General features: G+C 48.1%; 4 protein-coding genes, 3 long non-coding RNA genes and 1 pseudogene across 14 annotated transcripts; 5 read left to right on the forward strand and 3 right to left on the reverse strand.

Annotated features, from left to right (window-relative positions):
• The first annotated feature begins 1,973 nt into the window (after positions 1-1,973).
• On the forward strand, positions 1,974-5,468 carry TMEM250 (transmembrane protein 250). 3 transcript variants are annotated; one of them, XM_085239141.1, is made up of 4 exons: positions 2,087-2,110; positions 2,997-3,110; positions 4,121-4,220; positions 4,772-5,468. In XM_085239141.1, the coding sequence occupies exon 4, from the start codon at positions 4,904-4,906 to the stop codon at positions 5,321-5,323; it is 420 nt and encodes a 139-aa protein (XP_085095267.1). In that variant the 5' UTR covers positions 2,087-2,110; positions 2,997-3,110; positions 4,121-4,220; positions 4,772-4,903; the 3' UTR covers positions 5,324-5,468. The 3 variants fall into 3 exon arrangements, with proteins under 3 accessions (XP_085095268.1, XP_085095267.1, XP_003207893.1); XM_085239142.1 differs by lacking the exons at positions 2,997-3,110; positions 4,121-4,220 and having other exon boundaries at positions 1,974-2,110; XM_003207845.5 differs by lacking the exons at positions 2,087-2,110; positions 4,121-4,220 and having other exon boundaries at positions 2,991-3,110.
• On the forward strand, positions 2,995-54,956 carry NACC2 (NACC family member 2). 4 transcript variants are annotated; one of them, XM_085239136.1, is made up of 6 exons: positions 2,995-3,110; positions 42,392-43,318; positions 47,737-47,904; positions 49,734-49,839; positions 50,060-50,157; positions 51,181-54,956. In XM_085239136.1, the coding sequence occupies exons 2-6, from the start codon at positions 42,454-42,456 to the stop codon at positions 51,678-51,680; spliced, it is 1,737 nt and encodes a 578-aa protein (XP_085095262.1). In that variant the 5' UTR covers positions 2,995-3,110; positions 42,392-42,453; the 3' UTR covers positions 51,681-54,956. The 4 variants fall into 4 exon arrangements, with proteins under 4 accessions (XP_085095262.1, XP_085095263.1, XP_085095265.1 ...); XM_085239137.1 differs by lacking the exon at positions 2,995-3,110 and adding an exon at positions 17,629-17,820; XM_085239139.1 differs by lacking the exon at positions 2,995-3,110 and adding an exon at positions 36,989-37,074.
• LOC104913692 (uncharacterized) lies at positions 31,445-38,001 on the reverse strand. Of its 2 annotated transcripts, none has more exons than XR_014887215.1 (3): positions 37,592-38,001; positions 37,110-37,408; positions 31,445-35,669 (listed from the first exon to the last, which is right to left on the reverse strand). It is a non-coding gene; the product is annotated as an uncharacterized LOC104913692 (long non-coding RNA). The 2 variants fall into 2 exon arrangements; XR_795558.4 differs by lacking the exon at positions 31,445-35,669 and adding an exon at positions 36,551-36,747 and having other exon boundaries at positions 37,592-38,000.
• On the forward strand, positions 54,193-55,637 carry LOC100550908 (uncharacterized; annotated as a pseudogene).
• A 7,336-nt stretch (positions 55,638-62,973) lies between these two features.
• On the reverse strand, positions 62,974-67,069 carry LOC146543130 (uncharacterized). The gene is made up of 3 exons (XR_014887357.1): positions 66,033-67,069; positions 65,746-65,929; positions 62,974-63,668 (listed from the first exon to the last, which is right to left on the reverse strand). It is a non-coding gene; the product is annotated as an uncharacterized LOC146543130 (long non-coding RNA).
• A 162-nt stretch (positions 67,070-67,231) lies between these two features.
• UBAC1 (UBA domain containing 1) lies at positions 67,232-87,625 on the forward strand. Of its 2 annotated transcripts, none has more exons than XM_085239735.1 (10): positions 67,232-67,572; positions 72,984-73,104; positions 74,523-74,596; positions 75,855-75,962; positions 76,452-76,569; positions 77,261-77,369; positions 78,658-78,889; positions 79,976-80,062; positions 80,203-80,341; positions 82,566-87,625. In XM_085239735.1, exons 1-10 carry the CDS (start codon positions 67,435-67,437, stop codon positions 82,679-82,681), a joined length of 1,242 nt encoding a protein of 413 aa, XP_085095861.1. In that variant the 5' UTR covers positions 67,232-67,434; the 3' UTR covers positions 82,682-87,625. The 2 variants fall into 2 exon arrangements, with proteins under 2 accessions (XP_085095861.1, XP_085095862.1); XM_085239736.1 differs by having other exon boundaries at positions 67,234-67,572; positions 76,467-76,569.
• Positions 87,626-93,120: 5,495 nt separating this feature from the next.
• Positions 93,121-96,871, reverse strand: LOC146543131 (uncharacterized). Its single transcript, XR_014887359.1, has 2 exons — positions 96,269-96,871; positions 93,121-95,933 (listed from the first exon to the last, which is right to left on the reverse strand). It is a non-coding gene; the product is annotated as an uncharacterized LOC146543131 (long non-coding RNA).
• Positions 96,872-96,957: 86 nt separating this feature from the next.
• On the forward strand, positions 96,958-120,572 carry CAMSAP1 (calmodulin regulated spectrin associated protein 1). Its single transcript, XM_085239737.1, has 18 exons — positions 96,958-97,129; positions 97,528-97,690; positions 105,148-105,410; positions 105,600-105,761; positions 105,998-106,078; positions 110,013-110,154; positions 110,739-110,878; positions 110,976-111,072; positions 111,510-111,687; positions 112,402-112,496; positions 113,109-113,193; positions 113,588-116,024; positions 116,731-116,867; positions 116,954-117,162; positions 117,248-117,350; positions 117,700-117,815; positions 118,051-118,169; positions 118,419-120,572. The coding sequence occupies exons 2-18, from the start codon at positions 97,528-97,530 to the stop codon at positions 118,719-118,721; spliced, it is 4,830 nt and encodes a 1,609-aa protein (XP_085095863.1). The 5' UTR covers positions 96,958-97,129; the 3' UTR covers positions 118,722-120,572.
• The last annotated feature ends 1,928 nt before the right edge of the window (positions 120,573-122,500 follow it).

Below are 122,500 nucleotides of genomic sequence, written 5' to 3' on the forward strand. Positions count from 1 at the left end.
GTTGTTCTGTTGCCAAAGTGACAAATATGTTTAAAGGAATGTTTTGAGCAGTTTGGTTCACGCTATAAATCTCATGAAATGTATACAATTCATTAAAAGTTTTGAAAGAAGTACAAGTTAGCATTTATATTGCAACAAGTGACATATAAATGTGTATGTTTGTCTTTGGAGCGTGCCATAAAATATATCAGCAGCAGCTAGCCACTGTGACTGGTACTAATGGCCCGCTCTCGGCGCTGATGATAAGTTTCATCACAAATCTTCAATGCTGTCAACACAAAACTGTTCAATCAACAGGAATATGAGTTGTGTCTTTAGTAAAATTAGCACGGGAAAGAAATACAACCCAGAGCCCTGCTGGAGTGCTGGAGGCAGGTCCTCTTTGGGCTGAAGCACAGACTTTTACCTCTTTGAATGTCAAAGCTTCAATTCATGCCTGCTCCAAGGACTGCGTATTTTTTATGAAGACATGTATTCATTTAAGCAGGTCAACATATTTCAAGCTGAAAACTGAGTACTGCTGCCTTGCTTTTTGTCATCCTGACCTAAGAAATGAAAAGGGGTGGTCTTGGCACTGACTCTGTGGTGTCACCCCCTGTGCACACATGCTGGGGTTGTGCTGTGCAGGTGTCTGAGTGCTGCTGGAGGCCATGGAAGGCTTTGTCTGCCTGGGGGGATTTCTGCAGGATGCCAGGGCCCCCTCTTTGCAGTTCAGCAGCATCCCCATCTTTCTCCAAGCCGGTAAGACCAAAGTACCTTCATAATGCTCTTGCTTGGGCTGTAATTCCCATCTCTGGCTCTCTGTTACAGGCAACAGTGGAGGAAAATAAATGAAACGTGGCTCTCACGCTAATCTCAGTCACCAAACAGATGTTCCCATTTCACGCTATTGGGAAAATGCATCGGCTTCGCACCTCCCCTTCTCCCTCCCACCAGAAGGTATGTGGGAGAGCAGAAAGGGCAATTTGTTAGGATGTAATTCTCCCTTGATGTTCATCCCGCGCCTCCGGGCCCCTCATTGTGTTTGCAGAACAAAAATGCTCCGGGGGAGCAGGGGGAGCACATTGCAGACAGTTGGTGTGCAAGGAGGGATTTGGCCGGGTGCCTTCAACCGCCTGAGCCATGCAGCATGTCTTGTTATTGGCAGATGGCTTGAGTTATTATTATTTAATGTTTTTCCACTGCGGTAATGCCTAGAGAGCAAGAGGGGCAGGGGGCCAATAAAAAAAAGTTTTCTATTCTTTCCATTACAGAAAGTAATCCCTAATTAAATCTAAGAGGAAACACCGAGGAGAACATCTCTGTCTCATTATATTGGTTCTGAAATGGGCTCCTCCTGTTTGTGTTCAAGGAACTTTTGGTACCTTTTCAGCAGTCCAGAAGCCCTCGTTGTGGTGCACATCGCACGCTGGGATCTCACACGTGAGCCAAGCCACAAAGCCTCGCTCTGGGCCCTGAAAGGTGACTGAGAAACCTCGTCCCCGTTCTTGTTGCAGGTTATTTATTATCACCGATTTACAATCCCGACATTTCCCTACCGCGGCTGCTCCTGCACCTCATGGACTCAGCTCGGCCCAGAGCCGGGTGAGCCGCGATATGCGAGCGGCTCCGGGGCGAGCCGCCCTGCGGAGCACCGCCCGCTGAGCGCTGAAGGCCGGATTCACCTTCAGGAGCGGCTTTTGTCACTTCGCCTCGCTCAGCAACGCGGGCCCGCCGCCTCCGAGCGGCTCCACGGACGGCAGAACAGGGCCTGCAGCTCCGTACCGACACGGGCAGCCAAACCCGCCGCGCTCTCCCCGCCCCGAGGCCGGCGGTGCCGCCCCGCGCCTTGAAGCCGCCCCCCCCTCCCCCCACACACGTTGCCCGGGCGACGCGGCGCCCTCCCGCTTCCGGCGGCCGTGGCGCGGTGTGATGACGCCATCGCCGCGCGCCGCCCCGGCCGCTCCCTTCCCGCCGCCGTCGCCACCGCCACCGGCCGGAACCGGAGCGCCGCCGCTCCCTGCACATGCGCGGTGCGGCGCCCGCCCGTAGGCCCGGGCCTTCCTTCAGCCCGGGCCCGGGAAGCCAGGCCTCGGCGGCCGCCGCCCGGCGAAAGACCATGGGCAGGACGGTGAGCGCGGGGCGGCGCCCCGGGGTGGGGGGAGGCGGCGGGCAGGGCCTCGCTCCGGGCCTCGCTCCGCCGCTGTGGCCGCTCCCGTCCGCCGGGGCCTCGCCGCGCTCTGAGGCCGGGCCCGGGGGCCGAGGGAGGCCCGGGCGGCGGCCCGCGGCCCGGAGCGCGGCCCCTTCCCGAGCGGTGCGGGCTGGGTGCGATGGAGGAGGAGTTTGGGTTTCTCCTCCTTCTGGCGCTCCTCGGTCGGCGCTCACCTTTATTTGTCATTGGCCCTCACCTTGCTGGGAGCCCTCGGAGGGAGGCGGGCTGAAGCTGAAGCCCACCGGGCGGCGGCGCTTCGGCATCCCGCGTTGTCGGGGTGACGGCGGAACGGCTGGGGCCGAGGTAGCCGCGCGCCCGGCCTCGCAGTGCTGTGCCTTCCAGCAGGCCCGGGAGATGGGTGCCGAGCTGCTTGGATGTGTCGCTTCCACGTAGATTGGGCCTGCTTCTATGTATTCTGCTTCTGTATGCTGACAGTGTGTGAGCACTGTGTTGTTTTATACCAGAGCAGCTTCTGTGACAAAGGAAGTGACAGACCAGAGCTCATTACCTGTAATTCTGCCCTAATTCTCCCATCCCTGTCTGTGCTTCTGGCTCTGCATACCATTAGGTGATTCTTTCAGCATGTATCAGTGAGCTGTGCTGCGTAAATTACTGAGCATGTGAGCCTTCTTAAAATCTTAATGGGTTTAAACATGTCTGGGGAGAAGCCTTGTAGTTCTGAACTTCCTAACAGTCAAAATGAGCACGCTGAAAACTAATCTCTCCTTTTATCTTTTAGATCAATTCATGTGTAGAATGTTGTGAGTCTCTGAAGCACCTTAGCAATTTCTTTTACTCTTCCTAGGAGGCCAGGTGTCACAGGAGAACTTCACTCTCTTGTTACAAGAATTAAGTGGCACCCAGAAACGGCAGCGAACTTCCGAGCTTCTGCTGAGTGGATGACAGCATCATTTACAATGTAATGTTTCTGAAAGTTTCTTGTTTGTGCAACATTCCTCTGCTTTTGGCTGCGATAGTGTTGGTATTTGGTGTTTATCTGAGGACACCAATCTGACAACCTGATTTGTTTGTTTATGCGGTGGGCACGGTAAATGAGAGTGAGCTGCTGCTGTTCAGAAGGCCTGAGTTGCTGCAGCTGAGCTGTTTGAGGTCTCCTAGATTCACCTGTTGAAGGTTTTATCAGAGATAACCAAAACTCCTCTTTTAAAACAGAAACCAGACATGGAGTCGGTGTGCTGTTAGCCCCAGAGCAAACTGTTGCTTATGCAAGTGAGGTTTGTTCTCTGTTACACAGGTGTGGTTTCACTGAAAGCTTTTCTTGTGTTTGTGCTGTTCGGTTCATGCTCCAGGCACAAAAAACCTGTTGTTTTCTGAAGCAGTGTCAGATTAGTATCTATCCACTTCATGTGCCTTGCAAAATACCTTCTTGTAACACACTTCTAACACACTTCTGAGCTATTTAGCGTTTCCTTTTTACAGGCAGGAAATTATGGCAGAGAGGCACTTAAAACTACAAGAATATCTTTGATGTTTGAGAACAGACCTCAATTTCCAAAATTCTTTATTCATACATTGACTCACTTTCCTCTTTATCAGTGCAATTCATATAGAGCCAACAGATTTCTGTAACAAAGAGAAAGGAATTGGAACCTGTGGCCAGTAAAAATTACTAAAGTAACTTCTAAGTTACTCTGATTTTAATTTTAACAATCGTAGGATCTCATGTTCAACAAGAATCTGAATGCCTGGGCATGTGAGGAGGCTGGGAAGTTCCTGTTGTTTTCTAGCATGATCTGATGCATGTATTGTTATTTCATAATTCCCGGAATTTGGCACACCGTGAGCCTGGGGTGAAGCAGAGAGCAGCTAATGGGCTGCTGCTCATCACTCTGATAACAGAAGTGTGTGAAGGATGTTGAGATTATAAATCCTAAACACTCCACAAGATTGAGATATTTATCTCTGCAGGTCACCAAAGGAGAAATAAACTGTTTGCTATCTTTGAAATGCTGCCTTGCCATTGGATGCAATGACAGGGAGACCACAGGGCTCATCTAAGCAGGGGGAGGTACATCCTGTGGAGTGTGAAAAACATGATTGCTTCATTGTTCTTGGGAGACCTTCCATTATTTTCAGTTTACTTGGTGAAGCTTTGCCAGGTTCTAACATGAGCAGAGATCTGTGATCAGCGCTGTGCCTGGGCTGTAAAATTCACTTGAAAAAGCATTTGGAGAGCTCTTTGTAAAGGCAAAACAACTGCAAAGATCCAAACACGTGCATTAATATGACCTTTTGCATGGATGGACTGTTGGGGGGCTGCTGTTTGATTAAGAAAGGCCTGTGAATTAGCCCTCAAAATCCCTGAATGAAGCTTTCCTCTTTCCTTTACTAGCACTGTAAAACAAGTTGTAACTTGTGCTGCTGCTTGGATGCTACTCATTGCGTTGCTTTTGGGGATCTGACTTGGTGATGGTGGAAACGATTGTATTTCTGCACGTTGGCCTGGGTAAAACTGTAGGCAGAGTTGTATCAGACTGCCAAGCTGGGGAGCGCCTGCCCTGCTGCGTGTCCTCCTGCTGGGGCTGCTTAAACGTGTCTTCCTTCTCTGCCTTCCTGCAGGTCTCTTCCATCCTGGCAACTCAGCAAACAATTAGCGTTCCCAGGCTGCTGGAGCTGTTCATGTTAATGGATGACATTTGATATGTGCCCTGTAAGTCCTGCACTGGGACTCGGTGACCGGTGGGGTGCCTGATGCCTGTAATCCCCATCCCCCGCCGGGTCCGTTCGTTCCACGGCCCCCACACGACCTGCCTGCACTCAGCCTGTGGCCCGGTGCGGACCACGCACTTGGTGCGTACCAAGTACAACAATTTTGACATCTATCTCAAATCCCGATGGATGTACGGATTCATTCGTTTCCTGCTGTACTTCAGCTGCAGCCTGTTTACCTCCATCCTCTGGGTGGCACTCTCTATCTTGTTTTGCCTTCAGTACCTTGGCATCCGGATCTTTCTGCGTTTCCAGTACAAACTCTCCATCATCCTCCTCTTACTGGGGCGAAGGCGAGTGGACTTCAGCCTCATGAATGAACTGCTCATCTATGGAATTCATGTGACCATGCTGCTAGTGGGGGGGCTGGGATGGTGCTTCATGGTATTTGTGGATATGTAAATAAAAACAAGCGCATGTGGGCTAAGAAGGTGACTTTTCTTCCACCCCTGAATTTGTCAATATCCCCTTTTCTTTTTTTTTATATAAATTAATTTATTTATCAGTGCTACTTCTTATTGATAAATTAATGTACTTGTCTCTGGAATTTGTATTATTTTTTTTGTAAGGGTTAAGGTGCCATCTTGATGATCAAAGTGCAACACTTGATTGGGTGTTCATTCTTTGCGTAGTGCAAGTTAATATCAATTTCTTTTAGTCCATAGGAGCCTGCCTTGCTGCTGTTCCTGTATTCCTGTGGGCATGGAAAAGGCAGTGCATTTTCTGGAGCACAGAATCTAGAAAATCTTGTGCCCTACACTCTGAGAAAAGTCTTTACCCTTTTTCTGAAAACGTTCCTTCATATCCCAGGCATGTAATATGTATTCTACCAGATCAGTGCTATCCTTTCTCTCTGTAGTTTGCATTTTGCGTATTCCCAACTAAGAATATGGGGCCAAATTCAACAGACTGTTGTGCTTTTGGTTTTGTTGTCTTTTTTTTCTTAATATTATTTTTTAGATTAATGCAGGGCTTGCGTTCAACCCACTTGCATCATGTTGTTCACTTTAATGTGATTATATAGCTTTGAATGGTTTTGTCCTTTTCAGGCAATTAATGCCAAGTAATTGAGCCCTACCCCAGTAGAACAAATCCATTGGAGTGATGGGAGCAGTGTTCAGTGTCATGTACTCTTGAAATTCCCAGTCATAGCAAAATTGTTATCATTTTGCAGTGATTATGGAAACCCATTGCAATGGTTTAGATGTTGGTGTTTGGTCCTGCTCTTCCCTGAATTGATTAGTTCCAGTTTTCTCATGGAAGCACTTCTGTCTTACAGACAGCAATGAGAGGAGGCTGTCTGACCTGGGAGAGTTTGAGGGCACAGTCTGAAGGGGCAGTGGTTGCTCCCCACAGTTACAGAGAGCTCTCACTCCTATCTTTGCTGCAGTGTGAGTGGTGTCACTGGACAACTTTCCTCACAGCTGAAGAAGAGAATTAAGCACTAAGCTTGGTTTTGCTGGTCCTGATCCGAGATCTTGGATTGTTCCTTTGCAGGCAGTTAAGCAGACCAGATTTTGGCCTAAGTTTTATTTTCATCTTTTTCCCTTTCTGCCCTGAAATCACTAGAGTCAATTGCAATGAAATAAGCAAGACTGGAAATATGTGGCCATTCCCTGATTGTCTTTAGTTTGAGATGCGAGTGGATTGAGAGGAAAATCAGTGAGCACAGAGGAAAGAACACTTAGTGCTTCAGCCTGTGAGTATTTGTGTGCATATTGAAGCCTTTTGCTCACGTACTCTGATTTGTAGCTTTACAGATGCAAAATAGGAAAGCTTCTGTCTGAAGCTAAAGCAAAACCAGAAATTATCTCATTATCAACCCTTACAATAATGATGTAATATAATGCAAACTGGACACATAGAGCTGAATAAATAATGGACAATGGTGGTTGTGGACTTTAGATTAGCCTTGTGGGAACCAAAGGCTGTTTCTGCAAGAAAGGCTTGGTATGATGTATGCCACAAACTGCAGGTTCTGGAAGTTTTTTCTCGTAACTGTGGAGCTCCCCAGAGCTCTGTTCTGGGAGTCCACAGGGCCTTGATATCCTGCAGGTCCCAGCTGCAGCCTGCCTGCAGGTAGGGGCAGTTCCCAGTAATTCCCAGCCCAGTACAGCTCTCTGCTGGGGTGCTACAGCTCAGGTTGTGTGGACTGTGCAACTTTATGCTGGAGAATTTCTGCAGGAAACGTGAGTTGGATCTGCCAGCAAACAGCCTGCTGTGTGCTAAGAGGCACCCAGCAGCCCCCTGGTGCCAGCCGTCCTGAGCACTTTGTAGATGGAGCAGCACAGACACAGGCTGAAGGTGTGGTGGTAGGACCTTGTTCTACTTTGAATGGGTGAAAGGGGGATTTGTGCTGCAGTGCTCCCCACCCAGCCCCTTCTGGCTGCTGGCTGCTCCTGCAGCAGTGTCCAACCAACAGGCTGTGTTGCACCTCAGTGCTTTGTTGTGCAGCCTGCCCATCTGCCCTCTGCGTTCGGTTTCTACAGTACACACCAAGGAAAAAGTAGGCATCCTCATCAACTCACCACAAAGCAGTGTTTGCCAACTCTCCGGATGTTCGCCAGGAGAGCCTGGGGATAGGCTGCTTAGAAGGCAGAGGATTCCCCATTCTTCCTCTACCAGCACAGCTTAATGTCTAGTCAGATTGCCCCAAATCGCGAGTGCAATTGCCCACAGAAATATACAACTTGAAGATTAAATAATTGAGGAGACCTCGGAGGCAATGTGAAGTTGGAAATACTCTCAGTCTTGGCTGTTAGCAGCGGTCAGACACCAAGCAGTGCTCGGGCAGTTGATGCTCCTGGCCTGGTGGGGGAAATGAGGTCCCTTTGAAGTCGTGCTGGCAAGGAAGAGGAATTAATTTTCAAATGATTTGTTTTACGATGCAATAATTTGAACATTTTAGATCTCTGTGAGTGGAGCAGCATTTGGCACCTTTACTGCACTTCTTCAGAGCATTTTCCAACTAGAGCTAATTAAACCTCACAGCATCCCCAGGAGATCGCAGAATAAGTAAGATCTTGGTAATGATTCAGAATTTAAATTTGGTGTTTTTGAAGGTTGTTTTTTTTTTTTTTTTTTTTAAAGCTTTTAGGACTATGTTGCCAAAATATATTTTCTGAAGCAGTTGCGATTCTGTGAGTTGCTTACCAGCACAAACTGCAGCAGGGCAGGAGTGCTAAGCACGTGCAAGTAACAGTAAGCAGCACTCAGAGATGTGGCTGCTGGCAACGCTGGGTGGTTGCTATGGAGTATCATTTTTTTTTTAATTTTTTTTTTATTTTCCCCGTTTCTTTTGACTGATAAACTTGGCATTTTTAATAAGGGGGGCAGAACAACTTGCTGGAATACAACAAATAAGAAAACAGGGGCAGGAGGTGGGCTTTTTGTTTTTCAAGAGCCCAACAAGTGGCCAATACTGTCACTTGCCAGAAACATCCTGTGAAGTGGGGACCTGCAAACTGTGCCCCATTGGGAACCTTTATGTTTGGGAATTTTTTTGCTCTTTCCAAAAGTCGATGCTGGAAGGGGTAGATCCAGCTCTGAAGTACGTCGTCTTCCTGTCTTGCTGTCTGGCTGTAACTTTAAAATCTTCTGAAATATTCCTTTTGGCATTCCTTCACACTGATTCCATCCTGGACAATGAGAGCAGCTAGTTTGTTCCCTTTCATGTGATTGGGTTTGTTTATTTTCTTGCCACGTTTGGACTTTAAGTGTTGCTAAAAATGGGGTTAAGAGTAATGAGGAAAAAGCTAGAAACACGGATTTGGGGGAGCGTGTCCCCAGACACGTGCCAGCTCTGCCCTGCCCCTTTGCAGCCCCCTGGGCACCCCTGCCCACCAGAGCCACCAGGTGCCAGCTGTCCATCTGCACTGTGTGGGCTGAGAGTGGTTTGCAGTGGCAAGGTGGCCTGACCTGTCAGCCCATTGAAGTGCTGCAGTTTCACCTTGTTAACTCTTCAGAACTTGCCAACAGCTGGTGTTTGGGGTGCTGCTAAATCCTCTATGAAACATGCCACCCACACTAAACGTATCTTTTTTATAACATCTTGATGCATCGATTTGTTTATGAAGAAAAAGCAGCAATTCAGTCCTGTGATGCTGCTATCATTCTGATGTGGGGGCAGCCTGGGTCCTCTCTCAAAAAGGCACTGAGCTTTTGCCTTAAGGCCTTGCCCAGCTAACAGCTCGCTGTGATTCCTCCCAGGGCTCTCATTAGTTGCTAGTGTTGTTTCTTTCCCTCTGGGGGTGTAGGAGACAGCATCTATTACCAGGCACAGAGAGCAGCGTGGCACGTTTACTTCCAGGAATGCTTTGTCTGTTCTGGAGGCTCTAGCACACGCAGATAGCACGCTGTTCTGGGGAAGAGTTGCTGGAAAATATGAAGCCTTGTTAACTTTCCGTGATTGTATTTAGCCAAACAAGGTTTCCATAGCTCCTGGACAGCTCTGCTGCCTGGGGAAAAAAAAAAGAAAGAAAAAAAAAAAACCCTCTCATTTCTTCACCTGCCAACTCTCTGCGCTAATTTTGTCTTCCTGCTTCAAAGCACTCATCGTGCCCAGAAAATGTCACTTCAAAGCAAAGTTCTGTCCACTAATGAGTCGGTGAAAAGCGTTTGGTTTAAGATGCTGGGCAGTTCTCATGCTGTGCTGAGGCGCTGCTCTGAGCTGAGGGTCCTCAGGGCCTCTTCCCCACATCCCCCATCGCGCTGCAGGAGACTGCAGTGCTGTGGGACGGAGCTGTGGGGGCTGCAGTCAATCAGCCCCCAACGCCTGCAAGGGCCGACGTTCCCTCACGTGGAAAACGCCGTGTGTAAGACCGAGAGACAAATACCCAAGTCCTTAGCTGGTTCCTCTGTGAAAACGAAATCAGCCTCCCCTTGGCCCTGCTGAGAGTTCTGCCTGAGTAAGGACGTCGGGATTATGCATGCTAATTAAATGAACCACCCATCCCTCTGCATCCTGCTCTCCGCTGGGAATTCCCCTCTGAGTAACTTGCTCCCCCTGAGGAACGGAGCTGCATGAAAAATCTCCCAGATGGTGAATCCGTTAGAGAAAATCACAATCTGTTTGGGGCTGTTTCAAACAAAAAAGAGCACCGGAGACGCGGAGGAATAAATTTGCTCTTGCAAACCATTTGCTCAGTAATGGGGAGAATTTAGATGGGCAAAGATATATATTTTTTTTTTCCAGAGGACTTTTGTCTCCTTTTGCCTCCAAAACTGAGCAACGGTTTACAGCATAAATTGCAGTGTTGCATATCAGGAAAGCTGCCATTGCTTTGCTGCAGCCCTGGACCCACTCGTGCGTGTTCTCTGCAGGAAGGAGCTCGGGGGAAGGAGCAGCACTCGGTCACATCCCGGGTGTTGGTAGGGCCCGGGGCACAGAGCTCAGTTCTGTCCCTGCCTGGAAGCATTTCACTTGAAATCCAAATTTCATACAATGCTCCACGCCAAGAAAAATTCTTCCAAGGTTTTCTTTTCTTCTCTTTTTTTTTTCTTCTTTTTTTTCGTGTAAACTTCAGATGAAAGCTGCCTAATAGTTTCTTGGAAATGTGTTTGCTTACAGTTGTGTGCAACACAGGCACTGTTACTTCCTTGTCCTCTGTGCGAAGCTGGCTGGAGGCGGGCACAGAGCGTGGCGTTGTGCAACGTGTCGGGGCGAGGGGAGCAGCCTGCATGGTCACACTGGCACCACTGTAGAGGTGAGACCTTAGCAAAACCCATGGAAATTCCTAACTTAAGCTAGGTGCAGCTTAGGGGAGACTCACGTGTCTTCAGGATTCGGGGAGCTCGCTGAGCTTCTAGGACTGAGGGTCCGGCTGTTCTCCTGTGCTGCAGCCCTTCCTAACAAACCAAGCTGGTAGCACCGATTTGCCAACACGTTTCCCATTTACTGTTCACCAGAGCATCAATTGTGACAAATAAACAGAAGAAGGCAGCATTTCGCTGAGAGCATTCAATGTACTGGTTAAGACACTGTACTAAGAGAGTGTGAAGTCTGTGAAGGCTGCAGAGCAGCCATGGCAGCGCTGGGGGGCTGCTGCCCAGGGCTGAGCACAGCCAGCCACACTCAGCACTGCACCCCTGATGTGGGGTTGTCCCAAAGCAGGGCTGTGCATCGCTCTGCAATAGCAGGGCTCTGTTTCCACAGAGATTGTTTAAATGATGCCTATATTCACACGTTGTGAATGCCTTCAGAAAGGGATGAATGCAGCGCTTGGTTTTGAGAAAGCAGGATAATTTTTATGATCGGTAACAACTTGTTAGCAATGTGCTACAATGAGGGCACAAATTTCACGCCTCAAGGCTCGTAACTGCTTCTCAGGGAGGGCAGGGAGGGACAGACGCTGCTTTTTTCCTTCTTTGGGAACGCTGGGCATGGACAAAAGAGCTATAGGGTTTGTGGTGCCTTCCTCTAAAGCGTGGAGCATCAGCTAGGAGCTGAACCTGTAACCTGATTACGGCTCTGGATAAACACTGGTTCTGCTGGAAGCAGTGCTTCCAGCAAGGTCAGAATTTCACTTTGTGTTCTTCTCCAACAAAACTCTTAGGGAAATAAATAAAACATTTGAAAGCGATGCCCTTAAGGTCAAATTGCAATGCGCGCTTGTACCGAGGATGTACACCGACTTGAGAAGATGTACACCGACTTGAGGCAGCGTGTGGCACAAGAAATATGAGGTCAAATCCTCGAGTCCCTCATTTCCAGCCGCTGCTGCAGGATTTTCCCAGCCTGGCTTTGAGCGGCAGGTTTGGGGTAGCAGCAGGAGGAGGGGGTTGCTTGTTGTGTGTGAAAGCTGAGCGCAAGGGCTCACATGCTGATCCACATCCCTGGGCCGAGCTCTTAGGATCCCGGTGTTGTGGGTCCGTGGGGCCCTCTGAGGGCTGGCAGCAGAGAGCTCAGCGCTGCCGCCCGCGACCTTGAGCATCTTCTGCATCCTCCCAGCACATGATTCGGGGGAGAAGGCAGGGGCGGGGGAGGTGGCACAGCACCGAAACGTTTGTTCAGCAGTTGCTGCAAAAAGAAAACTTGCTTCAATCTGCTGAGATGCCAACTGAATTTTGTTTTGTTTTGGTATTTTGGAGGCGAGCCAGCAGCAGGATGTTGTGAAGTCTTCAGCAGCTACTGCCTGCTTGTTCCATACCAAGCATAACTTTGTATATATTTTTATCGGCAAACTCAGTCCCACGCGTTGTGATGTGCAAACAAGGGCCCTGGCTGCAGGGCTGCAATCCAGAGAGCTGGGGAGAACTGAGCCATTTTCCTTGGCTGCTCTCTTAGTCACATTCTGCAGAGCTGGCCTGCAAAGGTACCTTTCCTCCCTGCCAGCTACTGAGAGGAATAGCAAGTGGTTGGTTTGATTGGAGAGGGGAGAAAAAACAAGTTCAGCACCACCACTGGGGTCCCGGCTCCTCCTCCTCAATCCGGGGGGGATTTCAGCACAGATGTAGCTGCAGTGCTGGAAAGGTTGCAGCGAATTTCGGGTATTGCTTTTTTCCATCTCACGTGGGGATGAGGCGTTTGTGCTGTGTCAGCAGAAGGGGCTGTTCTCCGCCTTGCACAACAGAGAGCCGCCGGGTATAAATAGCCTTCATGCCTGTCACCTCGGCGACTTTGATGGCGATGCCCTGATTTAAGCCTCTCTTCCAGGAGATGCTTTAGGTGTGTGCCATCCCCACGGGACCAGATGTGTATTTAAATTAAATGCATGGCCGTGGGCTCTGGGCAGCCATGTGCCAAGCCTGTGCCGTAGCGCTTTGCTGGGCTGGGACCAGTGTGAGCTGAGCTTGCTGCGTGTCTCTGAGCACTACAACTGTTGCCTTCACAAAGCATCAGCGCTCGGAGCAGGGACACAACCGAAGAGTGTCTGACAAATATATGTATGTGTGGGGACCGCTGTCTGCGGCTCATGACATGGTGAGGCGTCTCGAACACGACAGGGCTCTGCAGAGGAGCTGTGACATGGGGACACGGGGACACAGAGTTCCCTGCTTTCTTCATTCTTTGACTCTTGCTTTCTCACTGGAGAGCTTTGGAGGCAGCAGCTCGCTCCCATCAGTTGCAGCCCCAGCACCACCCTCGGTCAGGAAGTGTTGTCCATGTATATAACATAATAGCAATAAGTCCATGGCTCAGTCATTGAAGACACGGGTGCAGAACCCCAGGGCTGAAAGCGTCCCCATGGAGTTGCCCAGTCAGACCTTGGCTTCACCCTGCTTGCCCTGCCTGCATCCTTTGTTCCCAAGGAAGGCCCAGAGGTGACTATGGATGCCTTTTTAAATGTTTATCGTCACATTATCCATCAGATACATATTTACAATCATTCATTAAATTAGGATGTACGTTTCATTCTTCTTTCTTGGAATATTAATGCCTACTCCTGGCTGAAATGCCATATGAATATTCATTAAAAAATCAATCAATCCCTGTGCCAGGAGTGATGTCATTTGAGCAATAACTGAAGCTGTAATCGAGCATGCGATGAAAAAAAACAACAAATGCCACCAGATCTAATGTTTATTGAACTGGGTGTGGGTAAATCACGGTAGGGTTTTTCCATGCTTTCTGTGCTAAAGCTCTCTCTCTGATTCCTTTGGGGGGCTGTGGTGAGCCTGTCCTGCCAGCACCCCAAGGAGCTCTGGGCTGCGGCGATGGATGAGTGAGATGTCGCGTCGCTGCCGAGCTGCTAATGAGGACCTTGTCAGAAATTAGTCTTCTGACAATGGGAAACAAAAGCTCTCAAAGCTATTGTGGGAAATCTTCTTGAAAATGGATAGGCTGAAGTCTGCTTTCCCATAGATCTCAGGCTGGTTGAGCTTTCTCACTGCTTATAGCATTGCCCAGGCAGCCCTGTGGTGGCATCGCTTAGGTTGCCCTATGCATTGAGTGCTGACTGTGCTTGGGTTGGGCTCCGTGCTGAGAAAGCAACAACGCACTTTGGGAGTTATCATTATTACTCTGCAATTCCTCAGATTGAGATTTTCCCAACAACAGTGAAGGATCTGTGCCAATGTGTGGGCCCTGACGTGGCTCCCATGATAAGATCACACTGTTTGTGTGGAAAATAGCAAGAGCTTTGGCTTGGCTTCAGCAGCAGTCGTTTTGGAAATCTTTTGTGTGCAATGCACCTGGATGGTAGGAGAGGTCATCTCTGCGATCTGCTTTGTGCCTTAGCTGCCATTCTAAAGCCCTCTATCAGCTCTGCAGAACAAATGGCCCGGAACATTTATCCTGGAGAGAAGTTGGGTTGATTGTAGCTAAGTGTATTTTCTAAGGTAGCTCTAGCACTCCAGAGAAGGGATTGTAAAGACCTCTTATAGCAGTGGTGAGTGCTGGGACGGAGGAGAGCTGCTGCTGGGGCTCAGGGTGTTGGCGGGCTCAGCAGACTGGGGCTGGGCAGCAGGCTGAGGGCTGCATCCTTCCACTCAGCTCAGGGAAAGTCGAGCAGCTGGGTTTCTGTGTGCAGAAGGAGTATCTGAAAGCAAAGGTATTTTAATCCTGCGGATGGTGCCAAGTCAAATTAAACACAATTTCTGAGCAGTCAAAGCAATTAACCATCAGGATCATTTACAAGAAGAAGTGTCTATCCACCAACACTTTGCATCTTCAAGATGAAAGGAGATCTTTTTCTGAAAAATTTATTTTAATGCTGCTCCTGGGAGAGGTGCCTGCAGCCTGTATGCAGCAGCCGGAGCTGCGGGGCTTCCTTCCAGCACAGGGCCCAGGAAGGCAGCACAGCAGGCATCGGCTCCTGGGATGGGAGTTAACCAAAGGGAAAACGCCTCCTGGCTCCGCTCGGCAGTCACCGAACCATTACAGAAGGGGTGCCTATTTAAAAAGGCCAATGCTGCATTATTTTTGTTACTGTCGTCCCCTCCTCTCTCCAGAGGCCCAGAAAGGAGAGAAGCAGCACCGGGCGCTTCTGGAGCAATTCTCCTGATGGGAGCTCAAGGATTTCTGTATTTACAAATCAGCAAAGCCTTTTTACATGCGACCTTCTACCAGCTCAGCGAGGACAATGCAAACCCCTTGGAGACACTCCCATTTCTGTTTGTTTTAACTTATTCCCAATCATCTTCACGTAAGACAATGAGCTTGGCTGTAGTCATAAGAAGCGCCGCTCTCACGGTGCCAACCGTGTGTCACAGTGAGCTGCCTGTGCTGAGCCTGCCTGCCTGATGTAAGCAGCTGTGCTTAGAGAAGTCAGCAGCTATTGCAATCTGGTTGTGCCACCTCGGCTGGCTGTTGCACGAGGGCTGTCCCCATGCAGGGCAGTGTTGGAGGACACCCTGTGCTGGCTGTGCTGATGCCTTCGGAGCAAACCCCGGCTCTCCTGTCAGGCACATCACTCTGCCATGAATGAATAGAACGTGTCAATGAGGGTTTGAGATGCATTTTGCTTTGCAGCTTGTTGATGGTGTGTTAATGCCAATGGACTCTGTATGGCTGTAATACAGATGTTGTGCCCTCTCCTCTCATATGAGCACCAGTTATGCTGGAGTGTCAGCTAAGTGTGCCATGCAGGGAAGGTTCCTGGCACCAGGTGATTTTCTCTCCTTTCCAGCCTGCATCGCAGTTCACAGCACAACACAAGAACTGGTTCTGTGTATTGGCGCACGCTTCTGCCTCCAAACAAAATGTGTGTTCCAGCTGCAACAAGGTGTCTGAACAAGGCAGCATTTCTGCTCTCAGAACCTTCTGAAGGTCTAACAAAGCAGCTCTCCTGCAGAATTCCAAACTTGCGCATTACTTCCAGGGTCCCTTCCTGAGCTGGCACAGCTCCACTGCGCAGAGATGGCCCTGCAGCGAGGGATGAGGACCGGACACATCGGTGGATCATTTCCTTGTGGGGTTTGCCAGGAAGCCACGTGTCCATGAAGTGCATCCACCTTCCCTGGTTTGTTCAGAGAATGGGTGTGATGTTACCTCACCGTGCCTGAGGAGTGTGGTTCAGTGGCATGCAGTCTGTGGCTCCTGGTGTGGTCCTGCCATGCCCTGCAGTTCTGCCTCTGCTGCTTTGCTCTCACTTAGCACATCTCCTGCACGAATGGAAGTGCTGGGTGTTTTATCAAGTGATTTTTTCAGCCCTCAAGCCGTTCTTCAATTTGAAGTGCTTGATTAAAAAAAAAAAAAAAAAAAAAAGAAGCTCAGGGAAGAGAAAGAAAGAAAACATTTTTGTCAGCCTGAAATCACTTTGCAGACATTATGGAAAATGCTGCCTATTTTGTCTCCTCTGCTCTCCGAACCAATCTTTTGCATTAAATTCAGCACAGTAGTAAATAAACATGTTTTCTCAGGCCCTGCAGCTATAGCAAACCATCAAATGGTGCTTCAGAAATGTTCCTTTCTCCATCACAGATCATGATTTAAAAATCCGTGGCTGAGGGGAGCAGGGTGCTCTCCGGGCTGTGGGTGAGAACACCTTGCTTCCAATGGGATGCCCTGCACACATCCCATGGCTGACGGCTCCTGCAGCCCCACTGCACCCATGGAACATGTGGAACATGCTGGAACACGATGGAACATGCTGGAGCATGGAGGAGGCACAGGAGGGCTGACAGTCAGCGAGACGCAGGGAGAGGAGCAGGGGGTGTCAACATCTTCATAAGAGCAGAATTGCTTTATGTCCAAATGCAGTTTGGGACATATTTCTCATACATCACTTCAAAAAAGAAAAAAAAGGAGATTTTATCTTTTGCAGCAGAGGAAATGTGTTTGTCCTGACCTGACACTGTTTTTTAAAGTGTCGAGTGCTAATGAAATTCCTCAGCCTTGAGCAGCTCTGAGCATCCAATGCTGGTTTTTAAGATATGGGGACATTTTTCTGCAGTTTTTAAGGCAGCCTCAAAATGATGAATGCGTGAGAGGAGAGAAACTTCCAGATCCAAAGAAGTTCTGACACAATCCTGCATGCAAAGCAGACAGAAAGACGCTCATACTTTCAAGGGGCTTTTGTTATCCCTTTGAAATTTATTTATAAGACACGGGGCTAACGCTGCTCGCTTTGATCGTGCAAATAGGTTCACCGATCTTAATATTTGGGGCTTAGAGACACGAGAAAGCAAAACGAGGCTTTTTAGGCTGGGGAGTAACATTTGGAACGAAAATTCGCCCTCCTCCCCATGTGCCGCATCGGGTAATGCCGCTTTTGTGTGTGATGCTCCACAGGTTTCTGACGGCGGGGGAATGGTGCAGAGGACCGGGGGGGACGCGGCGCCCTTCCCGCAGCTCCGAACCCCGCGGGGTCTCCTCTGGGGGGCCGAGGCAGCACTGCGGGCTGGGGCTGGGCGAAGGTCGGGTTCGGGACGGGAGCTCCGTGAGCCGGAGCTGCTGCGCTGCGTTCTGTCCTTTCCTACACGCGGCGTTCCGCATGGCAGCGGCATTCCGCATAGCAGCTCCGCGCCGCCGACACAGCGTGCTTTGAGTCTGACCGTTTCCACCTCCCTCGGTGATTTTTATTTTTTTCTATCTATCTCCTTCCGTTTCTGCCTTTACATCAATGTTCCGAACGGACCCTTGGTAGCGGCGGGGCGGTAATGCCGCTCTCTCCCACCCAGAAGTGCCCCCCGGCCCCGCTCCGAGGTCGCAACCGCTCCCGCGCCCGCCGCCCGCTGCCCCCCAGCCGGGCCGCCCGTGGTCCCTCCTCCTCCCCCGCCCCTCTCCTCCTCTTCCTCCCCCTTCTCCTCCTCCTCCTCCTCCCCCCCCGCGGCGGGGCCGGCCCGGTGGGGCCGCCTGTCTGCGGCGCCCGGCGCTGCTGGGCGAGGTCAGGGAAAGTCCATGTGAGGAGCCGCTGGAATCACTTCCTGCTGCCGCCGCCGGGACCGCCGCCACAGCCGGCACCGCCGCTAGGCCGAGCAGCGCCGCGCCGCGCGTCCATGGGGCCGGAGCCCCGCAGGTGGGCGCCGCTGTGCCCGGGGGGCTGCGGGTGGGAACCGGGGCTGAGAGCCGGAACCGGGGCTGCGGGGGACTCTGCGGGACGCGGCGTGCGCTAAGCCGGCTGCTCCCCCGCCCCGCGCTGCCCCCTCGGCAATGCCTCCCCCTCCGCTGTCTCCTCCCCGGTGTCCTCTCCCCATCCTTGCGGCCGGGATACGGTACCGGAGGCCTGGGGAGGGAGGGGGCGAGGGGGAGGGGGTGGGGGCGGTCGGCGGGCACACGCGGCTCCCCCCGGCTGGGGGTCCGAGCCGGAGCCGTGCCCGGTGCTGGGCCGGGGGTGCGCGGCGATCTGCGGCGGGCGGTAGTTAAAGTGCGTTCGCTGTGTCAAGGACTTCTCTAAACATCTTCCCTGCTGTAGGGAAAGAAAATGACAGCGGTACATTGTGTGCTCCGCCGCGCCGGGCTCGCCCATACGTATTAGCGGCAAAGTACAGAATCACTTAATGCGAAGTCTCCATTACGTGCTGGGTCATTAATTTGAATATTCACTTGTGTGTTTCCTCCTTTCAGGAGGCATTTGTGAGATTGCGGGCGGCTTGATGTGCTCCGTGCCTGCCAAGTGTTTGCCTCGTGTCCTGCGTTATTGACGCGCTGGCACACTGCTGCACCTTCCCCGGCTGAAATATTAAACAGTAGTAGGAGCTGAAAGCAGTAAACAAAGCTGAATTCCTGCTACCTTCCTTAGGATTGCAGGGCTGTGTCATGGGGGCTCTCAGAGCTGTGTGCCCCCGGGGTTCCTGCAGGAACCCCCACCCCTCCGTCCCTGCAGATGGAAGGAAGACAGTAAGCTGAGCGCTGCTAATAGCTGGAAGTGTGTCACTTATGGGACAGTACATACATAACCTCAAGGTTGGGGCACTGCAGGTAATAGCAGTTTGATCTGCAGCAAGGAGCGCGTATGAAATAACGAGGGATCCTGACCTCCTCCTTCTGAGAGTGGATGTCCTTCCAACGTCCACTGAAGGCAGCTCTGGGCACCGTGCGTTCCTTTATTCTCCTGTAGAGGTCTTAGAATTAAGGCTCTGTGGGAGTAAAGTGGAGATATGTGGATGTTAAAGGGGTTTCTCAGGCTGAAATCTCTGGAAGGAAACTTCCAACGCTTGCTAAATATTTCAGCTAGGTGGAGAGAAAGCAGATTGCAGTAAATGCAGAACCAGGTGCTCTGCATGTGGCATTGAGGAGCTGGAACAGGCCGCCCAGAGAGGCTGTGGATGCCCCATCCCTGGAGGTCAAGGTTCAAGACCAGGTTGGATGGGGCCCTGGGCAGCCTGGTCTGGTATTAAATGTGGAGGTTGCTGGCCCTGCTGTGGCGGGGGGGGGGGTTGGAGATTCGTGATCCTTGAGGTCTCTCCAACCCGGGCCATTCTGTGATCCTGTTAAGGGCAGGCAGTGTGGCACAACGCACACTTCGCATTCAGGTGGGCTGCAGAATGGCCCAACACAGCTGCCCCAAAATCACCACTGGGTCCACAACCTGGAAAGGGTTTCCTTGAGCTTCGCATAGGCTGCTTAAAGTGATCCTGGCAGGAAAAATCCTCACATGTTGGAACCCTGCAGAGTTCCAGTGCACCCCAGCAGGGCCGGCTCTGCCCTGTGCTCCCCCATGGGCGCTCCGTTTGCAGCACTGCAGAGGAATTGCTGCAGAGAAACCTCCGGACCCGGCTGTGCTCATCCGAGTCAGGATACAAACCCTCTGGTTCTGGAATGGAAATATTTATTTTAGAGCGCCTTATTATAAAGTCAGATTTCCCTGCCAGGCCTTCGGGAGGGCCGGCGCGGGGCTGCGCGCGCTGCAGATACAGACTTTATTTGAAAGCTGCCTTTATTGACATAATAGCACTGAAATTGGTGCACGGCGCTCGGATGCGATAGGAGCACGCTTTGTAAAGGATTGTGTGGAACCATTGGGTTGTGGATAAACATAGCAAAACAGCCCTGCGAAGCGGCGATGTGACCGTGCTGCTGCTTTGCTTGCTACAATGCCTGTGTTTAAAAATACCCGGGCCTGACAAAATGGGGTTAGGATGAGGCTTCAGCCACACGTTTGGATTTAGCCCAGGTTTTGTGAGCCGGGCAGCTTTGTAGCAGTGGGCTGGGAGGAATGGGTCCGGTGATGCTGAAGGGCAGAGAACTGAAAAGAGAGCTGTGCTGTCATTGCTTTTTTTTTTTTTTTTTTTTTTTTTTCTCTCCTCCTTCCCACATTTCTTTGGTTCTAGTTGCATTTTCTTTCATTTCATTCAAGCATTCAGCATGGAGGAAATTAAACTGTACGGCGAGTTCCCTACAGCACCAAATGGGCACAGAGCGCTGCGTCCTGCTGCAGCCAGCACGGCTTTGCCAGCACCTGTACCCACAGCTTCACTGCCACCGGGGCTGAGCTGCTGCTCCTCGGGATGGAAACACCTATAGGGTGTGTGTCGTGCAGGGCTTTTTTTAATCAAGTCAGCGCAGAAACTGAGAAATAGGTTAAGCATGCTAAGGAGGGTGAGGCTGCTGGTTTTCTCTACCTGACTTTATTTGTGAAGTGACAGGAATTTTGACAGCCTTTGTGTCTTTTTTAGCAAATCAAGTGTCATGCCAGGTTTGCCTGTGGATGAGATCATTTGCAAAATATGCTTCCCAGCTTGCTTCAGGCATAATTCATTGTGTCAACTGCAATTGCTCATTTGCTAGGAACTGTGATTCATTAGCGATTTTTTTTTAAGTTCGACTTGTTTTTTAAGCAAATGTTTGGAGGCAGAACAGAACATTAAAAAAAAAAAAAAAAAAAAAACAAACCACACAAATAAAAAAAAAGAAAAATCTTTAAATCGTGCAGTGTTTCTACCCACAAATGCTGCTGTGAAGGGAAAACTTGTTAGAACGGCCCGGTCCTGGGCAGGGCCAAGCAGCCCCTGGGACCGCTCAGCTGCACGGTGTTGCACTCATTTTTGTCATGTGATTGCTCCTAAATGGGGACAGAGGTAATAATGCTCATCCTGCGGGACTGCCTGCGCCACGTGGAGGCTTCAGGGCAGCGGGACGGACGGGCAGACAGATGGACAGATGGAGGGACGCTGGGCTGGGCTGGGCAGAATGGCACCCGGGGCTCCCAGCACTCACTGTGCTCCTGCTCTGCGTGTTTTAGAGGTTCCCCAAATCAGACTTTAAAAACTAATTAAAAAAAAAAAAAAGCATCTCCGGGACGTTTTTGTGTTTCCTTTCCCGTGGATGGAGGCAAATATTTCAGCGCATTTTTTTTTCTGTAGGTGGGTGGATGGGGGAGAAATCACTGCTGCTGCTTCAGCAGCCACTAACTCCCCTCCAACACCAAACCAGCATGCGGGGGCTGCACGAATGGAAATACTTTCCAGAAGAAAAAATATATATATATGTGTGTATGTATATATATATTTCTAAACTTCTAAGTGACGGCGATCGGTGCTGGGCAGCATGGGGCAGGCTGTTCTTCCCCGTGCAATGGTTTGCTATGGGTGCTGCTCCTGTGCTGTCAGGGTGCTCCAGGTCAGTGGGGCGGGCAGCTCATGGCTGTGTGCTCAGTGCTGAGGGGCTGCCCACCTCGGGTCCATTCCTGGAGGTATTCAAGGCTAGATTGGATGGGGCCCTGGGCAGCCTGCTGTAGTATTAAATGGGGAGGTTGGTGGCCCTGCTTGTGACGAGGGGGTTGGAGATTTATGATCCTTGAGGTCCCTTCCAACCCGGGCCATTTTGTGATTCTGTGGGGCACCCCTATGTAGGCTCTGGATGAGATCTGGCTCTTCACCTCGCTGCCGACCCCATGGCAATCCAGCTGGTATCAGGACCTATTAATCATGTGCAAAAGCAGGAGGAGGAAAATCCTCTTTCTTTGCAGCATCCAATCTGTAGCAATCAAGGCTCTTTGGGATCTATCGATCCGGGGAGCAGAGCCAGATGTTTGCCATCCCCGGGTGCCTGCAGACAGAATTTCGGCGGCGGGTTGAGGGGAGGTGTGTGCAAAGAATTGTGAGTTAAGGACAGCAGTGCTGGTGCTTCGTCAGGCTCGTGGGCTCGGTGGCAGCACACTTGTGTGGAAAGGGTCCTGTGTGCCCGTGCCAGCGCTGGCGCGGCTCCACGAGCGCGTTTGTATCATGATATCCACCGGGGAAGCATATGGCAGCCTGGGTTATATATATTGTGTGGGGGCACATATTTTACATGCCAGTTCTCGCTGTCATAGGACAAACATTTACGCTCCGATTATATGAGGCATTAGAAAAACAAGAGCAGGGGTTGGAAATGCCATAATTCCTTGCAGGGATGTCGTAAAAGACGCTGTTTAGTGGTGATATGGCAACGGCAAAATTGAAGGGTGATAATGTTTCCATCCGTTGTGCTTTCAGGGTGCTAAGCTTTGGAGGGATTACGCTTTGAAGAGGTTTAGGATGCATAAATTCACCACTGGCATTTCAAGGCACCCCACGTGGAAGGCAATGGCCAGGTGCTGGGGGAAGGTGAGGAGGGAGCATGTACACCGTGGAGGCAGTCAAGGGCTTTGCTCCGAGGTTGCAGGCTGGTGGTATGAGCCGTGCAGAGCACCCACAGAGAGGGGCTCTTCCTGCCCTGCATCCCCCAGGGTGCTTCTCAAGTCTGCAGCAGCTGGAGCAGCCTGCATAGCAGCGAGCCTGAGCAACAAGGAGTGCTGTGGGGTTATCTTTTGTTGCTCTCGTTACAAACTCAGTCTTTTTGTGATTTGCTGTTGGTTAATCTCATTCCTTCTCACAGGCTTTGGGGAGCTCCCAAGGAACAGGCTGCAAAGTACAGCTGTAGGTTTTGCGTCGTGTCTGTAGCTGCAGCTTGTCATTTGGTCACTGCTGTGTGCAAAGAAAAGTTGTGGGAACTTCATCTTGCTGCTCCTCCTTTGTGCGTCCCCCTCCTGGCACACGGACACAAACACGTGCCTGTGCTTAATGAAACATCACCACCTGGGTTTAATTGTCTTCTGCTTAAGAACAAATGTTGCGTGGCATTATAACTACATTTTTCCCATGTGTGAAGGCTGCTGCGGCCGCAGCACCTGAGCGTGCAAAGCAGGGATAAAGCCAGCAAGGTGGGATGAGAGAAGAGATTCTGCTGCTGTTCTCTGAGCCCTTGGCTCCAGTACATCACCAGGAAGAAATGAGATGAATTGCCATGTGCAAAGCACGCCTTCCTAATAAATCTGTGCGTGCACTGGTAGTGCTGCCCTGGTCTCTGCTGGAGCTCAGCCCCATGGGAGCCGTGTGCTGCACCGTGCGATGGTAGGGCGGGATTTTTGACACTTGTCTAAGTACAATTTCTGCTCTTAATGCATCATTAGCACAGTTTTCTGCCTTTCATTCATCTCCCATTACAGCCCTAAGTCCCTTCTGTTAATTTTGGTGTGTTGGTATTTTTGTTGTCAGCAGTTTTGTTCTTTTTTGAAGCCTATAAAACCATTAGTGCGAAAGAAGATTAAAAAGATACATTACAATTAAAATGTTAATGAAATCTGCATCATACAACTTTTGAAACCATTTAGGCATTCATCTTTTTTTGGTCTTATGTCCATTAACTCTGGCGATTCTTATTCCACACTGACCCCTGCTGAGAGAGCTGTGCTATAATTGAATTTAGAAAGAGAGGGGGAAGGAAAGAAGGGAGGGGGAGAAGCAGTTTGGAAAGTAGAAGCTGGAAAGCTGGCTTTGCTCTGGGGGGTGTCCATGGAGATGAAGCTGCTGCATGTGCACAAAGGTACAGGAGAAGAGCAGATAACTATTTGCCATCACAGCCTCATCTTTCCTCCTTTCCTTCCTCCAAAATAGTGTTTCTGGAGATTAAGTGATTATTATTTTTTTTAAATAGATTTTCAGCAGCTTACACAACAATTTGGATGGGGCCCAGAGCACCCCCAGCTCTGGGGCAGGCTAAAGAGAAGGGTTGGCTAATTCACAGGCTGTGCAGCGAGTGGAACAACAGGACTTCTTGACTCATCAGACAGCTCCTAGGAACCGTGCCATGACTTCTGCAGGACTGTGGGCTGTGCGGGGCCGCTCGAGCCCTGCCAAGCCTTCAGACCATCTAGAACACTCTGTGCTGCTCAGCCCGAGCCGTGCTGGGTTTCTGGATGCCTCCTTCTGAAGGATTCTGTGTGTTTTCTCCCACATCTTCTGTGGGATGCTGCAGAAGTTTGGGAGCGCCGGTCCTTCAGTGAAAATTGTGGTTCTTGGTGTGGGACGGGGGGTATTGGCATGGTGATGGGATGGGTGTGCTGCTTAATGAGGCAGTAATGCAGCTCTGAAGTCAGAGGATGAGCACATCCTGATGCAGGAGCTGGCGGGTGGCCGAGGGGAGTGGAGCAGCAGCCCAGCTCGTGTTTGTGCTGCCAGTGGGAACTCAGGAAGGCTAAACTGGAGTTTTGAAGCCGAGACTTCTGCAGGGCTCAGAGGGATGGTGGCAGCTCTTTGGGGCTGGGTTGGCGCTGTCTTCAGATCTGAGCTCACCGCTCACGCGCAGCAAAGCCTAGAACTTCAGAGTCGTATATTTCCTTTTCAGGTGGGTAAATACCAAAATGTATAATGTTGCTGGATTGTGCCAAGTGTTTAGACATAGCCTGAATTTAGGGCTTAAGAACCTGGGATGTGTCTGATCCCTGTCCCTGCCTTCCCCTCACAGCGCCCATGGTGACATCCATGGGGATGCGTGGTGTCCATGGCTGACACGGTGTGGCCCCTTTCTCTGTGGGTTTCCTGTTCTCTCTCTCACCTCGGAGCAGTGCCGGTGTTTGCAGGCTGGGAACAAAGGCAGCACTGTTGGAAGCTCACTGTGATGATGTGTGGGCAGTCCTAGGCCCAGGAGAGGGAGCAGAACAGCGCTGCCCCCCGTGTCCCCCAGCGCGCAGTGCCGGCACTGGAAGGAAGGCCTCTCTGCTCTGTGTTGCGCTCCAGGCTCACGGCGGTGGTGGCTCTCATCCCCAGACCACCACGCTGATTTTGGCACGTGGGCTGCTTGTAGATCCGTGTAGCGCTGTGCTCCTGAGGTCTGCACAGGGGAGAGCTGTGAGGAGGAGCATGGGGTGCTCAGCTGCAGCCTCAGTGTGCCTTTCAGTGTCCCACAGCTGTGGGGTCCCTACAGGTCCCCACTGGGAGGTCTGTGCCGAGGCCAGGGCGCACAGCTGCTGTGGGAGCCCGCTCTGCTCACCCAAGGGAGATAATCTCTCTGCACCGTGCTGATACACGTCTGTGTTCACATGCTGGGCTCTTGTTTTGTGGGTAGCAAAATAAGAAAACCAGCAAACCCTCGGTGCCCACCACGGTGCTGGAGACACGGGCTGTGCTGGCACTGCCTGCTGCACTCCTAGGGTTGCTATGGGCAGCGCCTGGGGCTCCTTCAGGGACACGGCAGTGTTGGCATAGCGTGGCAGCTTTCAGTGCCTTACATCCCACCTCTGGTTTCATTACCTCGTGTAAGGCCTGTCCCAAGAACCAACTTGAACTCTGCCTCTTCCTTTTAGTTTGGGGAAGGTTAGCTGGGGTTCAAACCTCCGCGATGCGGTTGGTAAGGCTGAGCAGCATATTAAGCATTTCACAGAGGAGTGCATTAGCTCCCACCCACATCCCCCATCGGATGCCGGCGGAGGGAAGCGCTCCATGCCCACATCCAGGAGCTGCTGCTGGGCACACGGTGTGCGCAGCTCCCTCTCAGCCCCATCCTCCTTGCACCCATTGCCACCTCGCTGCTGGCTCTGCGTGCACAGCCCTACAGCCGGGTGGCTGCCCCAGCCTGGTGGCCGTCCCCAGCCCCACGTTGGCACGGCGCGAGGAGCAGCGAACTGATGTGCCGTGCCTAATTGTGTTACAGCTCAATTTGCGGAGCCTTGCTCTGCTCGCGCAGTACATCAGAAGCTCTTGTGAAATCTAATGTGCTGTAGCATCGGCGCAGGAAAAAGCTCTGCCTTCTGTGAAGCCAGACTGTTGCAGCGTAATTTGTTTTGTAAGATTTTGAAAGGCGGTGTTGCAATATGTAACAGTAGAATAGTGGGAAGATGGTCAGGTGGTTCTTAGGACTTCAACAGACAGATTTCATGTCTGTGTGTTTTTGCAACACCTTTCTATAAAGGGAAACATAATTTAAAATATGATTACTTAGTGTTGTAACAGTCTTCTCAAACGTTTTTGCATTATGCAGAGATCATTATCAGAGGCTGATATTAACTTGCAAAGAATATTATGCAAATCGCTCTCCTGTTCTTCTAAAAAGAAATTTCCTTCATAATGCAAAGCGTGACAAAAAAAAATCGTGCAGAAGCTTTTGGCAAAATTACATTCAGAAGATGTAACAGTTTTTCTGCTTACTAGCGCAATCCATTTGTGCCTTTCTGCTGGGTTTTCTCGACTCAAGCCGATAAAAGATGAATTTTAAAATCAGGGCCGGGCTGTTTGGGGGGGGGACCTCATACCTCCTGGGTGCAGGAATAGAGGAGGACAGCTTTTGTGCTCAGCGTGGTGGCGATCGGCAGCCCATTGCCCAGGGGTTGCAGGTGGGCATCGGTCCTGCACCCAGTGCTACGCAGCTCTGACCTCCCAAAATTCCAGCGTGCCACATTCGTGGCACCATAACCAACTGACGCTGCTGTGGCAGTGCGAGGCTCCTGGGTGCTGGCACCAGGGGATGCGTCCCGTCCTGCCCCGTGCTGCACCAGCCCTGCCCACTCTGTGTTCCTGAGCATCAGCACATTCCTGCAGGACATCCCAGCCCTGCTGAAGTCATGGGGAATTTACACCGACTCCATCCCTCCTCCTCCTCCTTTTTTTTTTTTTTTTTCTTTTTTGTTAGAAACTGATGGTATCAAAACTGCTCCTCCTGACACAGAACGCAGACCCCGCTGGTGTCAGACATTCTGCTCTTATCACAGATGGATTGACCAAAATAGACCCTAATAAATATTGTAACCAGCTGAAACGACAGAAATATTCACAGGCTGCGGATAGCAGTGAGTTTGGAAGAGGGTCATTCCCTGCAGAACCCCGCTTTTGGGGGACACTTCTCATTTTGAAAAACTGTATCCTTTGTCCTCAAATGTAGGTATTTCTCAATACAAGTGCGATTGAGAAAGGTCGGTCCCCTTCGGAGGTACAGATTGAATTATAGCCTTGTGAAATGGCAGAGCGAGCGTTCAGCGGCGTGCAGAACGTTCAGACTATTTTTTGCGTCTGGTTAGATAACTCAATATTTTAAAATCAAACCAAATGAGATAAATCAGCTGCAAGCTGTAGTTAGCATTCATCAAGCAACTTAGACTGGGCGCTGGGGCACCGGCTGACTCCACCTCTAGCTGCAGGCTTTTCCCGCTAGTAACGGATGCAAATCCTTGGTGATGCTGTGCTGCAGTGCATGGGATCCGAGCAGGGATGCTGCTGGCTGGGGCAGCCCCGTGCTGTGCCATGGCCCTGCTGGGCGCTGCTGCCCACGTGGTGGTTATGGAGGAAGGACCGCGTGCTTTGGGAGCTGTTGTTTGTGATGGCGAATCGGAGCGGCGAGGCGTTGCGCTGTAACCGCGGCGGCAGGAAGCAGTGTGTGATTTCTGGGTTTTTCTTTCCTGGAGGTTTCCCTTTGGTGGTGGAGCTCTGCTGAGCGCGTTCCTGCAAACCTCTTCCCGCTGTCCCCTTGCAAAAAATGGTATTGCTGCCAAATGCACGTCAAAGAGCATCCAGCCTTCCCCTTCCCTGCTCCCAGCTGGGATGGCTGCACGTGCTCACTCAGCTCGGGGTGCAGGCTGAGGAATGATGGGAGCTGCAGGAATTCCCTGCACACCCTCTGCCATCGTGCACGAGCTGGGTGTTTGTAGGGTCTGCAGGCCAACCTGGCACACCAGGCCATTTGTTTCTGCTTTCCAGCATTCCCCTGGTGCTTTTAGACTGGTGTAAGAGCTGTCCGTCTCCCCAAATCGCAGCTGCGCTGCTGTTGGCCACCAAGCAACTGCCAGGGCTGTGCCATGCCCATACCCACAGCCATACGTCCACACAGAGGCAGAAAGAAGTTTGCTCCCCCGACCTGCAACAGTTGAGAATGGAACAGCACTCCTGCATACAAATGGCTGCTTTTCCTTCTTTTTGGGCACAGGCTGTGAACGGAGGCTGGGCAGCACCCTGCCTTGTCCTGGCACTGCTGGCAGGAGAAGAGCTCCTTGGGTTGGGGTGGCACAGCTCAAAAAAGCAAGCAGGCATTGCAACCTTGAGGAGTCCTGTAGGTCTTAAAAGTTTTAATTTAAAAACCTGGCGTGGCAGAGGGTGCTTTGTTTTAGAGGGAACGTCTTCATTTCTTTTGCAAAAGAATTAAACGAAACCGTGGGTATTTTATTTTATTTTTTAATATTTCTGCGTATTTATTCTTCAACACGAAGCATTAGAAAATAATTGAGTAAAACAAAATCCACAAGGCTTCAAATTACCTCCAGCTTAATGTTTTATTTAAGAGGTTTGCTAACTGACATTCCTCATAATGAATTAGGTCACCCGGCTCTAAAGAGCGTTGCGGGTTTCCTCCTTTCCATTTCAATGTGAGCTCTTCCCGTGCACGGCCACGGCCGCTCCGTGGCTCCCCGTCCCCCCAGCGTGCAGAACCTCGCTCTAATTACTCTCAATCACACTGGTGCAAATGAATATATCCATGTTTGGAGGATTGAAACTGTGTTGTCATGGCAATCTCTGTAAGGTCATGAGAAACTCATTGATATTGTTCGTCTTCTCTCCCGGGAGACCTCGTCTACCTTGGCCCAGCGATGGGTTGGGGTGTTTTGTCTGATAACTTTAGAGCATAATTTGGGCACAGTTGGGCCCTGTGGTGAATAGCACACTTGTGTTCTGAGAGGGGAGGCTGTGGCCAGACCGGTTGGGCGCTGGGGAATACAGTTACAGCGTTTTGGCCGCGGGGCCCCATTCTGCGTGTTGCAGAATGCACAAATAATCCCATTCTGTGCCGGGCGGCTGCGAGCGCTCAGGTGGCACCGGGTGTGGGACAGCAGGGCTGCCCTCGCTTCGTTTTGGGAAGGTGAGAATTAGAGGAGCTGGTAACAAAGTGCTTTCAGGTGGGTACGTGTGTGGGTCTGTGCTGCTGGCAGCTTGCGCCCGGGGAAAGGCTCTTCATCTGAAATGTGAGTTAAGCTGAATTAAGAAGTTACCCAAAGCGTGGTTAGCGTGTGTATGAAAGCCTTTTGTGTGCGTGCATGGCAGCAGTGCTGGAGGGGCCCAGCACTGCAGGCAGCAGGGAGAGCTCGGTGCAGGTGCGCGGAGCTGGAGTCGGCTTCGGTGATGCACGGAGTTGTGGGTTTGTTTTTGCATCTCTTTGCTTTAGAAAACAAACAGAGAAGCAAAAAAAAAAAAAGAAAACATAAAACCAGAACTGTATCTTATGGGCAGAGAGCTTCTACAGCGTTTTGTTTTGCAATTAAGTGTTAAAATAAATTCATACACCTCTTCACTGGGGCCGTAATGCAGGCCTTGCACGTGCTTGTGCAGATGGCAGTGTGCAGGTAACCAGATTTGAGAGCTTAAGATCTGCATTAAAAGTCAAAGGAATAATTGCTGGCCATGGGACAAAAGCAAGCGCCTGGCTGAGGCTGTGTAGGTTGGGTGTTCATGGCACATCTGTGCTGCAGCCACTGGCAATGCAGGGCCAGGCTCACCCCTACAGCCGACCTGTATGATGGGCTTTGCTGTGGGTGCCTCAGCTGCTCCTGAGGCACAGAGATGCTGTCCCCAGCCGGGGGCTGTCACTCCAGTCTCCCTGCGTGGCACTGCGGGTGGCACAGCGTTCTGCAGGGCTGAAGGGTTTCACATTATAGCATCGGGTCATTGCTGTAGTTAAGGAAAGGTTCCAAGTGTAATTAGGAGCTGGGTTAAAAAAACGACCACGGAGCAAGTGGAATTTCAAACTGAAGACTTGTCTACATTAAAAAAAAGTCCACGATTTTTGAATGCTGTCCTGGACCCCACCGTGGCCCAGCAATACATCCACACCATGGGACTCCCCCAGGAGCTCCCTCCGACCCGCTGGGCTCAGGGTGCTGGTCGCTGCATGGGGCTGCAGGGGGTATGCAGCCTTTGATGTTAGGAAAGCAATTAATTGCAACTGCTGTAACATTTACGATGCTTCAAAACCCTTGCGTTACTCCCTGTGTTGTTTTTGTTGGTTGGTTGCTCAATACAGGCATGTGCCACACTGCTTTGGTGACAGCAGTGCAGGGTAGCCACATTTTTGGACAACGTTTTGTGACAATTTCTTAATTTCCTGAGTGAACACAGGGTTCTCGGGCTCTCCTTCCTCTGCCAGAGAGACTATTTGCTCACACAAAGTTCTTCATTGTAATAGGGGAAAAAATCAATTTGATTACTTTCATGTCAGCATGCATGTCTAATGGCTCAGAAGTTATTGCAGCCATAAAATATACAGTATCATTCCTCTCTCACTCTGAGATTTGACAGGATTAATATAGTCAGCATGAAATCTTAGTCATAAAGCCGACCATAAGCGATGGTAAAATTAGCCGTTGAGATCGTGTGCTTATGGAGAGCATCTTCTGCTTTTCCTTCTGGGAGCAAACACCGCAGGCTGGGTGCATGGATGGGCAGTGCAGGAGGGCTGTGCTGCTGGGGCTGAGCTCCGTGGGAGGGTTCCTGGGTACAGAGCAGTGGCATGCTCCTTTATCCTTGGGTTTGTGCAGAGCCTTGCCTTTCAGGGCTAAACTTACTTAAAAATTCCATTAAAAAATAACTTTGCTGCACACTAGTAATATTCTCTGAAACACAGCCAGAATGTAATCTTGCGTTGCATGAGAAGCAATGGGATGGGAAGCAGTGGGATTGTTTCCCTCCGAGGGTCTGTGTGCCCTGTGCCCACGTGGGGTTGGGTGCAATACATGAGGGCACAGTGGCTGCAGTGCCCCCAGCACGGGGGTCAGAGTGGCAGCCCCCAAAGGCACCTCCTGATAGGTGTCCGCAAAAAGAGGGAAAGAAAGGACCCTGCATCCCCGAGCACTGCGTGGGGGTCCCTAGAGCCCCCAAAGCCCAGCAGGACCCGAGGCAGAGCAGGTGCTGGTCCTGCCTGGCCGCCTGTCCCAGTGTCCCGGTGGCGGTTTGGGTCAGCAGTGCTGGAGCAGCAGCACACCGACACGGCGGGCAGAGGGATGAGGCCCGGGCACTGCTGGGCTGCAGGCTGGGTGGTGGCACTGGGAGGAAGGCACGTGGCACGCTGGGGCTCAGCAGGGTCACCAGCTGGGCACCTCGTTGTTGTTCTGTGCCTGCACGCCCCGGAGCAGTGAGGGCAGTGGGAGGGGGGACAGCGAGGTGCTCGAGATGGAGCTGCTGCAACTCTTCCATTTTAATAATAGATTACCATTAGTATCCACCCGATATAACGCGCGCCTCATTATTGCTTACTCAGAATAATTTCTCCTTATAGAACCTTGGAACTTTATTTGCTGAGCATCAAATATGCAGCAATGCATGAATAGTTTTAAGACTCGATCCCCTCAACTCATACGCTGTGCTTTTTTTTTTTGCTTTTTTTTTTTTTTTCAAATTAACATATTTACCTCCAGAGCTCGTTAAAAAATTCAGGAGGTGGTTCAGAATCTTCTCCCATTGCTGGGTCTGATGCTGGGCTCCCTTTCTCCATAGAGCCGTGCAGACCTTTGACTCTCAGCCCTGCGCTCCGCTTCCTCCCCAGCACTCAGCAACAGATGGGAGCGGTGTTACTGCCGCCACGCTCCCCAAAGGAAGCACTTTGTTTTATTTTATTGGCTTTTTAGGATGGGGGAAAGGGAGAGGCAGGGAGAGGGAATGAGTTATAATAAATAACACGGAGCCCTGGTTGCTGTTTCAGTCTGCAATAAGGAAAGGCGTTGCAGGGCATTGCTGCCGATGGGTGCTGTGCTGTGTAACCGTGCTTTGCCTTGGTGTATCTGCAGGTGATAGCTGTTTCCTATAGTGAATCACAAACCTTATTTATTCTTGTATTTTTCTTGTATTTTGACATCTTCCCGTGGAAAAAAAACAAAAAACAAAAAACAAAACCAACCAACAAAACAAAACTGTGTGTGAATGCAGATGTTTGAAGCCGAACCGAGCTTGCTGCTTTATTGCTCAGAGGCTTCTTTCTTCTTCCCAGCCCAGAAGCTATCCTGCCCGGTGCTGTGATTTATTTCTGAGGCAGCAGGGTCTCACAGAAGCTAAACTGCAGTAATCCCAGTTTCAATGCTCTGTGTCCATGGAGCCGTGCGCTCTGCCCATGGAGTGGCCTTGGCCGTGTTGTAGCCGTGGACAGGAGATGCTGCAGCAAATCTCCCTGCTCCTAAGTTAGGAAGTGATTGCTGCAGACGTTGTTCCCTGAGCAATGGGTTAATACTTGGTGGTTAGCATGGTGTAGCAAAAAAAAAAAAAAAAACAACTTATTTGTTTGAGGTTTCTGGCTAATTGCCTCGCAAGTATTGCAGAGCGTTGCGGCAAATTTCCTGGATTTTGCAATTGGGATGGTTCTGGTCTAACTGGTCAGAAAGATTTAAAAAATATAGAAAGAAATGGGGAAAAAAAAAAAAAATAGAGAGAAATCGCTCACCACGTTGCTGCAAAAAGCAGAAGGTGCCAAGTGCTCAGCTATCTGGTGAGGCAGGGAGCAAGGCCAGAGGGCTCTGCCCAGCCCTGGGGCTCCATCCGAGGTGCAGCACCAGGCACCAGTGAAGCGTTTGGCTTCTGAACGTAGCTCTTCAATATTTTCCCAAGCAGGAAAAAACCATTTGCTTTTCATGCAAAACATATAAATCTTGGAAAAGTTCCCAACGTTGGGTGTTTAACTGCTCAGTTCGGTGCGTCTGTGGAAGGAGAGCGTTTATTCCCATGCATTATTTTTATTTTTCTCTTTAAAAGGAGGCCAAAGTGTTTGCGAGGGGGACGTTTCCAGTGCTGGGGATGACCAAGAGCAAAGAGAGAGGCAGGTTTAGAAGGGACAGCTTCACCTCGCCATGACATAGGGTTGATATGGCTGGGGGTTTCTTCTGCTTAGATCCATAGAGTCACTTGAGTTGGAAGGGACCCTTAGAGGCCGTCTAGACCCACTCCCTGCAATGCACACAGGCACCCACAGCTCCACCAGGTGCTCAGAGCCCTGCACCTTGACCTCAGGTGTCTGCAGGGATGGGGAACCATCACCTCTCTGGGCACCCCGTGCCAGTGCTTGTGTTGGGAATTGTATTGACACCTGCCTGGCTGCTGCTTTCTCCTTTAATCTTCTGTGTTGTTTGTTTGTTTGTTACACCTGTGCTTTACTCCAGCTGAAGTCCCTCTCTGGGGCCAACACAAATCTGACTGCCTCTGTCCCAGCCCCAGTCTGGGAAACTTGCTCATTGCTTCTTGCCTCACTGCTGCCTGCTGAAGGCATGGGCAGTGCCTTTGCCATCGCAGTTCTGTTTGTGTGCATGGGAGGGGGATAAGGAGGGGCAAGGAGGGACCCCGAGCCCCAACAGCACCACCCTGCAGCACTGGGACTGCCTGCAGAAGGATCCCTTCCTTGTCTCTGCATTGCTCCTTCTGCTCACCTTATGGGAGACCCTAAGATAGCTGCAGAATTACACGTATACACGCATGCATGGCATAGGATTTTGTTGTTTTTTGCATAAGATGACTATTTTTGAAGTGCCCTTACATCCTGGAAACCACAAATCTGACCATCTCCCATTCTCCCGTGAGCACCCTTCCTGCTCAGCCCCTAGCTGCTCCTGCATCCCAGAGGCAGGATGGGATGGTTGGTGGCAGAGGGGACCTGGGGCATCCCGGTGGCACCATCCCTGAGCCCCATCCCCACACCTGTCCCCATGCCCTGACCCAATGCCATCTTTCCATGGTGCACTCCATGCAGGGACAGGACAGGGGGAGCAGCAGGGGGAAGTTTAGTGCTGCTGTCATGTAATCCCGCCGTGAATCAAAGCAACTTTTTACAAAACAAGATTCTCTCGCTGTTGCAAAAGAGCTTTGGGGAAATCTGGTTTTTGTGGTTAAGGATCTTAGTCTGATGCACAAGGAAAATTATGTGTAGCTTTTATTTGGCCCAAAGGATTCTTACAACATTATCCGTATTTCCTTTAATTTGTGGGATTTCTAGTAAATGGGCTTAAAAATAGGTCTGGGCAAAATGCCAGGGTACATATGAACAGCAAAAGGAAAGCACTGCACGCTGAGCAGCTCACTTTCACTTCTCCCTCAATGCCAGCTGCATTAACTGGGAAAAGGGAGTAAACACTCACCTTTTTGGGGTTAAACGTAATTACCTCTCTGGAATTCTTTGGAGGTAGATACTGCAGAAAAGATGCATTTGCTGGGTAATGGAACACACGCAGTGTTTGTGTTGAGCTGGCAGTACGGCAGAAGGAGGGAGCAGTGGTGGTTGCTGGGCTGGCAGAGGGCTGGGAGCCCTCCAGCAATGGGCTGGTGGTGCAGGGCAGGGTTGGGGCAGAGCCCAGCAGTGCTGTATACATGCAGTGTGTGGTGTGTGTGGTTCAGGGAGCCGGGAAGGTCTGAATGGGATGGTCCCACAGGCAGTGGTATGGGAATCACCTCCAGCATCTCCACTGTGCACGGAGCTGGGTGTGCTGGGGAGGTCCCAGCTGGGCACTGTGACAGCTGAGCCCATCCTTCAGGCTCACCCCTTCATGGTTAAGGTCTCCCAGAGAGCTGCTTTTGTTTTCCAAAGCCTGCAGTTGAGCTCACGGCTGCGGTGTTGCTGCAGGTTTGGGTGCAGGATGCTGGTGGGGATCCTGCTCCTAGAACAGGGTCACCCGGCTGCACCTGCTTAGAAAGCCTTTTGGATGTTCTTTTCCAAAAATAATTGCTTTGGGGATGATTTTTATTCTTTTTTTTTTTTTTTTTTTTTAATGTTTTAATGGAGAGGCAGCAAATTTAATATCTTCTGTCTTGGCTGTGTTGTGATTTACATTTGATTTTAGGCATAATTAGAAATGCAAGTAGAGCGCTTTGTGTTTTACCTCTGCTTCAACTATTTATGGCATGATATGCAAATGGAGCAAGCTATGAATATTAAAGATCAGAGCATGTTACCAAGTACCACTGCCTTGAAGGAGTTGGAGTACGGGCGCAGGCCGTGTTCCCTTCTCTGCAGGTCAGTCCACACCGCCTGCACGGCTGCAGTGCCATCATCGACCTTTCAAGGTGCTCTGCAGCACCAGGAGGGAATCTTCAATGTGTCTCACGTGCCAAAATGGAGCGGCTTCCTATGACTGCGAGCCCGAGGGAAGGGATCTTGCTGTTCTCACCACTTAGACCTATTTACATAGCATTATTTTGGGTTTGTTGACACATCTGAAGTCGCGTGGAGAGAGGTCTTGCATTCTGGGCGGTGTGGGGCTGGGCAATGGGGCTGCGTGGCTTCAAATGGGGCTGCGTGTGCAGCGGGATGCGTGGGGGTGCAGGGGATGGGCTGTGGGATGCAGTGTGTTGTATATGGGGAGCAGGGAATGCCCCGAGGAGCAGCGTGCTTCTCGCCTCCGAGGGATTTAAATTACAAATTTTGACAGAGAAGATTGTCAGCAGTATTCAAAACAGAGCAGGAATTCTTTTGAAATGCCGTCGAGCTGCGCTGCAGCAGTTGGGAAGTTTGGCACGTGAGAATTTGGCCCAGGAGCTGCTGCCAGGGCTTTTTGTCCTTTAAAACTCACTTCATCTGTATGCAGCGTCCCGCACTGCCCAGCGCAGCACTGGGCTCAGCATGTGAGGCTGCTGGCCTGTGGGGCCGGAGGTCCTCCTGTAACAGCCACAGCTAGCTTTGTGCCTGTGTGTTAAAGAAAAGAAGGGTTTGTTGGTGCTTGTGGCCACGCATAGAAAAACCAACCAACAGACCAAATAGGGATTTGGAATCGACTTGTGATCGGCTGGATCATTTATCCGTAATCATTAATTGTACGTCCTGTTGATGGGCTGACGTGTGCTCGTTGGCATTAGGCTCAGTTCCATCTGCAGCGTCACATGAACATGAGCCAGCAGTGTGCCAGGGTGGCCGAGGAGCCAGCAGCGTCCTGGCTTGTGTCAGAAGAAGTGCAGACAGCAGGAGGTGATCATTGCTGTGCACCTGCAGTGCTGTGTTCGGTGCCGGGCCCCTCGCTGCCAGAAACACGCTGGGGCCCCAGATGTGTCCAGAGGTGGGCAGGGGCTGCGATGGGTCGGAGCACAGCGCTGTGGGATCTGGGCTGGGTCAGTGTGGAGGAGAGGGGCTCAGGGGAGACCTCATCTATCCTACAGCTCCTGGAAGGAGGTCGTGGTGAGTTGGGACCCCTCTGCTCCCAGGTGACAGCGATGGGATGAGAGGTGATGGCCCACGGTGTGCCAGGGGAGGGTCGGGTTGGGTGTCAGGGAGCAGTGCTCCTCAGAGGGAATGGTCGGCACTGGCATAGGCTGACCGGGGGTGGTGTGGGGGTTGGGAGTGGGCTTGGGGATCCACAGGGGATTTTCTGACCTCTGATTTTATGGAAGGCTGGCGTTGGCCCTGCTGTGCAAACTTCATGTGTCTGCTCAGGGGCTGTGGGTGCACACAGTGCTGTGGGGCTGCAGTGGGGCGAGGGGCTGGGACCGACCTTCAGGCACCTCCAGCCCCGCAGAGTGCACCTTCCTTATCTGCAAGCTTATCTTTCCATTAAGGATCAAGCTCAGATGCAATTGTAGCTTCACTTTAGAGAGCACTAAAAGTTTAATGTAGAAACATTTTCCTTCGCCAGAACTTTTTGGCAGCGTCGTTCCCTGGTGCTAAAATTCCTCCAGAAGCGCAGCGCTCCGGAGCTGCAGGGACGCACTGCCCTCAAAGGGTTAATGCCATCATCCCGACTGCTTTTCCTTTTTAAAGCAAGGAGAAAAATCTGCAGGCAAAAGTCATTAATCAGAGGCAGAAATGGAAGCAAAGTTTCCCTCCCCTCTGCAGTTTGGTGGCGGTAGGCTGTGCAGTAATTGAAAAGTAAAGCAATGGAATTATCGGCTCCTGTCCAAACGGAGCACGACTTTTCCCTTTTTTTTTTTTTTTTTTTACAACCTCCATTGCATCAGAACTCGGCAGTATTCCTGATGTCCTCATGTGTGTTAATGCTGACTCACAGACTAACTTGCACAAGAAAAAAAAAAAAAACCAGCAGGCAGCAGCTCCACCATACTAGGTAATGAGCTCTCGCAAGGAGCGGCGCTGCTGTGCTGTAAGCTCTTCTAATTGACCTTTTAAGATATTTACCTTATTTTAAGGCTCTCCATTCCGGCGTGGCGTGGCGGCAGGGCTGAGCCATGCATGTTGGGTGCTGCCGCTCGGCTGTTGTGTGCGAGGAGAATGCAATTCAGCATGACACTTGTCTTTCTGCTGCGTTACTGCGGGCTGCCTTGGGATGGATGCAGGAGGCGCGTGCTGCAGCGGTGGCGGAGGGGCTCTGGGTGCTTTCTGCTGCTCCTCGGGGTCACCCGGCTGTTTTGTTAGGTTGGAACAGCCCCAAATTCCGCAGGATAGTTTGATTTCCCATCCCTGCCTCTCCTTTACCCCTTTTTTTAAGAAAAAAAATAATAATTCCTTGTTGCTTTTTCTATTCTTGCATGTCCTTGCTTGAGAGCACTTTAAAGCAGCGATGAGAAAAAAGAAAAAAAAAACCAAGGGAATGGACGATGCCGGCGGTGGCACGGCGAGGTGGGAGCTGCCCGGAGGGGTGACCCGGCGCTGCCACTCACCTTGCAGCAGCACGGAGCCGCGGGCATTGGGAGCTGCGTGCCACCACCGGCACTGCTCTGCCCCTCACTGCTCTGCTTCCCGTGCTGCCTTCCAGCCTGCTCTGTGCACGGTGCTCCTCGCCAAGCTGTGCGTTTTGCCTCGCTAAGCCAGGAGCCGCTCGCTGCTGCAGGGGTCGGGGCTGGGCGCTGCTCCCCGCTCGCTGCTCTCACTGCAGGGCTGTGATTGCGGTGCTGCAGCACAGCTGCTCCCCGCCCGGCCCTTGGCTGGCAGCTCCTGCCCAGTGCAGGCACTTTGTCTGACCCGGTCCCTTCCCATCCTGTCGTTACAAGGGGGGACGCAGCCCCAGCCCTGCAGCTGCAGCCAGGCTGGCGCTGAGCATCCCCATGGGGAATCCTGGTGCTACAGCACCTCCCAGCTCCAGCCCCACAGACTGAAGCCCAAGGATGGGATGTTTTTTAAATTACTTTTTTTTTTTAATTATTATTATTTTTTTTATTTTATTTTCCCTCCCTCTTCACCTCTGCAGAAGAAAGGAGGGGTTCCTGTTACTTCTGTTACTGCCGGGCCCCCAGGGACACAGCTTCACCACTCTTGTGCCACGAGTGCTCTGTGGCCTATGGGGACATAGGGCAGGGACCCTTTGTAGGGCTCTTCTGCCTTTTTTGGGCTCTTTGAGCTTTTTCTGTTGGTGGTGGTGGTGAAATCTCCAGGTCTCGTTGTAGGCTGGCTAAGGAAAAGACGATTTAAATGAATTATCTAATTATTTCTGATTACTCCTATGGGAGCTCTGATGCTGGCATCATATTCCGGATCGATGCCTTTCTCTTTGCCATTGGTTCACCCCGACCTCTTGGGCCTTAGAGAAGAGAAATTCTTCAGGACCAAGCGATCCTGCACAGAACCTGAGAGCTCACAGCGCTGCACCGTACAGCAGCTGAAATGTTGATGAGCTCCTTGTGACAAAGGCTGTGACTTCACGGGACCATGCAGAGATGTACCGTTTCTCGTGGCCTGTATCAGAGCTCAGATAAGAGGCTTCCATTGGAAAACAAAGCGATGTCTTGCTTTGATTGTTGTATACCTTGCATATAAACACCTAGGGGGTGTTTGGATTGAATTGGGTTTTGCCCAAGGTTTCGTGTTGGCTTGTTGTTTGGTGGGAGTGATGTTCCCAGTCGGTTTGGTGCTGTTTTGCCCCCAAAAAAGGAGGAAAAAAAAAAGGAGTTTTTGAAGTTAGACGTTATCACTTGTGTTGCATCCGCCGCCTGGTCTCGGTGCTGACTTGTGGCTGTTGGCTGTAGGGATGGGAGGTCTGGTGGGGAACAGGTTCTGCTTGGCTTTAGGACTGCCTTGGCCCTATTTTATTTGGCTACCAATAGCCCTGCCAAAGGGAGGTGATGGAAAAGAGGAGGAAACAAAACTACAGCCCTGGGCTCCTCTCGGAGTCATTTGGGCTTTCAGAAGCTCACTGGGATTCGCCTGCATTCCTGGGTAGCATATCCAGAAACCGGCTCGGTTTTGGTGACTTTTTGAGACGTGGTTGTTTGTAGAGCAAATTCTAAGCAATATGAACAATTCCTGTCTATTCTACCAGTTCTGGCCCCGCTTTGTGGCACATGGGAACCCCATCGGTGGCTCCTGGTGCTGAGGGCACACTGGTACCCACAGCTCTGTGTGCAGTGAGCAGTGAGGACAGCTGGGTGCACAGCAGCAGCTCCCTGCCATTCTACAGAGTAGAACTTAACGCCCCATGCAGTCGCTGGGGCAGAACTTAATGCACCAAACAGGCACCAGGGCAGGAGATGTGGAGTCATGTGTGCAAAAATGGGGAGGGGTTGAGCGGGAGCTCTGCAGCTCGTGTCCATTCTCCCCATCCCATCCTTCTCTAAGAGTGCCATGGCCTTTAATCTCCTAATTTTTCCCTGCCTGCGACCATCTGAGCAGGGCCATGGAAACAAATCCTAGAGCAGTAATCGAAATAAAAACGCTCTGGGTAGAGAGATAAGTAAGCAAAGTAAGGCCCCACCCTCTTTCCCAGAAAATAGCACCAAACATGCTCAATAAACGCGAAGGTAATTTAAAATCTGAATCCAGGAGACAATGTGACTAGGATTTCATTACTTAAGCAAATGGATTTGCTTTTAGTGGATTCAGCCACAGACTGAAAGAAGCTTTCCCCAAGGGGTAAACATTTTTCCTGCATTTGAAAGGCTTTCTTGTATGTTATGGGAGGGGGGTGGGAGGGAGGTGGATCATGCCTGTGGCTGCCCACAGAGCACCTTTATTTCACACTGACCTGGGCACTCCTGCGTGTCCCTTTGGGATGGTGGCACTGGGGTGGTGTGGGGTGCAGAGCTGCTGGGACTCGGTGTGGGATAATGGGCTCGGGGTGCTGCTTTGTGGGGTATTGGGCTGCAGGATGCTGGGACTCGGTGTAGGGATGCTGGGGTATGGGGTGCTGGGGCTCAGAGTGGAGATAGTGGGGTGTGGGATGCTGGGGGCTCAGTGTGGGGATGATGGGGTGCTGGGGATCGGTGTGGGGTTGCTGGGGTGCAGGTTGCTGTGGCTCAGTGTGAGGCTGGGTGTGGGGATGCTGGCTGCGAGATGCTGGGCTCAGCGTGGAGATGCTGGGGTACAGGATATAGGGATGCAGGATGCTGGGGATCAGTGTGGGTCTCAGTGTGGGGATGCTGGGCTCAGTGTGGGGATGCTGGGGTACAGGATATAGGGATGCAGGATGCTGGGGATCAGTGTGGGTCTCAGTGTGGGGATGCTGGGCTCAGTGTGGAGATGCTGGGGTACAGGATATAGGGATGTAGGATGCTGGGGATCAGTGTGGGTCTCAGTGTGGGGATGCTGGGCTCAGTGTGGGGATGCTGGGGCACAGGATATAGGGATGCAGGATGCTGGGGATCAGTGTGGATCTCAGTGTGGGGATGCTGGGCTCAGTGTGGGGCTCAATGTGGGAATGCTGGCTGTGGGATGCTGGGCTCACCGCCCCTTCCTCAGCTCGAGGAGTCACCAGCAGCAGTGCCAGCGCTGCAGACTGTTTGGAATAGTTTAAATGCTTTGACACTCTGGATGTACTAGATGGCAGGGGAGGCAGTTTACAGCGTAATTCATATGCAAAACTGCACTATAAATTTAAAACCTGTCTCAGTTGCCGTGGCACCACTAAGCATTTCATCAGCATACAGTACAGTATTTCTGCCATCTTTGTTTGCATTGCAGTGACTCATCAAAAGTCTGTCTTGTACCAACACTGAGAGCATTCCTCTGGCACTGATATTTCTCTGTTTTTAAAGCTTCGGTTTGAAACTGGCATTTACTTCAGGTCCCTAATCAAAGGGCTCTATTCATCGCAGAGAGCAGCCTGAATGTTAATCTGCATCCGGCCTATTCATTTAGATGCTATGCACTGCCGTGGAGATTTGACTTGGTAAGAGCTTGAGCTCCAGCAGATAGAAGCGAAGGGCTCCGCGCTGCTTTCCTCCCCCGAGCGCTCGGCGTCCCCGCAGTGTGGGGTGAGAGGAGGGCAGGGGACCCCCGGACACGGCTGGAAGGTACGTGCCCTGCTGGCGGGGGGGCCGCCAACTTCCTCGCTCGGAAGGGTTTTATTGAACCGTGCAGATAGAATGAAATTGGCTCCGAGCGTTCCCTTTTCTTCCTGTTACCCCGTGGCCTTGCGGGTAGGACTTTTGTTGGTTTTTTTTCTTTTTTTTTTTCCCCAGCACTGGGAACAGAGCAGCTCTTTGTGGGTTATTTTCTTTTCGGAGCAGATTTTTTTTTTTTTTTTTTTCAGTCTTTCTCAGATTAACTTCAGTTTGTTGGTTTTTTTTGTTGATTTTTTGTTGTTTTTTAAAGTGATGTTCTCCGGAGCTTTCAGTCCTCCTTAACCACAGTCTGTACTCAACAGCACTGATGGCAATTGGGATTTTCAGTGGTTTTTTATCTGCCGGACTGCTGCATGGAACCCTGGGGGGGCGGGGGGGTCCTGGGCTCTGGCTGTGAGCTGCTGAATGCGCAGTGCTTTGCTTTGCCGGAGTTGTGGTGCACAGGAGGCACTGATGCTGAGCACCTCAGCTTTGCGCGCCGGCTCCACGCTCCCATCACGTTTATTGAGGATGTGAGCAGCCCCGAGGTACTGCAGGGGGGGGCTGCCCTGGTCTGGCCGGGCCGGGACCCCCACCCTGGGCTGTGCTGTGGGGTCTGCGCCCCGGCAGCACCCAGCGTGCCGCAGTGTGTGAGATAAGCGGTGTTTTGTTCGGGGCTCATTCTGTTGAGAAAGGGTTTAACTGTTGAAATGCTTCCTCTTTCTGGTGCAGAAGTGAAGGTTGCTTTAGAAAGTGCTTTGAGATGGGAGCACTGACGGAATCCTGCCTTTATCTCGGGCAAAATGGCACTTTGCTTTCTAAATGTCTTTTCTATAGTTTCAGTGTAGCCGCCGGTGGTGGTGGTGCTCCTTATATAACGCTGCCCAAGGTCTGTCTGCTCTCTGTGCGCTTTGCTGTGCTCTCTTCTCCCATTATGGGTCACATTTTGCTGTATAAAGTAAACCCCCGGGGGAATAAATCAGTGGGGTTTATTTAAACAGACCGCAACTTTAAGGAAATGTTTGAGTTTTGGAACATCCCTCGCTATCCTCCATGAGCGTTGTTTAAGAGCGTTGATAAGCGATTTTATAAGGAACTGTTTTGCTGCCTTGGCTCCAACCACGGCTTGGAGCCTTCGGTGTTATCGTGTGCCTCCGAGCTGTCTGAAAACACTGTTCCTCTCTCCCTGCCTTCTCCCTTTTTCAGATGTGCCCTACTTTGGATACCCCTGCATTGAATGCCTGAGGAGCTCCGGCGGATCCTGAGCCATGTCGCAGATGTTGCACATAGAGATTCCCAACTTTGGGAACACCGTGCTGGGCTGCCTGAACGAGCAGCGCCTGCTGGGGCTGTACTGCGATGTCTCCATCGTGGTGAAGGGCCAGGCCTTCAAGGCACACCGTGCCGTGCTGGCTGCCAGCAGCCTCTACTTCCGAGACTTGTTCAGCGGGAACAGCAAAAATGCCTTTGAGCTGCCGGGGACGGTGCCCCCTGCTTGCTTCCAGCAGATCCTCTCCTTTTGCTACACTGGCAAGCTCACCATGGCGGCCAGCGAGCAGCTGGTGGTGATGTACACGGCGGGCTTCCTGCAGATCCAGCACATCGTGGAGAAGGGGACAGACTTGATGTTCAAGGTGAGCTCGCCCCACTGTGACTCTCAGACCGCCATGATCGAAGACCCCTCCTCAGAGCCGCAGAGCCCCTGCAACCAGCTGCAGTCAGCCTCTGCGCCCTACGTCATGTCCCCCTCCATGCCCATCCCGCTCCTCACCCGGGTCAAGCACGAGAGCCTGGAGCTGCCGCCGGCCGCCGTGCCGGGCCTGCCCGCCAAGCGGCCCCTGGAGCCGGGCGCACGTGATGGCCCTGCAGGAGCGGGCCCTGCTGCCGGCCCGCTGAAGCTGTCGCGTGTCTCCTACTATGGGGTGCCCAACCTGGCCTCCCTCCTGCCCACCGTGCAGCAGGTGCAGTACTCGCAGGGGGAACGCACCAGCCCCGGCGCCAGCAGCATCCCCACCACCGACAGCCCCACGTCCTACCACAACGAGGAGGATGAGGAGGACGACGAGGCGTACGACACCATGGTGGAGGAGCAGTACGGGCAGATGTACATCAAGTCCTCGGGAGGCTATTCTGGTAAGGAGCGCGCTCTGTCCTTTGGTTTTCCGCTCTCCGCGAGGTTTTGCTCGGTCCTTCTGCACTGGGTTGGGGCTGGTTGGGGAGCTGGTGGCTCTGTGGCTTTGCTGGTTTGCAGACAGCCTGGCGCTGGGACATCCCGAAGGCAGTGGCCACCTCCAAGTGTGTCACGTGTCCTCCGGTGCCGTGGGTCACCTTCTGGGCTGTGTGAGGCGCCTTCCCCTCATCCCAGCCTTTTGAAACACGCGGTGCAACATGCTTGTGTCCCTTCCTCCAAACGTCATCACGTAAATCATGCCCAGAGATGTTGGATGGGAACAGCTGTGGGAAGGAGCGCAGGAGGACTGCTATCCAACTACCTGCACTAACAGCCACTCCTCTGCCAGGCCTGCCTGGTGCACTGGAGTCAAGCAGGGAAAAGCACTTTGAGTCCCACTGACACCATTTTATTGCTGTATGGAAGCAACCACATCCATGACTCCTCACAGTAGTGATGCTGTTCCACTGTCAGAAATATTTGCCTAGTGAAGGACCCTCTAAACCTCTCTGCTGTGTCCCCACCGCAGCGCCAGGGGTCGGGGACAGGCTCTGTGCATGCACAGGGCTGTGCCAGCAGCCTGCCCTCAAGCTGAGCCGAATTCAGGCTGCTTTCCTCCACGCCGGGTTTGTTTTTATTTTGTTTTGTGTTTTCTCACTGTGGAGCATGCAGCGAGTAATATGGGCTTGTCCTCAGCGCTGAGCGCTCGGAGCATTATTCTTCAGAGAAATGGGATTATAGCCTTGTGTGCCGTGTTTGCCTTTCGCCGTCATGGGGCCAGTGCATAGAGAGCAGCAGAACAAAACCCATCCTGCAGGCTGCCGGGAGCCTGGGGCAGGGTGAATCCTGTGCCAAGCAGCTCTGAGCGATGCTCCGAGGCCTGGGAGCATCCCTGGGCATCCCTGAGCCTTTTGGTGTGTGTGCAGCGGGACGTCACGGTGGAGGGAGGCTGTGCTGCTTTCTGGGGTGGCTCTTAGGATGGAGCTGTGCCCCATGCAGGGCTGCGCTGCCCTCAATTTCTGCTAAAATCTCTCTTCCGCAGCCGCACGTTTCGAGGGAGTTTCCTGTCTTAATGAAGCCAGCTCTGGTATCGGGCTTCCTGGAAAACGGGGCACACAAAAAAAGAGATTAAAAAAAAAATAAAACCTAAGCTATTCCATTATAGTCGGAACTTGTAGAGCTAACTGTGTTTTAATTACTCAGGATAAACCGTACCCTCAAAAGGTGCAGAATAATAAAACTGTAAGATGGAAGAGAGCGAGCCGGCTAATCCCACTGCTGGCATGGAGCTCCTGCAGCCTCACAAAGGTTGGGGGGAGGGGGCAGCCGCTTCAGACAGATTGCCAGGGTTTCCAGGAGCCCCGTTTGGAAAAACAAAAACAAAGCGAAGGAGAGCGCGGCACATCGAGCCCCGGATTTCAGGCATTTCTTTTTTTTCCTCCCCCTATTTCTACGCTTTGCCCCCACCCTGCAGTGCTGGGTTGGCCCTGACGGCAGCGTTGCCCAGAGCTTAGCACTGAGCCCCGAATTCGTGCTTGTTTGCTCACATCCAGCCCTATTCGGGGTTCGGAAGCGATCCCCGCAGCTGGGCTGTGAGATGTGCACTGTGACCTTGGCAAAGGGCTTTGCTGGGAGGAGAGGAGCGGGACGCAGCCTTGTTTAGTGCTGGGAATCTGCAGCGTGAACCTGAGGAAAATCCCTGGGATGCGGGGAAGGAGCTGCAGAGGAGCAGGAGGACGGGTGCACACCTGGAGCTCCGCGGTGGCAGCGCCGCAGCAAAGTGCCCGATTCCACCCATTGCTCCGGATGCGGAGCTGCTGAGGCTCAATGAGGTTCCTAACATCTGATCGGAGAAACGCTCAACTCGAGGAGATGTTAAACAAAAGCCAAAGTATTTTTATCCCTAATTACAGCGCCGTGGGCCCGCTCTGAAGTGGGCTGCAGCAGGACGTGCAGATGCGCTGCTCTGCGCGCTGCTCCCAGCTCACTGCTTGCACCTGCAGCACGCTGATGCTGATGGGAAGCAGTGGGGTTGTGCGAGGTGAGGCTCCGACCCCTCTGCCTGTCACTGCTTTTTTTTTGGGGGGGGGGGTGGGGGGGAAATCTGGATGCAGCAGAGCTCTAGGATGGCAAAAGGCTGGGCTTGGAAGTTATGAAATCCCACACTGACAGGAGCGCCTGTCATTAAAAATTCATCTAAAATAGCCATTATGGAAGAGTTGTGGTAATTAGCTGAGAGAATAGTTTTCTCTCCTGGCCTCTGATTCCTGACAGTGAGGAAGGAGGGCACAGAGCAGCCCAGGATCTGCAGTGAGCAGCCCTGACCTGCTGCCATCCGCAGCCAGCAGGAGCAGTGCGAGCAGTGGGGCTGGGCAGGAGGATGTCACCTGCGAGGGGTCGGGACGCCTGTAAGGACTGCAGGGCAGCATTAGTTCCTCCTGGTTTTCCACGGGAGCTGTGTGCACTCACCCCGTGCCCTGGGTCAGGCACCGCTGCCCTTTTTAGGCATTAAACTCATGGCGGTTTCCCTCCCGTAAAGCACAGATGTTTAATTTTAGGCTGGCAGATGTTTCACTCCTGGCTGAGGTCTGCAGCGAGGCAAGATAGGGGTATTTATAAAGCGGTAATATTTTTCCTATACTAATTCCAGATTACCTCTCTGTATAAATAGGTCACAAATCAAATCTCTGCATTCCAGCACGTTGTTATACATGTCCCGTTTGTGCAATGTAAACCAGCACAGGCAGGGCTGTGCTGTGCCAGGGGATGCTGCGGTGGGGTGAGCCCATGGCCTGCAGGATGGAAGCTAATGGGCTAAAGCTGTTTGGAGAGAAACTTCTCAGGAGAGAAGGTGAAAATGATCCGTGCGTTGGCACAGAGCAGATGGAGGTGATTTTGTAGCCGTGGGCTCGTGACTTGTGGCTTCCCATTGCAGCTCTGCACCCGGGCGCTTCCCACTGCAGTGCTGTCTGCTGCATCCTCACAAGTTGCAGATGCAAAATGAAATCCGTGCCTGGCGTGCAGCTCTCTCTGCTTCCTCTGCAGTGCTTCCTGCTCCCCTGGTCGGGGTGGGCTCGGTCCAGGCAGAGCTGCTCCAAACAATGCACAGCATTGTTCGTGTTGGAAGGAGCTGCTGCCCTCTGAAGATCCACATTAATTAGCAGCGAATACTGTCCTGTTCTTCCGAGCACAGTGGCCAAACAGAGTTGCTTTCTTTGAGAACATGGGAGCAAAGTGTCCCTTGTGCTCTGCATCTTTACATAACTGTTCTGTGCCGTGCCGGCCGTCTGCTGGGAGCAGTCCTGAACCTCCCAGGGCTTGTTGGTGGCACCGAGTTTGTGCTCGTGTTGGATCGAGGCTGATCCCAAAAATGAGTTGTGCCCATGTGTAAGGAGGAGCTGGTAGACAGCAAGACAGATGTGACCGAAGCATATTAGTGGATGATCCCAGATTTGTATTTCAATGGGAAATTAGTGTGTGAGCGGTGATAGAAGGGTGTCTGTCCCACCTGCTGCAGGAGCTGGCTGCTGCACTGCTTGCACAAAGACGTGGCCAGGCACTGCTGCAGGGGGACACGGCATGTGCAGAGCATTGCTAAGGGGTGGCTGGGGTCTACAAAGCCCATCACACACAGGTAGCACAGTGAGCTCTGTGCCACACCCCTGCTGCCAGCTGCTGCTTCAGGGCTGTGTGGGAGCACAGAAAGCTGTGGGTGAATGTTGGCTTAGGGTGTGTTTGTGCTGTGTTCGGCCAGCTGTGTGCTGCCCATTATTTTTGGGGTGCGGCAGAATTGTGGCAGCCCCTTCCGTTCCTGTCTGCACGCTGAGCACAGCTCTGCCATGATGGAGAAAGGTGCAAGCCTGGAAGCAGAAATGCGGTCCCAAATCATGCAGCAAAGTGCTGTTGCTGGGATGGTGCAACGGGTCGGCCCCGTGCACTTCAGGGCTGCTTGGTGTGCCATTGCCCTCCAAATGGGTCTGCAGATGGGGCTGTTGTATGTGGAGAGGGGAAATGTGGCTTCAGCAGGAGAAGCAGTTAAGGTACCAAAGGAGGTATTATGGAATTTGGGTGATCTGTTGCCCGTTTTGGAGCCCACCGTTGGGTTGCAGCTCACCCCATGATGCCTGGGGTAGCCATCTCCGCATGCACACCCCATTTGCAGGTGTGGGGCAGGGGTGGAGAGCTGCCTGCCCGCACCAGGGACTCAGCTGGAGGCAGGCAGGGCATCGCTGGCTGCAGGAGCCCTCTGTGGCACCAAGCCCCTCTGCAGGCTGCACCGCTTTCCTCCAGGCCCTTCCTGGAGAAGCTGCAATGCACCCTCCTGGTGACACCGCGCCTCCCCCGTGCACCGCGTTAATCTTCTTCCCTTTTAATTTTTAAGTCGCACAAGAAAAGCCGGAGCAGATCCCGCTGGAGAACCGCTCCTGCGTCCTCATCCGCCGGGATCTGGTTGCCCTCCCAGCCAGTCTCATCAGCCAGATCGGGTACCGCTGCCACCCGAAGCTCTACTCCGAGGGGGACCCTGGGGAGAAGCTGGAGCTCGTCGCAGGTAATGAGGGGCAGCACCTCCAGGTTTGGGAACTGCTGGAAACCTCTGCTACTGTCCTGCCTGAAACGTCTTCTTCCCCTTGTGCCGCTGCAGGAGCCGCGCGTGCCCTTGCTTTGTCTTTCTGGATTATTCATCACCAATCATCTTTTAAAAAAAAAAAGAAGGAAAAAAAAGTTCTGAGTTTCCTTTAATTTGCTGATAGAAAAATGTGTCATTAACAGGATTTATTCAATTGAATTAATTTAGCATTTTAATTGAATTCTGCAGCTTGTGTTCTTCCTGATTGGTGTGGGCTGCATGGCAATTGTATTTTGATTTAGATGCACTGATCTTTTTTTTTTTTTTTTCAATAAAAAAATAATAATAATTCATCAGACTAAAAGATTTACAAAGCAACGGAAGTGAAATTGGTGCCGGTGAGCAAGCTTTGAAAAACCCATCTAAAAATTGGGGGTGTTTCAAGCTGCCTGGTTGGGAGGAAGAGAAGGGATGGGATTTGCTTGGACCTTTCCCCCATCCTTACTTTCAGAGTGGTGGGAAACGTGCAGTCAGTGGGGACCTGGCTGCCCCCCCGTGCTGGGTTATGGCTCTGCTGGGTGCAGGACGGAGCCCTTGAGCTGCTGCCGTGGGTCTGTATTGCAGAGACCTCTGTATGGCTGCAGTGCCCAGACCTGATTCCAGCCCCACGAGCCGTGGGCTGCTGCTCTTTCCTCCATGCTGCAGTGCCCCATGACACAGCACGAGCTGCTTCCCCCCACCAGGTCACTGCATTTGGGTGAAGTGGCACCCATGCAGTGCCCTGCCGAAGGACGTGGCAGTGCCACTCTGCTCCCCTTCATCTGTGCCCGATTGTCTCCGGTCGGAGCAGGATTGTGGCTGTGCTTTGCAGAGGGGCTGGTAGCACTGGGCAGGTCTGTGCTGGCAGACAGGAGCCGTGGTTACGTGGGATCAGGAATATTCATTTTGTGTCCATTTACATTTTGAGTGAGACTTCTTACAAGCACAAAGCGGTGCGGGTCATTTCCACGGTGCACGCTGCAAGCTGGGGGCACCTCAGCTTCATTTACGTTTTTCCAGCTGGAAAAAGAGATGAACGTCTGTACCCAGCAGCAGCTGCCTGGGCTGTTTTCCCTCTGCCGAAGTGGAGCTGCCCATGGCAGCACTCAGCATTCCCTCTGCTGCTTCATCCCGTGCCATCGCTCTGCAGCCCATTGATTGCTGCCCCTCGTGCATCCTTCAGCAGGAGCCTCTGGGAACCCCCCCGAGCTTTTCCCTTTGTCTCAGGCTTTCCTGCCACTGTGGATTCTGCAAACTTCAGCAGCTCTGTCTGCACAGCCTTAAGCTGGCCTTGCGATGGTGGCAGTAAATCCGATGGGCGGACGCAGTGTGCGGAGCTGCTGTGACATCCAGAGCAGCACTCACACATTTCCAGCTGCTTTTGTCCGTGAAATCTGGGCTCTGGGCACTGTTCTGCAAATCTAGGAGAGATTCTGTTTCTCCAGTAGGTGTTTGTATATGTTGAGAGCAAAGGGTGTCTTTATTTCTGTGCTAGATGGGGATTTTGCTCTCATTTTAGTTATGTTCTCCTCTCTTTCACTCGAGAAAAGACAAAGCCAATCACTTTGGGCTTTTCTTCCTTCAGAGAGAACAAACAGTCCGCTTGTATATACAGTACCACGTGTTCTGTGTGTCTTTGCAGGGTGGAAAAATCAAATGCTCTTGTTTGGCTCCTGCAGACCATCCTGCACAGACCGCCCATTGCCGGGCTCTCGCCCTGCCCTGCAGCACAGCACAGCCCATCCTCACCCCCAGTTCTCCCTCTCTTCCAGGCTCAGGTGTTTACATCACGCGGGGGCAGCTGATGAATTGCCACTTATGTGCTGGTGTCAAACACAAAGTCCTCCTGAGGCGTCTCCTGGCCACGTTCTTCGATCGGTACGTCCTGCTCCCCAAGGGACCCAAAGTATTTGCTGGTGTTCTGAGCGTGCCAGCAGATGATGTGTGAATGTGTCACCCTCTGGATCTGCCACGCTTCTGTGCCATTTCCCAGCAATGCCTGAACAATTTCCAGTTCCTTGCCTTAAAACCTCCGATCTCGGTGCCCCAATGGGCCGTGGGTGCCCGGTGTGAGGGTGTTGCTTTGCCTCTCCTGCAGGAACACCCTTGCCAACAGCTGCGGAACCGGAATCCGCTCCTCCACGAGCGACCCCAGCAGGAAACCTCTGGACAGCAGAGTCCTGAACGCCGTGAAACGTAAGGAGAGGGGTTTGCTGCTGCTGGGGTGGAACTGCATGCCGAGAGCAAAGCCAGAACCTGAGCAGGGAAGGCCGTCTCTGTTGCGCTATAGGGGGAAACGTTATGGCGAAATTAGGTGGCAGGGAAATTGATTTTATAATGTCAGTTTTTTGGTCTGAATTTAATTTTTTGTTTGGCAGCATCTTAATAGGAAGCGTCATCGCTACTTGACTGTTTCGCTGTGTTTTAAAACGTCAATTTCGCAGTTAATTATGGGGTGCTCTAAGAAGGAAATCAAAATGATGGCTTTTGGCAGCACTCAGTGCTGGATACTGCTGGACTGGGTCTGGCTGCCCTGGCTTTCATGCCCTGGGCTGTCTGAGGCCAGGGCCCGGGGGGTTCGGCTGCTGACCCTCAGTAGGGAGCTGCCTTTGGCACCGTGCAGCCCATCCCACCTGCTCTTGGTGTATGGTGGAGAGGAAGGGTTCTGTCACCCCGCTGGAGTCCGCGTGGCGTATTTACTGACTGTAAATATCACACTGAGCTCTGCAGAGAGGAATGGAGCGGCGAATGTTCAGAAGCACTGCAGGGGCTGCTGCCTGGGTGCAGTGCTCCCACAGCTCTGGCCAGGCTGGCAGCGCCCCAGCTGAGATTTGCTGTTGTGTATCAGGGCACCGGATGATTTTTCAGGCGTTTCACGGGGAAATATCCAGTACACGAGCTATAGTTGGTCATTACTCATTGCAGGTTTTGCTCTGTAACATCAGAGCTGTTGGTGGATCCATTGGTGGGTGCCTCCCCAGCTGGCGGCTGGGCCTGCTGGTTGGGAGCCCACTATCCCAGGGCTCGGTCCCTCTCCAGCCGCCTCCTCCAGGCCCCTCCATGCCCCCCATCTGCCCGTCCCTCAGGCTGAGGAGTGCTGTTCTCAGCGTGGCAGGGAGCTCTGACGCCCATCCAAGCGCTGGGCTGCAGTGAGCCCTGCACTGGGGCCTGGCGCTGCTGCTCGCCCTCCCTCAGCGCTGTGTATCCCTGTCTTTGCAGTGTATTGTCAGAATTTTGCCCCAAGCTTTAAGGAAAGCGAGATGAATGTCATAGCAGCTGATATGTGCACCAACGCCCGCCGGGTCCGCAAGCGTTGGCTCCCGAAGATCAAATCCATGCTGCCCGAGGGGATGGAGATGTACCGCACCGTGATGGGCTCCACCACAAACAGCGTCCCTCTGGATCCTGAATTCCAGCCCAGCTCTGCTCAGGTCTTTGAGCAGCAAATCTATGCAGAAAGGAGGAGCGATTCAGGAACTATAGTAGCATTGAGAACTAACACAGTGAGCGTCGATCTGAGCAATGGATCCAGCCAGTCCTTCGAACAGAGCGAGGATGCCGAGGGCGCCGGCTCTGTCATACAGGAGGCGGCTGCCACGGATGCCATGGCATCGGATACCCAAAGCACTCCCCAACCTTTTGAGCAGGGCTCGGGCCCCTCCAGCCGGCCCGAAACTCCGGTGAGAAGACAGGATGGCACTTATGGAGGGACTTTATAGAGAGAGCAAACGTTTTGTGACCTATAAGGGATCTGTAATACTAAAGCTGCTTGCATGCATTACTAATACAAAACAAAAATGTGATCAAGCCACTTACCTACTGAACTGCTACTGTTGCCTGAAAAAAATGTGATTTTTATTCTGCTTGTATTTAAAATTTATGAAGGAAATAATCGCATTCGTTATACTGTAAACGATAGGTCTGTGGCGACCTACTTAAAAAAAGAGAAAACTATCGGGCTCCTTTTTTTGATATTCCTGAGGTTAGTCTTTGCGATTGTAGCTTTTTTTTTCTTTTTTTTTCCTTTTTTTTTTTCTTTTTATTTTTTCCTTTTTTTTCCTTTTTTTTTTTTTTTTTTTTTAAAGAAGGGGAGGAGAAATGCTCGATGCCCCCCTACCCCCCATCACCACCCATCCATTCCTCAGCTCAGAAGTCCAGCCATCGCTCACCTTGTCCTCGGCAGCGAGTTGTGCGTCATGGAGCGCTGGGGCGCGGGCTGCTGGGCTGCACGGGGTGTGGGAAACCGCTCCGTGCTTCTGTTGGTGGAAGGTCAGGAGGATGCAGGACGTGTGATGCGGGATGCAGGACGTGGTTGTTCCTTTCGGTGCCCCTCTCGGTGCTGCCGGCTTGGTTCCTCTCCCCCTCCTGCTCTGAGCTGCTCCGCTGCGCTGGGTTCTCCTCGCCCCTGCGCCCGCTCCTATGTCTGAAATGGATTGGGTGCGCAAAGGCTGTTTTCTTTTTTGTTCTTTTTTTATTAAAGAGCTTTGTACCCCTTTTTTGGCCTTTGGCTCATCCTGCTGGGAAGAAGCCCTCGCACCCGACCGCCCGCTGCCCATCCCCAGGCTGCTGTCCCCGGGGCACGGGATGGAGCTGCGGTGGGCTGGGCTCGGCAGGACGCGCTCGGCTCAGTGCTGGGGATGGATGGAGGTGCGCGGTGCTGCGTGCGGTGCTGGGCGTGGGGCAGCCCTGGCATTGCTGAGGATGGCTGCTTTTGCTTTTATTTTTAATTTTTACTGTGACGGGAGGGCCTGCGTTAAGGTACTTAGGGTGTGTTCTGCGACAGGTCCGGGTCTCTGGACGAGTGCACCACAGGCGGTCGCTTTGGGCTCCTGGGGCTCTTTCTTTCTTTCCCACTTTGGTTCCTGGATCCAGGCAGCGCTTTGCTCAGGGTTTCCTTCTGTCTCTGTGTTGAAATTCGGGAAGCGGAGGGGTGAGAGGCTGACCCAGCCTTTGGCCACGTCTTTTGTTTTCTTCGATACTTGAAGCTGTTTTTTGGCACCGTGATACGAAGCTGTCCGGCGCTTGGCGCGTTCTGCTGTTCTTTGCCCTGAGACCAAGAAATGCTGGGCTCCTCCCTGCCCCCCAGCCTGGACAGCACATGGGGCAGCCCCTGCCCCAGCCCCAGTGGCAGTGGGTGTGACACGGGGGGTCCAGGACTGCCACTGCCCCGGCCCCATTTGCACTTTACCCACATCCACCAACACCCGCTCCTCCCGACGCGTGGTGCTGCCCCAGCCCAGCACAGCTGTGATTTGGGCTTCCCCTCCCACCCTCCCCATGGAGCTGAGGGTCCCACAGCCCAGGGTTCCCCCGCTGCCCTTCGAGGTGCCCCCAGCGATGCTGGCCGCCCAGTGAGGGGCTGAGCATCCCGGCTCTGCACCTGTGGGGAGCACTGTGGGGTCTCCTCCTCCTCACCCCTTTGGATGGGGCTGTGTGGGCTCCCTGCTGGCTCGAGGGGCCCCGAGCAAAGCGCTCCCAGACAGCGCCCAGGGACAGCAGCAGCAGTACTTGAATGGCTTAGGGCAGAGAATCTGAAGAGAGTCGAGTTGCACAGTGAAAATATATATTTTTATACCTAGCACAACTTCCTGTATATTTTTGGGGTTCTTTCTTTCCTTTTATTGTTCTTTTCTTTTTTTTTCTTTTTTTCTTCTTCTTTTTTTTTTTTTTGTTGTTGTTCTTCTTCTTCTTCTTTAATTTGGGTTCGTTTTATTACTTCTTATTACTAGGAAGGCAAACTTCTAAAATGTGAAGGGCGTTGGGTTTCTCCTTATCTGGTAGATGAGGGCAAGCATTTTGCACTAATGTTTCCTGTGTGTGGAGGATTAATGATATGTTTGAAAATGTTATATGGATAATGATTGTATTCTTCCGACAAACACAACCAAGTTACCCCTTTGAAACACTGAATGTAACGCGAGAACAGAGCAGTCCATCGATTGTATGCGGCTTTCCTGAGTGCCTTAGAATTTTTTGATCTTTTTTGTTTCTTCTTTTCTTTTTTTTTTTTCTTCTTTTTTTTCCAAGGAAAACAGATGGAGAGAATCAGATCATAACCAACTCCTTCCTCCTCTTTGTTTACGACACTATTTTAAATTATAGAATTTGGGGCTGCTTTATAATGTGAATAGGAAACTGCATTCATCTAGGTCTGATAGTGTAAAATCAGAGCATCAGTATTTATGGTATGTCTGCACCTTTATTCCTATGCTTGACTATTAGCAATATTACATGTATATTGTATATCTAAAGTTATACCAAGCACCTTTAAAGAAATCAGAGCGCGTGCTCCGTGCAGCCCCCACATCCCCATGTCCATGCATCCCTATATCCTGTCATCCCTACGTCCTCTATCACCACATCCCCGTATCACCACATCCCCATATCTCCTTACCCCCACACCCCCATTTCTCAGCTCCCAGCAGCAGAGGGCTGTAGGACCCTCCTCCTCCCCGCCGTGTCCCGGCAGCAGTGGGTGCCATTCCCATCCTGCTGCGTGGTTCACATGGGCTGGTGGCCACACGGAGCCACCGGAGCAGGGATCGATGCCTTTCCCGGTCGTTTTCCTGCTAAGCTTTTGTTGGGATTGCTTATATTTACAGAAATAACTCGCTGTGAGCGGAGAAGGGTGTATGGCCCATTAACCAACCGAAAACCAAGAGCCTCTGCCGGCTGTAAATCCTGAATGCAGCACGGGGAGCTCACGGCCGTCTGGGGCTCCAACTGCTGTTTCAAAGTGTTCCTGCTGTACAGATGTGTCACGTTGTCAGCCCGGGGCTCGGGGCTGCCCCAAAATCCAGGGCTGTCGGAGCTCTGTGCAGCGAGCGGGCGCTGCCATGAGTTTCTTCCACTGTTATAGAAGCGTTTTGCACACGACGGTTGGTTTTTATGTCGAAGTTAAAAAAAAAAAAAAAAAAAAAGTAATAATAATAAAAAAATAATAAATAATAAAAATATATATATATATTAAAAGAAGAAAAGAAAAAAAAAAAAAAGCCAAAACTCGCAATACTATTTTTAGCAGACGGAATAAACAAACAAACAAACAAACAAACAAACACGAAATGAAAGAAACGAACGGACCGGGTGGAAAAACGACGCCGTAGGGCAAAAGTTCTGAGCCGTCCTTTGGGGCGGAGGGCGTCGGGTCGGGACGTTGCAGCGTTGACCCTTCGGGTGCTTTGGGGGAAGGCGAAGCGAAGGGCTGAGCGGTGCCGTCGTTTGGCAGCGGCCCCGGCGCTGTGCGCAGTACTGTGACTCCACGACTGTTATCCCCGTGGTGCTGCAGGAGAGCCCCGCAGCACCGCTGCGCTCCGACTCTCAGCCACGGACGATGCTCGCTTCGTTTTGTTTGGGTTCTTTAATTTTTCCTTTGATCGCGCATTATTCACTGGTATTTATGTGCTCTTTACTCTGTGTAGTTATGACTGTTATTTTGTAGCCACGGCTGATGCCATATAGAGGTAACTAAAATGAGAAATAAAAGGTTAAGGACACCCCCACCCCACCTTTTCCCCTTCCCCCCCCTCCCCCTCCCGTTGGAACTGTGCTCACAGCTGTTTTCAGATGACGGAAAATCCATTTCTGAGAAAGGAAGACGCGGACGGTGCGACATTCATTGTACAAGGCTTTGTAAAGTTCACATTTACAGAATAATAAAGGAGATGATGATTGCAGCCCTGCGTGCGTCTGTGCCACGGCCAGGGCTGAGTGCTGCTGCTGGGAGGGAACAGAACCGACCACGAGGCCACAGCTGGGCGTCCCGCCTCGTCCTGGCCTCTTCTTTCCTTTTCTTTCCTCTTCTTTCCTCTTCTTTCCTCTTCTTTCCTCTATTTTCCCCCCTTTTTTCCCCTTCTTTTGCTTCTTCCTCCTTTTTTCTTTTTTTCCCCATATTTTCCTTTTTTCCCCTTTTTCTCCTTTCCCCCCTTTTTCCCCTTTTCCCCTTTTCCCTTTTTTTTCTTCTTTTCCCATTATTCCCCTTTTTTCTTCCTTTTTTCTTCCCCTTTATCCCCCCCTTTCCCCTATTCTTCTCTCTTTCCCCCCTTTTTCCCTTTCCCCCCTTTGTTCCACCTTTTTCTCCTTTTTCCTCTTTATTTCCCTTTTTCCCCCCTTTTCAACCTGTTCCCCATTATTCTCCATATTTCCATTCTCCCCCTCTTTTTCTCCCCTTTTTTTTCTGTTCCCCCTTTTTTCTATTTTCCCCTCCTTTTTCTTTTATTTCCTTCTTTTCCTCTTTTATCCCTTCTCTCCTGCCTTTATCCTCTTTTCCCATTTTTCCTCTTTATTTCCCTTTTTTTCATTTTTCACCCTTTTTCAACCTTTCCCCCCCTTTTGCCCCCTTTCTCCCCCTTTCCTCCCCTTTCCTCCCCTTTCCCCCTTTTCCTCTTTTTTCCCTTTTTTCCCCTTTTATCCTCTTTTATCCCCTTTTATCCCCTTTCCCCTTTTTTTCCTCCTTTTTGCCCTTTTTTCCCCAGTTTTTTTTCCCTTTTCTTCTCCCCATTTCCCCCTTATTTTCCCCAACCCCACTGACCACACATCTGCACAGAACCCACTGGGAGGGCAGCACAGCACACAGCACAGCATTACATAAACCATTCCCAACTGATTTATTCTAAATGAGTTGTTATCATCAGAATTTTCCTTACGAGCGGCTTTTCTTGCAAACGTCAGTATTTCAGAAAAATGCCCCAACAGCCAACCATCATCCGACCGCTCCAATACTTCAAACTGATTACTTATAAACACCATTTCTAAAATTAGGCCTTTGGTGTGCAGCATTGTCAGAGTGGGTGTATTATGATCTGCAGAGAGTACGAAAAGATAGATGAGTTATTTAACCAAGCAAACGGCGTTGCTGCAAGAATGTGCAGAGAGAAACGTGCGGGGAAGGGGAGCAGCTTGCTGTGCCCGGTGCTGCCGTGCTCCTTTTGGCACACGGAGTGCCCACATCCTGCAGGTGGGACTGCAGCCGTTCCCTGCCGCTGCCCTGACTTCTGCCTGCACAGAGCAAACCCAGAGGGAGCTGCTCCGTGGCTGAGGTCCCCGCTGGATTGCAGGCTTTGGCTGCCCTTTGTAGATAAGTGCTGGTCTTTTTCAGCGCTGCGCTGCATTGGCTGCATTGGTCACTGCAAGCAGCACTGACCGTCACCAACAGCATTGGTCGTTGCATAGATTATTGGATGGTGCAAGTGGCACTGATCATTGCAAGTGGCGTTGGCCATTGCAAGCAGTGTCGGTCATCACAAATGTTATTGGTCACTGCAAGCAACACTGGTCATTGTTGGGTCGTTGCAAATGGCATTGACTATTGCAAATGGCACTGGTCATTGCAAATGGCACTGGTCATTGCAAACAGTGTTGGGTCGTTGCAAATGGCACTGGTCATTGCAAATGGCATTGACTATTGCAAAAGCATTGGTCATTGCAAATGGCACTGGTCATTGCAAATGGCACTGGTCATTGCAAACAGTGTTGGGTCGTTGCAAATGGCACTGTGGTCATTGCAAATGGCACTGGTCATTGCAAACAGTGTTGGGTCGTTGCAAATGGCACTGGTCATTGCAAATGGCATTGACTATTGCAAAAGCATTGGTCATTGCAAATGGCACTGGTCATTGCAAATGGCACTGGTCATTGCAAACAGTGTTGGGTCGTTGCAAATGGCACTGGTCATTGCAAATGGCATTGGCTATTGCAAATGCACTGGTCATTGCACACACAGTTGGCTGTTACCATTGCTGCCCTTGGCACCGCAGAAGGAGCGAGGCAGAGCTGCACCCAGCAGAGCACAGCCCCGCAGCAATAAACCTGGCAGAGGAGAAGTCCTGATTTATCAGCATTGCAGCACAACGTAAGTACCACACAAACCTGACAGCTGCACCCACCCCGAGCAGGAGCACGGCAGGGTGAGCCGGCCCTGGGAACACCCTGCCTACTTCTGGGGATGCGGAGATTTCCCTCCCGCCCTGCCCAGCTGTGAAACCACTGGGAAATGCTGGATGTGGCCCCGTCCCTGAGCTGCTGCCCGGGGCACGGGAGGTGTGCAGTGCTGGGGCTGGGGGTGCCCCGCTGCCTCTCTGCAGCCCCGAGTGTGAATGAAGGGTGAGATTTATGTCGGAGAGGAGCAGCGAGCAGCGGCCATAAATCACAGCCATGAGCGCTCCCTGCACCGGTGGCTGAGGAACACTTCACGGCTTTTCTTATTTATATGCATCTTTTGCACCGAGCCATTTTATAATAGACTGTGGAGCAGCACTCCAGCACCGACGACGGCTGATATATATCGTGCAGGACAGAAAATACAAATAAAGGGTGAAGGGTGGGAGCTGCATCATTCGGCTGCTCACAGCGCTGCCTCCCCTCGCCCGCCAGGCCCTCGGCTGCTCTGCCTCTGTGCTGACCCTGCTGGGTGGCTCTGGAGCCCACGGTGATGCCACCACGGTGATGCCACCACGGTGATGCCTGGGCCTTGCGGGTGGCTGCGGTGGGATGAGCCGTGGATGGGCGCTGCTGGGCTGCACCAGGATTGGGGCAGCAGTGGGCAGTAAGAGGGTCAGGTAATGAAGTTGCTGGTAGCTGTTGGGTAATTAATGAGTGGCCGCTGCCCCCCATCCCGAGGTGGGCTGCGGTGGGGCTGCGGGGTGAGCTGTCCCCATAATGGCAGAAGTTACCAATAAAGAAGGAGTGCTGAGACACGGAGTAGGAGGGGAGAGAAACCCAGAGGGGCTGTAATCTCACACACTGGCCCCGGCTGAAGTTACAGGACATAAATTACGGTGCTTAAAAGCTTCTATAATTTCCCTTCTATTTGATTCACCATAAAGCACCGTGATGCCCTCTGCATCCCACCGCCTGATTATACGTTCGTACCAAGACACAGCTTACGCTTAAAATAACATTACTGGCAGGGAGATGGACAAGAGAATTCATTTGAATGGAAATCGATTTGATTAGAAAAGTAAATTACCCCAACAATCCGAGCAGCATATTGCGGTGCTGGAGAATAACAATAATACAAACCTGTGGCAGCACAGAGCTGGAAGTGCTATCTGTGACATTGGGTTTGCACGACATGCGGGCAGCTCCGGCCGTGGGCATGGCTGTGTCACATCCTTCTGTCCCCAGAGGGGGCACAGGTGGGGACGTGGCACGATGGGACTGAGCCCATCCATGGGGCAAAGGTTCCCCATCCTCATGGCAGCTGCTGAGCACCAGCATGGCCGAGCTGCACGTCGCTGCACTGGGTTATTTTACAAATAATCAATTGGTATTTAATTCCCATGCGATAACTGTCTTATTAAATCTAAATTTAATGTGTATTTGGGAAACCCTAATTTAAAGTGTTACTGCATGCGCCATCTGGCGTGCTCTCTAAATACAAATGCAATAACATAATTCAGAATTACATCATAAAAGTAAGTTATAAGAGATTAAAATGCACAGCTCTGTTCTTCAGTCAAGGCGGCTTTTATGCTTTTTCCCCTGATTTAGACACAGATCACAGCCAAAGCATCCCTGCCCCGTGAATGATGCTCTGCAGGGATTTCGGGCAGCAGACGCCGGCGCTTTGGGGTTGCAGTGCTTTGGGGGCACAGGGCCACACATCCCACTAACCCAGTGCTGCCTAAACCCAGTCTGATAGAGACCACGCTTGGGTGCATCAATGGGTCTTCATCCCAGCAGTAAATCTAATACCTTTGCAGAAAAACCACCCTATTTTCTCTCTATGTTGAATGAAACATGAGATTCCTTAATAGAGAGGGAAATTAAAATCTAGTTTTATTGCAGTTCCTGTAACTGGTATCTAAGCTATTAATAATCAATCCATTCTTGCTTAAAAGCCAACATTTATCACGCCAGCTAAGATGAGCTGACGGGCACTGGGGGGAAAGTACAATTGACTGCAATTACACTTTGAAAAATGTTATCTGTGCCACTGACCACTGGGGATAAATGATGAGATTTCATTTGTTTCTTCAAGCTCGAGCTTCTTCTTCCCAACTTCTTCCTTTTATTGCTGTTTCTTCCTTCTGGCCACAGCTTGGGTGGGCAAGGAGGTGCTGAAAGCCTGCAGTGTGTGGGGTGGGGGCAGAGAGGAAGGGGTGTGGGCAGCCCAGAGGGACCCTGCATACAGCAAGGGCCACATGGGGACACTGCTCCCTGCATGTCCCTGTGGGATATTGCACAAGGGACACTGCTCCCTGCATGTCCCTATGGGATACTGCACATGGGGACACTGCTCTCTGCATGTCCCTATGGGATACTGCACATGGGGACACTGCTCTCTGCATGTCCCTATGGGATATTGCACATGGGGACACCACCCCTTGCACACCCCTATGGAACACTGCACATAGGAACATCACTCCATGCTTCTCCCATGGGGTTTATTGGTTTTCTCTTTGTGTTCTACAATGGGGAGGAAGGGGCCAGTGCAGGAATTACTTTGCCTGATTTGCTGGGACTTGGGACCCATCCGACCATCATCTCCTGCAGCAGTGTTGCACTCCTTCTGACAATTCTCCAGACTCCAAACTTTTCAAATGAGTTTTTTGCAATTTAAAATTAATAATTGTTCTGTCTAGAATGGGGATAATTAAATGCCTGTTCATCCTCATTATTGTCAGCCTTGTGATTTGTTGTTTTCTCTGTAATAAAATTAACCGGTTTAACTAATGGGTGCCAAAACTTGATAATTAAAGCTGAGCAAATAATTTGCAGCAAACAATTCACCCGCTGGGCCTGGCAGGGCTCAGGGCTTTTACCAGGGCCTTTCCTGAAGCTTTCTAAGAAAAAAGGCCTCCCATAGCAGGATGGGTTGTGCACGACCACCTGGTAATGAGGGATAGAACCAAAATTAGGAACAGTTTCTGCTCTGTAAGAGCGATGGTGCACTGCCATCCCCAGGGATGTTCCAGTGCTGCACTGGGGGATGTGTTGGTGCGGTGGGTGTGGGTGGGCCTGGGGATTTCAGAGGGCTTTTCCAGCCTGAAAGGTCCTGTGATTGCGCGATTCTATGATTCCATCCTGGCTGCCCATCAGTAGAACCCAAAGACAACGCATGGAGAGCCCAATGCCTGCGATGGGGAGGGGGAAATGCCATCTCCAACCAAGAATGGACCTTAAAATGAGCGCTATTGGCAAGGCTCCATTCTGCCAGCAGCTGAAGGGCCGTTCAGAGGTGCTGCAATTAATGACGAAGGTGATGCTGCCGTTGCAACACAAGAGGCCACGAATGAGGCAGCGACAGGAGGTGCAGCACAGTTTGTCACTGCCCCAAAGGGTTACGGGGTCCGGTGGTGTGTGAGGAGCAGCACAGCTCTGCCCCCGGCTGTGCACGCGGCCAACGGGGCTCAGATGGATCCGATAGGAAATGCCTCCTCCCTATAACTTTAAATTAAAAAAGCAATGTGCTGTTTATTGGTTCTTGCCAGTGCCTCCGGAGCGGCGGGCTCATAAAGATCATATTACAGTACAAGCCATTATGCAAAGAGTTTACTATATATACATTTCTAAATGCTTCAGCAAACAGCAGCCTGCTTACGAGCAGAGCAGGATAACTGGTTCGTTTGGGGTAACAAATGATCCTTGATTTGATTTTAAATGCAATGACAGCAAAATTTATTTCTTATTTAATCACTTGCCGGAGCAGTTGAGGATGGGGTGGCATTAAACCACACAATGCAGCGTATGGGAACTGAATCCTCTGAAATAGGCATAAGAATATATTATGTTTATAGGATAGAAAAAGATTGTACAGCAATGCGTATAACGAGAATGGGTATTTTTGTCATTTATACAGTAGCTTATATCATTATTTCTTCCCACTTCCAATTTTTCAGTAATAAAAATACAGGGGATGTGATTCTCTTTGCATTACAGATAAACCATCTTGATTCTTTATTAAATATTTTTATTAATCTGAAGTACTACAAAGCATTTGAGCAGATAAATCAGGCTCCGAATAGTCATTTCCTCTCCGCTATGGCTCTATAAAGTGGATTCATTTATGAGCGTGCAATACCAGAAAAGAAGGTTTCCATATTCATTAATGCATTCCCTTATGTTCCTATTTTCACACCCGCGCCGTGCGGGAGCACTGGGCCAGCAGATCCCCCAGCAAAGCACAGCTCAGCCATCCCATGGTGCTGGTGGGGTTACCGTGCTGATGCGACTCCCAGCTCCTGAGCCCAACCTTGGCACTGAAGCCAGCAGGCAGCCCTGGGGCTGGGGATGGGGCTGGAGGTGGAATGGGGATGGGGATGGGGATGGAGATGGGGATGGGGAAGGGGATGGAGATGGGGATGAGGAAGGGGATGGGGATAGAATGGGGATGGAATGGGGATGGGGATGGGGATAGGGATGGAGATGGGGATGGAGATGGGGATGGGGATGGGGATGGAATGGGGATGGGGATGGGGATGGGGATGGGGATGGGGATGGGGATGGGGATGGGGATGGGGATGGGGATGGGGAAGGGGATGGGGATGGGGATGGAATGGGGATGGAAGGGGGATGGGGATGGGGATGGGGAAGGGGATGGGGATGGGGAAGGGGATGGGGATGGAATGGGGATGGAATGGGGATGGGGAAGGGGAAGGGGATGGGGATGGGGATGGGGATGGGGAATGGGGATGGAGATGGGGATGCGGATGGGGATGGGAATGGGGAAGGGGAAGGGGATGGGGAAGGGGAAGGGGATGGGGATGGAGATGGGGATGGGGATGGGGAAGGGGATGGGGATGGAATGGGGATGGGGATGGAATGGAGATGGGGATGGGGATGGGGATGGGGAAGGGGATAGGGATGGGGTTGGGGATAGGGATGGGGAAGGGGATGGAGATGGGGAAGGGGATAGGGATGGGGATGGGGCTCTGCCCATCACTGTCTCCATGCAGAGGGATGTGGTGGTGGAGGGCTGCGTTGCATTGGCAGCACTCAGCAGCAGCCGTCGGAGGAGGTGGGGGAGGCACAGAGGGATTAAAGCTATTTAAAACACAGCCAGGTGTGCAAACAAGTTTATTCTATTGTAGCAGCGAGCGCATGAATCACTGGCGCTGCAGAAAGGTTACGGCGTTATTTAGGGCTGCCGGGGAGATGTGACATTTGGTGAATGCCTTTGCTGAGGATGTTCCCTCTGTGGACTCCGTGAATATCCATTGGGACTTCAGAAAGCCACTGCCCTGCAGCCCCATCCTGCTCCCAGCACCCGGCACCCAGCGGGGCTTTGGCATTTCAGTGCAGCAGCTGCCTGACAGCTGTTGGCTGTTGGCAATAGGAACACTGGAGTGGGGCGAAGCGCCGCTCCCCTCGCAGCCCAGCCTCCCACGGCCCCTTCCTGCCCTCACGCTGCAGCTGATGACGGCACAGCAGAGCACAGCTGCTGGTTTTCCCCTCTTCCCCACTGACGGTGCGGGAAGTGGTGCAGGAGAGGTGGCACTGGGTTTGCTTTCTCCCAGCTGTTCATCGTCAGCATCGGAGCCGCCCCGAGCAGATCAGACCCAGCACAGCTGCAGGGAGCGGAGGAAAGCCCACGGGCAGGGCGGTGGGGCTGCATCCAGGACGAACCCTAGCCCCAAAGCAGCAGCATCTCCTGGGGTCTCACGGGCGCAGCCCGAGGCTCAGGAGGCTGGGAGGTCTCATAGGAGCCACGCGTTGCAGGGAGGAAACGGTTATCGATGCGGAATGCCGTCCTCTCACTTCCCGGGCTGTTAGAGAGAGAAAGGACAGAGTGGAAGAGTTTTACACCTTTGCAAAACAGTGCTCAGGAAGGAAATGAGCAGCCAGGGCTTGTAATTGAGATGGATGAAAAGGCGTCCGGCTTCCCCCAAAGCGATTCAGGCAACGTACTTGAGGAGAATATGAAGTGCGCCGCTCTCTTAAGATCGCCACGCTGCAGCTAAATTATTAATGATGAGGAATGATTTCATATTTAATCTAAAGACTATTAATTACACTGCAGAAGAGCAATGCACCATCCTGAGAGCCCCTTCTCACCAGCTGAATAATTCAGCGCTGCCCCATATTTTACCTCCATGTCGAGGCGGGCAGCAATGTGTTCCCATGCAGTGTGGAGGTGTTTAGGGTTGGAGGGGGCATCCTACGGGGATGCAGATGACAAGGACAGACCTCGGCCCCCCACGAAGGCATAGGGCTATGGGGCTGGGGGGGGAGGCTGCCATGGGGCCGCATGGGCTGGGGTGCAGCTGCTCCCACGCCCAGCACAGCCCCGCTCTGTGCAGATGCAGAAGACAGATGTTTATTTGTCCAGGATTATTTGCTGATCACTGTTACGGTGATCCAAGATGATCATTAGAAAGGGCAATGGGCTGTTTAATAATAATGCTCAGAGCACGCAGCGTGCCTCGCATTACGAGGATGTTTAAGCACAAGCCCAATTAAATCCCTTGCATCCCTGTAGAATTACCCCAGTTGTGCAAACTATTAGCCAAACTCCAGGCTCCTCACACTCGAAGGCAATCCTGGAGGCTGGCACTCTGCTAGAGACCCATTTCTACCCTGAAGCTAAATTAAAATCCTATTGCGCTGGCGCTGCTAATATTTCCTGCTCTTGTTTCCAACAATTAAATTGTGACATTCTGCCAAAGCCTGCAAGGAGCCCAGGAAAGGATCTCCACGAGCTGCAAAGAAGCCACAGCCTGCCTCTGTGCACCCAGGTGACTGGTAGGGGGAAACAGAGGGAAGTAAAAGATTGTTTAAGGAAGAGATGACTATTTGGTCACGGCTTAAAAGTTGGTACTTAGAAATTCCATGAATTTTAAAATAAAGACATTGTGAGATTTGAACTTTCTTCTGAACGCTCACAAGCAGCAGTGCCTAATACCTTCCCTGGCCATTAAGGAGCTGAGCTGGAGAGCAGCAAGCACTAAGCACCACGCTGATAGAGCAGTTACACACAGTAATAGAATTGTGTTTGGAGAGGCTGCAAAAGCAGGTATGGAGACCATACATAAACAAGGCCATTACCAGCCAGAGTAAGCGGTGATAGAATTTCATGAATATCCCCACAAAAAGCTTTGTATATTTATAACAACCCACAGAGTTGTTTGGAGCGCAGTCAGGGGCCTTTTGGAGTCATTCGGGAGGTAAATTGTGCAGCAGGGCTGTGCTCCTCTGCACCAGGTATGGGAGATGTGGGCTGCTGCCATGGGGCAGTGCTGGGACAGGACACGGGGGACGGAAGCAGCCTTGGGGGCACCCAAAAGGAACAATTGCTCCTCTGTCTGCCCACTGAAGTGGCTGAGGGGCGACAGACCGGCGTTTCCACATCTCAGGAAACGAATATCCAGGATTCATCAGCCTCAAAGTGCCAGGATGGGGCTTGGAATCCACACACCAGCCTGCCTCGGCATATTTATTGCTTTAATTTAAATAAATAGCTGCTTCAAACTCCGAAAAACTTCTTGCTGCAACTTCTGCAAAACCCGAGCACACGTGGTATCAGGCATGTAGCTCAGAGACAAGCCTAATAAAATGCTAATTGCGATTCATCAATTATACTGGGATGCCTGGGACTGTTGAAGATCCTGGATGAAGTGTAGTGTTCAATTTATCCTGTGCACGTTGCCGACAGTGCTGCCAGCCTCCTTCTTGTCCCCCTGTGTTGTTTTGTCATCTCTGTACTATCACCAATTCATCACAAAAGCAACTGAACTCTCCGATGTCCACCCACTGGGTGACTTTGTCTTCGCTACTCTATGACTTCTAAATTAAATTGTCAAAACACATTACTGAGAAAAATATTGCGAAGGGGAAGTTCTTTACCCTTTTATCCCATCTTAGGAGAGAATCGGTTTGACTTGAAGAAAACGTCGGCTTCATTATCCCTCCTGCTATCATATTTCTTCACTCAGCAGCAGCAGAAGAGAGTCAATAGGGAAGACTTGGATGACATGATGTAGCATCCCACAGGAGTTGTCTCAATAAATTCTGAGAGTGCCCAGAAATGCTGGTAGGGGGTACGGGGGGGAGGGGGGAGCAGGGAAGAAGAGGGATAATTTTCACTCTCTTTATTCCTCCCACTCTCAGACAATTTAGAAGAGATTACGGACCTGATGGAGACTTCCCTGCTCCTCCCGCACCCGCTGGTCGGGGTGCAGCTCTTTGGGGTCCCTCCATCAGCAGACATCTGCCCAAGAGGGGCTGAGCCCAGGGCACGTGGAGGGGTGCCAGCATTGGGGGGCAGCTCCAAAACTGCTCCAATTCGCACCAAAGGAGAAGCCAGGCAGCACGGCCAGCTCCGTATGGCTCCTGCAGGGCTGGTGCCGTGCTCAGTGCTGTGGGAGGGTCTGATGCTCGATGTGATCACATAAAATCGTTCATCTGCAGACATAAAACAAAGGAAGCCATTCCTCCAAGGTAAAGATATGTTAGTTTCCACCTTTTCCCATTCACACGCTGGTCTTTTTGGGGCATAAAGTATCAGTCATAGGAGGCAAGTAACACATTGTGCGCTCATTCTTTCGGCTTTAGACAACATTAACATAATAAACATATACTGTTTATTTATTCTACTGCGGTGCAAGTGCAGGAGGCAATGCCCACGTTTAAATGGGACATTTTTAAACGCTCACATTTCCTCGGCCGTTATGCATTAGCCATCAGTACTCAAATTGCCTCGTATTTGCAATTTTATGGCTACATTTCATCAAGCACACGGGAGCTGCATTCAAAGCATGAGAATAAAGCACTCCACTTGCGTTAGGCTCTGATGCAGGAGGTGGCTGCCCAGCAGAAATCTCTTCTTTCTTTTTTTTTTCTGCAGCAGTTTCAATTCCATCTGCAAATCCGAGCTCAAGGCTAAAGTCAACCTGAGTGGAAATCAGTGCTGGAACACGTCCTGACAGCGCCCAGCAGTGCCGGGGTCACCGGGCCGGTGTTCAGCCTTGCACCCAACCCTCAGCCCCTCTGTCCCAGCCCAGACCCCCCAGCCGCTCCCCACAGCGCTTCGCTCCGGCCCATCGCAGCTCGGGGCTGCGCTCCCCCCGCCCGCCCTTCCGAGCTTCTCCTCAGTGCCGCGCCCGCACGGGGCGCTCTCAAGCGGCGGCCGCCCGGCGCCACCTGCCGACGGAACGCGGAAGCGCTCTCGGCGCTGCCGGCAGGGGGCGCCACAGCGGGAGGACTGCGGCTCCCGGCGTGCAGCGCGGCGGGGGGGTGCGGGGCGGGGCGGGCGCCGCGGCTCTTTCGGCCCCGCCCCCCGGCGCGGCTTTCATTTCCGCCGCCGAAAACTCCAACTCCCGGCAGGCACCGCGCCGCCGCGCCCTTCCGCTTCCGGCCGCCCCGGTGCGCCCCCGTCCCCTCAGCGCAGCGCCGGGCCCAGCGGTGCCGGCGGCGCGGGTTCCTCGCGGCTCCTCCGGGGCTCCCGGGGTCACCTTCATGGGCCGGCGGTAGCGCGGCGGGGCCCGGGGCCGTGCTGAGGCGTCGGCGGGGCGGGGAGGAGCGGGGCCGGCGGCGATGTTCGTGCAGGAGGAGAAGATCTTCGCGGGGAAGGTGCTGCGGCTGCAGGTGTGCACCATGGAGGGCGCCGAGTGGCTGGAGGAGGTACCCGAGGACACCACGGTGGAGAAGCTGAAGGAGCGCTGCCTGAAGCACGTAAGGAGCCGCCCGCCGCCCCGCGCTGCGGATCGGGCCGAAATCGGTGCGAAAATCACGGCCTGGGAGCGGCGGGCGGAGCCTCAGCCGTGCGGGGTCACGGGAACGGCCCGGAGGGACGGGGAGAAACAAAACGGAGGGAAGAGCGGCTGCTGGGGGCGCGGCGACTGAAAGCGGAGCCCCGTTCGTCTGCTGGCGTTGGGGAACGGGCAGAAACCCGTGGGGAGGATTTCCCCTTTGGGAGGGAGCGCCCGCAGCCGCCGGGCTGTGCGCTGCCTTGGGGCACCGCGGGCTCTGCTGGCGTCCCGCGCTCGCGGCGCTGCGGCCCTCGTGGCTGTGCCGAGGGGAGACGGGTGCTGGCTGCCTGCGAGACGAATGCTTAAAATGCATTGACGGTCTGTAAAAATTGGGCTGGGAAGTGCGTGGTTACCCCGTTCCCATTTATGTCTATGGGTGTTAAAGGTGAAAACGAGTGGTTACAGAACTACTGGGCTGAATTTCGAACGCGCTGTGAAGCTGTTGCTGATGCCGACCTCGGCTCTGCCTTCCTGGAATCGGCAGCAGGTCGGGCTGTTTGGGTCACAAACTGCGGCTGGGAGTCGGGCAGCTTTTGGCTTGGAAAGCAAAGGGCCTCCGGACGAGCAGTTTGTATCAATTGCTTTTAGTGGCTTTTGCCTTTGGAGGGTTACAAAATGTTAAGAAATGCTCTTAGTGAAGCAAAGTACCAGCGTGAGAAGCTGTGACAAGCGGCAATCTGAGCGCTGTGTGAAGGCTGGGAGTTGGCTGTCAGTGTGGCTCACAGCCCCGTTGCCCTCTGCTTTGTTGTTTGGTTGTTTGCTTCCAGCTGGAAGCCCTGGAATCCACAGCTCACACTGTTCCTCTGGAGCATTGGTCTTTGTGAGTGCTTCTTCATTTGGGGATGAGAACGTCTGCAGACGGGTTTGCTTTATTTGGGGGAGGTGTGATCCTTTCTGAGGCAAAATGAAGATGCAGTGCTCCCCACGTTGTGACATCCCTGAAGGAAGTGCTCCTGTATTGTCCCTGTTCAGTGCAGCTGAAGGATTAGACAAAGACGTAGGGTGGGGTAATGATTACATGCATATGTGCAGAGCTGAAAAGCCTTTAATTATCAGGAAACATAATTGAATAGATGCTCGCATTGCAGTGCGAGTCAGGGTGGAAGACAATTGATAACTTGGCAAGATGTTTGATTTCATTCTCCTGGCTGCTTTGTGCTAATGGTTTGGATTTGCATAACCATTATGGATAATATATAGTTTTATGGAGGAGATAAATAGAAATGGAAAAATCATGACTCCTGATCACGGGTGCGTTGTGATGAATCTTGAGAGCACCTTGAGGTAATTTATGCAGCCATCTCTCCTCAGCTGCTGATTAGTGTATTCTCTGAAGTCCTTGAAACCATTCTTTCAGGAGGTGAAGGGAGGTAATTCCATCAGGATGCCTTGTTTTGGGTTAGGAAGGTGGGTGCTGTCCCTCTAGCATTTGAGTGCTTACTGGTCTCTCTAGTGTCACTGGTGATGCATTTTTTTTCTCTCGTAAGGGATGAGAGGGTTGGGTGGTTTGTGTTTTTTTTTTTCCTGTACGTGTTGACCTGTAACAATGTAGTGGTGGTCCTATGCCAGGGAACTGCTGCTTTCGGTAACACTGTCTAGTCTGTGAGTAAACACCTGGCAGTGTTGTTTTCTTTCCTGGTTATTTCTGTATGCAGATTTCACAACCAAAGTGTTCTGGTGCAGCAGGGCCTTTCCTCTGTGCCAGCCCCACGCTCCCCTGTGGCTTCCTTAAAAATCCACTGTTTGTTTCAGAGCCAGGATTGAGAAAGCTCAGTATAACCATGGCAGCCCGAGCGTAACTTAGGTGTGTGTTTTCATGATCTGTAGTTCTTGTGCCCAGAGCTGACACTTCAAGCTCTGCTGGGGCTGAAGGTGCTGTGGGAAGTCCTGGTTCTTACACTTCAGTTGGAGGAGAGCTGTAAGAACTGCTCCTTGCTGAGGCTTGGTAGTATTTCTGCTAGAAATTGTGGCCGTGCACTTGAGATGCACAGATGTGATCTGTGTGAGCTTCTAATGCTCCTGTGCTTCTGTTCTCCTTTCTCTTAAGCTGCCTCAGTGGTTTTCATGTGGGTTTTAAGGTGTGTTAAAGATCCTCCTAGGAAGGGGGGTGTGAGCTGCTGCCGGAGCACAAGGATATAGGAGGTTCCTGCCCCCCTGTATGGTTTGCACACTTGGAGGGTTGCTGATTGTTTAAGCCACCCAAGCTTAGTAATAAGGGGTGGCTGTACTGTGCTCTGTTTTGTTTTGTTTTTAAAGCGTCATAAATAAATGAAAATCTAAAAATAAACAGCGAGCTTTGTGCTTTATCAGGATTCCAAGCTCTACAAATAGCATCTAGCATCACCAGGGCTTGTAAGTTCAGCAGTTGCTCAAGCACCTGCAAAAATAGGTTTCTCACCTGTGCTGCAGAGCAGCCTGCTGTGAATTCCTGCGTTAAAAGGAAATGCCAATATTTATGCTGGAAGCAAAATCGTAAGACAACAGATCCTCTCCTTGCGATCCTTCTTGATGAAAAGATGCAGGAGAGCTCATCTTCCTGCATGCTGCACCTCTGCGTGGTGCCACGACCACCTCTGAGCAGGGAATTCTCTTCCTGCGGGTTAGCAGCGCTCTGCTCTCTGCGCAGGACGTTGTTTTCAGCCAGGCTTCAAAGCTTTGCCTGTGATACAAGAATGCTGGGTGTTGTCAGGTGTTCTCAGGAAGCAGGGCTGTGCAGTGAGGTCTGATCGCCCCAGCTGCCCATTCCAGGTGGTTTGCTGGGAGCTCACACTGGTGCTGCAGTGAAGATGACCTTCCTGCTTCCAGGGCGTGAAAATAGGCAAAGATATGCTGAGTATTTCACAGGGCATTCCCTGGGATGGAGGTGCTGTTTACGTTTGCCTTACTGTTCTACACGGTTATCAAGCAGTGATCAGAGAAATGGGAAATAAGAACAGGTGATCTCAGGACTTTTGTTTTAGAACAGCTTTATTGTGAATTCATGGGGTTTGAGTGACTCTAGTCTTTCACTTACACGTCCATGTCAATGCTGTGATTGCATACACACGTGTATGCACAGCTTGGGGTGCCAGGTAGGAAGCAGCTGTTAGGTACATCCTTTGCTCCCCCGGTGTGGGTGCTTCCCAGCTCCCAGTTCTTCCTTTTTGGGCTCTAAGGATCTGTACAAATGGTATTTTGAGCTTGTTTGGAGAGATGTCCAACTGACGTGCTCCTAGGTGTAACTTATCAGATTAATTAGAGGAGCTGCTCCCAGTTACTTGTAAGCTTTAATGCGTTGTTTGGCTTTTGTTCAGCAGTTAATATGCTGAAGGATTAGTAAACAGCTGCTGTTATGCAAAGCAGGACTCCAACGTTCTCACCTTAATCCTGCTGAGGCATCAGAGCAGCACGGAAGTTTAGGTGAGGAACTGAAGGTCTGTGTTGAGAACAAGTGTAACCTTTGGGAAAAAAACACCAAGGAACTAACAAGTTCTCCAGCAGCTGAAATCAGCAGAAAAAGTGATGATGGACTCCACAGGGATTCTTCTGCAGGAGGCTGCATTGTGACTAAATGCTGCACTTGAAGCAGAGCACTGATGTCTGTGGGGCTTCTGGAAGTGGCTTCCTTACCTGGAGGCTGGGGATGTTGTTCTACACACGAGATAAAGTGGCTCAATAGCAATGTGTTCTGAAAGAGGTGTCTTTGAGAGCTGTTTTCTGTGAGCAGAGGAGGTGAGGTCAGTATTAAGTGTCCTATTTTGCGGTGAGAGCGGCAGCATCCATTTCATGGTTTTAGTTGGTTATTTTTAATTCTGCCTTTCTGGAATTGCATCCATTATGCTTTGTTTTTTTTCACCCAAACAAATTAGAAGTCTCTAGATGCACTGATGTAATGTTCTTGAAATCTCTCGCAGTGGATCTGCAGCCACTCTTGTGTGAAGATGAGTCAATTCAAGTTCTGCAGCGTTTTTCTTAATGTTCTGTTGCAGTACTAAAATACCAGGAGATTTAAACCCTTCAGTAAGGCTGGGGCACAAATGCTGGGGGATTCGTGCTTAATTACATAAACAGCATGGCATTTCAGCTCGTAGTTTTCTTAGGAGATCAGAATGGCCCCTTGCATTGTTGGTGGGATAACGTGGGTCCATCAGGCTCTTTGTCCCAGCAGAACTCCTCAGCTGTAGGCAGAATGTGTATTTGGTACTGGGGAACTGTTCTCTGTATTCAAGTTTTTGTGCCTAGATGCACAAATATACCTCGTGCTGCTTAATGTAGTTATAAAACAGATCCCTGATGATGCTCATATTGTGAGCTTTTGGGGATTCAGACTTGAATTTTTAGTGAATAAACATAACATGAGAAATGTAATAAAAAAATAGAGCACAGCATTAATATATGGAGAAGATTAACATATGCTGATTATTTATAGTTGGGAAGAAAAGTTGTGAAACTAACTTCTGTTCAGTGCTTTCAGCAAGAAGCCCAGATAGGGCTCCAGCATCAAGGCTTTGGCTTCAATCTGCAGAAACTGCTGCCTCCTTCCCAATTTAAGGTCAGGCACTCCAAACTCACTGCTGCCAGTTGCTTGTTTAGTCTGACAGCGGGTGTAAATGACAATTACTGGATGAAGCAGAGTCTCTCTGCTCTGGCACTGGCTACCAGTGAGAAGTGTGCTGCATTATTGTAGTCCCCTCTCTGCAGAAACACTGATAGTGGATTTCCGCTCCAGCTTCACGATACTGATTGTTACTCCTCAACTTCTCACTGGGAGTGAGTGACCTTTGTGATCTGTTGCAGAACTGACCCTGCAGCTCCATCCTCGCTGCACTCACAGTCTCCGTGGGCCTGAGTGTAGGACCAGGCACTGAGTCTGAATTGTGATGGAGACGCACAGTTCTGCAGCAGTATCCCATCTGCTCATGTAGACGGGCTGTGTGTGTGCCCCTGAAGGGCTCATTTGGAATGAATGGGATGTAACATCAGGTCTTTGAAACTGACAGTTTTAAGTAAGTTTTGTAGAGTGTCATCATCAGTTAGAACTTAAATGTAGCTATTGATTTAACGGCATTGAGGAAGGAAAGCTAGAATCCTTCCTTAGTTGGTTCTTCCCAGCCAGGAGCTTGGATGTGCAGGCAGAAACCAACCCCATTACAGCACAACTCATCCCTCAGTTTCTTTAATAATACACGTTATGTTCACATAGACACCCCTGGTGTATTGTGCCACTACTGAAGCTATTAGGAAGGTAGTAAATGGTGGCACAGTTTGCAGGTGGAGAATCTTAAGTGCGAAGTGCAGTGATTCACACAATAGGTTTCTTTCTTTCTTCTGATCTTCAGTATTTGTCTTCTGCAGTGTGTACCTGGGAGCTTGGAGGATCCGAAAACTGTGACACATCATAAGTTGATACATGCTACTTCTGAGAAGGTGCTAACGGACACAAAAACAGTGTTGGAGGAAAACATTCAAGACAGAGGTAAGATTGTCCTTTTTCTCTCACCAGCCTGGAAACGAGAAACTGAGTTCCAATTTGTGACTTTCTATTTAGCAGCACTCTGCTTTGATGTGGGAAACTAACAAGGTGGCAAAAATGAAGAGACTTTTTCTCCACTTCATGAGAATACACAGCGAATGGTTTTCATTCCTTAACTCCTTTTAAGAGTCACACAGGATATAAAGAGTGTTCATTAAGTCAAAATGTTAAATTATTCTTCTCTCCCTTAAAGTAATGTCTAAACCCTCAAGGCAGCAGTTATCCTTCAAATGGATCCAAAAACGACTTGAGCGTTTCAAGAAAGACAGCCTGAAACCTTTGGGGCTTTTCTTGAGGTCTCCAGGTCAAGTGGAATGTTGTTTGCTGAAGTACCTCTGAGCATCACAGTTTACATCCCATTCAGTCCTCTCCAAGTGTAGGTCAGCACTACTGACTACAATATAGTATGTGAGCACGTGTGAACTTTACAGATGTCAGGGATTAATGTGAAACAAAAGAATGTCTAAAGATGAGAGCTGTCAGGATAGCTGGAGTCACTTTTTACTGGAGGGCTTAAACTAATGGTCCCTTGTGGAGATAAAAGGCAGTGGTCCAGAAAGTGTGAGAAGCAGGACTGCTGTAGAATGGGCTACTGCCTAAACCAGAAAGTGAAGGAGTAGTGTTCCTGTACTTCTGCAGGAGTTCATGCAGGTTGGAAAGCTGTTGCTGTGATCATCAGCAATTTTGTCTTTCTCTTCCAAAGGAGTGTCACCTTTAGAGCAGGGCAGGAGCTGAGCTGCCATCTTAGGCAAGGCACAGCTTTATTTTGCTGATTGGTGATGTATTATTTCTAGGTGAGGCACAGCTCCTACAGAGTTTTGAATTGCAGTTTGTGGCCACTAAGCAATATTAATCTGTCACTCGAATGCTTCTTTACTCCTCCTTCCCCTGCAATGTGCTCTACCTTTTAAGTGCCTAGCTGCTGTCAGGGAGGCAGGATGGCAGCCAACAGCTGACTGCCACTGGCTGACTCCACTTGCTGCTGTGCAGGGCAGCCAAAAGTCAGCGTGTGGATCTTTTCACGCTCTTGTCAGCTGGATAAGTGAGGGTTAACAGCCTTCACCAGCTGCTCTTCTTGGCTGTTCTGTGCCAACAAAACTTGTTGCACAAAGCATGATTTGTTTGCTTTTTACTCTCTTAATGTGATAGACTGAAAACTGAGTGTCAGGCTCTGTCTGGCTGAAGGACTGGGCTGTTCTGGGCTCTAAGCTGTACGTTTGTGTCCACCCTGAGAACCTCTGTGGTAAAACTGAGATGCTGCAACAGTGGAATTAACAGAAAATTTGTCTCTAGGAAAACTTGAGTTCATGACTTATCTTGCAAGAGCTGGTTTTACATCATCAGTATCGTTCTCTTTTTAGATGTCTTGCTCTTAATAAAGAAGCGTGCGCCGCCTCCGCTCCCCAAAATGGCAGATGTGTCTGCAGAGGAGAAAGTGAGTTTGAAAAGATTTCTTGACTTGTCCAATTTGATTAACTGCTTAATTAATGAGCTGCAGAAATACTGTCACGGTGTATTCTTTGTGTAGAGACAAATGCACCCAGTTAAACTGTGAAGTAAATACTTCATCCTCCTTCCAAACTTTGAAGAATTATTTTGTTTTTTTTAACTTGGATTGTAAGAACATGTGCTGTGGAGTAAGACATGCAGATATACTCTGTGCAAGTGATGTAGATTTCATCTTCAAAAACAAAAATTAGTGACTGTATAGCAAGTGCCTTGCTGCATCTCTTTTGAAAACTTTATAGAGATCTGTTAATTTGCTTGAGGCTGTGTTCTGTCTTTGGTAACGTCTGGCTTATCATCCCTAACGAGGTCTGGAGTGTTGTCCCCATGCTATTCTTGTTTGTTTCTTTTTCCTCAGAGTGTAATTTTTACTGAGGGTCAGTGATATGCAGGATGACATTCAGACACAAGTGGTGCTGCAGTGGGTGTTACTGTGTAAACACTTTGAGCAATGCTTGTGCCTAACACTGTGAATTCCTGGGTCTGTCTGCCTTCTCCTTGCACAGCTTTGTTTTTTCTTGCTTCCTGTAGGTATTGGTGTATGTCTCTGTATCCCTTCCTGTAGGTATTGGTGTATGTCTCTATCTCCATTTTGGTCTTGCTGTGCAGAATGTCACCATAAGAGCCTAAGATATAAGACTGTGAAATGTTTATGTTTGTACCCCTGCTATGTTTTGTCCTGGACTATTAGCATGTACTAAATATCAGAGGCACCGTTTATCTCTGCATGATACTTGCAAGCAATAAAGCACTTCCAGTGTGAAGCAGTTAAGTGTTAGTCTGTTCACAGTATTGATACATCTCTTGGCAAACCCTGGATTTGAAGAGAGTGTGCTCTGAGCAGATAGTATAGAGTATGGTCCTGGGAATTGAGGCCCTCCAAGTTCTCTCCACGTTTGGCACATCACTTCTCCTCTTTATGCTGGAATTTCCCCACATTTAAATAACAGAAATAGATAAAAGGACTGAAAGTGGGGCAACCCAGCAGGTCCTGTTTTGCTCTATAATTGCAAAATGACATTAGTGCTGTTAATCCATTGTATTGCTAGGCTGCTGTTTCTTAGTTGCAAGCTACAGAGCACTGCTTGATGCCTTGGTAAAGAATATGAAACTGCTCTCAGCAATGCTATGTTCTTTGTTCTGTGGATAATGGGTTATGAAACCTGATTGTGTTTCCCATCCTTCAGAGGAAACAAGAGCAGAAAGCTCCTGATAAGGATGCTATTCTCAAAGCAACTGCAAATCTGCCCTCTCGCAACGTAGATCGCACTGTGGCCCAGCACAACATGAGGGATGTAAGTATTAGACTTGACTTTAGCTCACACACTAATATCCAAGTAGACTTTTATCTTATATAATCTTTTCTCTTCCATATGAATGAGGTTAGGCTTTCTCTGTGGGAGAAATTGAAGTGTGTATAGTGTACATGAAAGTAGATAATACCATCTGTGTGGAAACCCTAAGTTATTTAGTGATTATGAAATGCTGCACTAAATTATGATTTAAAATGTTTTATTTCTCCCTGGGAAAGCCTCAGTACACTTTCTGAAGATCTGGCAAACGTAATTCAATCTTGAATAGTTCACATTTTCACAAAGTTTTCTCTGCCATGGTTTTGAAGAGACATCAGTCATAAATTTTGACTTCGGTAGTTGTCTGCTGTCTGCAATGCTTCCAGCTGTGTCTTCAACAGCGTGGGGGCTACTTCTTCTTTTCTGATATTAGCAGCTTCTCTATTAATATTTAGTGATGCCTGGTAACCTCCTATCTAAATGTTTTGACAGTTTCCTTTTTTGCAGTTCCAGACAGAGCTCCGGAAGATCTTAGTTTCTCTCATTGAAGTTGCACAGAAGTTGCTAGCACTGAACCCAGATGCAGTTGAACTATTTAAGAAGGCAAACGGTATGAACATATCTTTACAGTTACTAGTTCAATCCCAGGAACTTGTTTTCTTACACAGCAGAAGAGTAGACTTGCAGGATTAAGTCCAAACTGCAACATAGCAGCAGAGCTACTAATGACATTGCGGCAAAGATTTCAACTTGTGGTGTAGGTTTTCTAAAACTAGGGGATTTATAAAGTCCCTTTGGGATAGATGAGAAGTTCCATTTAAAAATAAAATCATCAGCAGTGAAATAATTAGAGAACTTTGCAAGAGTTGGTAAAGAACAGTTGGAAATGCATGAGGAAACAGTAAAATGGGGAGAAATGGGAGCTGTTGATTCAGTCTGTGCGGAAATACCCCTGAGATCTGCTAGGACTGGATCCAAATTACTTTCTGGATTATTGATAAACTTCAGTGAATTTCCCATATACTTAATTACGTGGACATGCAGTCATATGAGAGTTTGCTGTCTGTTGTTCGAGACCTTGAATGTATGTGGAATAAGTCTTTGTCCTGGAAGAATTTGTCTGAGCCTGATGAAGCTGAGTACAGCAAATTAAACGATGAGATTGCAAATTCTGGCCGGAAACAAAAGCAGGGATGGAAGAGAAGAATGGGGTTTGAACTTAACACATGCCATTCCATTGAGAAAGGGTTTTATTTTAGCTTGAAGTTAGTCTCAACATTGTTCTGTTTGTGTATGTGTAGCCATGCTGGATGAGGATGAGGAAGACAGAGTGGATGAGATAGCTCTGCGGCAACTTACAGAAATGGGGTTTCCAGAGAGCAGAGCTGTCAAAGCCCTTCGATTAAATCAGTAAGTGTACTTGGCATGCTGCCTGTAAATTACTTGGTATGGTTAAAAAAATATATACATTTTTTTAGGGAAGTCTCCTTATGTGGGTCACCTAGAACTAGCAAAAAGCATTGGCTCAAGGAAGAGTGCTGCCTCAGGCAACCTGCAGGTGCAGCTGGCAGAGGAAAGGGGAGGCTATGTTGTACTTGCTCTGGAAAGAAGTCAGTCTACTGTTCCCAAGGCTGACAAGCTCTCTCTGTTTCCAAGTATTAAACTCATATCTTCTGCTTTAAAATTTTACAGAGGGAAAAAAAAAGCAAGCTAAGCCCTTCCAGACTGGTTTGTCAACTGTAACAAAATACTTTATGCTGATCTTTTAAATAAAGCATTCCAAGAATATTACAAAGCCCAGATAGCAACTGTAGAGAAATAGGAGGTAATACAGTTCTTGTGCCATAAGAAGAAATAGTTGTGCTGCCTCACTTCTGAGATGGGTTTCTTATGTTATTCACAAAAATGCCCAACGATATCAAATCCACATAATAGTCCTTCTTTTTCAGTAGCTCTTTTTTGGTCTTCGAAGGACTTTCTCCCTCAATATCCTCCATCTTTCATGTTGTAACTGAAAAGCCAAATAGGCAAGGGCTTCCCTTTCCTTTTTAAGAATATCTTAATGCTATGTGGTCAAATGAAATTGCACGTTCAGTTGCTCTGTTGTCTTTGCTTCCTATGAATTCATTGGGAAGGCATGTGCTGGATCTCTCCCATGATCTCTTAGCACTTGCAGTCAATTGCCTGTGTTAAATTTTGTTCTTGCTCAAGGTGTGTAGTGCACTTGTAATGTTTGTCACTCTTTCTTCCATTGTTAACAGCGTTCCTTTATCACTGGATGTCAGAGATAGATCTCCCTAAGATGCAACAGAATAGCTTCTCAGAGATGTGGTTCCATTGGGAGCATGCTTTGCAGTTTTGTCAGCAGTTGTAAATAGTCAGTGTGTGTTTGTTGTGAAATAGAGCTGATGATGTGGAGAACAAGATGGCTCCCCATGAAGTGGCCTTTAAAACCAGTGACTGTCCAGGTTGGACTTCACTCCTCTGTCATCCTGGCTTTAGAGATCATTGTGTGGCCTCGAGTGCATGTAGAATTAAGGTGCTTCAAAATTTGCTCCAATACTTTGTATGACTATGCAGACAATAATTAATCAGCTAGTCAAGATGCCACGGGGATAAATACAAAGCAAAAATACTTGTGCAGTGCTGCTGTGTATCTGGAGTGTTCCTCATCCCTTTGTTTTGATTTTCTTTTCAGTATGTCAGTGACACAGGCCATGGAGTGGTTGATAGAACATGCAGATGACCCTGCGGTGGATGCTCCGCTGCCAGGTCAGGCGCCATCCGAAGCTGCAGCTGAAGCTGGTGCATCCTCTGCTGAAGCAAGTGCAGGTCCAAGTTCAGAAGCAGGTGGGGAAGAAGCCAAAGATGAGCTGACTGAAATATTTAAGAAGATACGAAGGAAAAGAGAGTTTCGTCCAGACCCACGGGTGTGTACTGCTTGTCTCACTGTTCCTTCCCATTGAAAGGGACTATGTGGACACCATGGAATCCAAATAAGTGTAGAGTTGATAATGAAGTGGAGCATATGTTTGAGTGTGTATTGTGCTGACATGACAGTATTTTAGTGGAAGTCTTTAGGGGCTGCTTAAATTCAGATTGCTGGAAGGGATATTCCCCAATTAATGCACTACTGTCTCAGATAACAGCATCTAAATTACCCACACCTACTTTACACCTGAAAATTAACTGATACTCTTGATATTAAATTGCCAGACTCCTGGCATTTGCTTTTTATGATTGTGATGAAGGTCCATTTGCTGTAGAGAAGGATAGAAAAGCATTACCGTATTTCAGGGGCAAGGAGAAGTATCACCAGCAGGTAAGTCTTTAAGTCTCACATCAACTGCAGAAATTATCCTTTTCTGATAACATTGTATTAGCTGAAATGAGAAGACGTGCTGATATCACACTGTAAACTCACCAGGAGGTGCTCTTTAGAGTCCACCACTTGGCTTTTATGAATTGGTGTATTTTGTGATTTAAGTCAAAAGCTGCAAATATTGCATTTAATGACCCAGGCACAGTTTCTAAGGGATGAAGCATTCTTAGAGCATTGTCTGAATACACTTGTCAAAATATATAAGGCATACTAGCAACATAACAAAGCCAGGAAGTGAAATTAAATCCAGTGTATAAAGCTACAAATTGACAGGGTCTTGGGGCTTCTGGAGCTCAATCTGTCAGTGAGACATCAGCAAAAGCTTTGTGATGTGAGAGAAGTTTAAAAATATTTGTCTTGCTCTTCCCCACACCAGGTGCTTGCTCTTTGCCTCGTATCCATCTTTCATTACTGAGGATAGGAACTGCTTTCAGTCTTGCTTTTGCTCTTTATTCTACTTCCCATAATGAAGACACTTTTGATGCACAGTATTCGAAAACTTGTAGCAAAGTTTACTTAGTGCTCTGCAAATGGAATCAACTGAGTTCTTACCCCACAAAAAGCTCCCGTGCAGAAAGTGAAGCATTTGGTTGTTTTCATTTGTTTTAAACATTAATCCATGCATATCTTATAGGCTGTCATTGCCCTAATGGAGATGGGATTTGATGAAAAAGAAGTGGTAGATGCACTCAGAGTAAACAACAACCAGCAGAATGCAGCCGTGAGTACAATGTCATTTCTTTTCCTTGTTGCTGTAGTAGTCTGTTCAGCTGGTTGTTTTCACTGTAGAATTGGTTGATCTTCTTACTGGGGATGAAGTGACCAATCATGAAATCTGTTGTGCTTGATGATTTCTTTCAGTGTGAATGGCTGCTGGGAGACAGAAAGCCTTCTCCAGAGGACTTAGATAAGGGAATTGACACCAACAGCCCTCTCTTCCAAGCCATCTTAGAAAACCCAGTGGTACAGTTAGGGTTAACCAACCCTAAAACTCTACTAGGTAAGTCTTGATTGGGTTCCTGATAAATATATTCCATCTCTGCAGTTCCTAGCAAATAAGAACAGAGACAGGATGATGACAACACATACTGTGAATTGAGTACAGCTCTGTACCTTTTTTCTGACTGCCGGCAGCTTATTTCATTTTGCAACTCAGCTATAACCTGAGCAGAGCTTGGGATGTCCCAGAAATGATGCTAATTTCTTAGACTACTGATTTACGCTTGCTGAACTCAGAACTTTTATAGCTGCTGGCTGCAATGCTTTTGTGGTTTTAGGAGAGCTTTTGTGTGCTCTCTTTGGCTACAGCGAATAAAAAAAAAAAAGGAATGTCTATTTAGAACCCTGATGACTTCACAGAAAAAACAAGGCTGTCTCCTGCTGTACAGCTTACTGTGTTTTGTGCTCTGATCATTGAAATGGAAGATAACTTGTGTAACCAAACAAGAAGTCAGTGCTAAGGCTTTGCCTATCATAACTCGGTGCTTGTGAAAATATATTTTCCCCTTCTTGAGTATCAACTCTGTGATAAAGTCTGTGTTCTTGTTCAAAAATGCTGTCAGCACAGCAAGTACTCAACTGATAAAATCGATGGTGAAATGGAGATCTCTTATGCATTGGCCTCTGATGCTGGAGGACAATGCAGAGGAATGACAATAATTGTGTTGTATATAAAATATATAAAATTTTGCATTTAGTGTTTGGCTTCAAACTTATGAAAAGTCTGAATAAAAAAAGGGTGTTTACATGGCTTTTTCAGGAGAGCTTTTTAAAATGCTACTTTAAACTAATTAGGAATGTTTGCAAGACTTTAAATAATTCAAAAGCAGAACCTTCCCTTCCCACTCTCATTTCTGAACAAATGGTCTCCTTATTTCCAAAGACGGTTCCACACTGCAGCTCAGAATATAAATAGAAAATGAAATGTCATTATATGTGCTTGTAAAGCTTGGATGAACATCAGAGAATATATTCGTAATGATACATAAGCAAATTGCTTATGCCATAGATTTTAACAATAAATGTTTGTGTTTAATTAGATACCTAAGGAATGTTGATAAATGTTTAGTTTTAAGCTCTTGAGTCTATGTAAAAGAAGACACTTGAAGTGGTGAAAGGTGAGATCTGTACATTATTCTGGGCTTTGCAGCAAGCTTGCAGCATGACCTTGAGCAAGGTGTTAATGATGAGCCTTTCAGAGGTGCTGGGTGCTTATGGCTCCCACTAAGGTCACTTAGAGCTTTGTGCACTAATGCTCCTGGAAAGGTTCAAGCTGGCACCCTGATGCTGGACAGCCAGACTCTTCTAACACTGACCTTTTGGTGACTTCTGAATAGGTCAGATATGCAACTGCTTTTTTCTGTTCTGTAATGACTGCTCCAAGGGTCCACTAGTCTGGCACAGTATCTGTCAAGAAGGTTATAAATTATTCATTCTTTTGCCAAATTTGTATCTTAGCTCTTGCACTAAATGTCTAGTTCCTTCAAAATAAAAAGTGGAAACTATCATGTAAAAAAATAAAAGTAAACCGAACTTACTTAGTGTAAAGACAGCTGTGCATAGAAGGAAAATAAATAAAAAAAATCTGCTGCCCAAATGTCCTCATTCTAAGATGGACATTCAGAACCCAATTACGTGGTGTGTTACCTGCTACTGCTGCCAGTGTGGATGTGAACAGAGAAATCCTTTCCAGCCCTCTGTGAATACGGTACTGGAGGCTACTCAGTCTCCTCAGTATCAGTGGCCAGAAGAAGCCACTCTGCAAACTCAGAAGAGTCCTATCCCTAAGGGGTGACTGAGGCACCTCCGTTTCTCCTGGGGTATGTCAATCTGAAGAAAGTTATTACACTGAGTGCAAAACTGCTCTGTAATGGAAAAGTTCTGTCTGTAGACTTCTGCAAAGCGTTTGGCTCTTCAAACCCATGTCACTGAGGTTATGTAAGACGGACTGTAATCCAGACTGAGTATTTAATCAGCCTCTGCCTGTGATAAATTTAATGCTGAGCAGTGAGGAAAGCGTAACAGCATGTAGCACCCCAGTCTGGAGATGTAGGAGAACAAATGGTAACCGTGTGATGGATTCTCACCGTTTTGAGGGGCTGCTTGCCCACTGCCTTGGATAAGCTGTAAGTATTTCTGACATTGCTGTTGTTGAAGCATCCCAAACACTGAAGCGGGTGCTGCTAAAAGACCAATAATATACAGCGGTTTCCTTCTCTTGGCAGCCTTTGAAGATATGCTTGAAAACCCCTTGAACAGCACTCAGTGGATGAATGATCCAGAAACTGGGCCTGTCATGCTGCAGATCTCTCGAATCTTCCAGACACTGAATCGCACGTAGAGGGGGATGCCAGACCACTGTGCCACTTCCTGCTGTCCCTTGTGTCACCTTCTCAATGGGGAGGGTGCATGGATTGTTTGGGGAGGGGGGGAGGGATGCTGTCTGAGTAGGGGTCTCACATGAGAGCTTATGTAGTTACGGCCAACTGAAGTTAATTGCCTTGTGAATTTAGTGTTAGTGGAAGAGGTTTGAAGACTTGTATATGTTTTCAGGTGTTAGGTTAAAAATAAAGCGTATCAAAAAATAGGAAAAGGTTTTGTGAAAACAATTAAGAATATGCTTGTCAGAAAGAAATAAGATATTGCTTGTTTAAAAAGGCCTGTGACAGTAGTTTTCTAGCCAGTTTTACTAGCATCTGGCTAGTGTTTACAAAAGGTCACTGACCACTAGCATAGGATATTAATCATCTCCATGCAGTATTAATTTATGGCTATCTCAAATTATAAAATGCTTTTTAAAATTGATTCTTAGGAAATATTTTTTAAAAGCCCAAATATTGGGAGTGCAAGCACATTTCTATCCAGACTTGTTCGTCTTGCATTATAATTCAAACAGAATAATTCACAGATGGAATTTGTTTAATAAATAGCATTACTTTTTCCTATTTATTTTCTGCATTAGTGTTCTTCCAGTCCAATGGTAGTTACACTTCTCAGAGATTGTCAGCTATGTTAAAGATGCAGCATCTCTTTGATGGCAGAACTTGTTACACCAACACTTGGATTCTCCAGTAGGCTGCAGTTCATAAGGTTATCCTATGCCATATCTTAGTGCAAGGGAGGTGTTTTCATATGGTTTTTTTTTTCCATTTTTATGTGCACGGTTTTGCAAAGGGGAACTTGTGGTGTTCAAACTGTTTACAAAAAAAAAGCAATTCACTTGCATGGGTTTTCCTTGAATGGTGATCTGCAAAGAAGCAGAAACACTTTGGGTTTTGTATTTTTTAACATATTTAAAAGCACGCTCAAAATTAATTACTTTGGGATAGAAGTGGTTATCCTTGACACTTTCTCTTTGGAAATATCAAGAAAGCCAGGCTATGTCTTTCCTAGTTTTGTTGGAAGACTGGAGATTTCAGACAGGTGCCATGAGCTTTTAAGAAAAGAACTCACTGGTGAATATTGAGCTCATTTCTTGCTATTGGGCCATGCAGGCTTTTGTTTGCAAGGTAGCAAAACGCAGCTGACATCTCGCAATCCCTGCTGCAGCTTGTGTTTTGTAGCTTTTTTTTTTTTTTGAAAGGTGTCTGTCAAACAGATCCCAGATAGCTCTGCCAAGTTCCTTTCTAAGTGTATGTTTTTGTTTTAAAAAGGAAAATGCTACAAGATGCAACCTGAAACCCTGTGACAAGTTTTGGCCTGAACTTGGCACCTCGTCTGTGCTATTGTGCAGTCGAGGCACTGAAGTTGCCAATTTCTCATGATTAATATGAAGGGTGGGGAAACAAAACAGCATGAGATTTTATCTTGACTTGGTATCCCAGGATTTTTTTTTTTAATTTGTTATCTGTAGTTTCATGTTAAGTTTTACGGTTCACAACTGCTGAAATACTTACTTTTGTGTTTAGAAATTCCAGGGTTTATTGAGGTGTTTGTTCGGATTGGTTGTTCCATCACCCAGCTGCTCCTGGGGCTGTCTGCTGCCACCAACAAGGCAGTGTGGGTGATGAATTTGAGCAGGCTCTCCAGTTTTCACGTGGTTGAAGCTTCATGCTGTCTGACTTCCTTCACAGGAGCAGAGTGGCTCCTCCTAAGCATGAAGATTCTGCTACTTGTGCATTTCTGCAGAGTGTGGCACTGCCAGGATCTGCTGCTGATCTTGTTCTCTGTGTCGGTTTGGTAGGAGTGGTAAAAGTTATCAGAGTTGCCTCCCTTGGTATGCCAGAACAGAGTCGGAGCCATTGCTGGCTTATAAGGAAGAAAGTACGAGTAAAACGAGGCATGCATGTGTAATAGGTGAAGGTAAGGATGCCAGGGTTCAACAACATAAACCTGGTGCTGTAGCAGCAGTTAGCTACTGTGTGGATAAAGGAATTCTGCGTCTTTAAAATGCGTGAAGGCTTGAGAATATGTGGTTGTTTCTGGCTTTGCTTATTTCAGAGCTCAAAGCTTGTGTAGCTGAGATGTTGGAGGGGTTAAGGTTCCAATGGGCAGTCTCTGAAAGGGGCCAGAACTTAGGAGGTGTGATGTTTGCAGCAAGGCTTAAGAGTTGAACTAAATGAAACCAAAACTGCCCTTAAGGTTGAATAAACCCTCTGTGGAGCTGATCAAGACACCAGTATTGTTCTGTGGGTATGAATTAGTAGCAGGCTTAGGGAGCTGTGTGTCCCTGTGACAGCTGGGTGTATTGCTGCTTGATTAGTTACCAGTGGGAGGATGGATGCAAGTTCATTATGCTTGCAGAAGCATTGATTTATCCCAATTTTTACAAAATCTGCAAAAATCTTGATCACTGCTTGTTAGTCAGAACGCGTGTAGGCAGAGCTCCAGGTCAGAGGTGTCTCTGTGTTAAGAGTGCTTCCTGGGCACAAGCCATCCTGTTCTGTGGCTAAAGGTTAAAAGGCAGATGGATCCGCTCTGTAAGCGAGAGGTCCCTAAGCATATTGGAATGTAAGTTTTTGTTTTAATAAATAAGTTAATTTTGTGAAGAACTACTCGTGGGAGTAAGGATGTTCAGGTCCTGTGCTTGCATCTCTGGTGTTCACGTTGTAACTAGTAAAGATATGCCATGTAAGTGTCACATAACATAGCCAAAGGAATGTTTGGGAGCCTGTGAAATCAAGGAGAAGTAAGGAAATGGAACAGTAGGTGGTTCTTACAATGCAGTGTCTATTCCTTACAACTCTTCTAGCTCTTTCCCCATCCATTGATCAAGACAATCTTCTGCTTTTTGATATTACACAAGTCTTGAAAGCTAGCTATTTATTTAAATAGATATAATTTATAATTTTGTCATCAAAACACTGATATTTTTAATAGAAATGTACTATATGGAAGTTTGTTCTCAGGGCTTCGTGTTTATACTCGATGGGGGTGCACTTAAAGGGATGTATTTGGAAAAAATGCCAGTGGCCGCTTTGCAGCTTGGACCTTGGTTAGTTGTGATCTGTGAGACTGAGATAGCATAATGCTCCTGTTAAACCTCTAGGTACAGTCCAAAGAAAATGCCATTCTTTTCTCTCCGTGTGAGCAGTGGCTTGAGTCTTCCTTTAAGATTGCTGCATCATTGTATGGAAATGGCCACACCAGATTATCCATCCTTATCCATCCCTTTCACAGTTTGCTGATCTTTACCACCATTTCAAGGACACTTCTGTTCTCCGTGCAGCTGGAAAATAAACTTGCACTGTTCCCAAAGCAGTCATCACTGCGTTCTTGCTCTGCTGGGAAAGTGCAAGGTTTGCTCCTGCAAGAGCTCTGAAAGCTGCTGTTAATTGCTTGGTTTGGGCTGCTCCCAGCCTGTCCCAGATGTGTCCCAGAACCTTAACCCCCATTTCTCTCCTCCCACTCCTGGAACCAACTTGTCTTTTGAAAATTGATGTTCATATCCAAGACGCTTGGGTGGTTATGGAAATCCTTTGTAGTTGAGACTGTTAGTTGTTTGACATTGTGATTCAACACTGAGGACCTCGAGTATATTTTGCAAGTTGTTTAAATAAGCATTGCACCAAACGAATGTATTGTAACACTGTCAGCAAATGTTGCCTGTAGGGGAGATATGGAGGTTCCCAGTGACTTCAGCAGCAATTTTCTTGAAGTACAGTGAGTGTTTCACCCAAAGTTATCCCTCATTTTTCTACTTGCAGTACGTAGCATTTTTATTAACTGGCAGAATAGCAGCACTTGGAGCTGGATCTTTCCATCCAGTTGTAAGTCATTGTGCTTTAAGGCATAAGCAGACCACTGACTGTGTCCTCTCCTCTGGGACAATTGTTTTGCTGTCAGAATTAGGACAGGCAGTGAGCTTGGCCAGGAGGGCAGCCCCAGTGCTCCTGCAGAGGAAGGAGCAAGCAGTGTACATTGTGTCTGTGTGAATGTGTTCTCATGGCAGTCGTTCTCACCTGCATCCTGATAACAAAAGGGGGTTTGAAGAGCCACTTTCCCTAGATTTGAAGATCTTCAATGCAGATCCTATTTGCAGCATGTGAACTTGAATAAATGTAGATGCATTAAATTATTTCTGAATTTAGGTATAGTTTTATATCATGTTCTGGGGAGAGGGAAGAAATTGAATCGTGTTTTAAATGAAGCCCCACAAAACAAAGTGTCTTTGCAGTGGATATCAGAGGCCTGTAGAGATCTTTAACATGCAAATTTTATTGTAATTTAACAACCTGTACAAGAATGTGATTTGCCATTCAGCACTTACCACAAAGTAGCACCAGTAAAACTATACTGCGAGGTACTGACTTCAGCGTTTTTCATTTCACCTGTGTATAAAAATCATGAGGTATGGCATATGATAATTTTGATATGAAGCTGACACTGGTGTGTGGCATGCACAGCTGTTTCTAAGATGTAACATTACTTTTATGAAGCTTATTTAGGGCGGACATCACTGAGCCTGTGGAATTCAGGGTTCATTCTGGACACACTGATGTGGGTCACTGACTTCTCCCTGCCTGGGGAGCCCGGCTTTGCTTCAATACAGAGCCCTTCAGACAGCAAGTAAGAAGTGCTACTGACTTGTTTTTCTTCTGAACGTTTGCTGTTATCCACTGAAATATTTTCCTAGAGGTTATTGAGGTCATTAGCTAAGCCAGACCTGTTCGGATTGGAACAGTTATGTACCTTTAGCATGTGGAGAAGTCATACCCATGAGCAAGACTAGAATGAACGCTGAGTCTTTAAGCCTGCTCACACATACACACTAAAGACACTGATGTTATGTGTGCTGTAAATTTATAATATAACTTAAAAATAAAGGTTTTTTGATTTATTACAAGGTGTTCTGAAACATCATTTTTAGGAGTAGCAAACATTTCTGAACTGTTTGGATACAGTTTTCTCTGTACCTGCAGTCTGCTGGAGTTGTGTCTCGGGAAATAAGGCCCTTTGATAGCTGATCAATAACCCTGTAACAAAACTTGAGTGGCAAATGGTGATTCAATTACTGTTTTTGCATCTGGAAACCATTTCTCCATTGCTCAGGACAAAGTTTCGTTGTAGGTTTCACTGTAAGAGCTGTGGAGATGGGATTTGGTGCTTCCCTGTGATGGACTGATGCTGCTTAAGAGGAATTTAACTTGAATGTCATCGAAGAAAAGGCTTCCAATTCATCAGTCTTCAACAGGGGAATCCTCATGAAGGGAAACACAGCTTCAGCAAATAGCAGCTGTTGGTGTAGTGGGATGCAGCACGCGGCTAAATCAAAATGCTCCCACTTGTGCCAGTGCTGCTGCTGGCACCGCACTGGGAAGCGCCTGTGAGCCGTGCCCACTTGTGTGCGGTTGCCTTGGAGGCAATTGAGTAAGAGTGTAAATGTGTGAGGTTTTTCTCTGAAGAATAGGTGGGGTTATTAGCATTTTCACACAATGTTCGGAGCAAGGAAGAGCACCTGCCAGCAGCCGGTTGGTTTAGCACACGTTGCAGCCACTAGTGAGGCATTCAGAGTAATTTCCATTGCATCCTGTGAAAGGTGGGGGGTTAGAACACGAGACATCCAAGTGCTTGTTATTCCGTGCAGGTTTCTGAATGCAGTGTTATTAATTGCAGGTGCTCTCTCGGTGCCACGTGGCCCAGAGCTGCAATTCCCTTCAATGCACAAATCGGCAGGAGGCTGAGGACAGTTCAAAAGGCAGCTCTCCATAACTTCAAATTAAAACAAAAACAAAGAAAACACTGCAAACAGCCCATGGCATATCATTAGATAATGGTACTTCAGCACCTGAACAGGTACAGCAGGTCTGGGCAGAAATCCACACCTTAAAAAATGAAGAAGTGCCTGCCATGTCAGCAACAGGACAGCTGGTAATGGCACGGTGTTTGTCAGTGCTGGAGATGAGCCATGCTCAGCACACAGAGGTGCTGCTGGCATTCTTCAGCAGTGATGCAGGGAAGGGCTCACCACTGCCCTGCTCCCCAAGTCACCTCCTGCTGCTATCGGAGCCAAAATCCGTGCTGCAGGAGGTGGGACGGGTAAGTACAGGTTGTGCTCAGCTGTAGGAATTCATCTTTGTTAGTAACATCTCATCAGAATCAGTGTGGTAAGAGATGTTCCAGTTTCCTCAGTGAGTGGTTCAGCAGAACTGTCCCAGTGTTCTGGCTTTTTCCTTTCGTGTACTTTCCCTTCTCCCATGACCAAATGGTTGATAGTAGCACTGATCCTTAAGAAAGAGCAGAACAGTGTAAATCTACATGGCTGCCTCCTCTAACATATCTCTTGTGCTGGACTCCAGCAGGAGCAGAACCAATGGCAGATGCTGTCCCTGTGAACTCTGATGGCCTGGCAGCCCAACACAAGGGATGCGCAGGATGTGACCCAATCACTTGTTCTGCCTTGATCTTGCTGTTCTGTGATCTTTCTGTAAGAGGGGAATTGGCCAAAAGAAGCAGCAGAAGCTGCAGAGGATACAAGACATGCACTTGTGAGCTGAGCTGCAGCTTCTGGGATTTGCTCCTGGAAAATGGCTTGGAGAGGACAGGTCCCTGGTGTGTGTGAGCAGGACAGCAGTGGTGGTAAGCTGCCAGGGAGGTGACCTGAGCAGAGCTGGTCGTAGCCCTATCCCATGTCACCAGGAATCCTGTCCCTTGTGGGGGGAGGAACATCCAGTAACTTGAGCTGTGCTGGACCACATCAGCTGCACCAAAATAACCCTGGAGAGGTGACCAGCACTCAGACCTGGGCTGTGCGCTCAGTGTGCAGCTGGGCAGCTGGTGCCCAGGTGACAGGACTGGCTGCAGTGGCTCTGAGTGCTTGGTTCAGCCCTGGGCTCTTGCAGCCGGGGCACCCTGCTGGGTTTCCTATGACTTCCATAGGGAAGTTGTAATCCTCAGATGGGTTTTGTGGAACCCAGCCAGCGTGATGCCATCAGGCATTGCACAACGTGCTGGTTGGGCTGGTTGGGTGCGAGGGCCCTGCGGCCGTGCCGACCTCATGCTTTGCGAGCACAGCTCGGAGCCGTGGGTTATTCTGGGCACCTCCTGAAAATATTCATGGATGAGGTGTAGTGCTTATGCATGATGTGGTTACTTGGCTTTTGTGAGCTGAAGCTTGGGCATAACCCGCGCTTAGGTTCAGATGAGCTTCTGTGCCCTCTGAGGAAGGGCTGCTCCGCAGGGAATCTGGGCCCGGCAGTCTCACAGCTCCCACACACCCGGGATTTGGCTGAATTACTCAGCTCCTTGTTGCTGTGTGCATAGGAGTAGCACAGCCCGTGGTGCCGTGCTGTAGCTGCCAGCTGCGTGCCCCAGTGTGCAGCCTCTGCACTCCATCTCCTTGCGTGAAGCCGTGAGGGTTTGGGACATCTCCCTGCACCTCTTGGCACTGAGGACTTGATTATTGCTCTGTTCCCTTGCAGTACCTGCAGATGCAGACTGCCACCCCTCTGTGCAACATGCTAAAGGAAAATCATTGGGGCCCTTCGAAATTCTCCTTGCAAAGCCAGCAGGCACTATTTCCGAGCAGCTGGCTCTCCACTGCAGCAGGCCCTTTCCGTCTGCATTTTCCCCTCTAGACAAGCTCGTTGCCAGGCTGCATGCGATGAATCACGGCCTTCTTTCTGCACTTACCTCGATGCGCAGCAGTGCTCGCCTTCCTCCCATGCTCCCACTCACAAACACGCAGGAGAGGGGAAAAAAGCAGAAAGCTCCATGAGATCCGTGCCCTGTGCCACCCTCCTGTGTCCCTGCCCTGCGCAGGCAGCACTCATAGCTGCAGGATTCCCAGTGCCATCACTGCCCGGGCCCATGAGATCTCCTACAATGTATTTATAGCTCACTGTGCTGGAAATATCCACAGGGTGTCTGATTCCCTGCCCTGGGTTGGTGCCAGTGGGATGGGCTGAGCCCCCCGAGCAGCACTGGGGCAGGGGCTCACTGCCACCCTCGGGGTGTTGCTTCCTTGCTGAAAGCTCACAGAGCTGTGCCATTGCCAGGGTCAGTCACCGAGTAGGGCTCACACAGGACTTTTCATCTCACTAGAAATATTTGCATCCTATTGGGGTAGATTAATAAAGGCAGTGAGGGAGAGATAACAAAGTGTGAGTGCTGTATTGCATAATGAATCCCCACAGAGCACAGGTACTACCAAAACATGCTGAAAAAATGTCCAGATACGGAGAGTTTGCTGGTGGTGATGCCTGAACCAGCCCCCATCTGTGCTGAGGTAACTGTTTCTCAGCAGCTTCCAAGCAAGGCCTCTTCAGGGCTCCTCTTAGCGAGTCAGGTGCTGCGGAGCTGCAGATGCTCACTCACAGCAATAGGTCAGTGCTCAGTGGGGACGTCTCAGCGCTGAGCATTGCACTCAAGCACAAAGCAAGGAAGTGCTTTAATTTATTGCTTTTCTGAAATAGCTCTGTTCTATGAAGCATCAGAGCCGTGTCTGGCCCTGTCCTGCTGCCCCCCACCGCAGCCTGGTCCACAGCAGGCTGCTGCAGGGAGCAGTGCTACTGGTGATGCAGGTCCCAGCAGCAGGGTATCCTGCTGTAAAGTCATTTCATCTGGTGCTTGTTTAAGTCACTACAAGAAAATAGATAAAGGCTATACAATAGGAGGCTCCAGCTACCACTCTTGCAGGCGGGTGCACGCTGGGACCAGCAGCACAGCCAATACGGCTGAAATGCTGCTCCTCTGGCTGGCCTGAATTGGAGCTCTTTCCTTGGACAAAGCGTTCCAGCTCTAATGAGCAAAACCAAACTGGGATCATTCAACCCCAGTTCCCTCCTCTGATGTCACTGGTACCTGATGAGTCATCCTGTGTTGCCATGGTGATGCAGTGATGCTGGAGAGCGTGGGGATGCTGCTGCCCTGCCTGGGGAGCAGAGGCGGCCGAGCTCCCCCCCGGCACTGAGCCCCCCACCCTGCCATGGGCTGCCACACTGCGAGCTGCTGCCCATGGCCCTCTGCCACCACTGAGGCTGACGGGATGCCAGCGGATGCCAGCGGTAAGTCAGCGCCGCCGGGGGTTGTGCTGGCTGTAGGGCATTGACAGGGTCCTACAGAGGCTGTCTCCCAGCAGGACAGGAAGGACACCTTAGGGACATCACCTGAGGTTGCCCTCTGCAGTACGACCCCCTCGATGTGCTCCTGGCAGCCCCAGGGGCTCGTGACCCCAATTCCCAGCAATGCTTTCAGCCAGTCCCAGAGCAAGGGGAGCCAGCACAGGGCAGAGAGGCACAGGGTTGGGGTCTGCATGGGGACTGTGTCAGTGGCATTGGTCAGACATAGTGGGAACAGCAGATTCATGCTTCAACCTGTCCCCATCTGTTCAGAGCCGTGCTGTTAGGAAGTTTGTTTCTGTAATCCCTGGCATGTGTCAAATCCTTTGTACGTGACTAAAGGTGCTGCCTTGCTCAGGGCATCCCAGGGCGTGCTGACAACCCTGTGAGCCCCACAGTGAGGGGACGTGTTGTACATCCCTGGGCATCTCATCCCTGCTGGGGAGTGCTGCCCCACTGCTCAGCTGTTCTGTGCCATGCTGGGGTGCTCACGGGTGCCACCCTGGCTTTGCTTTCTGCTCAGGTTAGAGTTTTATGGTCATAAAGTTCTTGCTGTAAGTAGGGCCTGGATAAGCAGGATTGAGATGTTTCAATTGCTCTGACTAATTTTCACATTAACATATTTCTATAGCTACAGATTTAAGAGCATTAAAGTGCAACATGTGCAAGCTGGCAGGGACCCAAGGGCGGGAGGCAGTTCAGGTTTGTTTTGGCACGTCTGCAGACAGGAGCAGAGGGAAGGACAGGGCTGCCAGGTGAGGAAGGAGCCCTGCAAGCTTGGTAAACTGGGAGCTGCGTCCGGGAAAAAGAGCTGAATAGGCATTGCACCCCATCATCATAACAGCTCAACTCCATACATGTTACCTTCAAAAGCTGAATGAATGAAATACAGTATTGTGGTCTGGAATTAATTGGTTTTCCTTATTTACATGAAAAATATTACACATTGTGTGTGGTTCCCCAAAGCACACAACTCTTGTGTTGCACATTCTTTATGATTACAGAACTGAATATAAGTAATTACTGATAACTGCATTATGCCATAGAAACTGTTCCTGTGTCGTCGTTAATTATGCTGAAGTGACTGCTCTTTTGCTAAGAATAATGCTCTGCTCCCTCTTCTAAAGGTTGAATACATGATGCACTGTCATGGGGATCTATTTTGTCCCAGGGAGAAAAAGGCATTTTGAAACTGTTAGAGCAGCAACTGAATGGGGTTCTGCCCATTCCCTCATTTCATCCTCAGGTTACATTATCCTGGCTTCATTCATTCATGAGACAGTTTTTGACCACATCTTTGTTTACTTAGCGAATTCAGAGTAAGACAACTTTTTTAAACCACAAAACAGAACACCTTTGTGGTGTGTGCTGGGACCCGAGACTCGATTTCTTCAGCCTTCTTCTCTTGCTGCTCCTGGGAGTACATGCAAGAGCCAAGCAAAAGGCAAGAGAGAGGTGAAGCTCTTCCAGCAGAGCCACCCACTCCTGTGCTGTGGCTGGGTGGATGGTGAGCGCTCCACAGCAACGCTAACAAGCACACTGGCAGCTTGGTCCCTGTGGGATGTGGGTTATAAACCAGCTGGAAGGAAGAGAGTGTACTGCATAAACCAGAGCAACGTGGTTTCTCCCTGTTTGCTCAGTGGCTGCGCTGCCTGCAGCGAACCAAGCTTTATGGTGTTTATACGCAGGGTATGGTAAACCTGGCTTGATTGCAGGCAATTTTTAATGAGCTGGTGGAGGGAAAGTCTCTTTTCTGCTAAGTGTGCTTTTCCTGGGGAAAAGAAGGAAGGAAGTGAAATACGGGATATTAGTAACCTTTGGAAAGTGTGCTGAGTCCTAACAGAGGAAAGTAAACTGAGCAGGAGTCGAGCTGTGTATGATACAGACAAGCTTCCCACTGTATTGAAATTCCCAAGTTGTGATTCTTTTTGCCCTGGTTTAACTGGAGCATTACCTGTCTGGTAGAGACATTCCGCTGTGTCCTCCCTCCATAAATAGCTACAGGGAGACAGTGAAGCATAGGATGTCCATGCAGTGTCCTGCAGATGTGCTCTTTCCTTCATCTGAAGGTGCTTTTTGCAGTGCTGAGGGAGAATTCCAATTCACTCTTGGCCTTTCGAACTGGAAGGTGCTACTGCTAATTAGTGCCACCGATGGGTCAGCTCTTGATTCCATCCCAAGGAAGTATCCCTAACCTATACAATCCCAGTGCACAGCAGATTTATATTTCTACAAACAATACATATTTATTTTTTACAATATAATCTGATGTCCTTGGGATGACAAGGGACTGATATTTTGTTTTGATCTCTCATATTGATAAATGAAACATGGTAGAAGAAACTGAAATCCTAGGCATTCTTCCAGTAAAGTAAAAAACAAGCACAAGGGTTAGCTTTGTTACATATAATAGGTGTTGTGCTTGAAAATGGTAATTTGTCAAAGGTATTACCTCCTACTAATTAATCTCAGAGTTCTGCTGGAAGACAGGCTGTGCAGTATTTGTCGGTTCACACGTACACCCACTCGGAATGGTGAAGGGATCCAGGAGAATGCTCTAACAGGAAAATTATTTCATATAGAAAAGCAACGTGTTCACATTTTCCCAAAGCCTTAAAGAATCTTTTATATGGAGTACAGGAAAGAAACAAGTGGTGTGCAAATTAAAGATGAATTTGCTGCTATTGAACTGGGGAGTCATTTATTTTCGCTTGGAAAAAGCAAACCTATTTAGCAATCTACTGAGGATCCTCCCATTTTTAGTGCAGGCTTTTTTATCTCCAGGACAATTTTGAGGATGCTGATGTTAAGAGTTCTTAAACTACAAAGTTCCCCCAAACGTCAAATTCAGCTTTTGCTTCAGGACACACAAATGCCCTAAAGTAGCAGAGTTACACAAGGTATTACCATGAAGGAAGAAGTCACAGCATATTTCTCATCTCTGGAAGACAGTGATTCATAAATGTAAATCCAAAAGACAGCACTGTAAAAACCAAAGGGGTAGAAAGGTAGATAATATAGTCAAGGTTTTAAGTTCAGCTGTAGCCTGTAAAAGGATGGCATTTTCTTTATCCCTAGACTTCCTTCATGCTCTTTTCCCACAGTGTTCATTTTCTTGACCCAAACATTTCCACTTTTTTTTTTTTATTCAGAGTTTCAGGTGTCTTAGTAATACTTGTTTTGCAGGAGAATCTGCAAATCATAATTTGTTTTTAAGTGTTTCTGACCGGTTTAACAACCAGATCCATTCTTCATCTGTAGCAAAAATATATCAGAGGAAAAAGTAGGGCAGTTTTCTCCCAGTGTGTGTCTTCACCCTCACATACAGGTCACCTGCTGAGTCTAAGGGCCGTTCTGTTTCTGCAGCCCAATCCACTACATAAATGAAAACATTCTTCTTGAGTTTAAGGGGATTTGGATTGGGCCTTAATACTTAATCTGAAAACAACAGCAGCTTGTTATAATGGTAACGTCATAAATTGACAGCCTGGTTTAAAAAAATTTGTGTTGAAAACCAAACTCTTCAGGGATTATAAAACAACAAGCAAGTTGTTTGCAAGGGACATCCACTTTAATTGCATGCAATCTTGCAATTAAGTAGGCTGGGATAACCTTTGGACACTAGATCATACTTCCTGATGACATGAAATAGGTTGCCTTGCACTTTGAAAAGATACAGGGAAATGAGTGCTGAATCTTAAGACTGATCCAAGTTAATCAAGAATTTGAAATGTGCGTCTTCCAAAAGATAACGCATGAGATTCATAGCGAAAAGTTAGGTGGGAAGAAGTCAGTCTGCTGTCACCGTGTGTGGCCAAGCTTATCATCACATTTTCACAAGATAGCTATTAAGATAATTCATCGATCCAGTGTGTGCATTAGAGACTCAAACCTCTTAATCATGTAACTTCACTTTTCAGCTAAGCCCCGCTGCCATCAGTGAACCTCATCAGGTCAGTTAATCTGCAGGGTCACCATGCAGGGTGAGCTTGCTGCTTCCAGCAGGTATCTGTGAGCTTTCATAGGGTGGCTACTGGGCAGCAGTGTCTGCAGGGCACCCCGGAGAAGGGCTCTGTGGTGGTTGTGATGGTTTACCTACAGCCAAAAAGAAAAAAAAAAAATCACTGTTTTATGCCTGTCAGACATTTCTTGCTGTTCATCATGACACAAATTATTTGCTGTGGAATGCACGGGCTGCGTAAGCCAGTCTTCTGCCTGGAAACCACCTCTGGCATCCTTTGATCAGGAGCAGATAGCAGCAGATCGAGCCCTGGGGGAGGCTGTTCCTAATAACCTGAGGAGAAGCATCAGGGAGCTGCAACACAAATGGTTCCCACAGGTGTCTGTGGGGCTGGCTGGTGAGGGAGAGGTGCATCCTTCACAGGACGAAGCAAACATCTGACTGCAGCGCTGCAGCAGTTCGTGTGTACCTGGAGGGTTTCCCGGTTAACGATTCACAACGGAGAGCTGGAAATTCTTTGCCATTTATATGCATTTCTGTGCAATAAGGGAGGCAGGGAGGAAATCAGCCGTGCGGCGCAGGCGCTGCGTGGGCACGGGGTGAGCACTGCAGGCCGCAGAGCCCCGCTTTGTGCGTCTGACAACGCGGATCCTTCAGCCGGGGCTCCTCCATCACACGGCTCGGTCCTTCCCCACACACCCGCCGCGCACACGGCGGCGCGGGCCGCCCTCGCTTTCCTCGACGCCCTCGCAGAGCCGGGCTCGCAGCCGTGCGGCCGCTCAGCGCCACAGCCAGCCGTGCGGCAGCAGCGGGGCGGCGGAGCTCCGCCCGTCCCTCGTCGGGAGCGACGCCTCGGTTCCCCGCAGCAGCCCCGAGGCCGCCGCGGATCCCGCATTGCCGCGCTCCCCGTCGCCGTGGTAACGCCGTGGTAACGGTCGCCAAGCGAGGCCCCGCGGTCGGCCCGGCCCTCATCGCGGCGCCTGCGCGGTGCCGGCCGGCACCAAACCCCGCCTTTCTTCTCGCCGAGCGCGCCGCCGCGTCCGGGCGGGAGGCGGGCGGCGGGAGCGCGCATCGAGGCGGGCGCATGCGCGCGCGCGCGGTCCCGAGCGTTGCCAGCCCCGGCCCGGCAGCGGCGGGCTGCCTTCCCTCCTCCTCCTCCTCCTCCTCCTCCTTCTTCTCCTCCTCTTCTCTCCTTTCCCCTCACGGCGCTCTTCCGCTCAGCACCGCCCGCTCGCGGCCCCGTTCAGCGCTGCCTCCCGTCTCCCTCCGCTCCGGAGGACGCGGGGCTCCGCCGGCCGCGGCTCGGGGATGAGGCGGCGGTAGCGGCAAGGTGAGGCGGCGCGGGGCCTGCAGGCCGCGGCGGGGGGGCGGCGGGGCGGTGGGCTGCGCCCCGATCCTTCCTCCTCCTTCCTCCTCCTTCCTCCTCCTCCTCCTCCTTCTTCTCCCATTGAGGGGAGGGGGCGCCGCGCCGCTGCCTTCCTCCTCCTCCTCCTCTTCCTCCTCCCTCTCCTCGCCCCGCGCCGAGGGCCGAGCATGGGCGTGCGGGCGCTGTGCTGCTGCGGGCGGGCGCGGCGGGGCCGGGGGCCGCAGGTGCTGCCCGCCGGGGGGTGAGGCTGCGGGCGGGAAGGATGCTGTGCTGGCCGGGGTCGGAGGGGCGCGGCCCGGCCCGGCCCGGCCCGGGGGAGCCGGGCGGTGTGACGGAACCGCTGCCTTTTGTTTTGCTCCTAGATGGTGGATGTTGACGTTGGTGCGGGTGGAGAGAGCGGCAGAAGGAAGATGGATGCCCTGGGTGATAGCGCGGTGGAGATCGTTCCTTTGGAGCTGTATGATTCAGCCAGAGCGAAAATAGCCGCTAATCTACAATGGATCTGCGCTAAAGCCTATGGAATAGGTGAGGTGGCGGCCGGTTTTGTTCTGCGTTCGGCGGCTCCGCTCCCCTGCCAGGAGTGGTTAAATTCAGCATAAATCGCCTTTGTCTTTGACATCAGCGATGCGATGGTCCGTTCTGTTGGAATATTCATGATGCGCATCCCGGTACCTTCGGCAGAACAATGGAGCTACCTATGTGAGCTGCTGGGAACCAGCAAGCGGAGCGGAATGCTCGCGGGTTATTGTTACAAAGGATGCACGTCTCCGAAGGTGTGAACTCACACTTCAGCCAAGCACGCTGCCAGCACCTGCAGGCCCGAGGCCCCGGTGTGCTCCCTCATCCCCTTGTCTCGGCCAAGAGATACTGGGGCCTTGATGCTCTTTGTATGCTCTGTTGGCATCCCCAGCTCGGGGTATGCAGCAGTTCTGGGTACGTTTTGTTTTGTTGGATCGTGTCATTGGTTTTAAAATGTACTGAAAAAGAATCCATTGGTGATCAGTGAAATTCTTTTATGTCAAAGCCGTGTTGCATGAACGGAGTTTGGTGGTGCGGTGTGACATCAGTCAGTGCGATGTGGGTGATGGAGTGGTCCTCCTTTCCCAGATGGGAAATCATGGGCCAATACAGCCCAACGTGGACAAATTCAGGTGTTGTACAGCAGAGGCATTTGTATGATATTTTCCTGGCATCTGTTGGAATCACTTCTTTGTTTTGAGGTAGATTTACCTGTCAATTCAGAACTATTGCTGCAGGATGCTTCTTGAGCTTGAGTAACTTCATTACTAAGAAATAGACCAGAGCCCTTGTTTTTGTTTATGCAAAAGAAAACATATACTAAAACATGTACAAAATCTTGTTTTGGAAAATGAGGTAGCCCTGTTAATCTAAGTCTAATTCGCCAAACTCATAATGTGCTTAATGGATTAGTGCTAGCTTACTTTGTGACAGGGCTGAAGAAAAGCAGTCCGTTCCTGCAGCAAAAAATTATCCTTGTGGAAATATTTCCTAAACTGTTTTTCTTTTAATATTGTCAACTCTGTGTGTGGTCTCATCGCAGTGATGGTTGTGGGGGAAATAGGAGGAAAATTGGGATTTTTGTAACACTTTGTTAGTAAATTTTGTTATAGGCAACAGGAGACAAAAAATACATAGATCAAGTTGAAAAATGTGGGAATTTTAGTACAGTGATGATGAACTGTTGGTAACACGAGAGATAAGCGAGTGTTTCTTTATGTAAATATTTTTCAGTTGCTGGGACTGTTTGTGATGTTTCCTGAAGGTTTTTTGGTAGTCAGAGGTAAAATAGATCCTCCAGCCCTGAAGACGCACTATTTCTGCTATGACTTTGTTTCAAAAGGAAGCCAGCTCTGACTTAGGGCTGACTGGTGTGGGTTGTATGCTGCTTTAGGAGAAAGCTTTGGGCCCCTCGTGCCTTGAGAGAGTCATCCGGGGCTGCAGGGTGCAGGGCTGTGTCTGTAGCTGTGGGCTCAGCTGGCTGCCACAGGTCTGTGTGCACCTCACGGCGTGGACCTGCATGGAATCACTGCTTGGCTTTTCCTTGGCTAAAGAGGTCAGAGAGGAACCCCACTTCTGCAGGCACAGCAGGCGTCCACAACAGGCACAGGTGTGGTCTCCAGCATGGAGAAGGCTGTAGCATCACTTGCTGTTTTCCCACTTGTGTTTCAGCTTGTTCAGGTTGTGTGTTAGTGGGAGTTAAATGCCATGAATGTCAAGAGATGTTGTTGCTGGGACTTCTGGGGTTGTATATCCTTGGTTAGCTTCAGCGTGTAAGGCTTTTGTATGTCTGTTCAGGCCTGTGGCCTGTGGAAATGTAGTTTGATTTTGAAAAGGCTGCAGCAGTTGTCATGCGGTAACCATTGCTTTGAGAAAAGCATTGCAAAATACTTAGAAATTTATAAGCCTCTTTAATTCATAGAGAGATGAATTGAAGCTTAAAGAGGCTTTCTACATGATTATCATTTTGTGTAATATTTGAATCTGTTACTTGTCATCTGTGTGGTGTTGGTGGGATGTCTTTGGTTTGCTTTAAGATACTCCATGTGTGGTGAGTCGTGGGCAGCTCCCAAGAAGTTCTTTTTTCAGTATGAAATCTCACTGTGAAGGTGTTTTTTTGGGGGAGAGCTGTGTTGTTTTTCTAGGCTTAGTTCTGGTCAAGCTGATGAGGATGAAGAAAACCCAGCAGTTCTCTGTTGGAATATGAAAGCCCTGTCTCATGTTCCAAAGTAATTCCTATCAGATAGGGTTTCCAGCACGGCCTTCAGCTGGCTGAATAAAGACTATTGTTAGGAAATGTTCAATTTGAAATTGAATTTATGAATTGATGTAATTTTGTGCTGGAATCTTGCAGATGCTGCTGTGTATCCTGAATTTCATTTTCATCTGAGTAAAACTAAGCTTGTGCAGAAGTGTGGGAATGGCCGAGAGCAGGAATTAGATTCTGGTGTAGGCTATAACTATTAATCATTCTTCACTGTAGATTTTACCTAAATCTAAAATTTCCTATTTACTTTTGCAGTGTATGTGAATTTTCCATATCAAAGCTGGCATCTAAGTGGAAAAATTCTCCATCCTTTGTTGTTGTTCTCAAGGACAAATCAGCGAGGCCGTACCTGGCATCACTTGGAGCTAAAGCTCTAGTTTGGGATTTGTTTCATTTGATGATGCTTTCTTTTGTTCTCTGCTGCCCATGAGAAGAGTTTTAGGAACCAAACAGCTGAGCGCAGCTCCCCTCTCTCTTCAACACAAACAACTGCTGCTGCAGAACTCTCTTTTTGCTGTTTGCACAGGGATTGAGCTGACTGGTTTGTTTCTGGCAGCACGGGGCTCCTCCTGCCCATCTCTGGTGCCTGCTTGTCACAGACGGACACCAGAGATGGGTTGTACAACCGTTGTCCACTCTGCAGAAGAGGGAAGGGGATGGAGCAGTGCAGGAGGTGTTTCCCCGCTCGCTGTCATCCCTCTCCCTGAGTAAATCCAGGTGTGCTGTCACAGATCCACACAGAGATCTGTGCACAAACATCTGGAAACCTTCTGCACATCTGAAGCACTGGAAGACCATTTGGCTGAGACGGTAGTTTGAAGGAGTCAGAATGGGTTAGAGCAGAATTATCTATCTTTTTCGTCAGCAAATGTTGATTAAAACCAAATGTGCACTTTAAGGAACTCTGGTAGCAGTGTGAAAACACAGCTCTTAATGCTCAGGAGGTCTAGGAGCAAAGGTGCTGCCAGGTTTCTGTGCAACTTGAGTTCACAGGGCGCTTAAATCCCTTTGAGAGCTTCATCCTGGCCTTGCAGAAGGCAGTGCAGGAGGCTTAGAGCAGCTTGGCAAGCTGTGCTCCTGCACCAGTGCTGTCCTTGCTGTGCTGCTTCCTCATGATGCAGCTTGTGAAGGTGGGCAACAGCAGAACTTCCATTTCTCAGGCTGAGCTAGGACTGCGTTCATTTGTGTGTAGAAGTTGTTTGCATCATGGCTTTGATGTTAAAATTTACACAGGGAAGGACTAAATGAGATTTCCGCCGTGTCGCAGCCTGCTGTGAGCACGTGTGGTTTCCAACCCGCTCCATAACAAACTTCACTGCCTTTTAAATACAATTTGTAAAATTCAGGCTGCTCAAATGAAGCTGAACGTACTTGTTAGGGTGAGGAGCTGTGTGTAGGTTCCACACAGGTGCTAACGTGAGCCTGAGGTGTTTGACCAGATATGGGCAGGAGGGCAAAGCACTGCCATAATGCACTGTAGAGGAAGGGCAGGTTGTGGCTTTTCTTGTCTTTGAAATCCTTAATGTTCACCTGCTAAGGGAGGTTTTGCAGTACCATAATAGCTGCCTGCAGTTACCTGTTGGCACCAGCAGTGTGAAAATGTTTCCAGGGCTGAAATAAGCAAACCCTGGTGTTCCCTGTTCCTCTTCCCTCATCTCAGTGAGGTCTGTAATAAAAATATTTTTGAGAAACCTGTTGTGTTTGGCAAACATTCGAGTAGCTAAACATTTGGTTTCTTTAACAGGGCCTGTTTATAAACGCAGGCTATTACCTAGGTGAACTTTACAGGGTTGGAAACTATTGTAGTTATTTCCTTTCTTCTGCTTTGTCCAGGCTTACGGCTTTCCTTTTGATCCAGAGATAGGATAACAGAAGGGCAGTCTCTCTCCATGGCACTATACCTCATCTTTAGTGTGGGGATTTTTTTGTGCCCACATTACATAGATTTCCATGAGTGATATTAGAGGTGACTTCTGGAGTTTATAATATGGATTGATAATTAGAACCAACGGTAGATGTTGTTACTGCAGTGAAGCTGAGAAAGTGTAGCTTCTGCTTTGTGTTCTGCAGCTTAGCAGACATCCAAGCAGCACTAAATAATTCTGTGAGCAGATACTGATACCAGTGAAACCCTACTCAGAATCTGAATGAGCTCCGTTCTGTGTACTGCCATGCTTTGGCTCTCTTTCCATGTGAAACCAGTTCTTCGCTCTTCCAGAGGTAAAATAAGATCTGGCTGGTATCCACTTCTCCAGTTCAAGGGATAAGTCAAATTTGTTCAGATTACAACTTGATAAAGAAAAGCACAGCAATCTGGTGATCATCTCTGAGCCAGTGTTTGTCAGTGAGATAGGGAAGGAATGATCCCTACCCTAAAGTGAGGAGGGGAGCCTGGGCAGAATTGCTGCTCTTATTGCTGCTACACATGAAGTTATTTTTGTAATCCTGCAACTCCCTTGTATGCAAAATGATTTATACTTGGAACTGACAGGTTTTGTTTTTTTTTTTTTTTTTGAAAGATGAGAATTCACTGACGTGGTACCAAAACCCATTGCTTCATGAGTAATTATACAGATTTATTTTTGAATGCTTCGTTTCTTATGAAAACAGGCAGCACAGATATCTCCCTGCTGGGCTCCCTGGGATGAGAGCACTTCAGATTATGTGCTGCTGAGAGTTGGGAAGCACGATACTGCTCTGCTGCCATAAGTGCTGGAGATGCAAAACTGGGCATCTTTGCTCTGCGAGTCAACTGCATGCAGCTGAGCAGCACGGTGTCAAATGAGCATGGAATCAGCATCCAGCCAGCTCTGGTCAGTCTCTGGCAATTCCTCGTAGGAAGCTGAGGAGAAGCTGCTTTTGTCAATGCCCTTTGCCTCTGACAGCTCTAATCATCACTTGTGTACCATCGTTCTGAAGGTGCTGTTAAACCACCAGTAGCTGAAAGCTGTCAAAAGACAAAACGTTCATCAAAAACTGATGGCTGCAAAGCGTGCCTGGGAGTTGATGCTGGGGGTAACTGCTGAGAAAGCACGTTAGGAGAAACAGAAGGTGTGTGCAGGCTCTTTGGTAATGTGTAGTAGACGTGGAAGTGGCTTCTTTTTCTATTCGAGGTGGTATTGAAGACCTTAAAGTAGGCAAAAAGAAAAAAAGGATGTGATTTACTTGTTTCTGTTTTGCTTTGGTGGGTTTTGTTAAACTCAATTCCAGCTGATTTTTTTTTTTTTTATTTTTTATTTTTTATTTTTTTTTTGTGGAGCTTGGCTGGTACTTGCTCTGAAATGATGTTTTCATGTTGATTTTCTGGATTCCATGGCGCACACGTGTAAAAATACAAGTTTTAATGAAGCAGTAGGTTTCTTCACACCTGAGAACTGTTGTAGGTCACGAAAGTAAAGCATTGCAAAAGGTGCTCACAGAAACTGGGGCTGGGACAGATGGGTGTTTTGTTCAAGCAGGGCTTTGGCACACTGGTCAGCGATGGCAGTGAGAGCTGGGACACATCTGGGGATTGTGTGGCTGGTGCAGATTGGAGAACAGCACTGTCACACTGTCATTTTAACGTAGAGTTGCAGGTGTTGAGGGAGAGGTCTCAGCAGCAGCTGCTGTGATGGCAGTTGGATGTAGACCAGAGCATACTGCTCTCATCAGACCTTGAAGGAGCCCTTTTGGATTTGTGCACATGCAAATATTTCCTTTTGTGTGGTTTTGTTTGTTTGTTTGTTTGTTTGTTTGTTTAAATCTGCATTTTATTCTCTGTGTTCTGGACTTTTGAGTCCTTAAGCTAATTTGATTGAACACAGCATCAAACTAGAATCTGGTCGGCCCTAAAAGAGAAGGTAATGCATATATGTGTGTAAATCAATGTGCACACGTGTGCCACTGCTGTGCTTTGTAGGTTGACGTGCTCTGGGTTTTGCATTCTGACAAAGGCAGCACGCTCAGGGCTTTCTGAGCAGTGGAATGCAGTGCTGCAGTGGGGAAAGGCTGAGTCTTGGATATTCCCAGTCGTTAGCAATGGAGGCTCTAGTTCAGTGTTAAATGACTGTTAAATGGAATTACCTTTCAGCAGCCTTGCATTCCTGGGCTAGGTTGACTGATGTTAAGGAGATTAGAAATATTTGAATTTGCTATCTGTTCACTAACAAATGGGCAACTCTGTTACCCAGTACCTCTGATGCGGTGCCAGCAAGGTTTTATTGTTCCTGTTCCCAGTGTCTTCAGTACTACTGATATGCTGACTGTGTATATCTGTGTAACACAGCAGTCAATGCCATGTAAAGGAAAATAATCTTCTTAATTCTCAAAAACTTCAAAAATCTTTCAATTTTGACAAATAGTGGCAGTATTGTGTGGCAAAGTGTGAGTAGCTGTTAGGGATATTATTACAATACTGGTTTACTACGTGTTTTTATTGAAGTGAGATGTACTTCTGGCTCTTATACTCGATAAAATCCTGTCTCAGTTTCTCTTCTTTATATAAACATTAAGAGCTCTGTGGCATACAAACACAGTGTGGCTTATTTTGTAGTTCTGAGAGATGCTGTGGGTCAGAGCTTTTTTGAATGGGGAAATGTGTTTATTCTAGAAATGAGCTGAAGGAATGTGAACGTGCTGCCAGATCAGTGATTCTTTCAGCTTTAGATGTGCTTGTTAACATGAACGGTTGGAGTGGCTTCAGGGGGAGATCTTCACAGTGTTTGGGTGACATGGATCAAATTCTGTGTTCGAGCACGATGCGATGTCAGGCTTCTTGTAGGAAAACATAGGTGAGGCTGGCAAGGACTGCTGGTGTGGAGACTCGTGTTCTTACTGCTGGGCTCCGGTCTGATTGCTGGGTATGGGTACAAGTATTTATTTTGGGATATATCTAATTTTAACTTGTTTTGCATCCCTAGAATATTACCGAGGAAATATTGCTCACAAGAACTTTTCCTTCCACTTTGGGCTGTTGGGATTGGCCTGGAGCTGTAGCATTGTAACTGTCAGCACTGACTGTGCTTCAGCTAGCAGTGCATCATTTGAAATGATAGAATTGCTGCCAGCTGTGTAGTTCTGCTGATTAGCAGCAAATGTTCAGGTCTTGGGGAGGGTGGGAGCTGCTGGGGGAGAAGCACAGTGCAACACAAACCCTTCTGCTCTGTTGCCTGCAAACTACTCTCTTAGTGATGCTCTTGTTGAAACACCTTTGTTCCAGATAACGTCCCCGAGGAGCTGAAGGACCCGTTCTACATAGACCAGTATGAGCAGGAGCACATCAAGCCTCCGGTCATCAAGCTGCTGCTGTCCAGTGAGCTGTACTGCCGGGTCTGCAGCCTGATCCTCAAGGGCGACCAGGTGGCAGCACTGCAGGGCCACCAGTCGGTGATCCAGGCGCTGTCTCGAAAGGGGATTTACGTCATGGAGGGCGATGACACACCTGTGTCTGAATCTGATCTGGGCTGCGCACCAATCAAAATGGTTAGCTTAATTAAATCCACCTAATGATCTTTTTATTTAACGCTATTTAACGTAGTTCGTGGAAGGAAGGGATTTTCATTTCTAGGCCACTAACCTCGGGAATTTTTCATTGTAAATACAGTTAGGATATACAAAGGTTTTTATCCTACAGGATTTTGGTTTTCGGTACTCACTGCATTCTTCTTCTAGAGTTCTCATATGGCAATGATTGACGCCCTTATGATGGCCTACACTGTAGAAATGATCAGCATTGAAAAGGTGGTCGCTAGTGTCAAGCGTTTCTCTACATTCAGTGCCTCGAAAGAACTGCCCTATGATCTGGAAGATGCAATGGTTTTCTGGATTAACAAGGTAAAATTTGCTTCAAGGGAAGTGTCTGTTCCTTACGCAGTTTTCACAAAGCTTCTGTTGAGTGCATTCTGTCCATCTTTCTTAACTGCCCCTTTCTGTCATCTTTTCTACTTCAAAAAACTGCTTTTGGTTATTGTGGTACTTATTCCACAGGATTATTTTTTGTTACTTGAGGTAAACGTATATTTGGATGTATTTATCCCGATATTCATCCTTTCTGTGCTTTGCCCTTTTAGGTGAACCTTAAAATGAGAGAGATAACAGAGAAAGAGATCAAATTAAAACAGCAGTTAATGGAAAGTCCAGGGCATCAGAAGGTAAAACAGTTTTGTCTTCAGTCATAACTCTACATTAGTGATCAATGGCTTTGGGTATAAACACCTCAACACTTTCTTTGTCAGATAAACGTGAGGCTCCAGTCCTCAAAACTCCTGAGATTTTGTGCATGCAATTTGTTTGTGTTTCTTGGTGCCCTTCCTTTCCTTTCAATCCCTGTAGGATCTTTTGACTTTTCCTTTAGTTGGACTAAAATAACTTGTGTTAGTTTAATAAGTTCAGCAGACTTCACTCAGCTTTCACAGAACAAAATATATAGTATATATTTTGAAAGCTTTTGGGGTCATATTCATTTTGCATGAATTTATTGTCTAATTTCAATTTAGAAGCTTATTCCAGTTCTGTCTAGTGAGCATACCTTTGGTATGTTATATGTTTGTGACTTTTCTACCTTTCCCCCTGAAGATGTATCACAATGCACTAACGTTGCAGAAACATGGTACACTTTCATTGCTGGAGAATGTAAAATAGACTTTTTTTTTTTTTTTTTCCAAACATAATGCACACCAGCTATCAGTGCTCCCAATTAATGGCTTAACAAAGCCTTTAGAAAAGCTCTATGTTCTTTCCTCTAGTTGGCATTGCTGTGCAAAGGGGATAAAATTATAATGTACGAACAAGGCACTATTATTTGATTTCTGCATTGTGGCAAAGGTTTTGTGTGCTTTATGTAAAATCATATCTTTTGATGATGAGGGACCTGAGAGCTGTTCAGTTCACAAGTTGATGTCTGGTCCAAAGGATCCCACGTTACCAATTTGACCTACTGACTTTGGGGCCTTTTTTTTAATTTAAACTTCTGGACTACAAACCCTCTGAATATGAAAGTGTTTCTTGCTGAAGTGCATTTAAGTATTACTGCTTATAACTTGCATTGCTGATGTTCCTTTCCTATTCCTACATTCCTTTCCTTGCTTCCTGAGCAGTCTCCTTCCAAATGGTATTGGAAATTAGTACCTGTAAGTGATTTACTTTTACACCAGTTGTCATCCACAAAATCATGGCTTTTTAAATTTCTTGGGATTGTTTGCTTCCATTTGCAATGCTTCTTAGGCATTCTTTAAAAAAACCAACAAACCCTCTGCATAAGCTTTCTGGTCATCAGGCTTAATTTTCATAACATGATTTCTGCATACTGTACAGCATACAGCATAATCACTTTACAGCACTTCAAAATTGTTTCCACAGTGCAGGAGTGAGGAATATGGAGTAGCAGCAAAAAGCTAGGAGATTAACAGTGGTTGAAACGGTTACACTCACTATTTCTGTTGTAAATAGGCAATTGGTGGCAGCACTAAGGTGATACAAAAGCTGGTCAGTTTAAATGGTTGCTTAATCTTTGAATCCATTGTTAAGATAAGTAATGTCTGCACTAGTTCATTGTACAGTGCTCTTGCGTTCCCATAGCTGGTAAATCCAACCCAGAACACCCTTATTCATTGAGATGAGGTTAGGTGATTTGACAAACCAGTTTGGACCTGTTGTTATGAAGAGTGGAACTGTGTGGTGAGTTAAACTGAAGCTGGCATAATGGGAGGAAAGACAGTATTTTTATTTTAGGGGAAGTGTGAAAATGGAAATAAAAATATGTAGGTTTTGGCTTTATATGAAGTGGAATTGATGTTGCTTGCTTTTAGTTGAGCTTCTTGGCTTTATCTGAATTTGCAGAGGTTCTCATTTGTTCCTGAGTTTCTCTTGGCCTCAGTACCTTTGTCCTCCACTTTGCTGGATGTGGTGCTTCTCATTTTCTGTTTGGGAGGATGAGAGCTGTTGTCTCAGTTGCAAATTCCCAAGAGTGGTGCAGCTGGAGAAGGCAGGCATGCTCTGGCCATTTCTGCCTTTCTACACTGAGCTCCATCTCCCCTTCTTGCTCCTTATATTTGAAGAAGCAGCTGACAGCTCTGCCTGTGGCAGTGGGGTTGAAACTTGATGATCCTTGAGGTTCTTTCCAACCCAAGCTGTTCTATGATTCTATAATCTTGGGTTTGTTTCAACCAAGTGGATGAAAACTTTAAATATCCAAAATAAAGAGAATGGGAGTAGGGACCTGCAGGCTGATAAAATCTGTGCCAGAGCCCTGGCTGCCAGCCTCGTTTAATGACTCGTGACAACGTAATGAAGTATTGACCTGCAGTTTGTCTCTTGTGTTCTGTGTGCTCAAAGGTCCCATCTGTATCGGAGGCCTACATTTGATAGCATTGCCAAGAAGCTGCATAGGTTTACGTTATGTTTAGAGACTCCTAAGTGAGAGTAGAAGAAACAGGTGCAGTATTGACCGTGGTTGGTTTAAATTCCATTTCAATTCCTTTCCCATTGGAAAAGAAATACGTCCCTGTTTTAAATAGTGGAGCAGCCAAAATCCAAAACGAAATTCCTGACGTTTCTTTTAATTTGTTTACTTCAACTAAGTGGATAAACGATGAACCTTTTAAGCTAACCAGATCACCTTAGCGTGCACACTTGTTTTATCAGACTTAATGACCGCATTTCCAGTGCATAATGGATGTTGCTGATGCATTTGATTTGTTTCTTGTTTGAATAACCACCATCCTATATCTCGCTATTTCTTTTTGTGTAAGCCTGATCTGATGCATGCCATATCGCACTGCATGCTGGAACCAGTGGAATATGCTCGTGTGGTACAGTATGATTCATGTTCCATTACATATTTGTGGAGTGCTCCAGGCTGGGGAAAAAAGATCATTTGCACCTGGGAAAATAGCAATAGCATGTAGACATTGCTTTTAGCCATACTTACCTTTGCCAGAGAAACATAACATGCTGTATTTATATTTGTTCCAAATAAATGGAACTGATTCTTATTATTAAATTCTTATTATTAAATTGCATATGAGCGACCTTCTTTCTTTTGAATATAATTTTTCTCAGCCTGTGCCATCCTAAATTGCCACGAGTGAGTGTGTGTGTGTGCACAGAGAGCTTGCCCAGGTTATCTTGGAAAGTTTATGGTATTATTGATAAAATAAAACTTTTTTTATGCTCATTAAGGATGTTCTCTGTATAGCAGTATGCTAGGCCAGCACGTGGGTGAAGAGAGTTGATGAGATGTTGAGTTCTGTTAACGTACTGGTGTAAAAGGAATTTTTTCCATCGCTGTAAGATACTTCTGATGTGCTCTGTAGTGTATTGTTTTTTGCTTGCTGGATCATTTTGCTGCTGGGACTTGGATATAGCCCTCCAGTCCAGCACATGGATTGTTGTAAATATCAGTGCTAAAACTTTTCTTGAAAAAATTGCTGGACTTGTTCTTTGGATACTCATCAACTAAGCTCAAAATTATGTGAGGATCCAGGGGTAGCCAGTAGAAGTTTGGTGTTGATGTGTAGTGAAATCAAGGAGAGCTGTGCCATTGATTTCAGCCTTTCCCCCTCCTCTTGCAGAGCGTTTTTGAGAAAAGCCACATTTTTTCCTTTGCACATCACTATTGTATACAATGCTCTGAATCTCTCCAAGAAACCTTTGCTCTCTGGTGATATGGTGGCAAGTCTGCGTGTGGGTAACACATGAGAAATCACTAGCTCATCTTAATTTTTTTCCCCTGAAGCTTTATAGATATGTGTGTGTAAGTTGTTTGTTTCTCTTTCTTTGAGTCTGCTGCATTTGTGCATCTGCGTGGAAGGATTTTGACTTAAATTAGTTTGCATTAAGTTAAAACGTGTCTATGAAGCTAGGAGTTCAGCACGGATTGCTTCCAGATATGAGGAGAATGTTTAAAAAGGAAGCACTGTATTCTTCTGAATTGGCCTCTATGGAGAGGAGAGTATAACCTTATACATTGTTTTTGACTTAGATAAAGTAGAATGCTATGAAGGATCCACCATAAAGAGCTTTCAGTACTTAACTACAGCTCCTGTGTTCCTTGGCATCACATGAACACCAGTTTTCTTTTTTCAGGTGCGTTACCGAAGAGACCATCTGTCAAGCAGGCAATTACCTTACTTTCCTTTGCTGGAGGATTTGATGAAGGATGGTAGCGATGGTGCTGCTCTGTTAGCTGTGATACACTATTATTGTCCAGAGCAAATGAAGCTAGATGGTACGTAGAAAAGTTTTTTAGATGAGTATTCTGAAGTTCATTTCTAGTTGAACTAGAAATGAATTGTCAAACGAGAAAGCAGCAGATGTAATAGGAGATAGTCTGGCTTGTTTAATAGATCAGGGTGATACGATGTTGTCTCTTAATATTACTGAGCTTGGTCTAATTAAACCTTCAAAAGAAGTAAACACACATTACTGTTAGCTCACAGTTCTTGTGGTGATCGGCAGATGTATACAGCTTGAACTGCCAGCCCTGTGTTATTTACAAACCTGGCTTTATTTGCTTTTTCACTTTATCACTGGGTATTGTTTGTGGCCTGTTTACCTCTTCTGTGACTATGAAAACCATATGTGGTTTGTAAAACAAACACCAAATTGATACTTGGTTGTGTGTGCTTTTCTTCTCCCTTCTTTTCCTATCCTCTGGTATTTAAGAAGTACAAAGATGGGCTGTTAGCCATTAAATATGAAGTGATGCTTTATAAGCACTCTGAAGTTCCTGTGCATAGTATTTCTGTTAGCTGTGGATGGAAGTTTAACTCATTGGGGTAGTGCCATAACTTGTCTTTCTTATCTTTCTAGATATTTGTTTGAAGGAGGTAACATCAATCGCTGACAGCCTTTATAATATTCAGCTCTTGAGAGAATTCTCAAATGAATATCTAAACAAATGCTTTTATCTCACACTGGAGGACATGTTGTATGCTCCTTTAGTTTTAAAGGTAAGAAACATAATGAAGGACACATTTCTAAACAAAATGTAGGGAAATCATTAGCAGTTATTTTGTTACTGTGAGGAGCATTTTTTTTCTTTTCTAGCCTAACATCATGGTGTTCATTGCGGAACTCTTCTGGTGGTTTGAGAATGTCAAACCAGACTTTGTACAACCGAGAGATGTTCAGGAAATAAAAGATGGTAAGTCTTTTATGTTTCATAAATATTAGTGAGTTATTTCAAAATATTTACATCAGAATGAAAAGCTGTTATGCATTGCTGTTTGCTTTGGAGCTTGCTTTCTACCCAAGCTTTCTGTGTGCTGCAGCAGTCTTTGAAAGGAGGGAAAAAATGAAAGGCAGGTTAGTCCTTGTGGATTGGGTTCTAAGTTTTGGAATGTGATAAGCAGATTATTTTTTTTGTTTTTTATTTTTTTACTCCAATCCACTCATCATTTACTTTCTTTCCAATAAAGCCACCAGAAGGTATGTTTTTTAAATGCAGGTTATTACTTCTACTGCATTTCAGTTTTGTGTCACAAAATTGTCACTGTAGTTTAGTGCAGTTTGAAACTTCGTTTCCTGTTTTGTTATTTTAATGGTTATTTATAACATTAACAGTTTTTAATATGTACACAGTTAAAACAGTGTTGCAGCAGAAGAGCAGCCGCCCACCTGTTCCTATCTCCAATGCAACTAAGAGAAGTTTCATGGCTAGTCCTGCTAGTGCAAATCCAGCAGACGTGCAGCCCTCAGCTCAGGCAGGCTCTGAAGCTTGCAGTAGGTACTACCTGCACCCTGAAGAACCTGACTACCTGTAAGTCTGTTTTCATGTTGTTTAGATTGATCTTCTACTGTATGCTTCCACTTGGATCACATAGAAAATTCTGCTTCTAGCTGTTCTGATTTTGCTACAAATTTTCTGCACACAGCTTGAGTTCACTCAATATGTAAAATATTCTGAAGTTCAGAGAAATACTTGGCACTGTTCTGTTTGATCTTTGGCACATTCCAGTGAGCCTCAACACCAAATGTCACTGTTGTGTTATAGAAGAAATTCTTCTAATTTCTATTTTGAAGATAGTGTGAAATGTGAAAACTATCCAAGCATCTGATCTTTGCTGGCCATGTTCTTTAAATGTTGGTATGAAAAAACTTAACTGATTCAGTGCACAAGGAAGTCAGTGACAAGGCTTTTCAGCTGAACCAAATGTGAGAGCTGTAAGAAAATTAATTCGGCCTTTAGTTTGTCTCAAGTGTACTGTTACCTAAGCTACATTTTAAAGTCACTGTATTTAACAACATGAAATACTTTGAGTTCAGATAGTAGTTTACTTTTCTATTGTTTCATGTGAAAACCTAATTTTTTCTTTAAGTTCTTTAATACTGATGATGTGATCTTGTGTTTTAGGGGAGAATGGGGGCAACAATTATTACTGTAACTTTTCTGCTGTATAACCTTTTTCTGTTGTTATAGGGAAAAAAAAATCTTCTATTAATGAATTCTTAATGTTCTGATTTTCTGAATTAGTGGCAAAGGAGGAAGCCCTGCCTTTAGCCCTTCCCATCCACTGCTCCCTTTGAGACAGAAACAACAAAAATCTTTACAGGGTGAAGAGAGCCCTGGTAAGTCTACTCTGAATTTACATTTCAAAAGGCAGTGCCAATCACTGTCAGTACAACAGAAAAATACACATGCTAAGTAAAGACAGTAAATTTAATTTAAAGGTACTTTTTGAAAATTTGGGTTTTATACTTATACAGAGTTACTTAGAACTTATTTTCTTTTATCAGCAATAGTACTGACCAAACTTCATTTCAACTGCCTGGGCTCTTACAACATGCCATGATGAAGACTGTTCAAACCAAAACAAAAAAAGGAAAAAAAAGAAAAAAAAAAGAAAAGAAAAAAAAAAAAAAAGATGGGGCTGGGGAGTGAGTGGGAGGGATGAGGAAAGCAAATTGAGCACTTCCATGCTTGGAAATGCAGAGTTCAAATCTGTGTATAAATATATACAGATGTGTACGCACATGTGTCTATATGTATTTATGTATACAGTGCCATTTTTTCAGTGTATTTTACCAGGCTTTTGTTTACTTTTCTTTAAGATTTTGTGCAAATTTGTTTTTTGCTGCCATCTCTTGGCGAAATAACGTATTATATTTGCTATTAAAGGCAATGATACTCTTAGCTTAAAGGCTGTTTCTAAAACATTACCCATTTAAAAAATATTGTAGGTCATCGACATCGTTCTAATTCTCTGACTCGTGTTGATGGACAGCCACGAGGTTCAGTTCTTGCATGGCCAGAGAAGAAACCCAGGTAATGTGTGCTTTTAGGTATTACTAGAGTACTGTTTAATGGAAGGATAGTCCATACTGTGACAAATGTCCTTGTAGTAATATGGTATCACTTCCTTAGAAATGGACTAAGAGTTGCTTAACTTTGTTTTCTTTAATTAAAAAAAAAAAAAAAAGCATTTTCAGGGATAACTGATTTTAGTGTTGCAGTTGAACATAATTCAAACGTGATTTGCAATAAGCATTGTTGAGATTTTAAGTGTCTGAGGTTGCTGTCTTATTGTTGGTGGTCATTCTTGCTACAGGCTACCATTTTCAAATAGAACAGAAATGTTGGCTTTGTGTATTATGGTCCTTAATTCAGCAAATTGTAACTTCGTACTTTCTCTTCAGTAGACTGTTCTTATTTTTTCTAGGCCTCTGTCTCAGCCAACACCGTTTGCTCTTCATCATTCTGCCAGTACTGATGTGGACCCTGGGTCTGGTGATAGCATTAGTCTGGCTAGATCAATCAGCAAAGACAGTCTGGCTTCAAACATCGTTAATGTAACTCCAAAAAACCAGCCTCATCCTCCATCATTGAAAACTAATGGGAAGAGCTTGCTGAACAATGTTGAAATTGAGGATGAAGATGAAGAGCTTATTGCAATAATCAGATCTGAAGAAAGGCCAAACCGTGGTGACGTGGAATTGCAGAACGCAGCAGCCAGAGTACCCAGCATAGTTGCAACTGCATGGTCTCCAAAAATAAATAGCGAGTCTTCAGAAAGCAAACCAGACAGTTTCTACTTGGAGCCTTTAATGCCTGCAGTTCTAAAGCCAGCAAAGGAAAAACAAATAATAAATAAAGAGGATGAATGCGGGGAGGGGAAACAAAGGAGTTTTATAACAAAGAGATTAAATGAGGGACACTTGCCTTTGATTCGCAAGAAAACGAGTAGCAGTCATGGTGACCATGATCTCAGTAGGACTTTTACTCCAATTTCTAGTTCTGATTTCACTCCAGTTACTGAGTCTGGTGCTGCAGACTCAGTAGCCCTGATGGAGGCAGGGTTGGAAGCCTCCAGACCGTTAGCTAGTAGCAGTTTAGATCCTTCAGCTCAGGATCAACCCACTGGAGGATTTTTTCTTCATGCTGCTAAATCTGATGATGACATAGCTAGTAAAGTCAATGTAAGTTATGTAAAAAGTCTCAATTTACATGTTCCAGATACTACATGGACTATGGTGAGACAGGACTCTGATTCTGATCTCTTAGACATAGAGGACACTGAACAGGACTTGGTAGTCCTAGATGACCATCCTATAGTCGCTAAATACATAGGTGAGGAAGAATCTGCAAAGCTGCAAGAAGATATGAAGGTAAAAGAACACGAAGATAAAGATGATGCAAGTGGGCGTTCCAGCCCTTGTTTGAGTACGATTTCCCAAGTGAGCAGTGTGTCCATGGCTAGTGGGAGTGTCCGAATGACCAATTTTGCAGAACGAAAGCTTCAGAGGCTTAATAGCTATGAAACTAAATCCAGCACAAGTAGTTCACAAAAGACCACGCCAGATGGATCAGAAAGCTGCCCAGCACCACTGACCACCTGGAAACAGAAGCGAGAGCAAAGCCCCAACAGACCAAATAAAGATAATGTTAATCTTCTAGCTTCTGAATTGGTGCAGCTTCATATGCAGTTGGAAGAGAAACGAAGAGCAATAGAAGCTCAGAAGAAGAAGATGGAAGCCTTATCAGCAAGGCAGCGACTAAAATTGGGCAAGGCAGCTTTCTTGCATGTTGTTAAGAAGGGGAAATCTCCCGATGCTCCACAACCACTTAAACCAGAACATTTTCCAAAAGAATACCCTCGGCAGAATGGTGAAGACTTGGATGAAGTTTCTTTGGGTTCTAAGTCTGAAGAGTATTTTGTGAAGGAGGAGGAAAGAGAAGACATGCTTAATGATTCTCAAGAGGTAACAAAAGTAAAAATGCAAGAAAGCATGGCTTTTGTTGAGCAACATAAACCAAAAGATTCTGCTGCTATACATGAATTGGAAAAAAGTAAAATTATTTCTGCTGCCCTTCTGGAAGACAGTGTTACAGAAGTAGATATTAATGAATGTGATCTTTCTATTGAAAAGCTTAATGAAACAATCAGCACACTTCAGCAGGCTATATTAAAGATTTCTCAGCAACAGGAATTGCTTATGAAATCTCCATCAGTGCCATCACCAGGAACCAGAAGTAACTCTCAGGACCAAAAGGTAAAACCATCGATCCATTTTGTTGAGCCCCTGTCACCAACTGGAATGAACAGCCTTCGTAAACCGCCTCGATTTGGCCAGGGCAGGAGTCCTCGGTCAGGAAGACCAGCTGATTTGAAAGTCCCTAAAGACAGACAACAAAACTCAGCGCGTGTTAAAACCCCAACACAAAGTCTAGAAACCTTGCCGCATTTAAGACCATTTCCATCCAATAGCTTGTCGAAGACGCCAACAGAAATAGGCTCTGAAAATAGTCCTGATCTGGGAAGTGGTTCTCAAGAAAAGTGTTTCTTTGATACCTATAGACTTCATGATGAGAGTAATCAACGGGCACTTGTTCTCTCCACCTCTAAAGATGCAAATATCATTTCTGAGATGAGCAAAGAGGTGAATAACAGCTTCAAAGAAACAGGGTTGAATTCTTCTGATGGCTCAGGAAAAGAAAATGTCCCTGTGGATGAGCCACTGAGGAGCAAGGCTAATCTCATTGAAGTAGATTTGTCTGACTTAAAAGCTCCAGATGAAGGAGAACTTGAGAACCAGGATAGCTCTGCAGATATAATTAGCGAAGGTGACCAGAAGTCTGGTGTGGGATTTTTCTTCAAGGTAAATATGTTACCTTTATATATTTAGTTATTGGTACACTTTTGTCTGGCATCCAGAACTTGTTTTTGCCACTTCATTCTTGAGTCATCTGGTGGAGCCGGATGCATTTTGGTTGCAATCTTGGGGTTTGAAAAAAAACACATTTGAGGAGAAAAGTTCTTTACATTGTATGAAGGCAGTCTTCTGATAGAGAGCAATCTCCTGGCAACTTTATGTGCTGACATGACAATACTTTCTTTCTCTGTTTCTGTTTTAAAAAAACTCCAGATCTTGACTTCAGTAAATTTGTCTTCTGATGCTATTTTCTATGGTGCATATTTATTGATGTAAAGCCTATCATTATGCTGGGGTTATCTGTGTTCTCCACTCTAGGCAACATTGTAGTTCCATGGTACTTTACAGTTTTACAAGGTTTTGTGCTGTTTAAGTTTACTTAAAACGAATCAGAGTAAGGTGAGACCCTGGATTGTTTTCTTTTTATGGACTTAAAGGAAAATTTGGTGTTGAAGTTCTCTTGGAGAACACCAAAAAATTCGGTATGGTTCTCTGACTTACACTCTTCAATTCTGATGACGTAAAGATTTCCAGAAGTACTGCCATATGTTTTCCTTTAAAAATCTTCCTGGAATCCACAGCAATCCTCGATGCTCAGTTTGATGTGTTTTCCAGTAATCTTTACGGCTTTCTGTCCCTGTGAATCTTGCAGGATGAACAGAAAGCAGAAGACGAGTTGGCGAAGAAACGTGCAGCGTTCCTTCTAAAGCAGCAGCGCAAAGCTGAGGAGGCTCGGCTTCGGAAACAGCAGCTGGAGGCTGAGGTTGAGCAAAAAAGAGATGAAGCTCGGTAATAGCATGTGGAAAAAGATGGCTCCTTTTATCTTTAAAAAGAGGAAAATCGTTACATATTGAATGTTGTGGTTTGCTTTTCAGTCGCAAAGCTGAGGAGGACAGAATACGCAAAGAAGAGGAGAAGGCTCGTAGGGAACTTATCAAGCAAGAATATCTAAGGAAAAAACAGCAACAAATCTTGGAGGAGCAAGGGCTTGGAAAGCCCAAATCGAAGCCCAAGAAACCCAGGCCCAAGTCGGTCCATCGTGAGGAATCTTACAGTGATTCAGGGACGAAGTGTTCTTCTACTCGTAAGAATTTTGAGTTGTTTGTTCTCAATGAGTCTGGTAATCTGCTTTAATAAATACATTCATGTTTTCTCTTCTTTTTTTGTAGCTGATAATTTGAGCAGTGCTCAGTCTGGTTCCAGTCTTTCTTTGGCCTCAGCAGCAACAACAGAACCTGAAAGTGTACATTCTGGTGGCACACCATCTCAGAGGTAGAGATATTTAAAAATAAATAAATAAACTTTTATCTTGCCTTATGAGAGTGTTAGGATTCAGTGTTGTTTGCTTTAGTTTGCAGGAATAGAGGCACAACAATAATTAGCTAATTCATCTTCTGTTTTACTTGGGAGCCAAATTTAATCTGTACAAACTTGAAATTTTATTTGTTTGGGAAAAAGAAAAACAATAGAAAGTTTGCCTCAATAATGTGGTAGGAAGAGTCTGACAGTTCTGAGGAGGAAGAGGGGCAGTAATCTGGTTTTTTTCAGGGCTAGTGTCTGGTGAATTTATTGAAGATTTGAAGGGAAAACAATGCTTATTTTCTCTGTCCCTCCCCAACAGAGTTGAATCTATGGAGTCATTACCAATATTGAGCAGAAATCCTAGCAGAAACACAGAAAGAGACTGGGAGAATGCTTCAACTGCATCTTCTATTGCTTCAGTGGCAGAATACACAGGTAACCATTTTCATTTTAGTTTCAGCGTTTATTGTGATTAGCATGCCATGTAAAGCTCTGATACATTTGGTGTGACTCATTACTTTTGAGAAATTATCAAGCCTATTTTGTTCTGTTTAATATCTACAAGTGAGTTATTGAAGAAAATGTTTATTTTTTTCTAGCTTCTGATGAATTAAAATCTTAACGTTCTTAAGAGTTGGACAACTAAAGTTTGCTTGCTTCTCTTCCTTAGGTCCAAAATTATTTAAGGAACCCAGCAGCAAATCAAACAAACCTATTATTCACAATGCTATATCTCATTGCTGTCTTGCTGGAAAAGTGAATGAACCACATAAGAATTCAATATTAGAGGTAAGCGATAAACTATAAAATTATGAATGCACTCACAGTCAAGTTCACCTGTAGTGCACACCTCATAATCCCACTCATTCATGGTGGTGAATATGAATACCATTTCCTAAAATGTACCTGTGAAATGAGAAATGCTATTCAAGAAGAACCCACTTTTTTAGCTATGTGGGAAGGGTAAAAACTGGGCGCATCATATGGGAGTTTTCACTGTGAGCAGTCCCCACGTTTACTTGCTTATTTTTAATGCAGGAACTTGAAAAATGTGATGCCAACCACTACATCATTTTGTTCCGTGATGCTGGCTGCCAGTTCAGAGCACTTTACTGCTACTATCCAGATACTGAAGAAATCTACAAGCTGACTGGAACAGGGCCAAAGAGCATCACCAAGAAAATGATTGACAAACTTTACAAATACAGTTCAGACAGAAAACAGTTCAATGTGATTCCAGCCAAAACCATGTCTGTTAGTGTGGATGCTCTTACTATCCATAACCACTTGTGGCAAGCCAAGCGACCTGCAGTGCCAAAGAAGACTCAGACTCGTAAATGACACTGAGTTCTTGGGGAGGAAATTGCTGAATGGGATTGCATCAAATGAAGACATGTTTACTGTTTTCCTCTGGTTTGGTATGAAATGTGCAGAACCATAAACATTTTTTAAGAAGTTTCTAAACAGAAACCATGGATGCAAGTTATTAAGAATGAAGGAACATGATCAGTGTTTTTTATGAATGATAAATCTGCTGTTACACCCAATGCTAACTACTGTGGCTTTCAACTGATGAGGGACTGTGCATGTAGCAAGATCTTTAACAAGTGGGTTTCCTTTTACTTGAAGCTTTCCATCGGTACAAATTGGAAATTATTTGGTTTTGTTTCCTCTCCGCCTCATTGCCGCCTCCTTCCTATCGTTCTTAAAGCTGGCAAGCTCTGAACTTCAGTAGAAGATTGAACAGATCTCGGGTGAAGTGTTTTGGGTTTGGTTTGGTTTTTTAAAACAGTCTTTAGGGAAATCTTCCTTTCAGACTTTTTTGAGGAACTGTTTAATACGTCAAATAGTTGTACTGCATCTACTGCCAACGTGAGCCCAGCTCTCAGATTTCTGAAAAAAGTCCCAATTCTGCTGCTCAGAACAGAGTTCTACTGGCAGTATCTGTTCAGAATAAGCATTGCAAAAGCCAGTCTTTTTTAAAAACAAACAAAAAACGACTAAAAATTGTTCACAAATTGAAAGATCTCTGGAATACAATCATGAAGAGGCATACAGGTGCTGCTGGCTGGAATGTGCCTGATTGAAACTTGAGGCAAGCAAACCGAATGGAGCACAGTTGCTATCAGTTTCAGGTAGTGTCCTAAAGATTTGTTTGCTTTAATAAAGATGGATTCTGGTAGGTATAGAACATGTCCACTCTGAGCACGCTACTCTGTACGATGGTGCACTTAACGATCACAAATTTTAATGTTTTTATTATATCATGAAATGTAATTCTACTTTCTCTGTCCTGTCTTTCTTCTGAATGAGCAGCATGCTCGAAAATGAAGAGTGTGTACGTTTTTTATTTTGGGTGATATATTAATATATATTGATTTGTTTTTCTCATTTAAGAGCGATTTTTAAACAGAGATGTTTGCATTTGTTTCAAAAGCCCAAATAAGTCGAATGGCTTGGATTTCTTTTCATGTTGAAATATTAAATCTTGAGTCATGACCTTAAAAATCTTTGTGTTTCAGCAGATTACATTTTTTCTCTGTGGTGACAGGGTGTATTTGCAGTTCCGTTCCAGTTTTTAAGGTGTTCCCATTTCTGCCCAGGCTGGACCTCCCAGTAGGTTTCTGTAGCTCTGACATGACTTCGTCTGCAAACCAGCGCCTGCTCCATCTGGGGTGACTGCCTAAGGGGCGCCTAGGTTTGTAACTTTGGTTTGCACATGTTTACTTTTCTTTGGAGTGTTACTTGAAAACATCACTTGTAAGTGCTGGAGGCACTACAGCAATCCTAGAGATGAACTGAGCTCTGCAATAGAATGCAGTGTAATTATTAAACTTTGAGAATAATGGAAGTCACGAGAAGTTATGTACATAAGGGGAAAGTAGGGTACGTAATGAAGAGCTAACTAGGTAGAGTGGAGTGAAGGTCTTCCATTGTGATCTCTCCATCTTTTTTTCCCCTTCCAGTACTTCTTGATAGGCTGCTGCAACTTTGTAAATGATGTTAGATAGTTTGCTGCTTGTAAATAATGAAAGGCTTTATGGTTTCTAAAGTGCTAAGTATTAAACACCGTCATGAGTGTAACTTTTGTTACCATGCTTTTCATGCTTGTGCTTTATTTCTCACTGTTTGATATTATATACCATATTTATTTTATGAAAGCACTGAAATTTAATAAAAATCATTAACTGATTTCCTTTTTATTTCATGTGTACTTTTTGTTGTTGTGATGCTTCATCCCGTCAAAGAACTAATATGCTTTAAAGATGTGCTATTCTGTTCAGTTGTGCTCCTAGAAAGCTTCATCTGTCAGCAGCTGTAATATCTTTGTGACTAGAGCTTAACTCTCCTGACCTTGATTGAAACGTGCTAGAATTTGACCAGCAGGCTTTCAGAAAATTGGGAAGTTATTTAACAGTCATCTAAAGGATTTATTTTATCAGTCTTCAGACTCCTGAATCTGGCTGGTGGGTTTTCTGGGACCCGAGTGCTCAGCCAGTGGCAGAAGCATCAGTAGAATGTCTTCTGCTGAACTGCTGGGTGTTAGCTTGCTTGTGATGTGAAGGAAAAACCATCTCTGGAACTTAAATATAAATTGACTATTGAGGCCTCATAGTGCACCTCTATTGGCTACGCAAAAACAGCTAAATCTAAAAGCTGCAGACTTTTCCAACTGAGAAATATTTTTGACTGACAGGGCTGTCGTGCAAAATAGTTCTTGTTCGTAGAGGTTGGTTGTTTCAATGTGTCTTTTTTCAACATTATTTTCAGTTTTCCATATTATTTCCTACAGCCTGAAATCTTGCTGCTCATAGGAAGGAGTGGGCTGAAGGGTTCTGTACCATTAATGTACTGCCTGGCCTGGCTGTTGAGCTCAGCCTTGCCCAGGGCTGCCTGCAGCTCTTGTGCCAGAGGCATTGGCTCTGGTGGTGCCGATGGCAGTGGGCTGCAGGCTGTGAGCTGCACTCCTGCACGAAGCAATTAGCACACAGGGCAGCATTGGTGTGGGTCTCCCTTTTGACCTCTCTCGATTTCTTACTTGTTTCTTAAGAAATACAAGAATGTACATCTTTAAAGTGCTTTTAAGTGCAGTTTCTGAAGCTTTCATACATCACTGTGTTGTGTGTTTGCCCATACTGTGTTGCTTTTGTAGTTAATGTGCCTTTGTCTCATTTTCATCATGCTGTGGTTCAGGCAAGAAGTAGCCAAGTTTGAACACACTGAGGCATTCTGAAAACCTGAGTGCAGCTCAGAGCCATGTGCTGGACTTGTGGGAGGACTGAGAGCACAAAACCACGCGACTTTGCTCCATGGGAGAGGTAGCAGTGTGCCAACAGGCATCTTCTGGGAGCTGTCACTGTGACAGATGGTTTGGGAACAGAGGAAAGGTAGAGAGACGTGAACGAGTTCTCAAGACCCTGAATTTTCCTTTGGTTTCGGTCGTTTTCCCCACCAGTCTTCAAAGCTGATTCAGCAGCGTCAGAACACTCAGTTATGTCTTCACTCTGAAGTTGGTGCCGTTGGGATCTGGTAGCCATCCTTCTTCGTGCCAGCAGCACCTCCCCTGGGTTATCATCTTCCCAGCTGTAAGTGCTATAGTGAAAACTGCTACAGAAGGCTCTTCAGGACAGCTTGAAGTAGTTTGAGGTGTGTGGCTGTCCAGTTGGCCTCTGTAGTTCTTGTTACACATCCATTACAGCATACCTAAATTTCCTGTGGATGGCAGTTCTGATCACAGCTTCAGTTGCGCTGCGCTCGCAGCAACCAAGGAGCACAGATGTGACAAAGCCCAGGAGATCCCTGCAGGCTCTCAGGCAGAGGTCTCAGAACCTTGGGGCGGGGTGGGACTCTGCTTTGGTGAACTGCAAGAAGAGCTGAACAAATTGTGAGTACCTCACGTGTGCCATAGCTCAGTGTTTGTGATGAAGTCCAGGTCGCCGACCTGCAGACACTGGGCTGTGACTCATAGGGTGTGGAAAAAAGTAGAAAATAATGGTAATGGTTTGAGTGCATCACTGATACCAGGTAACTGCAAGTGGAATCTCTCAGTTACGGTTCTGAGCTTCCTGTTTGCAGGTGTGTTTGGGCACACAAGGAGTGCTTGCACCCTTCTGTTCCAG

The sequence above is a fragment of the Meleagris gallopavo genome, chromosome 19, assembly GCF_905368555.1.
Source record: "Meleagris gallopavo chromosome 19, MGAL_WU_HG_1.1, whole genome shotgun sequence".
NCBI lineage: Eukaryota > Metazoa > Chordata > Aves > Galliformes > Phasianidae > Meleagris > Meleagris gallopavo.

Excerpts from the sequence above, each read along its gene's own strand:
- TMEM250 (XM_085239142.1), top strand. The coding sequence starts at position 4,904 with ATGCCTGTAATCCCCATCCCCCGCCGGGTCCGTTCGTTCCACGGCCCC.
- UBAC1 (XM_085239735.1), top strand. The coding sequence starts at position 67,435 with ATGTTCGTGCAGGAGGAGAAGATCTTCGCGGGGAAGGTGCTGCGGCTG. Across the intron at positions 75,963-76,451 it reads CCCAGCACAACATGAGGGAT|TTTCCTTTTTTGCAGTTCCA; the intron begins GTAAGTATTAGA and ends ATGTTTTGACAG. Across the intron at positions 80,063-80,202 it reads ACAACCAGCAGAATGCAGCC|TGTGAATGGCTGCTGGGAGA; the intron begins GTGAGTACAATG and ends GATTTCTTTCAG.
- NACC2 (XM_085239136.1), top strand. The coding sequence starts at position 42,454 with ATGTCGCAGATGTTGCACATAGAGATTCCCAACTTTGGGAACACCGTG. Across the intron at positions 49,840-50,059 it reads CTGGCCACGTTCTTCGATCG|GAACACCCTTGCCAACAGCT; the intron begins GTACGTCCTGCT and ends CCTCTCCTGCAG. Across the intron at positions 50,158-51,180 it reads AGTCCTGAACGCCGTGAAAC|TGTATTGTCAGAATTTTGCC; the intron begins GTAAGGAGAGGG and ends CTGTCTTTGCAG.
- CAMSAP1 (XM_085239737.1), top strand. The coding sequence starts at position 97,528 with ATGGTGGATGTTGACGTTGGTGCGGGTGGAGAGAGCGGCAGAAGGAAG. Across the intron at positions 97,691-105,147 it reads CGCTAAAGCCTATGGAATAG|ATAACGTCCCCGAGGAGCTG; the intron begins GTGAGGTGGCGG and ends CCTTTGTTCCAG. Across the intron at positions 106,079-110,012 it reads AAAGTCCAGGGCATCAGAAG|GTGCGTTACCGAAGAGACCA; the intron begins GTAAAACAGTTT and ends TTCTTTTTTCAG.